Here is a 144,179-nt window from a genome sequence, read left to right as displayed (position 1 = left end):
GGCATCAAAGCTGCAAACGTGGAGATAGTGAGGTTTATTTTCAGATGTTTCCCTCACAAAACCTCACAGACAAAAATAAATTAAAATGATCATTTCTGATCTTATGGAAAAGTAGTATCTCATGCTACATTATTTCCACTCATCACAGGGAAAAAAACTGTCCATCTCCAAGTCTGCCAGCTGCAATGTGTTGTTTTGTTCAATGCTTCTCCAGTCATCCAAGACTAATTAACCTAGTAGTGCTGTAAAACGGCTTTTGACAACCTTTGACCACATTTTGATCCATTTTTGTTCTATTGAAAGCTGGCATGGCATCAACTGTTGGCAAACAGACAATAGGGGACTATGCTGGTTTTATGGCATTTATCAACCAATATTGTAAAGTTACTTTGGTTTTCAAGTATGGCACTTGAGGAGGCGTAGAATGGCTGCACATATACTTTTGACTTCAATAGCTTTTCTGTGCCCTACATTTCCAAAATTGTGAATAAAAATCTCACTGCAAAACCATATTATGTTATATTGAGTGCAAAAGCGACTGCTCACATTTGATGTGGCATGGGTTCTGGAATTATGATCCCATTCATTCTCTCCCATTTAGTTTTAGGTTTTTAACCAATCAAAACAGCTTTGCAATCACAAAATTCCATTATTTAATCAGAGCAAGACGTTTTTGATAAAAGACAAGACTGTGCAATTATAAAGGAATTAACAAATGACCCTTCACATAATTAAACAAAAAATGTTATACTTGAAGTCTACTTTTAATACTTACAGTATAGTATAAGTTTGTGTGGCAGCGGGGGTGTGGTCAAGTGCCTGTCCGGAGAGAGAGATAGTTTATGGACATCTCCGTCGTGTGTGTGTGTGTGTGTGTGTGTTTATGTTTGTGCTTTTGGTTTAAGTTTTCATTCAATTATGATTTATATTGACAAGTCGGTTCTCACCTCCTCCTTGCCCATCTTAACCCCCTTACATTGGTGCCGAAACCCGGGAAGGAGGAGGGATGCCTGTCACAGAGTCCTCGACACTACCATCCACCCAGGGGAGCGCCGCTGCCATCTGCCGGGTGACGGAGTAGCCCGAAAGCGGGGTGAGGGGGGACTGGATTCCCCGACCTCCTGGAGCGATGGAGCCAATGCCAGGGGCAGAGGAGTGCCCTGCCGTCCCCCAGAAACGCGAAGGGGTCGAGGGAAGACCGCCATCCACGAGGGGAGGAGGGAAGTAATTCCCCGATCGCCTGGAGCGGTAGGGCCGCTGCCAGGGGCGGAGGAATGTCCCCAGATGCTGCCAGAAAAGCGGAGGGGCGTTCTGTCCGCTGGGAGTCGGAGGTTTGACTCTGGTTCGCCCGGAGAGGAGCGGCTGTCGTCCACCGGAGAGTGTGGCGGAGTGTTCGAGGACCACGCGACGGTACATCAGAGAACCGGTGAGTGAGCTTTTTCTCTCTCTCCTCTCTCTCTCTCTGTCGCACCGTGTTGGCCTTTACCCTCGCCTATTTTTTTGTTGTTGTTGTTGTTTTCCCCCCTGTCTCCTCCCAGGTCGAGTAAGGCAGGGATGACCTGACGGGGCCCAAAGCACGCCCCTTGCCAGGGAAAGGGGGTGTTGGTCATGCCGGTGGCACCCCGGCCTGAGGTAACACCGGGAGGAGTCTGGAGCAGAGGGGGGCAGGGCCGGGCTAGAAGGTCGCACGCCCGGTCCCCAATCGGCATGATGGGGCGCGCGAGGGATAAAGGCGAATGTTACATTCTAAAAAAAAAATGTATCTGTGGAGATATTGAATAGGATTTTGACCATTCACTTTAAACATCTTATCATTTAATATAAGTTATTACTTATCTATACAAGTGACTTCTGAATGCAAAATTGACCCAATTATGAAACTGGAATCTGACTTTGTACACGGTCTATGGACCATTATATTTCATTCTCAGATTCTTTAATAAAATTAGATGCATGATTTTTTAGAGCTTTGTGGAACACATCACATCATTATAACCAATGTTGGGTGTAATAAGATTACAAATGTATTTGTTTCTTTAATCTAATTACTTTTAGTCAAAAGTAGTCTAACCCTGTTACTGACATTCAATTAAGTTAATTACTATTAAGTATATCACTTGGAATACGCATATTTCTAAAACAACCTTATTACTGTAGAGCACATTTAAAACATGTATTACTGTATTTTTATATGCATGTCTGTTTGCGATCAGTGAGAGATAAAGGGGTGTGCACCTCCTAAAGTGTCATTGAAAGGGTGAAATGTGTGGCACTGAGTGTATGGCTTGCTTAAGACAAGGAGTAAATATATAAATTATTTAGAATTCTGTTTTTGTGAAAAGTGTTTTAAATGTTCTGTAATTAATGTAGTAATGTGATTGTCATGATCCCCTGTTGTCTGCCCCGTGTTTCTCCTCTCACCTGTCCTGAACTACAATTCCCACAATTCCCGGCCCTCATCACTGCCAGCACTCTGTCATTGTTCTCATCTGATTGTCGTTTTGTTATCATCATATCTGTGTATTTAAACCCTGTTTGTTCCCCAGTCATTGTCTATCGTTGAATGTTATGGTGTCTTTTGGGCTCAGGCTCGCTGACCATGGCTGGCGTGGGCTCAGGCTCGCTGACCGTGGCTGGCGTGGACTCTGGCTCGCTGACCGTGGCTGGCGTGGGCTCTGGCTCGCTGACCGTGGCTGGCGTGGGCTCAGGCTCGCTGACCGTAGCTGGCGTGGGCTCTGGCTCGCTGACCGTGGCTGGCGTGGGCTCTGGCTCGCTGACTGTGGCAGGCGCTGGCTCTGGGACGGTCGAGGCTACAGGCGCAGGCTCACTGACGTTCAAGGCTACAGGCATTGGCTGGTCGATCGTTGTTTGTAGTTGTCTGAATGTTATGGTGTCTTTGACTGTGTTCCTGCCGTGCCCTCCGTGGTTGTTTCTAGTGTTTACATTTTTGTTATCCCCTCGTGGATGTTTTGTTTGTTCCCTGTGTTTTGTTTTATTCTGTGTTTTCTTGTTTATTTAATAAAAGAGCTACATTTAATTAAGTTAATTACAATTAAGTATATTACTTGGAATACGCATATTTCTAAAACAATCTTATTACTGTTGAGCACATTTAAAACATGTATTACTGTATTTTTATATGCATGTCTGTTTGCGATCAGTGAGAGATAAAGGGGTGTGCACCTCCTAAAGTGTCATTGAAAGGGTGAAATGTGTGACACTGAGTGAAGCTTAAAATTAGGCCTAATATTCTGAAACAGGTGTCTTGTTTCAATTCAGTGACAGAACATCCAATTGTGAATACATTCACTCACAGACCATTTAGACTCTTAAAACAAAAGCTCCATCTTATCCTAAATTGAATTAGAGAATTTTTGGACTGCTGGTGAAGGGTTAGTGCAGCTTCTGTCTGCAGAATGAAAATGAATCATAGTGCTTATGATGTTCAGTTCAAGATGACACAGGCAGACGTGAATTCCAGAATTTCCATGTCCATGCTAAGCTCGTCTTTGATTAGCTGCTTTTGTTCTCAATTCTGAGTGATCACTGGCCTCAAAAACACATTGATGATTTTGCTCTCAAAGCCTTCTGTCAGTGTGATTTCCATAGTGACTGCTGCTAGGAGACATCCTCACATGATAAATGCTGAGCATCTGCACTTAAATATAAATGTTCTTACAAAATAAAATAGGAAACAATTTCTGTTCAAACAACAAACAGAAAATCTGGACATGAATGCATAAGTAGTTGTAGATGTTTATTTGTTGTAGATTGTAGTGTGTGTAATGCATAGTTGGTAAATAGCATGAACCTTTTTTTTCTTCTTCAAGATTTTAGGTTAAAATTGATGTAGGGGAGACACAAGGAAGTTGTCACAATGGCTATATGTCAGAGTTGTAACTATAAGGTTTTGAGTCAAAGTCCAATAGTACAAATGCTTTTTTTCTCTAGCAATGGTTCTGTATGTTAGTTTTAAATAGTACAAAAGTGGCTAAAAGTTCAGTATTAAGCATAGTATCAGTTCAGGCAGGTCACGTTAGTCAGCCTTCAATAAGCTGATGCTCAGCTGATCATAATTTCTACCCATACAATTCAGAATCCAACCAAAGCGGTCCTTTAGAAGTCCTCCCTTCATTCATTCTCTCAGCTGCCTTTCCACTGCATGGATGCAAGCTGCACTTAAAGTGGTTATGACATGCCTTTTTTATAATATGTTCCTTGAGGTTCACTTATACTTAGTACTTAGTACTTAAGGTTGAGTGAACGCTGGCTGTGTGTCTGCCGTCTGCCGCTGCTCTCTTTTTTTAAACATCTTTTTGATGTTTCTAGTTGCTTTCATTTAATGGTCTTTTGAAGGAGTGACCTCAGCAAATCAAGTTTTATGACTCTCTTTTATGGATAATTGACAGTTAACTTATCTAGTTTTAAAACTCCACATCATCCTCCTGTCTGCCTTACAGTAAACAAACTGGTGTACTCACCGAATGCCTTCACCAGGACTATTGTGTGCAGTCTCAAATGGCTGCCTGATTCCCTGCCCATAGTCCATGTCCAGTATGGCCGGAGCACAAAGAAATGGAATTTGGGTCGTGTTGATTGATAATTTAGGATGCTCTGCCTTCTGTTGCCCATCCTGACCTGCTGGAGTTTTGCTGCTGGCCCTTGCCAGTTTCAGTGGTGAGCTCCCTGCCTGTTTGCATGCTTATGCTGTTACTTTGCTACAGATAAGGTTTTATATTACTCATCACTTGAATTACAGCATCTGAATCCTTTGGCTCGGCTGTCAGGTTTAGTTTAAAACTATTGCGCTGCCCTTGGAATTGCGTGCCGCCCCCAGTATGTCCATCGGAGGTCACGCCAACATCCCGGCAGATTCCCAGCTGACTCCTCTGACAACCACCTATACCGGCCATTTGGCCTTCACTTTGTCGCCCTCCGACTGGTTGAAGGGATTTGAAGCAGGGGGTCATTTTCGATAATCTCAGCAGGCTAAAACACACATCTTTTACTCCATCAAAAGATGCAGATGTCGCCACCATTAAGATGGCACTCATAAATGCACAATCAATAATGAACAAGTCTTTTATTTTAAATGACTTTTTTATATCACGTACATTGGACTGTTTATTCATCACATCATTTAATTGGCTCTGTACTTGTATTTTGTACAATGACAATAAAGTTGAATCTAGACCTGGCTGAATCCTAGCAAACAAATAGCCCTGGGGCATCTAACACCACCAGATTGTAAATTTTTTCCCTTTTCTCCCCAATTTGGCATGCCCAATTCCCAGTGCGCTCTAGGTCCTCGTGGTGGCATAGTGACTAGCCTCAATCCGGGTAGCGGAGGATGAATATCAGTTGCCTCCAAGTCTGAGATATCAATCCGCGCATTTTATCATGTGGCTTGATGAGTGCATTACTGCGGAGACCTAGTGCATGTTGAAGCTTCACGCTATTTTCCGGGATCCATGCACCCCACGAGACCGAGAACCACTAATCGCGACCACGAGGACGTTACCCCATGTGATTCTGCCCTTCCTAGCCACTAGGCCAATTTGGTTGCTTAGGAGACCTGGCTCGAGTCAATCAGCACGCCTTGAATTCAAACTCGCGACTCCAGGGGTGGTAGTCAGTGTCAATACTCGCTGAGCTACCCAGGCCTCCCGAGTAAAAAGAATCATTAAACACAGGTCCTGTGATTTGAAGGCTGTATTTTCCCTAAATTTTTACTCTACTGACAGTTAGGTTCAGGGTTGGGGTTTGGGTTAGGACTTGATTATGCATTATTGTTGGCTACATTACATAATTTACAATTAATAACAACTTGTTTTAGAACTCATATTTTTGCCCCAATCTGTAGACAATTTACTCAGAAACTTATATACGCCCTTATGTTCAACAACACTTTCAGATTCGTACACTAGGGGCAGTGTTTCAGCTGGAAAAACGTTACACCAACTGTCACTAAATTGCTAGATCAATCTGGTGTGTCTATGTTCTTCAAGATGCTCTAACTGGGATCAAAAGCTTTTCAGATGATTGAGAATCACTGTTCTGTGAAAATAACAGCTCAATGAATGCTAAATAAAAGGAGAGCTGTAATTTGCTTAAGTTACTTTTTATATCCTTGTTGTGATGGTGTAAGGGATAGAGAATCCTCACTGCTGTTACTGCATATTGTATCAATAAAAGCTTTTATTGTGTTATTTTATGTGTTTGAAGGTTCTTGTCTTCGGTCCATATCCTACTGCATTAACCTTTGTTATCAGTCACTTGTCTGTATTCATATACTTTCAATCTTCCTCTCTCTTAGGGCGGGGGTGTCAATGTTCCAACAGCTGAAAGTTGAGAGAGTTTCCTTGGTAATGTGCTAGAGCCCACTCTTGCCTTCTGTAGTGAATTGCCTATAGAGAAGCTGAATAATTAATACTCTGGCAAGATTAAACAGAATTTGAAATAGCTGCTCTGAAGCAAACTATCATGTCGGTTATATAATGAGTCATAAAATAATTGGTGGTCACACTTTATTTTCTTTATAATACTTTTCTTTAAAATCAATGTGAGATTCACATTTGCTGATACAAAGTTTATGGTTAGTGTTATGGGTAGTGCTAGGATTGGGTCATTGCAGGACTCCAGATTAATACATTATTTTAATGAAATAGTTCATCTGATTAGCCTTTAATGTAAATGTAAGTGTTTTTTTTCTTCTTGAGAGATTGTTCTTCAAACACACAAGATTGTGATCTGAAGATGTTCTCTCTCTCGTTGTCTCTTTTTCATCTGTCTCTGTCTGGCAGTCTGTTTTTGTGACCCACATTACTGTTACTGTATGCTGGTCTCTTCTGTTCCTACATTTTGATACTCTATGCACTCCATACACTCCTGGGTGTGTGATAGAGGCATCACAGAACTTCCATTTCCTGTCATCTCTTTTCTTCAAGCATAAAGAAAACATTGTCCTTTTCCTACTGTATGAATGAACCAGGGTCAGAAATTTACCAGCGCTCTCGGATCAAAAAAGGCCACTAAAAGTGACAAAAGTGCATATTTAAATATTTTATAGATATTTAATGCAATATTCACAGTCAGCCATTATTCATTTATTAGCACTGTACACTTGAGATTGAATTGGCTGAAGCAGATGCTAATTCCTGGGTCACAGTCATATTGTCAAAAGTGCTATTCATTCCATTGGGGTAAAACATTTGTGGAAAGTTCATTCAATTTCATTTGATTATAATGTGAGAATAAGGTGTACATTTAGGGATGGATGGGGGCAGGTGTCCTCCCCAAAATTTGAAAGGGAATAAATTGTATCCCCAATCATTGTTTCATTGTTTCTAACCAAAACCTATTCTATACCTTCCAAAGACTTGAAATATCTTGCACTAGCCACATGGATTATTTTGATGGTATTTTGGGATCCTTTTTTAAGCTTTAAACAGAGTCACCAGCAACTGCCTTTGTTTTGAAATCAGCAAACAGGAAATGTTTCAAAACCTTTCCTTTTATGTTCTGCAGAAGAAAGTCACACAGTAAAACTGAGTAAATTATTAAAGAATTTGCATGTTTGGTTGTTAATTATTCCTTTAACTAATCTTTCAAGCAGACTCAGGGGCAGTTCAGAAAACTTCTCTCACACCAGCCAAATGCACCGAACTCTGGATGCACCAAAAGCTCTATAGTGTGAAAGCACCCTTAAAGATTCTAACTCTGGATTCTCACACTCTCTTTCTCTCCCGCTGTGCTTCTGCATTCATCATAAGTGTTTGTTTAGACAGTGACAGCTGACAGACAACCTTTAAAAGAGTCCCTAGCTGTACACTCTCTAATTAGCAACATGGAGTGATACATATAGCATATGGCTGTCTTTCTGACTGAAAGAAATTCCATTGCAAATGCATAATCAATCCAAATGCAAATAAAGGTCCAACAGAGTTGATTCTAGAGGTCCTCTTAAGATCTGCGTGAGCCTGTATGGAGAATATAGAAACAGTGGTGTGTTGAATATTAGACACTCTAGGTCAGAGTTGCTGATCCTATATTACCTGCTAAATCCAGGTATGCAGGGCCATATTATGGTACCAGAAGGCACTGGGGCTCACCTTTCCACAGGGCCCCTGCGTGTGTTACACTATGATGATGTGCTACACGGATGGCTTTTGTTGTTGCACACCATCTCCATGTTTAAATCACTGTCTCCCTCTGAGCACAATTACATTCACTGCTTCTCACGAACGTTGCCGGAGGAGAAATGGGTTGACAGATGCCGCAAATGTTCCCTACCTACCGGGAGTTGCAGGTCCCCCTGCAGCCAAGGGCTAGGTAAGCCCATGCGTTAATGCGGGCCTGTAGGTATGGTTAGGGTTATGATTACAATATTGTTCTGTGGGTTATTGTGTATAAGTTAAGTTCCAAAACCATACTGTGGAGCGGGACATGGTCATGTGTCTGTTGTTGGGGAGAGAGGAAGCGGTAAGGGCCATCTCCTGGTAATTAATGATACATACCTCCTGTGTCTCGTTACAGTGACGAAGGAAATGGGCTTGAAAAGGCCACCGTGAATGGCAGTGAGGGAGAGAGACAGGAACCAAGGAACCCGGAGTAGTAAAGCTAAAGTGTATTTAGTTGTGGAGCTGAAGTGTATTGTGCTGTGAAGCTAAAAGTGCATGTACTGCTGTCAAGCTAAAGACCATTAAGTCATATTTCCTGGACTGCCAGCCGCTTCCCGCTTCCTTCCTTTTATTGGAACTTCTACACTGGTGCCGAAACCTGGGAAAAGGAAGACTGGTTGCCATGGACACCTCACCGTTGGGTGAAGTCCTCCGTGCCTTGGCCAGCATCCAGGAGACCTACGATCAAGCCCTCCTTGCCCAGGAGCAATGTTTCCAGGAGCTCTTTCAAGCCCAAGTCATGTCAAGTCATTTTTATTTGTATAGCACCATTCACAACACACATCATTTCAAAGCAGCTTTACAGAAGATCAGGCATTACCAGAAGATAAACTGTAATATCTATAATGTCTTAAGAGTCATCATTGTGTAGTTTGATAAAATATGATTGTGAATTGTGTTTAAATATAAGTAATTAAAAAAATATTTTATTTATAACCCCAGTGAGCAAGCAAAAGGTGACTGTGGCAAGGAACACAAAACTCTGTAAGATGTAGGTTAATGGAGAAATAAAACCTTGGGAGAAACCAGACTCTGTGGGGCCAGTTCCCCTCTGGCTAAAATCATGAATATAATGCAAATATTACTCATGTATAGTGCAAGTCATGGTTTAAACAAAGATTTTGTAAGAACTGTAAGATTAATGACTAATGTCTTTGAAGTGCATCCTGGATTAACAGCAGAAGTTCACATAGATACAATTGTCCTTGTTAGTTGGCTGATGAAGGGTTTTGTTGGCAATTAATTGATAGTCTATGTATTCCATTTCAAGAGTGTAGTCCATCATTAGACAGAGGCGATGCAGGCAGAGATCAGTTAGGTGCATCGCAGTTCAACCTGACCAGCAATTTCGGTGAGGTCTGTTCTAAATCCAAGGTTCAGGCAATGGCATATGAAGTATCCCATATCTTATGGTTGGAGTTGGCATCGTTTCATCCTCTGAAGTCCATCGTAATAGACTGAAGTGATGTTTGGCTGGCACCAGCTGATATTAGTCATCATCACACAGTGACACGCAGCAGTGGAGTCCAACATGAAGCAGGAATGGAGCTGGATCCAGCCGGTTCTGGTGACCTCAGGATAGGAGTCCCGAGGTTGAGACAAGGAAACAATAATATTAGCATAGAAGCCATTCAATTTACTGCAGAGTTATAGATCACGATCACTGTTTTTGGTTATGGCAGACCTAAATAAAGCAGAATAATTGTGAGTTGAAGGATAAATTAGGTGTATGCCTGGCTAAATAGATGAGTCTTTAGTCTAGACTTAAACTGAGTGAGTGTGTCTACATCTCGAAAAGAGTGAGGGAGACTATTTCATAGTTTAGGAGCCAAATATGAAAAGGATCTACCTCCTTTTGTGGTTTTTGATATTCTAGGAACTATTAACAGGCCAGAATTTTGCGATCGTTATGTACGTGATGGAATATAGCACGGTAAAAGGGCACTTAAGTACAGCATAAATAGACCATTCAAAGCTTTGTATGCAGTTTGCATAATTTTTTAATTAATACAAAATTTAACAGGTAGCCAATGTAGCAATGATAAAATGGGGCTAATATGATGATATTTCTTGGTTCTCATCAGCACTCTGGCTGCTGCATTTTGAACCAATTTAAGTTTATTTACGGATCTTTCTGGACATCCTCCCAGTAATGCATTACAATAATCTAGTCTTAATGTCATGACTGCATTAATTTGTTTTTCGGCATCAGCAACAGAGTATCAGAGCATGTGTCGTAATTGTGCAATATTTCTTAGGTGGAAGAATGCTGTTCTACAAACATTAGTAATTTGATTTTCAAAGGACAGATTGGTATCAAATATAGCACCTAAGCACGCTGTTGAAGGTGATGTAACAGTACATCCAGTCAAATTATATTTTAGCAGCTTATTTTTAGAGGCTTCCAATAATTAGTACCTTTGTTTTGTTGGAATTGAGTAGAAGGACATTTCTGGCCATCCAATCTTTTATTTCATTGATACACTCTGCTAATTTGGAGAATTGTGAAATCTCCTTAGGTTTTGAAGAAAGATAAAATTGGGTATCGGCGGCATAACAGTGTAAACTTATTCCACGATTCCTGATAATATCTCCCAGGGGAAGCATATACAAGGAGAAAAGCAGAGGCCCTATATGTGATCCCTGTGGCACTCCATACTTTACTTTTGTTTGGTTTGACAATTCCTCATTTACATAGACGAAGTTGTAGCAGTCGGGTAAATTGGAACTAAACCATGCCAATGCAACTCCACAAATGCCAACATAATTCTCTAACCTATTTAAGAGATTGCCCTGATCTATCATGTCAAATGCAGCATTAAGATCTAAAAGAACTAGAAGTGAAATGCAGCCGTGATCAGATGTTAAGAGCAAGTCATTTGTAACTCTGATAAGTGCAGTCTCTGTACTGTGTTGAGGCCTAAATCCTGACTGAAATTGTTCATATATACTATTTCTCTGTAGAAAGTAACATGTTTGGGAGGATACTACCTTTTCTAGTATTTTTGACATAAATGGGAGATTTCAAATCAGTCTATAATTAGCCAATTCTCCAGGATCAAGCTGTGACTTCTTAATAATCGGTTTGATAACTGCCATTTTAAAGTTTCTTGGGACATGTCCTAAGGACAGCGAGGAGTATACAATCACCTAAAGGATTATTAGGAACACCTGTTCAATTTCACATGAATGCAATTATCTAATCAACCAATCACATGGCAGTTGCTTCAATCCATTTAGGGGTGTGGTCCTCATCAAGACAATCTCCTAAACTCCAAACTGAATGTCAGAATGGGAAAGAAAGGTGATTTAAGCAATTTTGAGCGTGGCATGGTTGTTGGTGCCAGACGGGCCGGTCTGAGTATTTCACAATCTGCTCAGTTACTGGGATTTTCACGCACAACCATTTCTAGGGTTTACAAAGAATGGTGTGAAAAGGGAAAAACATCCAGTATGCGGCAGTCCTGTGGGCGAAAATGCCTTGTTGATGCTAGAGGTCAGAAGAGAATGGGCCGACTGATTCAAGCTGATAGAAGAGCAACTTTGCCTGAAATTACCACTCGTTACAACCGAGGTATGCAGCAAAGCATTTGTGAAGCCACAACATGCACAACCTTGAGGCGGATGGGCTACAACAGCAGAAGACCCCACTGGGTACCACTCATCTCCACTACAAATAGGAAAAAGAGGCTACAATTTGCAAGAACTGACCAAAATTGGACAGTTGAAGACTGGAAAAATGTTGCCTGGTCTGATGAGTCTCGATTTCTGTTGAGACATTCAGATGGTAGAGTCAGAATTTGGCGTAAACAGAATGAGAAGATGGATCCATCATGCCTTGTTACCACTGTGGAGGCTGGTGGTGGTGGTGTAATGGTGTGGGGGATGTTTTCTTGGCACACTTTAGGCCCCTTAGTGCCAATTGGGCATCGTTTAAATGCCACGGCCTACCTGTGCATTGTTTCTGACCATGTCCATCCCTTTATGGCCACCATGTACCCATCCTCTGATGGCTACTTCCAGCAGGATAATGCACCATGTCACAAAGCTCGAATCATTTCAAATTGGTTTCTTGAACATGACAATGAGTTCACTGTACTAAAATGGCCCCCACAGTCACCAGATCTCAACCCAATAGAGCATCTTTGGGATGTGGTGGAACGGGAGCTTCGTGCCCTGGATGTGCATCCCACAAATCTCCATCAACTGCAAGATGCTATCCTATCAATATGGGCCAACATTTCTAAAGAATGCTTTCAGCACCTTGTTGAATCAATGCCACATAGAATTAAGGCAGTTCTGAAGGCGAAAGGGGGTCAAACACAGTATTAGTATGGTGTTCCTAATAATCCTTTAGGTGAGTGTATAATATTAAGAAAAGATTCTGAGATTACAGGGAATACCTCTTTTTAGAACTTGGTTGGTATTGAATCCAACAAACATGTTGTGGCTTTTGATGTTTCAATAAGTTTTGTTAGCGAAGGATTGAAGTTGACCCTCGAGAAACTTCGAGGCACAGTGGAGAAGAAGTTGGAGAGGATGGGGGACATCATCTATGAGTATGGGGCAGAAAGCTTTGGAGTGCAAGTGGCAAAAGGCAGGAGAAAGGTCCCAACCCCACCAGTTTCCAGGCGGCAACAAGAAATCAAGCGCCTCGTTCAAGAAAGGAGACAGCTTAAGAAACAGTGGAAGAAGGCCTCGGAAGTAGAAAAGGAGGGTATAGAGGCACTTCAGGCTGACATCAAAACCCGGTTGGCATCCCTCCGTAGAGCAGAGAACCTACGGAAATGCAGAAGGAAGAAAGAACAAACTAGAACTCGATTCTATAAAGATCCCTTCAAGTTCCTTAAAAGTCTCTTCACGAAGGAAAAAAGTGGAGCTCTAAAAACAACAAAGAAAGATCTAGAGGAGCACCTGAGAACAACAAACTTTGACTCAAAGCGACATGAACACCTGGCCATCCCATCAGATATCCCACCCATTGAACCCCCGGAACATCATATGGAGACCAGCCCTCTGACATGGAAAGAGGTGGAAAACACAGTTCGACGGGTAAGAACAGCGTCAGCCCCGGGGCCAAATGGAGTCCCGTACAAAGTGTATAAGAATGCACCAGACATCCTGAGGTTCCTCTGGAGGCTTATGAGAACCGCTTGGAAAAAGAAGATAATACCCAAAGTGTGGCGTAGGGCAGGTGGGGTCCTGATCCCTAAGGAGAAGGATGCAGTGAACATCAGCCAATTCCGCCCAATCTCCTTACTGAATGTCGAGGGTAAAATCTTCTTTAGTGTTATTGCCCAGAGGATGGCCGAGTACCTGCAAAAGAATGCGTACATTGATACATCTGTACAGAAGGCAGGAATATCAGGGTTTTCTGGCTGCATGGAACATTCCAGCATGATCTGGCACCAGATCCAAATGGCCAAGGTGGAGAAAAGGGACCTCCATGTAGTCTTCCTCGACCTCGCCAATGCATTTGGCTCTGTGCCCCATGAACTCTTGTGGTCTGCCTTCAGATTTTTCTGCATACCGGATACCATCACAACCCTGGTGAAGTCGTACTTCCAGGATCTGCAGTTCTGCTTCACCACCTCAGAGTTCACCACCTCATGGCAGTGCCTGAATGTAGGTATAATGGCGGGATGTACCATTTCTCCATTGGCATTTATAATGGCAATGGAGGTTATCATCAGATCCTCAAAATGGGTTGCTGGTGGACAGCGAGTCGACTCTGGCTTCCGCCTCCCTCCACTCAGAGCCTACATGGATGACATTACAACATTGACCACCACTGTCCCATGGACCAGGAGACTGCTCAGAAAACTCAAGGAGAACATCAGCTGGGCCCGTATGAAGATTAAACCATCCAAGTCACGCAGCATCTCGATTGTGAAGGGAGTACTCTCTGACCTGAAATTCTTCATCAGAGATGACCAAATCCCAACAGTGTCTGAGCAGCCGGTAAAAAGCCTTGGAAGGTGGTATGATGCAAGCATGAAGGATAAAAGCCAGGTGCAACAGCTGCACAAAGACATCAGTAGTAGCCTACAGTCCATCAACAACACCCAGCTACCTGGAAAGTTAAAGGCTTGGTGTCTGCAGTTTGGTCTCCTACCCCGGGTGTTGTGGCCCCTAGCAGTGTATGAGGTTCCAATCTCAACAGTGGAGAAGATGGAAAGAGTAGTCACAGGCTACTTAAAGAAGTGGCTCGGAGTTCCACGATGCCTTACCACCATAGGCCTCTATGGAGATGGTGTCCTCAAGCTGCCCCTCACCAGTCTAACAGAGGAATTCAAGTGTGCAAAAACCAGGCTCCAGATGACACTGAATGAATCTTGAGACCCAGTGGTGAGTAACAACGTGCCGACTTTGGCAACTGGGTGCAAATGGAGGCCAGGAAAAGCAGTCCAGGAGGCAACAGCAGCCCTCAGACATGCTGACATTGTGGGTCATGTTCAGCAAGGGAGAGGAGGCCTTGGGCTAACTAGCCGCGCTGCTTGGAGTAAGGCCACTGCACCAGAGCGGCGGAAGACGGTAGTGCAGGAAGTACGCCATCAGGAGGAGGCTGCAAGGTGGGCCAAGGCAGTCTCTCTTGCCAAACAGGGACAGTGGACTTGATGGGACAGTGTGGAGAAGAGGAAGATCAGCTGGAAGGATCTGTGGGAGCGAGGCGGTTGAGGAAGCGAGGCGGTTGAGCTTTTCCATCAGAGCAACATATGACATCCTTCCAACACCAGTTAATCTTCACCAATGGTATGGTGAAGATCCGGACTGTGCCCTCTGTTCCATGCCAGCCAACCTCAGGCACATTCTCACAGGATGTAAAACAAGCCTCACCCAAGGACGCTACACTTGGCATCACAACCAAGTCCTTAAAATTCTTGCGTCCGCCCTGGAGGACAAGCGAGCTGCCACCAACTCCCTATCACCCCCAGCAGCATCACACCCCTTACGGACGACCTTTGTCCACGAAGGGGCTAAACCACCGAAGAGCGGCTCTATACCATTAGAGCGAGACCGGCTGTGCTTGGCCCACGACTGGAAAATGCTAGCTGACATTGGCCGGCAACTTGTGTTTCCTCCGGAGATCGTAACCACCAACCTAAGACCTGACATGGTGCTCTGGTCCCGTTCACTCAAAAAGGTCTTCATCATTGAGCTCACAGTACACTGGGAGGACTCAGTAGATGAGGCTTATGAGCGAAAACATCTGCGCTATGCCAATCTAGCTGCCAAATGCATGGCATCATGGCTGGAACACAGAAGTCCGACCAGTGGAGGTGGGCTGCAGAGGTTTTGTGGCAACATCTACAACCAGACTGCTTAGAGACCTGGGAATTAAGGGCCAGAGCCAGCGTTTGGCAATCAGAGCTGTGGCAGCAGCAGAAGGCAGCAGTCAGTGGCTCTGGATGAAGAGGAGAGACCCCAGCTGGGCCCCGAAGTGAGAGGGCCAGGAGGTATGCAGTCAACAATGCTTGACTCAGGGAGGAGGACACCCCTGCCATGCATAGTCCCATGGGATGTTGGCTATCAACAACAAGGCAACTCCTGTGACTAATTGGGAATGGGACGCAAGCATAGGATTGATCACCCTGTTGCTGGCCGCCTTTGGGGAGGGTGTATAGTGTGAAAGGCCGAAACACCCTAGGAACCAAAGGTACACTACTGATGATGCGCTCCCCAAATTTCACCAGGCTCACTGTTCATGAACTCTTGGAAGTGCTTGCACAAGGTTAATAACATCTCATCCTGTGTTCTTGGAATCTGAGACACTGAGGTGCTATGACAGGTGATTGCATAATTTCTATTTTATTTCTGATTATTTCAATTTTATCAATACAAAATGAATGAAGTCATTACTCTTGTGACTTAATATCTGGTTCTGTTGAGGATTTATTCCTAACCAATTTAGCCACAGTACTGAATAAACACCTAGGACTGTTGTGGATATTTTCTTTGAGTTTACTAAAATATGCTGACCTGACAGCTTTTAGTGCCTGTCTGTAGCTACAGGCCAAGGATCGGCAGGCCTTACGGAGTTGGTTAGCTCCAGGTGGATCCTCCGCCGCGACCCCGGAGGCAGCGAAAAGTCCATATCTCCTATTCACTAAGTTGGGTCCCCAAAATGATCCTCCGGCTGGCTGTGAGCTTAGTGGGCCCTTCACCTCCTTCTGCTGCTTTACATGCACGCGCAGCAGCTGCCAGCAGAGGACCGTCTGGACTACGTCAGGCTGAATGTTGCTGTCCCACAATGGGTTGGCCATAGGCCTGCCTCAACATTGCCAGAAATTTCACTCCCTCACCCTGAGAAACGCCAGCAGCCCGTTTGCATTCGCGCAGCAGCTCCGTGACGCCTGTCGAAGATGGATCGTGGCTGAGGAAGGGCGTGGCATGGAGGAAGTTATCAACCTGATGGTGCTGGAGCAACTAACCGTTTGTCTGCCCGAGGAACTCTGGAATGGGTCCAGTGCCATCACCCCACGTTGGTGGATGATGCGGTCAGGCTGGCAGAGGCACAAATGGTGGCCTACCAGGAAGCCTGTGAGCAGTCTAGTTCTCTCTCTCTCTCTCTCTATCTCTCTCTCTCCCTCGCTTGCTTCTCATCCTCCTCATCTTGCCCCTCCCTCTTACCCTAATCCCATTCCCCAGAAATGGGGAGTGGTTCCACCCAAACCGGTGCACTATGTGCCTGCCCCCTCCCCTCCCCCTCTCCGTCATCCTTCCCAGTTTGATGTGTCCGCCGCCACAGGCACAGCCGGGAAGCCAGGGCCAGGGTGGTGGGGTGGCAGGTAGCCAGGTCGTATCCAAGACCGCAATCCAGTGAAGGAGGGGGAGACGTGGATTTGATCCCTGATGCGCCACACACTGCCCCCGGTTGAGCAGGGTCATACAGGATTTTGGTAAAAATGAAGGGGTGTACATACCAAGCCCTGGTGGATTCGGGTTGTAATCAAACCTCGATCCACCATGGCTTGGTTCATGATTGGGCTTTGGGTACAAAACACTAGGTGATGGTGAGGTGTGTGCATTGGGATGTTCACAAATACCCGGTAGTGTCTACCAATATTCAATTTCAGGGAGTAAAGGATAGAATGGAGGCCGCGGTTAATTCCCACCTCACCCATCTACTGATTCTGGGAACCAATTGTCCGGGGTTTAAACAATTATTAAATGCGTTGTGTGTGGATGGGTCCTGCCAACCAAAAACATGGTGTGTGATGTGTGACGCGATGGCTGGGGAAGCGGAGCCAGGGCCGTCTGCATCTGCTCAGCATCAGAATGATGCAGGAGGGGAATCCTCCAGCATTCCCACCCCCAGGGAATTCCTGGAGGGGGACTTCCCTCTGGAGCAGTTATGTGACGAAGCCCTTAGGCATGCCTTTGACCAAGTGAGAGTAATCGATGACCAGCAGCTCCAGCCCGACGTTGCCCTCACATACCCGTATTTTTTAATTATTAGAGACCGGTTGTATCGAGTGATGAAGGACACTCAAACCCATGAAAATACAACCCAGTTATTAGTCAAGAGGAGATGTCGGGAAACACTTTTCCAGGCGGCTCACCACAATCCTATGGCGGGTCATTTAGGGCAAGAAAGATCACTAAACTGTTTATTGGCCCACTTTTATTGGCCGGGCATTCACGGGGATGTACGCAGATTGTGTACGGTATGACGTGAATGTCAGCTGGTGGTCACCAGCCACACCAAGAGCACCATTGTGCCCATTAATGTTAACCGATGACCCCTTTGAAAGAATTGGTATGGACCTTAGAATGATTAACACATGGATATCGGTTTGTATTAGTCCTAGTGGATTATGCCATTCGATATCCGGAAGCACTGCCTTTATGCAACATCTCAGCAAGCAGTGTGGAAGAGGCACTCTATGGCACTTTATGAATTGCTCGGAGTTAAATCGATTTGCACCAGCGTTTATCACCTGCAAACTGACAGGCTGGTGGAACTGTTTAATCGCACCCTGAAAAAACATGATTTGTATATTCGTACACGAGGACACTACAAATTTTGACAAATGACTGGACCCCCTATTATTTGCAGTCAGGGAGGTTCCGCAATCCTCCACGGGGTTTTCCCCCTTCGAGATCCTGTATGGACGCTGGCACCGTGGGGTGCTTGATGTCATACGGGAGGCGTGGGAGGAAGGACCTTCCCAGAGCAACAATTAAATACAGTATGACCTTGATCTTCGAGCAAAGCTGGGTCAGTTGACAACAGAAATTTTCTCCAAGCTCAAGCGACACAAAACCGTCTCTATAATAGGTGTGCCCATCTACGGGAATTTCACCGGGAGACAAAGTAATTGTATTACTCCCCACATCAAGCTCGAAATTACTCGGCAAGTGGCAAGGACCTTTTGAGATTACATGGCAAGTCAGGGACCTTGATTATGAAGTTAGTCGATCGGATAGAGGCAGGGCACGTCAAATTTACCACCTCAACCTACTTAAATTATGGAGAGGGGTGGTCCCCATGTCCATGAGAGTTCCAGAGAGGGCAGAGCTCATGCCACATTTCATTGTCTGAGTATTGTCACAAAGAGTGCTATAAGTCTGTCTCCCACTATGGTCAGTTTTATCTTCTTCATGATAGAGCAACAGTTTTAAGATAATTTTGCAAACAAGTTAGCTAAATCAATTTATATTTTATAGCTATCACCTAAATAGTGACACATCCAATTTAATAGCAGAGACATAGTTGTAGCTCTGGAGAACTGAGATTTGCTACTGCAAGAACAATTGTGAGTTTTCAACAGGTCTGTGTACTTGCTATATGATGGCCAAGCATTTGCACCCAGGTTTGTGTAAATAGGTAAAGCATAATTCGGGTCTCAGTCTTATACGTTTTCAGTGTGTGTGGCAGTGTTAACCATTGCAATATAGTATGGAATGCGCCCTCTCCCCTGCTCATGTCCCCAAAGGAAAAACATACATATCCCAGGAATGCTTGATGAGATTTATTTGGGGATTTGGAAAGGGCTTTCAGAGCCACTGAATTTACTGTTTCCAAGGCCTCCTGCTCATTGTGTGTAACAGGCGGCTAATTGCTGTGGTGGAGCAGTGTTGAAGAGAAAGACTCAGCCAAGGCAGGGGTTGTTCAGGTTTTCTGAGGCAATAAAGACATCAGTCGACAAGGAAACCGATTCCTAAGCTTCTCCGCACAATAGAGAAACGTAAACGAGAATACATGACCATGGAGCGGTGATGCATATTCCACACAAAACACAACCGAAAAGAGCATGTATGTGTGTGTACACACCTTTTTCATCACAGCATCTTGTTACTAGAGAGGGAAGTACAAGGCAGTGCCAGTCAATCAGTTTTTGGTCTCTCTGTGTGTGAAAGAAAGAGTGTGAGAGAGAAAGAGAAAAAAGAGAGATAGAAATGTGTGTGTGTGAGGGAAATCAAATCCTCAAGGAAGACATATCAGTGCTGCATTATGGGAGAGTTTACATGGTTTCTTATGGCACACCTGAAAACAGGAACAGCCACAATATCTATGTCCGGTATCAACTTTAATTTCTTTTGTCCCTTCAAGTTGCATGTACAGTACAGAAATACCACAAACATCATCTTCATTACTCCATTCATAAATGACTATCTGCAACACTTTACCATAAGGCTCAATATGTTAACTTAAATTAACAAACAACGATCAATTCTTTTAAAGCATATATTAACATTGGCTTATTTTAATTTCAACAAATACTAATACATTTAGTTGTATTTGTAAACAATAGTTAATGCACTATGAACTAACATAAACTAATAATGAACAATTTTGTTTTTATTAATAACATTAACGAAGATTAATAAATGCTTCAAAAAATATATTGTTCAATTATTATTTATGATACCTAATGCATTAAATAATGTTAACGAATGGAACCTTATTGTAAAGCCCTCAACCTTTAATTGCATGCTTTTATAACTGCATATCAATGATTTATAATACATTTGCAAATTACTTATTAGTCAATAATGAACCCCTTTATAAAACCTTAATAAAGGGAACATTAATGTAAAGTGTAACCAAGCTGTCAAAGCAAGTGGCGTCTCTTTTAAATATTAATAAAACAAACACATTTACAAAAAATACATTTAAGAAAATAAAGTTTATTGTGTTTTAAATTACGGAACAATAGATATTTTGTTCAAAATTAGGACAAAGTATTTGAAGAATTTCCATAGTTAATCTGCTAGGATCCCTGTGTGAACTTGACACTTAACACCAGTTGTTTTAAGGTATTTGCATATGACTCCAGTGGTTATATCCATATATTCAGAACCACAATAATAAGTGTTGGTGATAAAAAGAACAATATTTTTATTGATTCCTGCACTAAATAAAGAAGAGCAAAACATATATACATGGAACCAACATTTATATATATGTCACATATTCCCTGTTTTTTGCCTGACTTTTATGTTGAAGTTCTTGTTTAGTTCTCCATTCCTGTTTCCTGTTAGTTTTGTAGTCCTTTGTAGTTTTGTTTCATGATTCATTTTCCCCTGATTGTTTTCCCCAGGTGTTCTTCGTTCCCGTGTGTATTTAAGCCCTTGTTTCCTCTGGTTTCTTTGTCAGTCTTCACATGTGTTGTCATGTTCTGTGCCTGGTTCCCTGTGTTTTGTTTCTTTTTATTCTGAGTTACCATGTTAATCTCTGTGTTATTAAAGCTGCATTTAGATCCTCATTCCTCGCCTACCTCGTCACAGAAAGGCTGAAAATGAATCTTGCGGCTGTCAGAATTATGCTTCTGAAGCAAAAACATCATCCAGTTGAGGATCATTTTAGTGAGTTTTTAGAGCACTATCCAGACCACTCTCTGGTGGTTTTCTTCTGGACTGGTCTGAATAGTGCACTGAAGGAACTGATGCCTCTGGCTGATCCTCACTGGACAGTCTGCGAATATGTGGAGAAGGCTCTGGAACTTTGCAGATACCTTTACACAGTGGATTATAGCAGGAACCCCAGGCCAAAACCTGCATCTTCTGCTCCCTGTTTCAAGCCTTCCACGACTTCTTTCCCCAATCCTTCCACGGCTTCTTGCTCCAATCCTTCCATGGCTTCTTGCTCCAATCATTCCACGGCTTCTTGCTCCAAACCTTCCAAGGCTCCTTGCTCCAAGCCTTCCACGGCCAATAAGCCAGCACCCACACCTGCCACGGCCAATGAGCCAGTGCCCATGATGGATACGGTCAACAAGCCAGCGCCCACGCCTGCCACAGCCAACGAGCCAGGACCCATGGCCAACGAGCCAGCACCTATGCCTTGGCCTTGTCTGCTCCCGTGACTACACTCCCAGCTATTCGGAAAAGGAGAAGGAAAAGGACACCTTCTCGTGAGACGGAGGTCGTTCCCCAGTCGCTGCCAGTGCTCACGACCATGGAGGTCGTTCCCAAGTCTCAGCCCGTGCTCATGACCACGGAGATCGTTCCCCGGTCTCAGCCCGTGCTCACGACCACGGAGGTCGTTCCCGAGTCTCTGCCAGTGTTCACGACCACGGAGGTCTTTCCCAAGTCTCTGCAAGTGTTCACGACCACGGAGGTCGTTTCCCAGTCATCCTGGCCTCCCAGGCCTCCTGACACTGTCTCGGCCACATCCCAGACCTCCTGACCCTGTCTCAGCCCTGTGGCCACCTACCAGGACTCCTGATCCAGTCCCCACTCTGAGGTCATCTCCTTGGTCTCCCAACCACCCGCCGGATCTGCTTTGGTCTCCTTGGCCTCCTGGCCATCTGCCTGATCTGCTCTGGTCTCCTTGGTCTCCTGGTCGTCCACCTGATCTGCTCTGGTCTTCTGGCTGTCTTCTTTACCTGCTCTGGTGCAGGGAACCATAATACACTGATGCCTCATGATCTTTTCCAAAAGCAGTAATCACCATTCCTAGATTGTCTGCCACTTTAGGGGGTGTATGCTACTCCCCAAAATATTACAGAGCAGGTGGTGCAGCTGTAAATACCTGTAAAACTGAGATCTGGGTATCCCAAAATATTGAACCAAATTTACAAAAGATCTCAACACTCCACTCTCATATAGGTCACAGAGTGTAGTAAACCCCCTCACAATCCACTCTGACCAGCAGAAAGGGGACTTATTAATACATCATTTTGGATTCTGCCATATGGTTGAGGCAGAATTTAAATAAATGTCTGAATTAAACCCTCCGAGTGCAAATGCAAGATAATGGGATTTAACTTAACTTTTGTGATTAGTTTGATAGAAAGGCTTTGCAATGGCAAAATAGGGGCAAGAACTTCCTGTTCAAAACAAAACCAGGGAGGGGCTCACTCAGGTGGAAGCGACCAATGAGTCAAATATCTGAGACCGAATGCATAATAATAAAACAAAATCTTGGGTAGGCCTAGCCCACATTTGTCAGTCGGCCTATGTAACTTATTGAAATTTAATCTGGGACATTTACCATTCCAAATGAAGGACTTCTCTATGCTATCAAATTGCTTGATATAAGAGAGGGGGACATCTACAGGAAGAGATTGTAGCAGGTAGTTACATTTTGGAATACAATTCATTTTAATAACATTAACCTTCCTAATCATAGATAAATGTATTGAAGCCCAACTGCCCACGTCGCTCGAAAACCTTTTTATTAAAGTTTTAAAATCAATTATGGGAATAAAATGCCAAATACTTAATGCCCTGTTTGGGCCACTGGAAGGCACCCAGCTGGAAAGCCATTACTGGACAGTATGCTGTCAGAGCCAAAGCTTTGGACTCTGTATCCTGTGAACATAGAAATGGAATGAATAATTCTGTGGAGGCAAGGCATAGATCTAATGGGTTCGGAGACGAATAACAAAATATAATCTGCATAAAGCAAAAGCTTATGTGCCATACTTCCAGCCACCACCCCTGGAAAATCATCTTCCTTTCTTATTGCAGCTGCTAATGGTAAAGAGCAAGACAGGACAATAATGGGGAAAGAGTAAAATAATCAGAAATTAATCCATATGTTTGTTTGTACCAGTGCTACCAGGTGTCTATAAAGTCCCTTAATCCTTACAATAAAAGTATTCGTGAACCCGTATATTTCCAAAATCTTAAAAAGATAATCCCTTTCTACCATATATAACGCCTTTTCGGAGTCTGATCACGCGCAACTGACCACGTGATTTTGATGAAACGCCTAATGTTATCAGAAGAGCTGCGGCCCTGGATAAAACACCTGAGCTACATGTATAAAAGATGTCATAACTTTAATCGATAATCAAGCATTTTTAACAATATTTTAACGTCTAGCTGGATCAGTGAAATTGGACGTTAACTCTTACACTCGCTTGGAACTTTGTCCTTTTTAAGGATCAGACTGATCCGGGCTTGTGTCATGGTTGGCGGAAGCTTCCATTCTTTAATGATTCCCTATAAACTTCTAGCAAAAGTGAAGCCAGTTCCGTAGCATAAGATATAGAAAATTCTGCAGCAAAGCCATCTGGCCCTGGAGCCTTGCCTGAAGGCAAGGCCTTAATTACCTCGCAAAAATCATCCAAGTTTATCTCAGAATCAAGAGAATTTGTTTGCTCATCCGTCAGTTTAGGAAGTTCTTATGGTTCCACAAAATTACTAATATCCTCATCAGTGGACGAAGAAGTGGAACTATAGAGATCAAAATAGAATTCTTTAAAATCATTATTAATATCATTGGCTGAGGTAAATATTTCACCAGCAGCATATTTCACTGAGGAAATGGTAAAAAAAAGACTCTCTCTGTGTTATACATAACGAATTTCGGGGAACGCGATTGGGAATGCTGGCGCGTTTTGGCTGCCGCTCCTCTCTCCCGTTTTGTTTGTTTGTTTTTAAATATTAGACAACAGTCTTGGAGCAACGGTCTTGGAGCATTTGAAGTTTGAAGAAGTTGGAAGATTGAAAAACCTTTTCGAACTACTGAATTACAATGTGCGTTTTGGTTTCACCTGTTTGCCTATTGTTCCTAATTTTAAACATCTGTTGCTGGAACACATTTTCCTGGTGCCCTCCTCTGGATCTACATTTCTGCGAGGCTGCTATTAGTGTGGATTCTTTCCGTATGGCACTGAGGTACACTGTTTGCCAACTGTTGAAATTAAAACGGAACTCTTTTTTAGCACACGACACCTATGCTAACTGTGATTATGTTGGAATACTCCGGCGTAAGCGCTATTTACATCGCTCCTCAAGGCGCAGTGTTATATGTTCCTCATCTGATGCTGATGCTATTCCCTGCCCTGCATTTCTTCGTAAACCTGTTGGGATTAACAATAACAACTTGAACGTGCTAACATACAAAGAGCATTCACGGGAGGTTTCGGAGTCCCTGTGCCTGTTGAAGTCTGCGTGTTTTAATGCTCGCTCTGTCAACAATAAAGCGGTGGCTTTATCTGACATCATTCTGAAAGAAAAACTTGACTTTTTAAGTATAGTCGAAACATGGCACAAACATTCGGATGGTCTTCTTTTTAATGAACTTACTCCAGCTGGCTACGGGTTGTTAGATCTCCCGCGAGCCACTGGCAGAGGTGGTGGCATTATTGTTCTGTACAATCAGAAATTCAATTTAAGACCTGTTGCTGTTCCTCTGTTCTCTTCATTCGAAAGTTTTGTTTTAGCTGTTCCCGAGTGTCATTCAATTGCCATAACTACAGTCTACCGCCCTCCTAAAGCAAACAAAGACTTTCTAGCTGAGTTTGCAGAACTGTTGTCGTATCTGTGCCTTAAATTTGAGAGAACTCTTTTTTGGGGGATTTTAACATCCAGATGGACAAAAAAGACTCTGCATTAACAAAGGATTTTTCGTCCTTGCTGGAGTGCTTTGGTTTAAATCAATTTGTTGACTGTACTACACATAACAAAGGACATATTTTAGATTTAGTGATATCAAATGGGTCTTTTGTGTCTGGGTTGTCTACTATTGATTTGGGATTGTCTGATCATCTAGCAAATTTTTTTGATATGCATATTCCCATTGCTAACACTGCCTCTTCTCGTATTTTGACATATCGGAAGTGGAGATCAGTTGATCCTTCTGATTTCTCTGTTTTTATTGACTCTTCATTAAGTTGTTTTACTCCATCTGACCCTCTGGAGAAAAGGGTTTCTATGTTAAATGCGGTTCTCCTATCTGGCCTGGATTTATTTGCTCCTCAAAAGTCACGCTCAGTTTCATTCGTACGTCCTGCTCCATGGTATAATGAGGATTTGCGTATGATGAAAACATCTTGCCGTAGAATAGAGCGCATGTGGCGTCTTTCAGGCCTGACTGTTCATTATCAAATGTGGAAAGACTGCTTACAAGAATATAAGGCTGGAATTGTTTCTGCCAGATCTGACCATTTCTCTAAAATGATTGATGATAATCAGGGTAATTCTAGACAACTTTTTAATTCAATTAACAAATTGTTGAATCACAAAACTGTCTCTTATGTTACTGCTTCTGATCATCTCTGTAATAAGTTTCTGGATTCTTTTGTCACCAAAGTCAAAAATGTTTGTAGAGGTTTTTGCACTTCTACTCTCCTGTCTTCTCCTGCTATTCCTTTTTATTCTGGTACTAAGTTGTCTAAATTCTGTACAATTGACTCATATTCTCTTTTAGCAGAGGTTTCAAAAATGAAAGCAGCTACTTCTTTGCTAGATCCCATACCATTTGGTCTGTTTAAATCATGTTTTGCTCCCTTGTGCCCCTTTGTTCTGAGTATTATAAACGACTCTCTGTGTACTGGGGTTGTGCCGGAAACTTTTAAAACTGCTGCAATTACCCCGGTACCTAAAAAGTCAAATATTGACTGTGAGAACTTTACAAATTTTCGTCCCATATCTAATCTCCCTTTTTTTGCTTAACTCTTGGAACGAATGGTTGCTTCTCAGTTGATTTCTCACTTAACTGAGAATAATCTCTTTGAGCCTCTGCAGTCAGGCTTTCGTAAATTGCATAGTACAGAAACAGTTCTGGTTAGGGTCACCAATGACCTGTTAATTGCTTCAGATTCTGGCTGTCTTTCAGTTTTGATCCTACTTGATCTCAGTGCCGCTTTTGACACTGTTGATCACTCAATTTTAATTACTCGTCTTGAAACTGTTTTTGGGGTTTCAAATACTGTTCTTAATTGGTTTAAGTCCTACCTCTTTGATCGGAAGCAGTTCGTTGCCATGGGTGGATTTAGATCTGAGGTCAATGTTGTGCAGTCTGGCGTCCCTCAGGGGTCAATTTTGGGCCCTCTTCTTTTTAATATTTATGTTTATCCTCTTGGTCAGCTTTTGAGATCACTTGGTCTAAATTTTCATTTCTATGCAGATGACACTCAGATCTACATTCATTTTAGACCTAATGAAATTGTGCCTGTTAATTTTCTTTCTGAGTGTATTTCTAGGATGAAGCAATGGATGACTGATAATTTTCTTTCTCTTAACAGTGAAAAGACTGAGATTATGCTTGTTGGTTCACCCCACCAACTACGCAAAGTAGAGCCGGTCACTCTAGCTCTTGATGGCTCTACTGTGGAGTTTCAAACTAAATTGAGGAATTTAGGAGTAATTTTTGATGCCAATTTAACGTTTGAGCCACATGTTTTGAATACTGTTAAAATCTAATTTTTCCATCTTAGAAATATTGCCAGATTGCGTCCAATGCTGTCGTTTACTGTTGCAGAGAGATTGATAAACACTTTTGTGTTTTTCGCGTATTGATTACAGTAATGCCTTGTTAGCTGGCGTGTCAAAAGTAACCTTAAACAGAATGCAGGTTTTACAAAATTCGGCTGCCAGAATCCTTACAAGAACTAACATACGAGACCATATTACTCCCGTTTTGGAGTCTTTGCACTGGCTTCCCATTTGGTTTGATGCTTACTTACAAGGCACTGCATGGTTTGGCACCTCAATATTTGACAGAGCTTTTAACTCCATATACTCCAAAACGTGATCTTCGTTCTTCAGATACTGGTCTTTTAACTGTTCCCTCAACCCGTTTGAGATTAATGGGAGATAGGGCTTTTTCTTCATTAGCTCCAAAACTTTGGAACTCTCTACCGATTGAGATCAGGCAAGCCAAATCTTTTGGAATCTTTAAATCTCAGCTTAAAACTCATTTTTTAGGTTAGCTTTTAATTGATTTATTGTCTTTTACGCTTGTTGTTTTTTATGTTTATTTTACTGTGTATTATGTCTATTTTGTGTGTTGTATCTTTGCTATTTTAATTGTTTTTGTACAGCGCTTTGAGATGTACATTTAAAGGCGCTATAGAAAATAAAGGTTATTATTATTATAATACATCTAGCCAGAATTTGTCCTGCCTTTTCCCCTGACTTAAAGTATGACTGCCTTGCCCTGAATAGCCAGGTCATCAGACAACATTTGGAGCTTCAGCTCGGCCTTGGCACTTTTAATATTCCCTTCGAACTCCTAGAGTTCTCGTGCTTTGGTTTTTTTGATGAATGAGGCATACTGTATGATCCGACCCCTAAGAACCAACTTAAGTGCCTCCCAAGCCATGCCCACAGAGGATACTGAGGACAAGTTAGTCTCCATATTAACATTGATTTCAGCCTTGAACATTTGTTGGAATTCAGGATTTTGAAAAGAGATACATTAAAGCACCAAATATGGCAACACCTATAAACTCACCAGGGCATGAACTGAGACTAAGATGTTTCCAATTGAGCAGTCCACAGTAGATGAAATGAGGGACTTAGATATTAAAAAAATTAAAAAAGAATTCTTATGGACAAACGTTTAGTCCCTACCAGATGGGTTCTAACGTCTCCAAATATCTGTAAGACCAAGATTTTTACACATAATGTGAAGCATCAATGTTGCTCTAGGGGGCTTACACATTTTTGCTTCACTATGATCAAGGACTGAGTCCATCAAAAGATTAAAGTCTCCTTCCAATATTATATCTTGAGGGGTGCCAGCGGCTTCAAGATCTATAAAAAAGGGATTATCATCAGCGTTAGGTGCGTAAATATTAGTCAGTCAACCTTTGCCCCTGAATTTAATCTAAAACAATAATTATTCTTCCTAATTTATCTTTAATCTGTTTGAGACATTTGAATTGTAGAAGTTTACTTATCAATGGAAAGACTCCCCTGCTCTTACTTGAGCCAGACCTAAAGAAAAAACATCAACCCCATATCTTCCCCAATTTCTCAGCTTCCTGCGGGGAAAGATGCATTTCTGGAAGAAACACTATATCAAATGTCTTACGTTTAAGAAATAACCGACTTATTTTTATGGACAGAGACAATCTGCTCATATTAACATTTGACATTTTGACATGAGAAAAAATAGATGGAAAAAAAAACTAATTATAAAGACCACATCCCAACATTGGTGCAGCAATCAACCCCGGAACATCCCCCAGAAAAAATGAAAAATGTGCGCACGGCGGCACCAACTGGCGTCCTTCCCTCTAAACTCAAACAGTCCATATACACCTACGAGACTCCCCTGAACTTTGCCAATGGACATGTCCGGTGTTTCTATAAAAATTTTGTGAGACAGAATTATACAACAGAAAATAATCTATAAAACTAACTCCAGCCAATAGGCGGAATAAGCACAAAGAACATGTAGATTTATCAACATAAGTGTCCCGAAGGTGTGTTCCTCCACAAAACAAGCTCCAGCAGCTAGCGGAACCAGCACAAAAAGAAACACATAAGGTGCTCAGTTTCCTCGGACAGTCAAGTGAATGTTAAGTGAGTCAGGTCCACTTGGCTGCATAGAGAGCATCACACAATGACTAACTCATTACATTGACTTTATAAAAGATATCGTTTGTTGTGGGCATGTAAATATATTGCGGCCATCCTTAGTATCTATTCTCAACTCGGCCGGGAACATCTGTGCAAACGTCACCTTCCGTTGATGTGAGTTTTTTGCATTCCTTGAATCGACCATGTTTCTCGCTTGTCAAATTCACAGTCTGGGAACAAGAAAATGCTGTGGTTCTTCCAAAACATTTACTCCTCACCTCGCCTAACATAAGAACTTATTTGAAAATTATCTTATTGGACAATCTCAGAAATTTGGCCAGAATTGATCGGGGCCCGTCTCCCTCTGTGGATCTCCGAGCCGGGACTCTGTGAGCTCACTCAATTTCCAGTTTATGGCCTGTTATGTTGAGCAGACTCGGGAAGAGCTCGTCTAGGAATTTCACTATATCTCGGCCTTCTTTGTCTTCAGGAATTCTAACAATTCGGAAATTCTTTCACCGGTTATGATACTCATGGTCTTCCAACTTTTTCCAAACGCGCTCCAAGTCCATCATGGTCGCTAGCAGGTAGCAGCTAATTCCCTCTCCGATGACTCCAGATAATCTGTTTCTCAACACTAAACACTCTTGTAACCAACTCAGTGAATTTCATCTCCATGGCAGTGATCGATCGATGTATTACAGCAAGATCCTCTAAGTCAGCAAGGACCTTCGTCAGCATTGCCGTCATGTTCGAAAGTTTACACTGAATCTCTTCCTCCGCACCGCACAAATGAAGTCCCGGGCTCTTGGCCTGTTGCTCAGGGGCCTCAGCTTGAGCGCGTAAGTGTCTTTTAATGTCTCCAGAGCCTGAGGATTTAGATTGTTTTCACATATTGTCTTCATACAGTTATGGAACAGAGCCTATCGAATCTCACTGGTTTATGACACAAAAAGCATTAAAACCAGCAAAGTGCACAGAGCTGGTTGTTCACACGTCGAATCTCGCATACTGAAACCGAAACAGAACAACATTATGTCCTTTTTTTACTCTAAATCTCCACTTTAATTTTCACTTTCTGATGTGAAATTGATGGTAAAAGTGGATATTTAGAGTACAGAAATTACTTAATTATTGACCTGTTTCTCACCCAAACCTATTATATCGCTAAAACACTGGAGTCACATTGATTACTTCTATGTTTACTTTATGTGATTTTTGGAGCTACAAAGATCTGATCACCATTCACTTTCAAGTATGGACCTACAGAGCTGAGATATTTTTAAAAAATCTTTGTTTGTGTTCTGCAGAAGAAAGAAAGTCATATACATCTTAGATGGCATGAGGGTGAGTAAATGATGAAAGAATTTTCCTTTTTGGGTGAACTATCCCTTAAATGCACACTTACTACAGGGCAGTTCCTCTGGACCAAGGGGTGAACACCAAAGATTTGTTATTGAATTTAGTGTGGATTTGGAGTTTGTGCAGAAACCCATTCACTGCAAATGTCAAATTTAGTTACTTTCACCACTCTATAGTATACTGTAGTTTGAACAAGTGAAAAGTGTTTATGGGAAGAATCTGAAATAGGATCAAATAGATAAAGTTAAAACAGGCCCCTCGCAATAAAGCTTGGTCTCATGGAATATGTTCAAGGACATGTTTGGAAAAGCATCCTAACATATTACTCATACTATTTCTACAGTATATATTATGTATACTGTACGAGGTATGTGAACTTTCTTAATACATGGAAAAAGTCAATTTGCCAAAATGTGCATTAAGTTACTACAAAGAACACTGCATGGAACATAGAATCTAATAATGTAATGCACTTGAATTTCCATTTCCGTATAATGTTTACCATCTATATATTGACTCATTATTTAACCAGACTCTCAAGACATAAGTAATTTTTACACAAAACTGAATAAAATAAATTACAATTTTTATTTGCAAGATGATAGGTGCTGCTGAACTGTGAATCCTCTTGGTTGCTGCTTGGAGGTTTGCCTCCAAATAAGGCATGACCATCAGTAAATTACACCAAATCTGGAGATTGAAAATTAGATGCAATTAATATCTGTGATATGGATGTGCACTATTAAAGTTGAAGCATTCAACAGTATTCATTAAAATTGTGATTTACCTGTTTATTTTAAGCACATTCATCTTGCCAAAACGTTGCTGTTACAAGGAAAATTTGGCAGCAATGGCTATATAATAACAGTGAATCCAGTGTGTTTTTCTTGTGTGGATGGAATGGCAGGTTTCCATTATGAAGCTATTTCTGGGAGCTGAATCTGTACTTATGTATATGTTTTCTACTCATCTGCAAATTATCTTTTTTTAATAAAATGTGCAAAGTAAGCAGTTCTCCTTGGTTTGTCTGCTCATGAGTGCATCAATGTATATCCCACACACCACGTCCACACATGACAGATACTTGAGATGCCTTTAATACAATAATATAGAAGAACTTTAAAAGAAGAATTTATTTTTCCATTGTAATGTGAAAATTTGTTTTAAGGAGCAGGAAATACTGATCCTTTTGTTTTCCCCATTAGCTTGTTAATAAGTTACTGGCCATATTTAGAATTTAATTTCGGTGTACTACTGCACATGGCAAAGTATGTACTAAATACTACCTACTATTTTTTTAAATGGTGTGTGAGTCACACCGAGTCCTCCAAGAGTGCTAATTAAGCAATATCATATGAGCAAGATGTGATATTGGATCTACCCCAACCAGAAACCATGGGTTAACGGCGATGTTTGCACGGCACTTAATGCGCGGACCTCCGCTTTTAATTCCAGGAATGCGGACGAGCCCTCCGTAACGGAGCATCAGAGCAGCCAAACACCAGTACAGGCACAAAAATGAAGGACAGTTCAACACCACCGACTCTAGAAGTATGTGGCAGGGAATTAACATCATCACGGACTACTAAGGGAATAAAAACTCCGCCGTGAACACCGCTGCCTCTCTCCCGGATGAGCTTAATACATTTTATGCTTGTTTCGAGGACAATAACACCGCCCTCGCAGAGAGAGCACTCGTGGCCGACGCTAGAGAGGTTGGTTCACTCTCTGTCTATGTTGCGGATGTAACCCGATCCATCCGATGGGTGAACATCCGTAAAGCCGCGGGTCCAGACGGCACACAGGCCGTGTCATCAGAGTGTGCGCAAACCAACTGGCTGGTGTTTTTACGGACATTTTCAACCTGTCCCTCTCCCTGTCTGTAGTCCCCACATGCTTCAAAACATCCACCATTGTGCCTGTACAAAAGCAATCAAAAATCACTTGTTCCACTGATGATGCCATTGCATCTACACTACACACTGCTCGCTCCCACCTGGATAAAAGGAACATATATGTGAGAATGCTGTTTGTAGACTACAGCTCAGCATTCAACACCATAGTGCCCTCCAAGCTTGATGTGAAACTCTGGGCTTTGGACTTAAACAACTCGCTGTGCAGCTGGATCCTGGACTTCTTGTCAGGCAGACATCAGGTGGTTAGAATGGGCAGCAACATCTCCTCATCACTGACCCTCAACACTGGAGCCCCGCAGGGCTGTGTTCTCAGCCCACTCCTGTATTCCCTGTAAACACATGACTGTGTGGCAACACATAGCTCCAATACCATCATTAAGTTTGCTGACGATACAACGGTGGTAGGTCTGATCACTGTCAATGATGAAACAGCCTACAGAGAGGAGGTGCACACTCTGACACGCTGGTATCAGGAGCACAACCTCTCCCTCAACGTCAGTAAAACCAAGGAGCTTGTAGTGGACTTCAGGAAGAAAGACAGAGAACACAGCCCCATCACCATTAATGGAGCACCAGTGGAGAGAGTCAGCAGCTTCAAGTTCCTTGGTGAACTCATTACTTAGGAACTCACATGGTCCGTCCACACTGAGGCCATTGTGAAGAAGGCTCACGATTCTACACCAGTACTGTAGAGAGCATCCTGACTGGCTGCATCACCGCCTGGTACGGCAATAGCACAGCCCACAACCACAAAGCCCTGCAAAGGGTGGTGCAAAATGCCAGAGCTTCCCTCCCTCCAGGACATATATACAGTGCATCCGGAAAGTATTCACAGTGCTTCACTCTTTCCACATTTTTTTATGTTACAGCCTTATTTCAAAATGGATTAAATTAATTATTTTCCTCAAAATTCTTCAAACAAAACCCCATAATGACATTGTGAAAGAAGATTGTTTGAAATCTTTGCAAAAAAATCACATGTACATAAGTATTCACAGCCTTTGCATGACACTCAAAATTGAGCTCAGGTGCATCCTGTTTCCACTGATCATCCTTGAGATGTTTCTACAACTTGATTGGTGTCCAACTGTAGTAAATTAAGTTGATTGGACATGATTTGGAAAGGCACACACCTGTCTATATAAGGTCCCACAGTGAACAGTGCATGTCAGAGCACAAACCAAGTCATGAAGTCCAAGTAATTGTCTGTAGATCTCCGAGACAGGATTGTATCGAGGCACAGATCTGGGGAAGGGTACAGAAAAATGTCTGCAGCATTGAAGGTCCCAATGAGCACAGTGGCCTCCATCATCCGTATATGGAAGAAGTTTGGAACCACCATGACTCTTCCTAGAGCTGGCCGCCCGTCCAAACTGAGCAATCGGATGAGAAGGGCCTTAGTCATGGAGGTGACCAAGAACCCGATGGTCACTCTGACATAGCTCCAGCGTTTCTCTGTGGAGAGAGGAGAACCTTCCAGAAGAACAGCCATCTCTGCAGCACTCCACCAATCAGGCCTGTATGGTAGAGTGGCCAGATGGAAGACACTCCTCAGTAAAAGGCACTTGACATCCCGCATGGTGTTTGCCAAAAGGCGCCTGAAGGACTCTCAGACCATGAGAAACTAAATTCTCTGGTCTGATGAAACAAAGATTGAACTCTTTGGCCTGAATGGCAAGTGTCATGTCTGGAGGAAACCAGCCATCGCTCATCACCTGGCCAATACCATCCCTATAGTGAAGCATGGTGGTGGCAGCATTATGCTCTGGGGATGTTTTTCAGCAGCAGGAACTGGGAGACTAGTCAGGATCGAGGGAAAGATGAATGCAGCAATGTACAGAGACATCCTTGATGAAAACCTGCTCCAGAGTGCTCTGGACCTCAGACTGGGGTGAAGGTTCATCTTCCAACAGGACAATGACCCTTAGCACACAGCCAAGATAACAAAGGAGCGGCTATGGGACAACTCTGTGATTGTCCTAGAGTGGCCCAGCCAGAGCCCAGACTTGAACCCGATTGAACATCTCTGGAGAGATCTGAAAATGGCTGTGCAAAGATGCTCCCCATCCAATCTGATGGAGCTTGAGAGGTCCTGCAAAGAAGAATGGGAAAAACTGCCTAAAAGTAGGTGTGCCAAGCTTGTAGCATCATCATACACAAAAAGACTTGAGGCTGTAAAATGTGCCAAATGTGCTTCAACAAAGTATTGAGCAAAGGCTGTGAATACTCGTTTTTTATTTTTAATAAATTTGTAAAGATTTCAAACAAACTTCTTTCACGTTGTCATTAAGGGGTATTGTTTGTAGAATTTTGAGGAAAATAATGAATTCAATCAATTTTGGAATAAGGCTGTAAGATAACAAATTTTGGAAAAAGTGAAGCGTTATTAATACTTTCCGGATGCACTGTAACAGGCGGTGTGTGAAAAAAGCTCGGAGGATCATCAGAGACTCCAGCCACCCGAGTCATGGGCTGCTCTCACTGCTACCATCAGGCAGGCGGTATTGCAGCATCAGGACCTGCACCAGCCGACTACATGACAGCTTCTTCCCCCAAGCAATCAGACTTTTAAACACTTGATTTCTCACGATCAATAATCAGCAATGCACTTTATTAATCTTATATCTCACACTGGACTGTCATAATTATATTCTCCACAATACAACTACTGTATATATATTTTTTATATACTCTTTATTTTTTATTTTTATTGTATGTGCATTCTATATTGTGTGTATTGTTTACTGTACATTGTATATTATTATTGTGTTGTGTAATTATGTATACATTTGATATGTAAATGTGTTGTGTAAATATGTTGTTTATTGTAATTGGTATATGTCTGTCACTGTCATGACTGCTATGTTGCTCGGAACTGCACACAAGACTTTCACCTACTGTTGCACTTGTGTACATGGTAGTGTGACAATAAAGTGATTTGATTTGATGTAATCTGTGCCATACTGATATTCAGACCAACAGCATGATTGTGTGCTGTGTGATATTGCTTTTGTAGAACAGTTCAATGAACAGCAAATAACATTAAATAACTTACATTTCACCAAAACAATTGTCCAGTTAGTTGGTGTATTTCTTCTTCGCCAGCGAAAGTAGTTCTAAAAGTAGACAAAGCATTGAGCACAACTCTGCACTGCTCTTATACTCTAGTTTCAACTAGTGGTGTTTCATTCGTAAACGAACAAGTATTTTGAAAGAATCTTTTAAGTAAACAAATCATTGTCGTTCACTTCTAATGTTTCTGTTGTTTCAATGACCCGAATCAGTTCAGTTAATGAATAATTGACTCACTCAAAACAGAAATATACTAATTTATCACAACCTGTTGGTTGAAAGAATTAATCTGTTAAAATGGTCACTGAATGAATAAAACAATTGATCAAAATCCCTACTAATATTGACATAAACAGTGAAGCGTCCCAGTGCTGTTACACTAAGGGTGTGTTCACACTTGGCAGGTGTGGTTCGATTAAAACGTACTCTGGTACTGTCACGAACCCCGCTCTCTCGCTCCGCCCTCCTACGAGCTCACATGCTCGTACGCTATCTCCCCCCTCGGGCTCACATGCCCGCTCCCACTCGCCAGAACATTATATACACCTGTACTCGTCTCAATCACCACATCATTGTTTACACCTGCACTCGCCTCTATAAATACCACAGCACATTCGTCTCACTCCTGTTGGTTATTGTATTTAGTTTCCCGTATCTTTGCCCCCCGCTAGTCTCGTCTAGTTCTGAACTCCTCTAGTTTACCCCTTAGCTTGCCAGCTCTTGTGTTCCCCTAGCTCCCCTGTTTAGTGTTACTCGTTGTTCTCTTTCTGATTACCCCGGCTTTGACCCCACGCTTTCCTCGACCTCTCTCATTGGATTTGCCCCTTGTTTATATCTTGATTCCCCGGCTTTTGACCTATCGCTCACCCTGACCATTCTTCATCTGGATTTTCCTTGCTGTACTTTTGCCTGCCTGCAATAAAATGCAGTTTTGACTTACATTGTGACTGTCTCTTCTTGTACGTGTTACAGAATAACCAACCCCACCGTAGACAGTCACAATGCGTCAAGCGGAGGATTCGCGCAGCTCACTAGAGCGGAGATGCACGTCACATTAGGCGCGAGGAGCTACAGTTTGGAGAGATGACCACGCGCTCAAGGCTCAGGGGCAGCAGATATGCACTATTTCTGATTTATTTCACCCTGTTTCACCTGTGTCTGCCCCTGAGCCCGTTTATGCTTCCAATGCATTTCTGAGCGCCGTGAGCCTTCAACCCCCTGAGAGGTTTGACGGCTCTTCGGGCGCTTACCAAGAGTTTTTCGTGCAAGGCAGCGGTTGTGTAACTCATAACCCCGTCCTTGACATTATGGAGCCAGCGGCCCGACTCTTGGTTTTGCACCAGGGGAGCCAACCCATGGAGGCTTATGTTGTGGATTTTTGTGCCCTGGCTAACCAGATGAATTTTGATGAGGTGGCTCTGAAAGACATTTTTCAATATGGACTGAATGAGCCAGCCTCATCATTCATGCCTGGTGGTCGCTGCTCTCTCAACCTGGCTCAGTTTATTGACCTCGCCCTACTGTACGCTGGTTCCTCGTTTACTGTGGGGGAGGCAGAAACTGAACCAGCGTTCCACACCACGGCCCCAGTCTCGAAGCCTGACACGGCCCCAGTCCCGAAGCCTGTCACGGCCCCAGTCTCAAAGCCTGGCACGGCCCCAGTCCCGACGCCTGTCACGGCCCCAGTCCCGAAGCCTGTCACGGCCCCAGTCCCAAAGCCTGTCACGGCCCCAGTCCCAAAGCCTGGCACAGCCAGCGAGTCAACACCCATGCCTGCCACGGCCAGCGAGCCAGCGCCCATGCCCGCCACGGCCAACGAGCCTGCGCCCATGCCCGCCACGGCCAACGAGCCAGCGCCCATGCCCGCCACGGCCAACGAGCCAGCGCCCATGCCCGCCACGGCCAACGAGCCAGCGCCCATGTCTGCCACGGTCAGCGAGCCAGGGCCTGTAGCCTCGACCGCCCCAGAGCCAGCGCCTGTAGCCTCGACCGTCCCCATGGCCACGTCCCCTGTTGGCTGAAGACGTAAGAGAAGGAAGAGGGCCCCTTCTCCCCAGTCTCGTCTTGTGCTCAAGACCTCAGAGGTTCCCTCAGAGTCTTCCACAGCTCTACCGACCTCCGCTCCGCCCTCAGAGTCTTCCACGGCTCTGCCAACCTCTGCTCCGCCCTCAGAGTCTTCCACGGCTCTGCCGGGCTCTGCTCCGCCCTCAGAGTCTTCCACGGCTCTGCTCTGCCCTCAGAGTCTTCCACGGCTCTGCCGGGCTCTGCTCCGCCCTCAGAGTCTTCCACGGCTCTGCCGGGCTCTGCTCCGCCCTCAGAGTCTTCCACGACTCTGCCAGCCTCTGCTCCGCTCTCAGAGTCTTCCACGGCTCTTTTTAGCCTCTGCTCGCCCCTCAGAGCCCTCGCGGCCTCCGCCTCACAAGCCTCCCAGGGCTCCTCTCGAGCCTCCCAGGGCTCCTCCTCTCGAGCCTCCCAGGGCTCCGTTTCTCGAGCCTCCCAGAGCTCTACCCCTTGAGCCCCCCTGGGCTCCGCCTCTCAAGCCTCCCAGGGCTCCTCCTCTCGAGTCTTCAGGGCTCCCCCTCCATCCAAGCCTCTCAGGGCTCCTCCTCTCCCGAGTCTTTCAGGGCTCCTCCTCCCCCAAGCCTCTCAGGGCTTCGTCTCTCGAGTCTCTCAGGGCTCCTCCCCTCTCAAGCCTCCCAGGGCTTCTCCTCTCCGAGTCTTTCAGGGCTCCTCCTCCTCTCGAGCCTCTCAGGGCTCCGTCCCTCGAGCCTTTCATGGCTCCACCCCTCAAGCCTCTCAGGGCTTCGTCTCTCGAGTCTCTCAGGGCTCCACCCCCTCTCAAGCCTCTCAGGGCTTCTCCTCTCGAGTCTTTCAGGGCTCCTCCCCCCCTCGAGCCTCTCAGGGCTCCGTCCCTCGAGTCTTTCATGGCTCCACCCCTCAAGCCTCTCAAGGCTTCGGCTCTCGAGTCTCTCAGAGCTCCTCCTCCTCTCAAGCCTCTCAGGGCTTCGTCTCTCGAGTCTCTCAGGGCTCCTCCTCCTCTCGAGCCTCTCAGGGCTCCGTCCCTCGAGTCTTTCAAGACTCCTCCCCCTCTCGAGCCTCCTACGGCTCCGCCTCCCGAGCCTCTTACGGCTCCCCCTCCAGAGCCTCCCACGGCTCCACCTCCCGAGCCTCTCACGGCTCTGCTCCCAAAGACTCCAGAGCTTTCTATGGCTCCGCCTCTCGAGCCTCCTACGGCTCCACCTCTCGGGCCTCCTATGGCTCTACCCCCCGAGACTACAGAGCCTGCCAGGCTGTCGCCTCGGAAACCTCCCACGACGCCACCTCCCTTGGCTCCACCTCCAGAGCCTTCCAGACCTACCCCCATAAGGCCTCCTTCGGCTCCACCTCCAGAGCCTTCCAGGCCTACCTCGCTAGAGCCTCCCACAGCGCTACCATCATTGGCTCCACCTCCTGAGCCTTCCAGGCCTTCGCCCCTAAAGCCTCCTTTGGCTCCACCTCCAGAGCCTTCCAGACCTCCACCTCCTGAGCCTTCCAGGCCTTCGCCCCTAAAGCCCCCTTCGGCTCCACCTCCAGAGCCTTCCAGACCTCCGCCTCTAGAGCCTCCTGCGGCACCACCTCCCTCTGCCCTGTCTCTTGGGCTCCCTATGGCGCCGCCTCCTCAGCCTCTCAGTGCCCCGCCTGCCGAGTCTCTCACGGCTCCGTCTTCCAAGGCTCCGTCTCCCAAGTCCTCCACGGCTCCGCCTATCACGGCTCTTCCCTGGGCCCCTGACCCCGTCCGGTGGCCTCCTGACACCCTCCCTGTCCTGTGGCCTCTTCCCTGGCCTCCTGACCCTGTCCGGTGGCCTCCTGACCCTCTTCCTGCCCTGTGGCCTTTTCCCTGGCCTCCTAACCCTATTCCTGTCCCGTGGCCACCTCCCAGGTCCCCTAGTTCCGTCCCTGTCCGGTGGTCACCCTCCAGGCCCCCGGATCCAGTCCCTGTCCTCCAGTCGCCTTCCAGACCCCCTGACCCAGTCTCTGCCCTATGGCTGCCCCCTAGATCTCCCGACCACCCGCCTGTCCGCTATGTTCCCCCTGACCTTGCCTTGAAACTGCCCATTGATCCCATGGACTGTCTCATTTCCCTCTGTGCCCCTTGGACTGCCCTCAATTTTGTTTGTGTGTTTTGTGTTTTGTGGGTTGTCTGTTCAGGGGTTTTTTGTTTGTTGGGATCGTCCAGCACCACTTCCCAGAGGTCGGCCTCCAGAGCCGGCCGTCAGGAGCCGTCCGTTATAGAGGGGAGTACTGTCACGAACCCCGCTCCCTCGCTCCACCCCTCGAGCTTCCTCGCTCGTTTTGCTCCCTCGGGCTTCCACGCTCGTTTTGCTCGCTCGAGCTTGCATGCTCGTTTTTGCTCCTACGAGCTCACATGCTCGTACACTATCTCCCCCCTCGGGCTCACATGCCCGCTCCCACTCGCCAGAACATTTTATACACTTGCACTCGTCTCAATCACCACATTATTGTTTACACCTGCACTTGCCTCTATAAATACCACAGCACATTCGTCTCACTCCTGTTGGTTATTGTATTTAGTTTCCCGTATCTTTGCCCCCCGCTAGTCTCGTCTAGTTCTGAACTCCTCTAGTTTACCCCTTAGCTTGCCAGCTCTTGTGTTCCCCTAGCTCCCCTGTTTAGTGTTACTCGTTGTTCTCTTTCTGATTACCCCGGCTTTGACCCCACGCTTTCCTCGACCTCTCTCATTGGATTTGCCCCTTGTTTATATCTTGATTCCCCGGCTTTTGACCTATTGCTCACCCTGACCATTCTTCATCTGGATTTTCCTTGCTGTACTTTTGCCTGCCTGCAATAAAACACAGTTTTGACTTACATTGTGACTGTCTCTTCTTGTACGTGTTACAGGTATGATTACTTTGTTAGTGCGGTTCATTTGAACAAGTGTGAATGCTGTCACCCGAACCTTGGTATGCACTAAACAGGCTAACCGAGACTGCCTGAATAGTGGGTCTAGGTCCGCTTCCAAATGAACTCTGGTTATATGAACGCAACATGGACCAAAGACATCTAAACGGACCAAAAACAGGAAGTAATTTGCCTAATACTGACCTCAAGCATGCCTGGTTCTTCTCAACATAGGAGCTATGTTTCCCATTACAGTTTGGTACTAGAGTCGGAACCACCCGTCAGCCGTCTTTGCAGCATATCTTCGTTTGTGTGTACAACGGAGGAATTCCTGCTGTTGTTTTGACTCCTTTACACATTTTATTAACTCTTCATTTGTTCTCAGCAGGTAAAAATACCACCATATATACATATATACATCCAAAGAGCGCATTTCGCCAGCGCTGTTTTGGATGTTTGGTAAGTTCCGTCAAAAAATATACGTCATAAAAGCTGTCCAATCAGGTCGTGAAATGCCAGTGTGAATGCTAAATGAACCAGGACTAAATGTAGAATTTTCATTTTTGGTCCGGACCAAGAGAACCGAACTACAAGTGTGAACATTCCCTAAATATCAACACTTCAGGAATGCTGCTTTGGCCAGTCAGATTTGAGGACTAACTGTTGTATAATATTTCAAATAGCACTATTTCACTCTGCTTGTTCTTGTTCGCTACACAGAATACAACTTTTTGATCAAACTTCCTCGTTCTTAGCTTTGATTTTTACTTTGTATTTATGTAAAAAGGTTTGCAACTTCACTAAAACAATGTTTGAACTCCATAGCCTCAGGCCTATTGCTTATTTCGCAGATTATCAAAACAGCATATTATGAAACGCATTCTGGGCAGAGTGAGCATTACTGAGCGTCCTAAGCGAGCGGAATGGAAACTTCAAAAAGGTGCTCTCCACTCTGGTGAAATTTTTAAACATGTGAGAACTAGTGCACGTGAGTCAGAGCCGGAAGAACAGCGCTGTTTACAAGTGAAGGGCAATGTTGTATGGCAGCTTGGTTGGCTTTGGTTTAGATCTGTATTTATGTGTTTCTTAACTCATTTGTGTGCATTTGTGTGCTTTGTGAGCATTTGTGTGCTTGTCCTGATGTCTTAACCAAGTGGAGAATGTGAGATTACATCTGTATCATGGCAACGGAATACGTCACATGAGAGACCGTGTGATCTCCACCCTCTCATGAAGCATTTCATTATAGTTAAAAAGTACTTAAATATTGATATTTTTCGCACGAAAAGTGATCGTATCGCTTTAGAAGACATTCATTTAACCACTGGAGTTGTATTGATGATGTTTATGGTGACTGTCTGTGATGTTTGTAGCTTCAAAGAGAAATCTCCATTCACTTGCATTTTAAGGACCAACAGAGCTAAGATATTTGTCTAATTTTCTTAAAATGTGTTCTGGCGAAGAAAGTAATACACACCTGGGACATCATGAGTAAATAATGAAAGAATTTTCATTTTGGGGTGAACTATCACTTTTACCACTGTAGTCTTATGGAATTGCTATGCACTCACTTTTAACAATATACAGTAGTAATTTTACTAACCGGAATCACCGGAAACAGTCCAGGGTGATCAGGACCTCAATGCCATATGTGAAATTTCACATCGTGGTCTTGATCACCCTTTTGGGCTTTATTTTTTAATAACAACCAGCTGACTGTACATTATTAATTATGTATAGTAATCGTTGCATGGGAGATGGCACTCACGTATTGCGATGCCTGAGCCACCAGTCTATGCATTTTATGCTGGTATACGGGAAATAATTTTTACACCAAAACAATTACACACATCATCTTTAAGTTCATTGACTTACATTGATTGAAAGTTTGAAATTCAAAATGTAACCGACAACAGTGATGTCATAATATTTCCATACTGTATTGCATTTGGTCTTATATCTATTTGCAAATTGAATTGTTATTAGTCTTGTCTTTCTTGTATATATTGAACTAATTATTGCCACATTTACACAGCACAGTGACTATATGTGTTGACACTTGTGTGCAGGTGATTGAAAACGAGCGGAGTGTCATGAAAGCAGCGGCTCCGATGCAGCATTTCATTTACACAAAACCTAAAACCTAAGCTTATACCTTCTTTTGATAGCTTTCAGCACTGGTATTTCCTTCAGGAAATGCACATATAGTATTCTCTGTGTCTGTTTGTGTTGGGACGGAGAGGTCTATTATTTTATAAGTATTATAGCCCGGAAAATAAAAGACACTGCACATCTGAATGTTTTCAATGTAAATGCCTCACTCATTATCCACAGTGAGGCCACACATTCAGTCACTTTTGAAACAGTTCAAAGCAGACATGTTTGTATTGGCAGTTTTGATCTCAAATAAAGGGACTATGTCTCACACACACAAATGGAGAATAACTCCATTTGACTCAACAAACACCCTTTGAAACTGTAACTTCCCAATCGGCAATGTACTTGTAATTTGTCAATCTATTTAAACTATATTCAAGCAATTACTTTGATTTTTTTTTTAAATATAGCTAAGCAAGCTGCTAACAAGTTAATAGTGCTACTCCTTTGATACACACATTCACACTGCCCGAAACCAAGATGAGCTTAATAAATTACCAGATGTTTTTCTTTCTCTAAAATTCTGTTTTATTTAATCGGCTAGCATTGGAGTCAGTCTGTTAGCTTTATCTCTATACAGCTTCGGTTTAGCATTACAATAGACTGTGCGGGGCTATGCTAAAGGTCTGTCCTGCGTGTCTTTAAGAGGGGCCCTCACAGGAACAGCCCGCTGGCTCTGGGGCTATTCAGCAGTTGAGGCAGGGGCTCTTTAGAGTTGGACATTGGTAGAGAGTGAAGAATGACACTGATTGTTTCAGATTTTCTGCCGAGTCAAAGATTTACTTGGCCACAAAAAGCTGCTCTGCTGACAGCAGGGGGGGTGGTGGAGGGGGAATGAGTACTGCTTAGTATGTGTTAGTCTGTAGTATACATAGAGGAGAGGGGATGGATTTCAGTATTGAAATCTTTATTTGGCTTTTGGACACCTTTAGAATGAAAGTATGTTCAGGCTACAGCCAGTCCTGTTCACCAGTATCCATGCAATCTAAGTAAGAGATCAAATCATGAAGTTAATCACCAATATATCAACATAGCAGCGCATTTCCACTAGATTTGTATGGTTTTGGAGAAACTCGCATTGAATTAGAAAGTTTCACAAGATATTACAACTGGTTCTCAGAGAATGTATCTTTAATATAAGAGTATTTAGTCTCATTTCCATCTCAAATATATGCCAGTACTGACCAATTTTATTCACTTGTTGTAAGCATGAAGCCATTTTTTGACTTGTGGAAAAATGATCTACTGTTATTTGTTGAGATATGTTTGATATTCTGATTGAAAAATAAAACAATAATCAGTTACTCTTGTTTCATTGATCAATTGAAATGTCACACCCTTCTGAGTAAATAAAAGACAAAATGTTCAGTTGCATAGACAGGAATGTCTTCAATAAAAGCAATGACAGTGAAAAACATTTTCAAAATTAATTCTGGGAGAGCAGGTGTGCTGTTTTGATGTCTTAAGACATCAAAACTATTTTGCTATAGCGCAGGTCTTGTAAGGTGATACATTTTAATGGCATTACAAAACCAACTACACTTCCGTGCTTATTCATGTACTTTAAAGGTGCGTGGTTGCTCAATAAATTGTTGCTCTAGCAATGTAAATGATCAGGGTACAAGTCCAGCAGAGCGCACAAATCAAAATGTTGTGGTTGCTTTAGCAGTTGTTTTTTTTTACCTTACATTTGCTTTTATGACATTATCATTTAGATTCAAGGTTTAGGTTAGGGAGGTTGGTTTTATTGATTTCAAACTTGATAGCGCACTAAGCTTAAAAACATAATTGGTTTGGGAGAACACTGAACTTGCTTTTATGAGGCCTGCACCCCTGAGTCTTCTCTTTACTGTTGTACATGAAACTGGTGTTGAGCATGTAGAATTCAATGAAGCTGTCAGCTGAGGACATGTGAGGCATCTATTTCTCAAACTCAGAGACTCTGATGTACTTATCCTCTTGTTTAGTTGTACATCTGGCCTTCCACATCTCTTTCTGTCCTTGTTACAGCCAGTTGTCCTTTGTCTTTGAAGACTGTAGTGTACACCTTTGTATGAAATCTTCAGTTCTTTGGCAATTTCAAGCATTGCATGGCCTTCATTCCTCAAAATAATGATTGACTGATGAGTTTCTAAAGAAAGCTGTTTCTTCTTTTGCAATTTTTGACCTAATATTAACCTTAAGACATGCCATTCTATTGCATACTGTGGCAACTCAAAAACAAACACAAAGAAAATGTTCATTTAACAAACCAAATAGCTTTCATCTGTGTTTGATATAATCGCAAGTGATTTTCTAGTACCAAATTATCAATTTAGCATGATTACTCAAGGATAAGGTGTTGGAGTAATTGCTGCAGGAAATGGGGTCTGTCTAGATTTGTTAAAAAAGGACTTTTTTCAAATAGCGATGGTGCTGTTTTTTTACATCAGTATTGACCTGACTATACTTTGTGATCAGTTGAATGCCACTTTGGTGAACTGAAGTACCAACTTCCTTTCAAAACAGAAAGATGTGTACATTATTCCAAACTTTTGGCCGCCAGTGTAGGTTTACAACAACCTTCCTGCTTCCCTTTTTTATTTGACGTCCTACCTGACTTGCTTGTGACCCTTTCTGCCTGATCTTATAAAAATTATGTGACTGTGGCCAAATTTTTGCAAACAAAAATTACGTTGTTCATGACAGGTATCGTCTGAGGTGAAATGTCCACCTTGCTAAAAGCAAGTTCAGTGTTCTCCCAAACCAATTATGTTTTTAAGCTTAATGCATTATCAAGTTTTTAAATCAATAAAACCAACCTCCTTAACCTAAACCTTGAATCTAAATGATAATGTCATGAAAGCAAATGTAAGGTGAAAAACGAAACTGCTAAAGCAACCAAAACATTTTGATTTGTGCGCTCTGCTGGACTTGTACCCTGATCCTTGACATTGCTAGAGCAACACCTTATCTGTTGAGCAGCCATGCACCTTTAAAGTACATGAATAAGCACGGAAATGTAGTTGGTTTTGTAATGCCATTAAAATGTATCACCTTACAAGACCTGTACCAAGAACTATAGCAAGGGAAGAATTGCAAAGAAACACAGACATTGGACAACAGATAATTGAAAAAGAGTGTTATGGATCTTAACCCCACTGAGTTTTTGTGGGATCAGCTAGACTATAAGGTGCATGAGAAGTACCTGAAAAGACAGTCACATCTATGGCAAGTGCTACAGGAAGTGTGGGGTGAAATGTCACCTGAGTATCTGGACAAACTTACAGCTAGAATGCCAAAGATCTGCAAAGCTGTAATTTTTTGATGAGAACTCTTTGAAGTAGCTTAAGTTTTTTTTTTAATAGTAATCGTTCATGTTATTAATGTCCTGACTATACATTGTGATCAGTTGAATGCCACTTTGATGAATAAAAGTACCAATTTTTTTCCATAAGAGCAAAATCGATACATTATTCCAAAATGTTGGCCACCATTGTAAACTTTTTTAGAATGTTTTCTGATAATTTTGGAAAAGGTTTTTAAGTAAATGCTTTTTATGTATAAATACCAAACAGTGAGAAGTTTGGACACACTTTAATTTTACTGAATTTATGTAAACTTAAAACAAACGTTTGGTCTATAATCTTATGGGTAAAATTAAGATAAATGAATGAGGACCAGATAGTGAAGGAAAGTCAGCTGGCAAGTTGGAGTGGTGGTGGTGTGGTGTAGTGGGGTGGTGGTGTGGTGTGGTGTAGTGGGGTGGTGTGGTGTGGTGTAGTGGGGTGGTGGTGTGGTGTAGTGTGGAGTAGTGGAGTGGTGGTGTGGTGTAGTGTGGAGTAGTGGAGTGGTGGTGTGGTGTAGTGTGGAGTAGTGGAGTGGTGGTGTGGTGTAGTGGGGTGGTGGTGTGGTGTAGTGTGGAGTAGTGGAGTGGTGGTGGTGTAGTGGGCTAAAGCACATAACTGTTAATCAGAAGGTCGCTGGTTCGAGCCCCATGGCCACCACCATTGTGTCCTTAGGCACTTAACTCCAGATTTCTCCAGGGAGATTGTCCCTGTAATAAGTGCACTGTAAATCGCTTTGGATAAAAGCGTCTGCCAAATGTAAAATGTAAATGGCAAGTGACTAGCATTGAGAGAATTGCCCAGATTTTACAGAGCTGTAGGCAAAGGGCGACTTCTTTGAAGAAGATTTGTTTAATATTGTTTGGTCACTACATTATTGCCTTACATACATTTGAGTTTTGATTACTTTTATTCTAAAACATTCACGTTACAATATTTATAATCAGGGACTAAATGCAAAATACAAAAACTGTATTTTTTTGTTCCACTCCCTCCTTTCCAATCGGTATCCTTTTAGATGGAAATTAAAGAACTGTTAATTATGTTCTTTTTTTTTATATCATATTTTTTTAATGACAGTACTCTGTGCTAAGGTGGTGTGATATACCAGTTGCAATTTTACCAGTTCACACAAGAAAAAAAGGGACCTGGTCGGGAAAAACAAGCTCAAAAATAAGGGATTTGCCAACAGGTAAAAGAGATTTTGTTCCCTTTTTTTGGTTATGTTTTGCAAATAATTGTGTTCGTTGTCAGTATTTGCTTACGTTCCTTGGAACGTTTTCAGTCCCTGGTTATAATAAATAATGGGTATGTGTGTCCGAACTTTTGACTGGTAGTGTAAATAATGTTTCAAGGATTTCTTGTAATATCCTAAAAGTCTAATTTGAGAATTATTCAGTGCACAACAATTTTTTCCTGGCACATTTTCTGAGGATTAAGTCACTAATGTTGCCAACAGCACAGAAACATTTTTGATTGGACCATTCTTTGAGATGCTATGGGGATTCAATCAAATCAAACTAGTAAGTGTAACTGCAGGAGGGTGGGACTTTTGAGTGACTTTAATACAAGATTAATCTAGTTCCAACAGTCACAGTCTCCACCCTGCCCATAGGGGTACTGTCCTCCTTTTTGACTTATCTCAATAAATAATCATGGTGGTGAAGGAATGAATGATTGACTGAAACTGGAACTGACCAATATATTGATTACCCACACATACTGTTCTCTCTGAACAATACATTTACTAACTTTGTCAGTGGTTCTCAAATGGCTTGCTTCAGCACCCAGATTTTTTTTATATTAAATGGTGACAAACCTAGTACATTGAAAATAATTAAAAATGTCCCTAAAACAATAAAAATGTGTTATATTTCTTGGAATATATTGGAAAATAGCAAAGATATTGTCATGTACTTAATTTGGCTAGCTTCTATGAAATGACAAATACATTTGCATCAAAATACTAAGTTTGATTGAACACAATGCCTTTGATGTCATCAATAAAATATATGGGAAGTGTTTTATCATGCCATTTAAAAGTTAAGTAAATGTATTGTCCTAATATACAGTAAGTTTTGTTGCAATGTATAATTCACATTTAGCATTGCTTTCCTTTGGTGACACTTTCTGAAGAGACCTGCTGCCCATTTTTGGGTCACAACTGACCAGTTGAGAACCAGTGCTCTATCCCACAGTCTCTGCAGCCCTTAAGCTTCCTACAGGTTAGAAATGTTAACACTCGCCATTTCATGCCAAACACACACTCACACAGGAGAATCGCAATGACCTAGATTCAATCAGTGGACAGAGACAGTCTCATCCCAGTCTCTCTCTCTCTCTCTCTCTCTCTCTCACTGACGGGGTGCTCCACAGCAGTGTGACCCACATTTCCAAGGCAACCACTCTGCAATGCTCCAGCCTGCCAATAACAGAAAACAGAGAAAGAGAGCAACAGAGGGAGAGAAGGACTGGTGTGAGTGGAGGAGGGGGGCATTACCATGGTGACCTGTGGAGCGGAGACTGCTGCACCCTCTTGTATTGTTGTTTCTCCTCCACCCTTATTCTTAGTTCTTTCTCTCTCACGCTTAGACACCTCCTCCATTTTGTTATGGATAATGAAACCCTTGGGATGGAGAGGGAGAAGCTGCTTTGATCAGTAAAGAGGAGTGCAGAGACCCTCTCTTGCTCTCTCTTTTTCAAGCTGAATAAGACCAGCTTAAATCATCCAAAGTTGGTCTAGCTGGTCTTTCAGCCTGGCAAATATAGTTAGACTGGTCTGTTTTGCTAGTTCTAGAAACATTTTTGGGCACTTGTCAGTTGGCCAGGCTGGGATACCATGGTTGAAGTTGAGAAAACTGTTTAAAAAAAAAATAATGTCTTAGCTGGTTTAAGCGGGTCTAGTGGTCTTTCAGCTTGGCCAATCTGTTTAGACTAGTCTGTTTTGCTAGTTTTAGAAGCTGTTTGGGCACTTCTCAGCTGGTCAGACTGGGAGACCACGGTCTCTGTTGAGAAAAACAACTTGAACCAGCCTAAACAGTTTTTCTTATCTTAGCTGGTTTAAGCTGGTCTAAATGGTCTTTCAGCCTGGCCAAGCCAAGCTGGTTAAACTGGTCTGTTTCGCTTGTTTTAGAGGCGGGTTGGGCACTTGTAAACTGGTTTTCTGATCTTAGCTGACAAGTGACCCAAACCCTCTATAACAAACAAAACAGACCTGTCAGACAAGACTGGGAGACCAGCTAAGACCAACAAACCAGCTTAGATAATGATAAAGATCACTTTTAGCAAGGAAATTATCATGTTGGGAGACAAGCTAAGCCAGAGGTCAATTTTCCAAAATCTCTCTGAAACCAGCAAAACAAACCAGTCTGACTATTAGCTGAGAGACCAGAAAACCAGCTTAAGCTGGTTTAAGATGATTATTTGGCGGGAAACCATCTTTGTCATGCTGGGAGAAACACTAGACCAGCTGACAAGTTCCCAAAACCCTTTATAACCAACAAAACAGACCACTCTGATGAGGCTGGGAGACCACCTAAGACCAGCAAACCTACACAGGCTGTTTTAGGCTGTGTTTTATCAAGTAAACCATGCTAAGAGACAAGCTAGCTGACAAGTATCCAAAACCCCTATAAAACCAGCAAAACAAACAAGCCTGACCAGGCTGGGAGACCAACTAGACCAGCTTAAACCAGTTAAGGCCAACAAACCACCTTAGCCTAGTTTAACTTGTTTTTTAAGCAGAGCTCTCTCTCTCGTCCGCCTCTCCACAAGCCACACGGATAACTCATTCCACAACTCCTCATTCCTGCCATATGCTCTCTTATTTCAGTGCCAAAAATATTCCACCCACCCCCTAGCCTCTCTCTCTCTCTCTCTCTCACTCTCTCTCTCTCTTTCTCTCTCTCTCTGCTGCCTCTTCTTTTCTCTTGAACTGTACAATGAAAGAAAGCCAAACTGAGAGGGAGAGTCAGAGGGTCAGCTCACAATCGCAGCCCTGCGACCTCCTGTGGTGAGGAGATCAGCTGCCCAAATCCACATTTACTTATAAAAGTACAGATTTTAGCCAGAAGAACTGGATATAGATCAGCCTGATCTCATCATGATTGTATTAACAGCTCCATCTGTGAGCACTCTCATCACACTTTGAAAATAATATTTTAGATGTGATCCAGTGATTTTTACTCTTAAGTGTCAACGGTGAAGTATGTAATTTATGTGGCGCTAGAGTCAACATGGAATTAAATAATGAAAATAATTATAGCTTTACAACGAGTTTTCCAAGTTTGCCATGGGACATCCAAACAGATTGCCACATCCCAACCGTACAGCAGTGGTGAACCCAACGTTGCTGTGTCAGGCAGAGCCTTAAAGTGCCACAGAGCCACAGGGGATCAACCTACATAGATTTAAAAAATTACAAACTACACCTTTAAGGAATTTAAATAGTCTGTTATTTACATTTATTATACAGCTCTCTGGAATACTCGATTCTGATTTGTCAATGGCACCATCTAGCACATCCATGTATCAGACCGCTCATTCGGGATATTGTACAGTCAGCTGGTTATTATCACAAAATAAACCCCTTCAGGGGCTTTGCATCGGGGACCTGATCACCCTGTTGGGGTTTTTTGTGCAATAACAACCAACTGACTGTACAATATCCTTTTTGTTTTAACTGGTATCAAGATCTTCTTCGTGTTTAGATGCATATCATGCTTTAAAATCCAACAACGTGTAAATTCATATTAATTCTTTTAACAGTGTTTTTTTATCAGCAAAATGTCATATACGGATTGAGCCAAACATAATCGACACGTAGATTTTTGCCTGTTACCCCAAATGTATATGTCTTGAATGCATATCTGTTTATATTTTGAAATACTGATGCCAAAGTGGTTTTCATGTATTGTCAGTTTATTGACTGGCATGTAAACCATGAAAACAAGTTTTAAAAATGGGCTGATTGTTTTTAGCACATTGTTGTACTTTAAACTCACCCACTGTCTTTTATTCAGTACTTCAAAATAGAATTCTCACATTTAATCACACTGGTATAATAATACTGTTGTATATTTATTGTTATTGAAAAACAACTTTGAGTGTTTAAACTTTTTTACATAAAATTATATTATGACAGAGCCATGGCCCAGAGGTAAGTGTAGGGGTTCTGATTTGCTAAAATTGAGCTCTGATGCTCAAGAGGATGAGGTCAATTCGAATCCAGCTTGTAACATTTCCCCATCCTGTTTAACTATTCTATATAACCCCATCATTTTCAGCCCACTCTTTAATATGACTAAAGTTGTACTATAAATAAAAGACAAACAAACAAACAAAATAATAATAATGATTTCGAATGAATTTCAATGAGTTTTCCAGTTCCATCCATCCATCCATCCATCCATCTTCAACCGCTTATCCGAAGTTGGGTCACGGGGACAGCAGCTCCAGCAGGGGGCCCCAAACTTCCCTATCCCGAGCCACATTAACCAGCTCTGACTGGGGGACCCTGAGGTGTTCCCAGGCCAGTGTGGAGATGTAATCTCTCCACCTAATCCTGGGTCTTCCCCGAGGCCTCCTCCCAGCTGGACGTGCCTGAAACACCTCCCTAGGGAGGCAGCCAGGGGGCATCCTTACCAGATGCCCAAACCACCTCAACTGACTCCATTCGACGCAAAGGAGCAGCGGCTCTACTCCGAGCTCCTCACGTATGACTGAGCTCCTCACCCTATCTCTAAGGAAGAAGCCCGCCACCCTTCTGAGTAAGCCCATTTCGGCCACTTGTACTCGCATCCTAGATCTTTCGGAAGAAATGACCCAGTCTTCATGACCATAGGTGAGGGTAGGAACATAAATTGACCAGTAGATCGAGAGCTTTGCCTTCCGGCTCAGCTCTCTTTTCGTGACAACGGTGCGATAGAGCGAGTGCAATACCGCCCCCGCTGCCCTGATTCTCCGGCCAACCTCCCGCTCCATTGTCCCCTCACTCATGAACAAGACCCCTAGGTACTTGAACTCCTTCACTTGGGGCAATACCTCCTTCCCTTTATTTTCCAGTTATTAAAGATTATTTGATAAAGATTGGGCAACACTTTAAATTATTGTTGCATTTGTTAAGGGGTTCATTAATTACTTATAATTAATTTACAAATCAATCAGTGATTATAAATCCTGGATATGTATTTATAACTAAATGAAGAAAATGGTGACTTTTATGGCATAGTTGCCAAATAGTGAGCCATTTGACCTCAAATGTGAATAAATCCTTAATAACACTTACTCAAAGTTAGTAAACTATGAAAATGTACCTTAATGTAAAGTAGACATGTATAAGTAAGAATAAGTATATTTATTAAACATTTATAACATGTAAATTAAAATGCTCACTATTTGGCAAGAACTGCATGAAACTTACCTTTATTCATGTTGTTATTACTCCATGCAAATTATTCACAATACATTTATAAATGACTTATTAGTCATTAATGCACACCTTTATAAACCCTAAACATATGGTTAACTTTAATGTAAAGTGTTACAGAGTTTAAAATAATTTGATAGAGGTATATATATGCACCCTGAAGAGCAATTTCTACCCAATTAAATATTTTAGAGCTGAGCGAAACTAGACAAATTTATATTCACGATAAAATATGACTTTAATATGACTTTTTTTAATAGTGAAATGCTTAGTCGCAAACCATTGCCGAGATATAATCATTCGAATGCTGTCTATCATCATAACATTGTCATGAGATCAGACAGAAATACCTGCACTACACCAGTCATACTATTGTTAATGGCACTGGATCAGGTAGCATTATATGATTTGATGTGTGACAAACTGATTAGCAAATCATGCAGATTAAATTATTGCGTAATAATGAGCATTTGTGTAGTGAATGTAAAACACTGCTCTGGACAGTTTGACACATGTCATCATAAAGGAATTGTTGACTGGTATTCATTTTATTTGGAACACAAAAGAACATTTGAATAACTGTCAGTTACATTGTGTGATGTCAGCGCACCATTAACACCACTTAAAGGGCAAGAGTTCTGTGATTCATGGAGAGTCACTGTAAATAGCTGCTACTACCCCTGCTTCTGTTACCCTTTTCTGTCTTCTGACAGCTTCATAAATGTTAGATGAGTCACCGGTTCACGGCAGACAGGAAATGATGTAAATGATGGTGCCATTGAACATTCTCATTCTCATTAATAGTGGTCTGAAATGTCAAAACAACGAAATACCCTCATTTAGGTGCTACACTTTTGGTTTTACTAATTCTGCTTCAATGAAAAGATTTAATGATCCATCTTTACCTGTATGGTAATTATGATTATTTAATTGTATTAATTTATTGCTCCCCCTCTGATGAAGACCTAATAATCAAAATGTTGCAAGTTGATTATCAATACGGTAAAGTATTTTGGAGCATTAATAACAGTTTTCAGATACTTACAATTTGGTTGGATGTGCATAAATGTATATATATGTATATTCTTCATAAACTAGTACTTTATTTATGTCAAGTATGTCTTAACAACCTTGTGGATAAAATGAAGCATGGTACATAACATAATTAAAACTTTTATCCATATAAAAGTCCTATCCTTATATCCTTTACTAATCTGTAAAATCTTTAACATAATTTGACATTTGGCTGTTGTCTTTATAGACTTTATAGAATTCAAAATTTGAGTTTTGTGTATATTAATCAATTTGTATTAGTTTTGAGCCCATCAATATGCTGTACTCCTGAAAGCCCTTTATAATTTCCTAACCTAACTTCCTGTTTTATTAGGATTACATTCACTCAGCATGTAAATTTGGTTGTCAGAACTGTTATAGTGTGCTAAATACAGTTCTGTCCACCGTTATGAAGTGACACAATCTACAACCAAACTGATTCTGAAACATTTTCAAAACTCACAAGATGATTTTGAGAGTTCAGTTCCATTTCCCCTTTACCAACAACTAAACCTAACCGATAATGTCCTAAAAGCAAATTCGACATGAAAAGAACATTTTGAAGCAACTACGTCATTTTGTGTCACTTCTATGACATTTTTATCTCACGTGTCAGTTGAACATTCTATCAGGTGAGCTAGTAACATTGGAATAAGTATGCAAATGTAGGTGGGTCTGCAATACAAGCATTAAAATTTATAGTTTTTCAAATTATATGTTAGAGTACAAGTGTTTTGATATTATTACAGCAGTGCACGAGTAATAGACCAGTAATAGTTGTAGTGCCTCTAGTGTTAATTTCACCAGGAAGCTGCGGCGAAATGTAAAAAACTCTGTTTGCAAAAATGTAGTTAAAATAACATTCATTCTATCAGACTAGATTGGATACATCCTATGATGTTAATCCCTTAAATGATGTAAGGTCAATGACATTTGCATTTATATGGCGTTTCAGAATGCCGTTGTTTTTACAAAATCCCTGAAACAAACAGTTTTCTTAACTGCATATTAACGTGGTCAGTGAGGTTGAATGTGAGTGGCGAGCACGGCTCCCAATGAAAGGGACACAGCATTTAATGAAAGGTAAAACTAGCCTCCCTGCATTGGGCACAAAGCTTCTGTAATAAAACAAAAACAAATTATTGAAAATGTGACTAAATAGTTGCCACACAATACAAACAAGCCCTTGTCACAGGACATAAGGCAACTTGGGCATCGATCCTGACACATACAACTATAATTGGACAAAATGCTAATTCAGTACAATTAATTATTTACAAAAATAACACGTTAACAAATGTAGCACAATTAATCACCCCAGACCGCAATAAGGAATATTCTTACCATCTGAGCAATTCAAGCTTGAAGTATCACCTTCATGTTTTTATGAGTCGCAGTCAGCAGGGGGCAGTAAGCACAACTCGGCAATGTAGTGCTGTAAAGGCAGCAAACCATAACAAATCACAGCAGACAGCTATAGAAAAGGATGAGTTATTGCGTTCAAACGTAGTTGGACGGAGAACAACTCCGAATGCAGGGGTTTCACATTTTTCAAACTATGTTTAACTTGACACTGCATCCTAGAAGCGCATTCATCCCAGGTGACACAGTCCAGCCCAGGAAGGGGTGACCACACAACTGTGACATGCTCCCAGGTGACATGTCTGAGCCATAATAGACACTAAAGTGGTTGCCTATGTTAGTCAATTGAGGGACGAGACTCAAAGTCAAATGTACAAGGAGGTGAAAACCTATCCTGCTACTCTTGGGTTACGCATACTGTATTTCTATAATAATTTGATTAATGTAGATTTAAAATATATTTTTTTGCAAATCTGTGGCAGTGAATGGTATAACGAGTCATTCATAGAAGAAAGGTGAAGTGTATAGCTTTTATAACACTAAACAAGGAGAAAATCCAAACATTATTTTGAACTCGTTGATTTGTAAAACTAAAACTTTTCTTGTGAAAGGCTCTATAAAGTATAGTAATGTGATTACTTTTTTCGTGAAATAATTAGTAAAGTAATCTGATAACAAATTTTAGAGAAGTTATTCATAATTTGCAGTGGATTACTTTTTGAGTAACATGCCCAACATTGGTCGTTTCCCACATTGATGCAGAAAAATGCTCAAGGATCCTGCATTTGCTTGGTGAAAAGCTGGTAACCCTATTCTGAACTGAATCACAGTGGACAACTAGGGTGTTGTTCTGTAGTTCTTTAGATAAGCAGAATTAAGTTAAACAATTTAATTGACAACATCTAGCATATGATATCTACTATACAGGTAAAATGAACCATTCCCTGCAACTGTCTAGCTGACTTTAAACATTTAACATTCTGTTTCCATAGCAGCTTTGTGCCACTGCATGAATGGCTTTGTCATAGTTTCCTTTCTCTTTTGTCCTCTTGGGAGCCCAAATGAGGTGACTTTTAAATATTTTCACACATAGAGTTGGTTTGCTCTGATTATACTATTTCTGTTCTACCCATCATGCTCCCAACTGGGTCAGTCGTTTACTGGGACAAAAATGGTTGTGGGTTGTGGGGGCTGGAGTAGGTTGTGGAACTTGACTCATCACAACATGGCAGGTAAATTTATGGGTCACTTTGAACAGCTGAGAGATAGCTTGGGCATTAGAGTACCTCCTCCCTGTGTAGACCCTTGGATATTTACAGTACAAGGACAAGCCTTTCATGACAGATATAATTCCTTCTCTGTCACTTCGCATTTTGTATAGGGACCCCTAGTGTCACTACATTGATACAACGTTGAGTGAGTGACATATAGGGAACGTCTTGGTTACTTTCGTAACCTCTGTTCCCTGATGGAGGGAACAAGACGTTGTGTTCCTCCTGCCACAACACTGAACTACTGCTAAAATGGCCGGGACCTTGTCTCTTCTCGACCTTGCCTTCACAGTCTGTAAAATCTCAAAAATTTTAAAACTGAAAAACTTACTGTTGTTTATTGACATCATAGCCTATGCTGTTATTTGTTTCTCTTAAGAACCTTAAGAATGCAGCTCTTTTAATAGTTCATATGTAGTTAAAGCTCCAAAAATATGTGAAACACAAAATAAAAGTCAACCTAGTCTCATAGAATCAATAGAATTTTTTCAAACTGATTTTTTATCAGTTCTATATTTTTTTCACAGATTTTTGGTGAATTTAACACTAAAGGCACTACTGTTAAGGTTTAATTTCTATCCGTCATGTCTATGTACAACATGTTGTTGTCATCCATCCATTAAAGAAGAATCCAGATATAACTTCTTAGTATTATTTATTTGTTGGTTTACATCTCAATACACCGGCATAACATCAGTGCCCGATGGGAGCAGCAAGTTTTATTAAACTCAAGTCAAAATAAAAGTCCCATTCACTTCTTATTATTATTTTTGTCATACAACAGTCAGTAGCATAATCTAAAAAACTAAATAATAGTAAGCAACATAACATAACATAACTTATATGATTAATGGAGAACATATAACTCAACAACTACAACAACTGTGTGTTTTATTCACTTTTACACAAATCACGAGTATGACGGCTGATTATGACTTTTATAAACACATAACACAAAATTTATATAAACAAATACATTTTCTATTACTCACACACAGCTATGTTATGGAAACACTTTTTACTATGACACATACTTTGAAAAACTATACATTTTAATGTTTATATTACAGACCCACCAACATTTGCTCACTTATTCCAACATAGCTTCCATGGTAGACCTCACAGGGTGTTGGATTTTGAAGTCGGAAGTTTGCAGTTCGAGCCCAGTCAAACACACATCTTGACACGTAAAACGAAAGTGTCATAGAAGCAATATGAAACGACATGGTTGCTTCAGAAAATATGTTTTTATATTGGATTTTATTTTTGGTCACTATTGGTTAGATTTAGGTCTTAGGAGGTACGTTTTACACAGTAAAACCTCCATCTAATAAACATATTAAAAACCATGTCTTATTACAACACCATTTCACTCACTTCTGGCGCCCCCCACTGGACATTTCACTGGAAAATTGCAGCGAAACGTGTAATAACCTACTTTATTTTGTTTGGAAAAAATGTTGCCATGGTCATGTAATATTCATGAGATCAGGCTGATAAAAGTAGAATATTGCCTTACAATAGCTCTGTGTGAGGAACAGACAGAAACTGAAGTTGTTTTTTTACTGATAATCTTCACCTCCACAAATGTTGCCATACAGCATATATGTTCAGGAAAAAAAAGGCACATTCACATCATTAATATCAAAACAAAATTGGTTCTTGCGTAAGCAGTTTCTGGATGGGAATACTAGCTAGACCCAAGCTTTGGAGTTTTGGAGAAGGATTACCAGTCTGTAATGACTTAAATTTCAGTTTGTTCCTCACACAAAACTATGTTATGACTTTAGATGCAGAATATAGCACACGTGGATTACTTAAATGGACTCCTTTTATGATCATTTTAAGGTGGTTTTTTTTTTTACCTTTTTGGGGTATGGCAACAGTTGTTTGAAGATTCTTCAAAAATGACTCAGCAAATAATAGCATACGTGTTTGATGCAACGAGAGGATAGGCAATTGTGACAGACTTTTTATTTTTGAACTATTGAACTTTTCCTTTTATAATGAAAAGATCATTCAAGCACAAATATGACTTTAGCTCTTATAGTTGTACTTGACATGCTTCATAATCATGCTCCTGGACTAGTTGGTTTTGTTTTGGTTGTGTTGTCACTACGAGATTGATCTTAAGAATTCTTTGCTGCTGTTTACTCTGATGTGATCGTGTGGATGAAAGCATTCTGAACTCTTCGGTCATGGAAGACTTGCAGTTACTGAAGCTGAAACGTTTCTCGCTTCCTCTGAATTGCAACTGGCCTCCAGCCGCTCAGCTGAACCTGAAGCAGAGATGTTGCAATCAGTCTGACAGTGCTCTTTATCAGTAAAAATCTACTGAAGGAAAACGTGATGGCTGAGCACAGCTTCACCAACCCTCATAAACCACTCTCTCTAGTTTTATGTCTGTCTGCATTTTATTAGCCATGCAAGGCTGTGAGTTCAACATAGAGCTGAAATATGAAGTGTACTGTCCATTACTGAAGCAGTCTCTTTCTCTGCCCTGCTGTCTGCCCCATCATACAGACATGCTCATAAATTGCTATTTAGTTTCAAAGAGTGGCTTCCCATTCTTTCTGGACTGTCTGTATGTTTAAGAGATGAGCAGAACCTCGAGCTTTAATCAAAACAACATAGGTGATAAGTGTATTTTCTGTCACCATTGTCACCACATTGAATTGCAAAAATAATGACTTTTTTCAAACAGTTTGAAATGGTAAATGGTCTGCACTTATATAGCACCTTTTTAACCTTAGCGGTATTCAAAGCACTTTACACTGCTTTACACTGTCTCATTAACCCATTCGCACACACATTCACACACCATGACGGCAGAGCTGCCATGCAAGGTGCTAGCCTGCCAATGGGAGCAACTTGGGGTTCAGGGTCTTGCCCAAGGGAACTTCGGCATGTGGAGTCATGTGGGCCAGGAATCGAACAACCAACCCTGCGATTAGTGTACAACCCACTCTACCCCCTGAGTCACAGCCAACCCAGTCTTGAACTGGTTAGTAAAACAGATAGCCCACTCCAAACTCTAACTATTGGTTGAGCCAATGATGCTTTGTCAGACTGAATGGACGAGCAAACAGTGGCCTATTGCACAAAGATAGTTGAACAAACTCAGATTTTCAGATTATGTCTAGAGCAAAACCAGTTTAAATTAGATTCAGCGATCTCAAGCCACACACTATAAAATGTATCCGTCAACTCAGAGTTTGATCCTGAGTTTGTGCTTACCCTTATAAAAAATGTAAAGTTCTGAAAATGTTTGCCAGATGTTTGCAGCTCTTCATCAGTAGTGGTGAATCTGTAACAAACCTTTGGCAACAAATGGACAATTTGCAGCAAGCTTGCCTCAAAGCTCATTTGCATGTGAAAATGATCATTGGCGAATTTGTGGCAAGTTTGCGGCATATTTGGCATGAACTCTCAATTTTTGTAAGGGTAACCGAAGCATGTGTACATGAATGAGTGACGTTTACCACAAACAACCAATGCGTGAAGTATGGAGAGAGTCTGTCCATTTTACTTTTCTCAACAAATTCAGTGTGATTTACATCTCTGCTGAAGATCAAGAGATCATCATGAAAGGATGAGCAATTTTGTTTACACAGCATGAAGAAACAAGGCTGCTGATGTGGAACTTTGATATGACTGCTGGGAAACAATTCTGAATGTAAAGTGTAATAATTCAATTTATACTGGTTCACAATAAAAACATACAGAAACATATGTTAATTTAAATTAAAAGCCTAATATAATTTAAAAGAAGTACAAGCCATGTCACTTTGTTTGATAGTCTACAATATAATTATAACAAGTATTATTTTTTAAGTGGAAATACTCACACAATAAATGTGTCTTTAAAGTTTGAGAATAATCTTCTTAACACTTCTGCAAACAGTGTTTTTTTCAGAGGCTCTCAGCATCATGCACTGCATACAGGTATACTTTGTAAAGAAATGCAAAGAAACTCAATCATACTTTTTTAATGTGATGCTCAAAGAATCCTGGGTATTCATGTTTCGATGTTTTACATTGTACATTTGTAAACCCCAGGTTAATGTTCTTATCTGCATATTTGCAGTGTCGATAACAATGATTGGATGAATACAGCTCCTGTCACTGGAGCTGTTCTGTCCTTTTGTGGAACTGTCAGCAAGCAATTGAGCTCTGTTTGTCTTTCGTCTTCCAAAATATGCCACAAAAACATGGAATACTGTCTCTTCACCATGGCAGTTATTGCATTTGCCACCACTGTTCAACACTTCACCAGTTTCCCTCAGGTGGAGAACATAAACAGCATGTGAAACTTTCAGTGACTTTATAAAGCACATGAATATTTAATGAGATTAGCACTGAGGCTTTATAGGATTGGTTGTCTGTTGCTAAACAACTTCTGAAGCATTCTAACACTGCATCGTTTCACAATGTAAACCTTTGGCACCACAACACAAGGAAACCCGGCAAATGTAAGCAGGGTTTTTTAACCCGGGGTAAAAAGCAGTGCTAAACCCTTTCAAAATTATAAGTGTTAAACGTTGCTTTACAAGGGAGTTAAAAGCGGGGTTTAGAATGAAAACAACCCAAGGTTAAGTGCAGTGCAAAAAGCTCTTAAATTCCTTAATTTTTTTAATATTTAATATCTTTTAATATCTTGCAGTAATATATGGGTCTAATATAATGTGTCTTAATATATAAATCAAAATTTCCATGTGAATTAATTACATTCATTTGGAGAGAGAGAAACAGGGGGAGTGACTTTATTGCATCAGAGATATCTCTTTATATCTGATATCTCTGCTTGAACCGCTCTGAACGAGATTCGAACCGGCGTCTCTGGAGTGGGAGGTGGGCACGCTAATGAGGAGGCTAAAGGCTAAAGCCTCTAGGGTCAGTCGCTAATGCACCTTTTTAGGCCAGCGGAGTGAGGTTTATACACACTGCACAGCTATCAGGTACCAGTTGGCTCCCATTACACAACCTAAAGCATCTGAGTTTGGACCAACAAGAATGTTCATTTTGGGGTCAACTAGTCCTTTAATATATATGATTGAATCTGGTAGTTGGCAACTGTAATTGAAAAATATTTAAGGTCTATACTTTGTTTTTGCTAGCTACCCGAGTAGGTGCTTCGATTGCCATTCACATTAGTTTTTACATTAGCTATGCTCAGGGTGAGCATAAGTGTGTTTGTATCTCTGGGCTCAGTTGTGTTGTTCTGTGTTTGGCCTGAAACTGTGCTGCGTCAGCATTCACCAGCTGCATCCTGTTCTGCCAGACTGCTTCTCTCTCTCTCTCTCTCTCTCTCTCTCTCTCTCTCTAATTACCACTAGAAGTTTTCCCTTGCATTAAATTAGGGGTGTCAGGCCAGCAATATATATCTCACCTTGTTCAATGCAACAGCTAACAATAAAAATTAGCTGAAAAAAGGCATGAAATGTGATGAATTTGTCAGGTACTTTATGGATATCTTTATTTCATTAATGGTCCTCAGCCAAGGGTGATTCTAGGATTTCAGCCTTATGGAGGATCAGGCAAAGGGGAAGATGGGGTAAGACCCTTAAGAACAATCTGCATTTACTTTTAAATTGTAATATATATAGATAAACCTTTAACATGCACAGGATGATGATGCATCATACAACATATTATCAAGGGAAGTAAATAGAAACATTTGCAAATTTTGTGGTCGCAGCACAAAATTAAAGAAGCAAGAAGCTCCTTCAGAGTTAACTTGTCCCTGGTGAGTTTATATAATACAACTGATATCATTCTTAGTAATATATTTTTAAAATTTAAAGATAAATATACAATCAACATTCAGATGTAATTGTTTATTTTCACAATTAAGTTGAATAATTGAATAACTGAACAATGACAGAAAAATCAAATAACAGAATTAATTTGAAAGGTAAACTTATTCAATTAATTATATAATGTGTAGGCCTATGAATATATACATATAAAGAAACCCACATTTTAAATTGAAGACATGTCATAACTGCAATACTATGAATATAGATTGAATTCCACTCAATTAGCCAATTAGGTTATAAGGAATAGAGAAGACATCTGAATCATCTTACCGCATGGGTCTTACTTTACCTTGCCACTTCAAAATAAAAACAATATTTTTTACTCCAAAAATCTAAATACATTTCTGTGTCTACAAATCCTCCATTGACAAATAGATATAACAACTTTTAATATCCACCATAATAAAATGTCACACTGTAATACGATTGAAAGTTCGGACACAGGAGGAGTCGGGAAACAACAAAGTAGTTCAGGCAAGACTTTTTTTTTTCCAGCACGCTGCAAACACTTCACCTGTGGGTTTTCACTTAAATAACATAAACTCTCAAAAATAAACTCTTGGAACATGGCAAACACTGCACTCTTATGTCGCGTTCCCACTTCTCTGTCGTTTTGGGCTGCTTTTAAGGTCTCCCTCCACAACAAGAAACAACTGTTAGAAATTACGCCAACCAGTTTGATGAACTATACCATTCCATCTCTTTCGCAAACAGACACAGGACCACGTCCCCATCCCCCCACCGCCCGACTCGTTTCACTGGAATGTAGAATGTATGCCCACTCCAACATCTTTGTGAAACTCTTTTGCACCAACAATGAGCACAGACGATGGCCACATCCACGAGTTGAGAAAATCTGGATGCCGCGTGGGCAGGCCGCTTGGACTGGATTATGACGAAATGTACATTATGCATACTGTGCACGGAGCACACACGGACATTCAAAGTATACTTTAGCCTTTAGTTGTCTCTATACATCAAACTGGGATAGGAAAAAGTATTTTAATTGCAAAACAATGACAAACAACAAATTTAAAGCAGTTCTACAGTTTTTTTTTCTTAAATTCTAGTGAAGTGCTTGTTTCCATAGTAATACTGTAATTTGTAAGCTATAAAAGCTATTTTTTTATTCTTCATTTCCCTTTTCATTTATCTCTTGCTCAGAGACAGTTTCATTCTCTGTCTGAAGGACAAATCAAGCAGACATAATGGTTTTCATTCATTCTCTCTCTCTCTCTCTCTCTCTCTCTCTCTCTCTCTCTCTCTCTCTGTGTATGTGTACACAAATGTACTTACTGGGGACATATTTGTGCTCAGAAGTGAGCTAAATCGAGAAAAAAAACAAAAAACATCCTTTTGGGGACATTTTATGAAGTCCTCATTTGAAAATGATCCATAAAATAAATCTAATAATGATTTTTGAATTCAAATAATGCAAAACATTTTCTGGTGTGGTTTAGGATTAGGTGTGGTTAGGGTAAGTTTATAGTAAGCTGTCTGCATGTGTGTGAGAGAGAGAGCCCTGTAGGCCCAGTTCAGATGCGTGTGCCTTGCCCTATCCATTAGGCTGTGAGTTCAATGTGTGTGTGTGTGTGTGTGCGTTTTGTCTGCAGAGGAAGCCAGAGGATACCCTCTCATCCAACTGTGAGCAGGAAGTACATGTTTTCAGTAGGGAGAGCAGGAATGCAACAGAAAAATAAAACCTTGAGCTAGAAAGCGCATATCACAACGCCTGGGGCGTTACGACAGTTGAACAGCACGTTGAGGGAGGAATAACACACTGAAACGTGTCTCTTACAGAAACAAACACTGATTTATGTCAGATATTGATTAATTGTCTTTCACTGGTGACGATTAAGGGAAAGAATCATATCAAGGAAGATCCTGCTGAAAAGACAATCATTGGTCACCATGATGTGTTTTGAATGCTGGTCTGCTAGTGTAACTTAAAGACAAAATAAAGAAATAAAAAAAATAGTTATATCATATTTCATACATCAGGCTTTAAAGGTTATTATCCATCAGAGACCCAGCAATTCATTTTTGTATTGGATTTTTTGCCCATACATGCCACAGAATTATATCTTGGGAAATCTTAGAACACCCTGGAATTTTTAGAGATACCAAATGTTTGGGAGTTTGGCAATGCATCTCTCTCTCCTTGGTTTATATAAATGTATGGCAGTACAATTAAGCACATCACATAAAACATGAATTATGTATATCAGCCCTCAACATAGTGAATAAATCGCTTGCATATGTGACTCAATTTTGCGCTATGTGGCTAAAATATGTCTGTTATAAGCCAATGGCAAGTAAATATTAAGATTTCGCTCACCAGTTATTGTGTTTTGTAGTGGTGGAACACCAAAATTCATTTACTGAATAAGAAATGTTTCGGTTACTAAAGTCACCTCCGTTCCCTGATGGAGGGAACGAGATGTTGTGTCGATGAAGTGACACTAGGGGTCACTCTTGGGAGCGCCATTCATCTCTGATCTTTTGAGAAAAGGCCAATGACAATTGGTGAGTGGAATTTGCATGCCACTCCCATGGACATACGGGCATAAAAGGAGGGAAAATGCAGCCACTCATTCAGGTTTCACACCTAGGAGCCGAGACAATGTCCCGGCCATTTCAGCGGGTAGTTCAGAGTTGTGGCAGGAGGGACACAACGTCTCGTTCCCTCATTCAGGGAATGGAGGTTACGTTAGTAACACGTTGTGTCGATGAAGTGACACTAAGGGTCCCTATGGAAAATGACACAACTACTGAACTGTGTTACGTGGACTGGTGGTGTGAGACAGGCAGAGCTCTGTGTGCCTTGTAGCCAGCGCACCAGGCCATCACGTAACTACCCCCACCGCACTGGTATGCTTCAAAATGGTCCCCTGCACCTCAGGTACAAGTTGACTGCTCAAAAATTAAGAACCGGCTGACCAAGCCGCAGCCTTCTCTCTTTTGTTCTCCCCAAGAAAGGAACAAAATCATTCTTCTGGGGGCCATATAATGTCCACGTTGGGGACCAAAGAGGAGAACACCGCTGAGACCACACCTCACCCAGAAAAGGGGGGGCTTTAAATGGAAATACAACACATGGTCTTACCGAGTAACTCTCAGGTTGGAAGCACAACATGTGGAAGGGTCCTGAGCTAGATCCTACCCAAGGGAGGAGGAGTTACTAAAAGATATGGTGAGGAGCCTCTGGAAAGGGAGACTCGGTTTACCAAAAGGGAAAATACATCACACGGTCATCTCTGAAGACTCACCAGCCACTGGGCTAAGGGGGAAGAATGTCCAGGGTTCACACTTTTTTGCAAAAACAACTGGGAAAGGAGCGTCTTCACCTTGAGCGAGGGGAAAGTTATGCACAAGTGGTACACTCTGCCAGCTGTCCCGAACTTACCAGTTTGTGTCACCTGATAACACACGGGATGAAACTGGCTCAAACCTGATGTTGTAAATCCTTGCAAAGGTGTTAGGTGTTGCCCTGCCCACTGCTCTACAGATGTCTGCTAAAGAGGTGCCATTGGTCAAAGCCCAAGAGGCAGCTACGCCCCTGGTAGAATGGGCATGCCCAGCAGGGGCGGCACGTGCTGGCCGTGACAACGACCCAGTGAGTGATCCTCTGATTGGAGACAGCATTTCCATTCTGCTGTCCACCAAAGGAGACAAAGAGCTGCTCGAAGCTTCTAAAGCTCTGTGTGCAATCCAAATAGATGTGCAAAGCATGCACCGGACACAGCAATGCTAAGGCTGGGTCTGCCTCCTCCTGGGGCAGCACTTGCAGGTTCACCACCCGACTCCTGAACAGAGTCGTGGGAACCTTAGGCACACAGCCCGGTCGGGGTCTCAAGATGACATGAGAGTAATCCGGACCGAACTGCAGGCATGGTTCACTGACAGAGAACGCCTGCAGGTCCCCTACCCTCTTAATGGAGCTGAGCGACATCAGGAGGGCAGTCTTCAAAGAGAGCGCCTTTAACTCTGATTCTAGGGCCTCAAATGGAGCTCCCCGTTGGCTCAGAAGGACCACGGAGAGGTCCCACGAGGGAACGAGGTGTGGCCTGGGGTGGGTTTAACCTATTTGCACCTCTCAGGAACCTGAGGATGAAGTCGTGCTTCCCCAAATACTTACCGTCCACTGCATCATGATGTGTTGATAAAGCGGCCACATACACCTCCAAAACCAACGACAGCCGCTCCTCCAACCTTTCCTGCAGGAAGGAAAGCACTGATCCGACTGCACATTCCTTGACGTCTTCGTGTGGGGAAGAACACCACTTAGCGAACAGACACCACTTCAGGTCATACAGGCGCCTCGTTAAGGGGCCCTGTCCTGAGTGATCGTGTCTACCACTGCAGGTTCCAAAGGTCTTGTCGCGGGTGCCAGACGGTGCCCCGTCCCTGAGAAAGAAGGTCCTTTCTTCAGGGGAATTTTCCAGGGAGGGGCTGTCACGAGGAGCATGAGGTCCGAGAACCAAGTTCTGGTGGGCCAATAAGGGGCCACTAGGATGACCTGCTCTTTGTCCTCCCTGACCTAGCACAAAATCTGTGCAATTAGGCTCACTGGGGGGAACGCATATTTACATAGCCCCAGGGGCCAGCTGTGTGCCAGCGTATCTGAGACGAGGGGAACCTCGGTCAGGGCATACCAGAGTTGGCAGTGGGAGGATTCCTGGGAAGCGAACAGGTCTACCTCTGCTTTGCCGAATTAACTCCAGATCAGCTGGACCACCTAAGGGTGGAGTCTCCACTGCCGTGATAGCGCATCCACTGTGCTGTTGAGGTGGAGCTGGGATGTGAGTGGCTCGCAACGACTTGAGTCACTGCTGACTCCAGAGGAGGAGACAGCGTGTGATTTGCGACATTCGACGAGAGAGCATAAACTGCCATGGCGATTTATGTACACGATCGTCGCTGTGTTGTCCGTCCAGACCAACACATGCTTGCCCCGGATCAACGGCAAAAGCCACCACAGGGAAAGTAATACCAGCAGCAACTCGAGGCAGTTGATGTGCCAATGCAAGCACGGGCCAGTCCATGGACCAGTGGCTGCGTGCCAGTTGCACACGGTGCCCCAGCCATGCTTTGAGGTGACCGTCAAAACCACAACATGCCTGGAGACCTGGCCTAGGTGAACTCCTGCCTGACACTAGGTCGGACCAAGGGCTGAAAAGACGGCACTGGCCTGCATGACGAGCATGTGGTATGTGCCGTGGCGCCATGCCCATCTTGTGACTCGGACACAAAGCCAGTACTGAAGCAGTCTCATATGCATCAACCGAACGGCACGCCTGCTGCTGAGGATGCCTTATGCCCCAGGAGCCTTCGTGGAGACTGAGTCCAACTCTATCCTGAGAAAAGCAATGCTCTGAACTGGGAAGAGGTTGCTCTTTTCCCAGTTGACCCGAAGCCCTAAACGGTTGAGGTCCGTGAGCACTAGGTCCCTGTGTGAACACAGCAATTCTCGAGAGCATGCTATAATCAGCCACTCGTCGAGGTAATTGAGTATGCAAATGCCCACTTCCCTTAAAGGGGCAAGGACTGCGCCTGCAACCTTCGTGAAGACGCGAGGGGACAGGCATAAGCCCAAGGTTAGGACCTTGTACTGATACACCTGACCGTCAAATGCGAACTGTAGGAAGGGTCTGTGTCGAGGTAAAATCGGGATGTGAAAGTACGCGTACTTCAGGTCTACCGCCGCGAACCAATCTTGATGCCAGATGTCACTAAAATGCGCCTTTGTGTCAGCATCTTGAACGGGAATCTGTGTAAAGCCTGTTTTAGAACTTGCAGGTCCAAGATTTTTTGGGTACGATGAAGTAGGGGCTGTAAAACCCCTTCTTCATCTCAGCTGGAGGGACAGGCTCTATCACATCATTCTGAAGAAGGCAGCGGCATTCTCCCCACCGTTGAGGGTAGTGAGAGCGGAGAAGTTCGCAAAATTGGATCGGGCTGTAAAAGGTGCCCACCATAGGGCTATCGCACCCGAGAGTGGGAGTCCGACCGAGTCCTCCGTGTCAGACACGACAAGCCCTCTTTCTGATGCAGTAATCAATAGCACATCCTCTTCACGAGCTCCGAATGGAGCCGTGAGATGACCCCGAGTATCATCCCAGAACTTGGGCGGGGTGTACTGGAGAATGGGAGGTCCGTGGGGGGTTACCCAACGGAGAAGCTCCCATTGAAGTCCCCAGATCGCCCCTAGTGCTAACCGATTCCACCTCATACCCGTAGGTAGAAGGACCGAGCCGGGGAGCCACGAGCCGGTGATCTCACAAAGGAAAGCCGCGACCGCAATGTAGCCATGGTCATATTCTCGCAGTAGGACATGAACCATCCACGAACATGTGGGAAGCACCCAGACATGTGAGACAGCGATCGTGGCCATCAGCAGCGGAGAGATAACGACCGCAACCAGGAATAACACAAAAAGAAAAGGCATCTTGAAAAAGACAATTTCGATATTTTGAGACCAAAGATGAGATCCACGCACCCCATTTTCATTTCATGTCTCTTTTAATATCATTTCAGTTATTTACAGTCAATTTATGATCAAAAACATAAAATTAAACATTAATTCTAATAACACATTGCACAGATGAGGTAAAAAGAACTGCAACTTCTCTCCCATTAATGTGCACTGTGCTCATTCAACCATAAACACTTGCTTGTGGAGCTGTTGGATCTCTTAAAGAGATTTAAGAGATAAAAACATTTAACAAAAAGTAGCAATGTAGTATGTGTAATAAATGTGTAAATACATAAATATTTTAAGGCACAATTATAAATTCTAAAATATTTTAACTTCAGAAAACACTGTAAATATGAAAGAATTGAACAAATAGGCTTATGCTGCTTCTATGTAAGGGTTCTGTAAAAATACATTTGCATAGTAGTTTTGATGTAGTAGCATTTAAATTATGAATCTTATCATGTAATTATACATTGTAATCATAAAATTATAGCCTAATTGTTATGTGTGTAATTCATTGTTAATTATTAGGTTCCAACCTTGTAAACATTTTGTTAAAAAATGTATATGAAATTTCAAATCGAGGCAACAGCTTATATCATTATTAAAAATGCAATTTCATGACATCATATGAATTGACAGTATGTGAAATTTGTCAATTTTGAAAAAAGCGAAAATGTGATTAAAATGATGAAAAGTGAAATACAAAATAAAATGTCAAATCCTTGTTGTATGTTGTATCATATTTGATGCATGCATTTCAACCATGAACAAGTTGCTTTAATTCAGTAAATACACATTTTGAAATATCAGTAACAATACACACATTGTTGTTACTTTTACCTAATCAAAATCTAAAAAGTTTTCACAGCAAAATATGTACATCACAATACAAATTTTGGAAATGGTATTACAAGGTCGTCTACCTCCAGAACAGCATGGAACAATTTCACCAAGTGGCTGTAGACATCTATTACATTACATACAACAGGTTTTTCAGCATCAGAAGCATAAACCAGCTTCATCAGTAAGACCATGCTTTTCCACTAGCAACAAAACAGAATATGGAAATCCATGCTGGTCTGAGCTGGTCTTTTCAATTAAGGAATACAGCAGGGGCTCATTTGAAGATCAGTGTAACCTCAGTCATTTGGACAAGACCTCCTTTCCCCTTTGGGACTGACTGACCATAATCTGATGTCTGATATTGAAGTAAAGGGAAAAAGCAGCCTTGGCGGTCTGACATATTGGCATTATATTAATACATTTTCTGTTATACCATAATTTCATGTACAGCTGCTTTGAAACAACACCTGTAGTGAAAAGTGCAATTCAAATAAATTTGACATGACTCGACTCAAGAAAGTCCTTTACAGAGGTCTATAAAATCTGGAGAAAGCTATACGTTAGCATTTCAATTTATCTTAAAAATAGTTGTTTGGCTGGCACAGTAACCCCAGAAGTATGCGATCTGCATGTTGCCATCTTTGACCATGGGCTTTTTTTAAAAGCCAATCACGTGAGCCGTAAATACCATATAACCAATTATACTGAAGTCCCTAGAAAAGTTAAGTCCTGAGCAGTGACATCAAATGCCGCAGACAGGGAAAAATTATAAGTCCAATAGAGGGCATCTACCAGCAGGAGCTGACAGACACATGCTAACCAGCCAAATCTTGGCCGCTTGGAAAAACAAGTTGTGGCGTCACAACCATGAGCACATTCACATGTACATATGAATGCCAATTAATACAACTTCTTCCTGTCTAGAGAAACAGCAGTATGCACAAGGCTGGTATGCGGAGGTTAACCATAACAGATGTTTTTTACATATAGAGGTCTTAAAGGTACAGTAGCAAAAACTGTCTGAATAACTGTAAGTTTTAGAAAGTGGTCATGAGAAACTATATTAATTTTGATGTAAAAAAAAAAAAACTTACATTACGAGTGGATCTCAGAGGAAAAAAATAAAACACTACAGAGGTTTACAATTTGTCTCCATTAAGTGCTTTTATTGGCCAAAATAATTCCATCCCACATGTTGATGTGGAGATTCCGCTGACAGGGAGAAGTAAACAGGGAGCTCTTTTAAGGATGATAGAGAAAGAGGGATTCAGGAGAAACAACACTGGAGCTGCTGAGTGTGCAGAAACACATCCACCACAATTGGCCAAGCGCAATATGCATGTACCACACACACACACACACACACACACACACACACACACACACACACACACACACACATGTTGGTCTACCTATCATTATGAGGACTTTCCATAGACATAATGACTTTTATACTGTACAAACTATAGATCCTATCCTCTAAACCTAACACAACCCCTAAACCTAACCCTCACAGAAAACCTTCTGCATTTTTACATTTTCAATAAAACATTGTTTAGTATGATTTTTAAGCGATTTGAATTATGGGGACACTAGAAATGTCCTCATAAATCACATTTATAGCATAATACCCTTGTAATTACTAATTTGTAACTTACAAAATTGTCCTCGTAAATCACAAAAACACGCACACACACACACACACACACACACACACACACACACACACACACACACACACACACACACACACACACACACACACACACACACACAAAGCAGGCCACTTTGAAGGGATAGTTCACCCAAAAATTCAAATTCTCTCATTATTTACTCATCCTTATGACATCCCAGGTGTGCATAACTTTCTTTCTTCTGCAAAACACATTTTCTCCCTCATTTCTTTTCTTTGAAAGACTGTGGTGTCAATAGGTCAATAGGTCAAGGAAAATTTAGGGCATTAAAGGGGTAGTTCACCCAAAAAAAAAAAAAATCTCTCAATATTTATTCACCCTCATGATATCCAAGGTGTGTATGGCTTTCTTTCTTCCGCAGAGCACATTTGAAGAATAATACAAAAATATCTTAGCTCACTAGGTCCTTAAACTGCAAGTGAATGGAGATTTCTCTTTTGAAGCACCATGAGTGATCATATCTCTTTAGAAGACATTATTTTAACTGCTGGAGTCATATTGATGACATATAAAACTTTTGGCCCACCCTCTGCCCTGCCACATTCCTCCCTCGTTCTCTCTGGCCTGGGATCCACCGGCATGACGTGCATGCCACTCTTTCCCTGAGGAGCGGCATGCCTTCCGCCCTGTCAGCTGGCAGGTCATCCTCGTCTACCTGGTTGAGGGAGGGGACAAGGGGAGGGAAACAAAAAAAAAATGCTCCAGGCGGTTGGTTGGGAGCCCCTCCCCCCTCACGGTCAGCAGCCATTCCTCTGCTTCCAGGAGGCCGGGCTCCTCGTCCTCTTTCTTGCACTGCCATCTTGGGTCTGCCTTTATCCCTCTCAAGGGCTAATTAGCCTGATTAGGGGCCAGGTGTGTGGAATTACGACCCGGCTCCGCACTCTGCCCTGCCACAACTTTTTCAGAAATAGTTTTTTTTCCTTTTCTGCCTGTAAGTGTTGGGTTTTTTTCCTTGATTTTTTTCTTCTTGGATTTATTGCTTTTTTAAGTTTTTGGTGAGGGTTTATTTTTCGTATTGGAGATGGAGTCTCACTCGAATGGGTGAGACTCCTCTTTCTTGCTCCGTCATGGAGTCAGGTGTGTGCCTGAAGCCGGCGTCTCAGTAGAGGATGTACTCATGGCAATAGGAGAACAGGTGGGGTATGAAAATATTGTCTCAGCTTCAAGGATGAATAAGGCCGTGGTGATCTTTCTGAAGGAACAGAGTTTAACCAGTCGGTTGGTTGAGAGCGGTGTTTGGGTAAGTGGCGTTTTTACTGTCATTTCTCCATTGGCATCTCAATCGATTCAAATTACAATCTCTAATGTTCCTCTGTTCATTCCTAATCATGCTATTGTAAAGAAATTGTTGAGATTTGAGAAAATTGCCAGTGGAATTAAAATGGAGTTGCTCAAACACGTTATGTCTTTTAGATGTCAAGTGTTTATGTTTTTGGATTCATCGACTTTGATATTTCTTCCCAAGTCCTTTACGATGGTAAATCCTATATGCTTTATGCAAGTACTGGAAGTTTGAAATGTTTTAAATGTGGTAACATAGGACACAAAAAATGCTTGCCCCCGTAAAATGAACAATGCAAATAATGAAAAAGATAATGAAACTGCAGGGTCTAATGTGTCAAAAGAGAATGGCGATAAAAACAGTGTAGGAAACATATTAATTGAAACTGAAAAGAAGCGAGTTGATTTAGAACTGAACGAAACACACAATAATCAGGACATAAGCAGGTGTGAAGAAATGGTTTGAAAAAAGTGTGGTAGTGAGAAAGTTGAGGTGAATAAGAAGAATGAAGCTGAGGTCAATGCTGTTTAGCATGAAGTCGAAACTGGAAACAGTAATGATGAGGTTATTGCTGAAGTTGCGGATAAAGATGATGGAAAGGATGAGTTGGGTGAGGATGACAGTTTTTCAGAAATGTCTGATATTACTTATCAGAGTGGAGATGATCAGTTATATATGGTAAAGAAAATGACTGGAATTGTACTCCAGATTTTACAATTGATCGAAATGGGGAAGAACCTTATCCTCAGTCTGCTAATTCATTAAGAAGTATTATAAGGAATTATGACTTATTTGACGTATGGAGGGTGAAACACCCAACCGCGAGGCAGTGCACTTGGGTTAAAGCCTCCCATGATCATATTAGTGCAGCGAGGTTGGATAGGTTTTATATTAGTCAAAATAGTTCTAACCAGGTTTTTAAGCTAATATTCTTCCAAATGGTTTTACTGATCATCATTTGTGTATGATTGAAGTTAGTTTAAAAAAGTCACAATATTCTAGTTATTATTGGCATTTTAATTTTAAATTATTACACGACTCTTTATTTTGTGAAAGATTTGGGTTATTTTGGTCTATATGGCAAGAACCAAAAAGTGACTATGGCAAGGCAAGGCAAGGCAAGTTTATTTATATAGCACATTTCATACACAATGGTAATTCAAAGTGCTTTACATAGAAGAGATTAAAATAAGAATAATAAAAAAAATAAGAATAATTGAAACAGTTTAGAATAAAATAAAATAAAATACAGTACAAACAGTCGGACACACAGTGGCACAGTGCTCATTCAGTAAATGCACAGCTAAACAGATGTGTTTTGAGTCTGGATTTGAATGTGACTACTGTAGGAGCACATCTGATCTCTTCTGGATGCTGGTTCCAGCTGCGGCTGGCATAATAGCTAAAAGCAGACTCTCCTTGCTTAGAGTGAACCCTCGGTATTTCTAGTTGATGTGATCCTAATGATCTGAGTGATCTGTTGGGTTTATATTCATTGAGCATATCTGCAATATATTGAGGTCCTAGCCCATTGAGTAATTTATATACCAGTAATAATACTTTAAAATCAATCCTAAATGTAACTGGGAGCCAGTGTAAAGACCTGAGGACTGGTGTGATATGTTCATATTTTCTGGTTCTGCTCAGAATCCTGGCAGCAGTGTTCTGTATGAGCTGCAACTGTCTTATGGTATTTTTGGGAAGGCCAGTGAGGAGTCCATTACAATAATCCACCCTGCTGGTGATGAAAGCATGCACAAGTTTCTCCAGGTCTTGACTGGAAACAAAGCATCTAATTCTGGCAATATTTTTCAGATGATAGTATGCTGATTTAGTTATTGCTTTGACATGACTACTGAAACTGAGGTCTGACTCTAGAGACACACCAAGATTCCTGACTTGATTTTTAGTTGTTTGACCCCTAGCGTCAACGTATGCATTCACCTTGAGAACTTCATCTTTGTTTCCAAACACAATGACTTCAGTTTTGTCTTTGTTTAACTGAAGAAAGTTTTGGCACATCCAACTGTTTAATTCATCAATGCATTGGCACAGGGAGTCAATGGGGCTGTAATCGTTAGGTGATAGGGCTAAGTAGATCTGTGTGTCGTCTGCATAGCTGTGGTAAGCAATTTGGTTCTTTTTCATTATTTGGCTCATTGGGAGCATATACAGGTTGAACAGGAGTGGCGCAATAATTGAGCCTTGAGGGACTCCGCATGTCATGGACGTCCACTCAGACTTATGGTCTCCTATACTCACATAATAACCTCTCCCTTCTAAGTATGACCTGAACCATTTTAGGACCATCCCAGAAAGCCCCACCCAGTTTTCCAGCCTGTCAAGAAGTATGTTGTGATCAACAGTGACAAATGCAGCACTGAGGTCGAGTAGTACCAGTACTGATAATTTGCCTGTATCAGTATTTAAGCGAATATCGTTTATTATCTTTATGAGCGCTGTATCTGTGCTGTGATGTGATCGGAAACCAGATTGAAAATTGTCAAAGTATCCATTTGAGTTCAAGAATTTGTTCAGCTGATTGAAGACAACTTTTTCAATGATCTTGCCTATGAAAGGAAGATTTGAGATCGGTCTATAGTTGCTTAATATGGTCTTATCCAGATTGCTCTTTTTCAAGAGGGGCTTGACAACTGCAGTTTTCAGGGAGTTTGGAAAACTCCCAGAGAGAATTGAGGAGTTTATCACTTCTAGGAGATCTGCTTCTAAACAGTTGAACACACTTTTGAAAAAAGATGTGGGAAGTGCATCAAGGGCGCAGGTTGATGTTTTTAGGTGCTGTACGGTTTCTTTCAAAATTTTGCCATCAATTTCTTTGAAATCAGACATAGTAACTACTTTCTCAGGTTGTGGGTTGATTTGTCTGACCCCAGCACAACTCAAGGATGTGCTGATCAACTTTCTGATATTATTGATTTTTTTCAGAGAAGAAAGAAGCAAACTCACTGCACTTGCTGTCTGAGAGCATTTCACTGGGAATCTGGCTTGGGGGGTTTGTCAGTCTCTCTACAGTCGCAAAAAGAGTGCGTGTGTTGTTTAAGTTGCTGTTTATAATATTCGAGAAGAAGTCTGTCTAGCTTTGCCTAGTTCCATATTAAAAGCATGGATGCTGTCTTTGTAGATGTTATAATGGACTACAAGTTTTGTCTTCCGCCACATGCGCTCCGCTTTTCTGCATTGTCTTTTCATATTTTGCACTGCTGTTGAGTTTCTCCAAGGTGCTTTTTGTCTGCCACTCTTCTTCCTGACTTTCACAGGAGCAATATCATCAATTACACTTTTAATCTAGCTTCAATGGCAGGAGAGATCAATATATCAAAGAAAATACAGAAATGATCAGACAGTGCTACATCCTTAATAACAATCGATGAAATGTTTAGACCCTTGCTGATAAGTAAATCTAGAGTGTGTCCATGATTGTGTGTGGGTCCATGTACATGCTGAGTCAGATCAAAAGTTTTTAAAACAGTTATGATTTCTTTTGTCATATTGTTTTCTGCATTATCTATGTGAATGTTAAAATCTCCAGCAATGGCAAAACAGTCAAACTCTGAGGTAATTGTTGATAACAGTTCTGTAAAGTCCTCAGCAAAGCTGGAGAGTATTTTGGAGGCCTGTAAATAATGATAAGTAAAATGCGTGGAGCACCTTTTAACACACTACCCAGATTTTCGGAAGACGGGTAATTCCCAAATGATATTTGCTTACACTGATAGACATCTTTAAAAAGAGCAGCTAAACCCCCACCTCTACTACCTTCTCTGCAGACACTCAAAAAAGTAAAGTTAGGAGGGGATGTTTCATTAAGGACTGTTGCACTACAGCTGTCTTCTAGCCAAGTTTCATTTAGAAACATAAAATCCAGGTTGTATGTGCTTATTAAGTCGTTGACTAGAAGTGATTTATTTTTAAGTGAGTGGATGTTTAAAAGTGCTAACTTAACAGTTTTTGTCCCCACAGCAATCTTAGTTTGGCGTGTAATAGGCACCAGATTAGATGGGTTTGCTGAACGGCTTTTGAAGGCCTTAGACTTTCTATGATGTAATCGAACAGCAATAGAGAAAGATACAGGCACAGTGGGTTCCCGCTTGTTTTGAAAACATTTGAGAAAGTTACTGTTATCATAGCGGGGACCCGACACATATCACTGAAGATTTTCTGCAATGGTGGGAGGTTGGAAAAGCACAGATAAGAATATTTTGCCAGAACTATACAGCTCACTCAGACAGTATTGTAAAGAATACTGTTAAAGTACTTGAGAGAGAAATTACTGAAACTGAAGGACTAACTGAAGATAATTTCGGCGCAAAAGGAGCTTTGATAAGAGCCCAGTTTTCTTCTATAAGGGAAATAGATGCTCCAAGATATATATTTTTTTCAACTTGGAGCAGAAAGAAGGTGAAAGAAAACTTATGTTACATTTTAAACTACCAGATGGGACTTTAACAACTAATCCAAAAGAAATGAGAGATCTTGCAAACGACTTTTATACTGATTTATACAAAGCAAGAGACTGTGACATTAATTGCATGGATAACCTACTAGGAGATCTTCCAAAGTTAAGTGATGCTCTGAGACAATGTCTTGATGCTTATATAAAACAAGAGGAAATGTCAGAGGCTGTAAAACAACTCTATACTGGTCAGTCACCTGGCATAGATTGACTTCCCTCTGAATTCTATAAGCAATTTTGGACTTTATTAAAGAAGATATACTCCAAGTTATAGGATTTCTTATAGGAAAAATGAACTGCAGACCAGTTGTAGAAGAGCAGTTTTATCCTTATTACCAAAAAAAGGTGACCTTGGACTGTTAAAGAACTGGAGACCGGTAGCTTTACTGTGCACTGATTATAAAATTCTTGCTAAGTGCATTTCAAATAGATTAAAACTATTTCTAGAATATGTTATTAATGATTATCAAACACACTGTGTGCCAAACAGAACAATAATGGACAACATTTTTCTTGTGCATGAGGTAATGAATTTAGCAAATATTAGTATATGTATATATATATATATATATATATATATATATATATATATATATATATATATATATATATAATGAATTTAGCAAATATTAGTATATGTATATATATATTAGTATATAGATGTGATTTTTTTTCCAATTGATCAAGAGAAAGCTTTTGATAAAGTTGATCATCTTTATTTATTTGAAACCCTAAAAGCATTTGGTTTTGTTGAGAATTGTATCTCTTGTATTAAACTTTTATACACTGATGCTTCTGCATTATTAAAGGTTGGAGGTGGGCTAAGTTATCCTGTGTCATTTCATAAAGGTATAAGGCAAGGCTGTCCATTATCAGGACAGTTGTACTCTGTGGCAATTGAACCTTTACTTTACCCACTGAGGAAGAAATTGCAGGGGTTTCTAGTGGAGGGTTTTGAAAATAGGCCAATCATTCTCTCGCCCTATGCTGATAATGTTACTGTTTTAATAAGAAGTGATAAAAATTTATTGAATTTAACAAATGTTTTAAATATTTACGAAAAGGCTTCATCAGCTAAAGTAAATTGGGAGAAGAGTGAAGGATATTTCATAGGTGAAAATAGGGAAGAGAGGGTTTGAAGATGTTGGGAGTGTTTTTAGGAGCAGAGCAATATAGGCTGAAAAACTGGGAGGGTGTATTGGAGAAATTGTGACCGGTTGTCTCGATGGCTGTGGGTGCTACCTCAGCTATCTTATAGGGGTAGGGTATTGGTCACAAATCATTTGGCTGCTTCTGCATTATGGCATAAAATGAATATTCTGGAACCCCCAGATAGTGTTGTTCAAGAACTACAAAGAAAGTTAATTGATTTTTTTCTGGGCTGGACAGCATTGGATAAAATCTGCTGTACTCTTCCTGCCTATTCAAGAGGGAGGACAAGGACTTATGGACATTAAAAACAGAATAAAGAGTTTTAGACTTCAAGCAGCACAGAGATTGCTGTATTCAGAACCATGCTGGGCTGACACAGCTCGTTCTTTGTTGAGAAAAATTAATGTTTTCAAATATGATGTGCAATTGTTTTTGATTAAATTGACTAACATGGACTTGAGGGATATTTCTCCATTCTATGAAGCAGTTTTGAGAGCATGGATTTCAGTTCTTAAAGTTAAGAGGAACCTCTCAAACCTAGGACTTTGGACAAAAAAATTAGCCTCTTTTTAATAACCCATTGATACAAGCATGGGTACTAGAGACTAGAAGTATACAAAATGTAATGGCAAGAGTGGGGTATACAAAAATTGCTGACTTAAAGAATGATGCTAATTGGGAAAGTCCAGAGGACATGTGCAACTTGACAGGTATCAAGTCTATAAAGGTTATGAAGAGAATAAAAGAGGGAATAATTTCAGCTTTACCTTATGTCTTCAGACAAGGCTTAGGGGAAAATGAAATTCCTGAACAGAACACAGGGAGTCATAAAAGTTTTCCCCAAGTAGAGATTTCAACAGTGGTGGAGGTAGAGCCTGAGGAAGGTTCTCTCCTGAACTTCAGGATTCCTGAGTTGGATAGTTCTGAAAATGTTTCAAAAAAGGCACAATACACAATTTGTGCGAAAGCATCTCACTGCAACGTACACAAACATTTTAAGGAGTCAAAGTGGTCAGATTTGTTCGGGCCAGACTCATCCACTAGGGGCTGTTGGAGGTCCCTGTCCAAACTTAAAGAGGGCGGGGGTCCATGCTAGGCTAAAAACAAACCCTAGCTGGCCGGCTCTCCCGTCTATCCTGTTCTCAAATGTTTGCTCCCTGGACAATAAACTGGACTATATCCGACTCCAGCAGGCTACGCAGCGTGAGTTTAGAGACTGCTGCGTCTTTGTTTTCACGGAGACGTGGCTCAGCGACAGAGTTCCGGATGCCGCCATTCAGCTAGACGGGCTCGCCTCGTTTCGTGCCGACAGAAATACAGCTCTCTGCGGTAAGACTCGCGGTGGTGGCTTGTGTGTTTACATCAACACGGAATGGTGCAAGAACTCTATGCTAGTCTCTAGTTACTGTTCATCGCTGTTGGAGCTTGTGACTGTTAGATGCAGACCTTTTTATCTACCACGGGAATTCACCACTGTTTGCATAACCGGAGTTTACATTCCCCCAGCGCTAACGCTAAGGAAGCGCTCTATGAACTGTATGGGGCTATGAGCGAACTGCAGAACGCTCACCCCGACGGACTGTTTATTGTCGCCGGAGATTTCAACCATGCAAATCTCAAGACAGTGCTCCCTAAATTCCATCAGTATGTGGACTTTGCAACGAGAGGGGCGAACGCGCTTGATCTTGTTTACACAAACATCCCAGGCGCTGCACGGGCGGAGCCCCGCCCCACCTCGGCTACTCAGACCACATCTCTGTTATGTTAATTCCAGCATACAGACCGCTCGTCAGACGCACAAAACCGCTTCAGAAGCAGGTGAAAACCTGGCCAGCAGGAGCCATCTCTGCTCTTCAGGACTGTTTTGAGTGTACTGACTGGCACATGTTCAGGGAGGCTGCAACATATGGCGATTCTACCAACTTGGAGGAATACACAGCATCAGTGACCAGCTACATCAGCAAGTGCATTGATGATGTCACTTTCTCCAAGACCATCACCACACGCTCCAACCAGAAGCCGTGGATGACTGCGGAGGTGCGCACGCTGCTGAGGTCCCGAGACTCCGCCTTCAGAGCAGGCGATAAGGCAGCCCTAAGAACAGCTAGGGCCAAACTGTCACGGGCAATCAGAGAGGCAAAGCGCGCACACGCCCAGAGAATCCACAGTCACTTCCAGGACAGCGGTGACACGCGGCGCATGTGGCAGGGCATCCAGGCCATCACCAACTACAGGACAACATCAGTTGCCTGTGACAAAGATGCCTCCCTTCCAGATGCGCTGAACGACTTCTACACTCGGTTTGAAGTGCAGAACGACGTGATGGCGAGGAAGTCCACCCCTCCTCCCAACGACCAGGTGCTCTGTCTTACCACGGCAGATGTGAGGAAAACTCTACGTAGAGTCAACCCACGGAAGGCTGCTGGACCAGACAACATTCCTGGCAGAGTGCTCAGAGGATGTGCAGACCAGCTAGCAGATGTTCTTACCGACATCTTCAACATCTCTCTGAGCAGCGCCGTTGTTCCAACGTGCTTCAAGGCCACCACCATCATCCCCATGCCAAAGAAGTCTTCAGTGTCCTGCCTCAACGACTACCGTCCCGTCGCACTTACACCCATCATCATGAAGTGCTTCGAGAGGCTTGTCATGAGGCAGATTAAGACCCAGCTGCCCCCTCACTAGACCCACTGCAGTTTGCGTATCGTTCAAACCGTTCAACGGACGATGCCATCACCACAACCCTCCATCTGGCCCTCACCCACCTAGACAATAAGGACTCATACGTTCGAATGCTGTTCATAGATTTCAGCTCAGCATTCAACACAATCATTCCCCAGCACCTGATTGGAAAGCTGAACCTGCTGGGCCTGGACACCTCCCTCTGCAACTGGATCCTGGACTTCCTGACTGGGAGACCTCAGTCAGTCCGGATCGGGAACAGCATCTCCACCACCACCACACTGAGCACTGGGGCCCCCAGGGCTGTGTGCTCAGTCCACTGCTGTTCACTCTGCTGACTCACGACTGTGCAGCAATGCACAGCTCGAATCACATCGTCAAGTTCGCCGATGACACGACCGTGGTGGGTCTCATCAGCAAGAACGACGAGTCAGCATACAGAGAGGAGGTGCAGCGGCTGATGAACTGGTGTAGAGCCAACAACCTGTCCCTGAATGTCGACAAAACAAAAGAGATGGTTGTTGACTTTAGGAGAGCACAAGGTGAACACACTCCGCTGAACATCGACGGCTCCTCTGTGGAGATCGTCAAGAGCACCAAATTCCTTGGTGTTCACCTGGCAGAGAACCTCACCTGGTCCCTCAACACCAGCTCTATCACCAAGAAAGCCCAGCAGCGTCTCTACTTTCTTCGAAGGCTGAGGAAAGCACATCTCCCAACCCCCATCCTCACTACATTCTATAGAGGGACTATTGAGAGCATCCTGAGCAGCTGCATCACTGCCTGGTTTGGGACTTGCACCGTTTCGGACCGCAAAGCCCTGCAGAGGATAGTGAGGACAGCTGAGAAGATCATTGGGGTCTCTCTTCCCTCCATCAAAGACATTTACAAAAAACACTGTATCCACAAAGCAACCAGCATTGTGGACGACCCCACACACCCCTCACACAAACTCTTTACCCTCCTCCCGTCTGGCAAGAGGTACCGAAGCATTCGGGCCCTCACGGCCAGACTGTGTAACAGCTTCTTCCCCAAGCCATCAGACTTCTCAATACTCAGAGACTGGTTTGACACACACGTGTCCTGAGTTGCACTTTAATAACTGTCACTTTATAACTGTCTGCTACCTCAATAACTGCTATGTGCATAGAACATTATCTCATAGTATGTTATGTTTACATTTTAGAAACTGTCATCTTTTTGCACTACTGAGTACTGGTCGGCGCTGCACTGTCTATTGTCCTGTTCATTGTCAGTAATTTGTTGTACTGTCCTGTACTTTTTGCACATGTTTGCACGTGCACTTTATATAGGTATATATAGGTAGTTTATATAGGTATTATTTCGTTGTGTAGTCTCATGTGGTCCTATGTTGGTCCTTTGTTGTTTTTATGTAGCACCATGGTCCTGGAGGAACGTTGTCTCGTTTTGCTGTGCTGTACTAACTGTATATGGTTGAAACGACAATAAAAACCACTTGACTTGACTTGACTTGAAAACTTCCAAAAGAGAAACGCACTGCGTATCTCCAGTGGAGGGTTGATCACTCGGCAGTAGCTATAAACAGACATATGGCACACATTGACCCCATTGTAGAGAAAGAATGTCCTTTTTGCGGTACTGAAGAGTCACTAGATCATTTGTTTTTAAATTGTCTTAGGTTAATAGAATTGTTTCAGAGCTTAGAAGGATGTATTAGAGAATTGGGGTTAGGCTTTAACAAAGAGCTGTTCATTTTTGTACCCAAATATGTTGCATCAGATAGGAAAAAAATCTTGTTAATCAATTTTGTAATGGGAGAAGCAAAGCTGGCAATATGGTTAACACTGAAAAGGAAATTGAAAGGAGAGGGTATAGTAAACCCTGAGGTTTTAAGGCTCTTATAGCAGCTAGGATTAGGGTAGAGTCTGTATATTTTAAACTGACAAATAATTTGGACAGATTTATTGAAGCTTGGTCTTTGAACAATGTTTTGTGCACAGTGGATTATGAAAAGGAGTTGGTTTTAAATTTATGATGGGAACTTTTAAAGGGTTCTTTTTACAGTTAGGAAAAAATTAGGTAAATCTGTAAAGTGTAATTATAAATAAAAGTGTGTTAAAGGTCTCCCACCTCCCCACCCCCTCTCTCTTTCAATCACTCACTCACTCTCTCTCTCACACACACACACACACACACACACACACACACACCCATCCTTGTTTATCCAATAACTTGTTAGAAACAGCACAAGCCGTGATACTATTTCTGAAGTGACATTTTTTGAATTACTAACATAGGCGTGGACGCATCATTTGGTTTGAACCAGCAACGGCAGATTCTGATCCGCCTCGTAATAAAGTAGTTCCACGCACAAATGCATTTTTATGCTCAGTTTTTCCTAATTTTTTTAAATGTACTTGTTCATTGAACTGTTGTATATAAGCAATAACACACTTGCAATCGTGCGATATGGCCCTACATCTTCACTGCTGATGTAGTTCCATTTCACACTCTTGCTTGTGTGATATTGCATATACACACACTGGCAGCCAAAACATTGGAATAATGTACAAATTTAGCTGTTTTGGAAGGAAATTGGTACTTCATTTCACCAAAGTGGTATTCAGCTGGTCACAAAGTATAGTCAGGACATTACTGATGGAAATAACAGCACCATCACTATATGAAAAAGTCATTTTTCAATCTAGACAGGCCCATTTTCCAGCAGCAACCATTCCAACACCTTGTAATCATGCTAAATTGCTAATTTGGTACTAGAAAATCACTTGCATTATATCAAACACAGTTAAAAGCTATTTGGTTCAGTAAAATAAAGCTTAACATTGTCTCTGTTTTTTTTTTTTTTTTTTTTTGAGTTGCCACAATATGCAATAGACAATATTAGGTCAAAAATTGCAAAAAAGAAACAGCTTTCTCTAGGAACTCATCAGTCAATTATTATTTTGAGGAATAAAGGCTTTCACACAAAGGTGTACACTTTGTCTTCAAAGACAAAGGACAACTGGCTCTAACAAGGACAGAAAGAGATGTGGAAGGCCAGATGTACAACTAAACAAGAAGTTAAGTACGTCAGAGTCTCTAGTTTGAGATACAGATGCCTCAAATGTCCTCAGCTGGCAGCTTTATTGAATTCAACCCACTCAACACCAGTTTCATGTACAACAGTAAAGAGAAGACTTAGGGGTGCAGGCCTTATGGGAAGAATTGCAAAGAAAAAGCCATGTTTGAAACAGAAAAACAAAAAGAAAAGGTTAGAGTGGGCAAATAAACACAGACATAGGACAACAGATAATTGGAAAATGGTTATGGATCTTAACCCCATTGAGCTTCTGTGGGATCAGCTAGACTGTAAGGTGCGTGAGAAGTGCCCGACAAGACAGCCACATCTATGGTAAGTGCTACAGGAAGTGTGGGGTGAAATGTCACCTGAGTATCTGGACAAACTGACAGCTAGAATGCCAAAGATCTGCAAAGCTGTCATTTCTGTACATGGAGGATTTTTTGATGAAATCTGTTTGTAGTTTAATTCAAATTGTAATAAAATAATTTCACGCTATTAATTTCCTGACTATATATTGTGATCATTTGAATGCCACTTTGGTGAATAAATGTTCCAATTTCTTTCCATAAGAGCAAATTTTTACATTATTCCAAACTTTTGGCTGCCAGTGTGTGTATATATATATATATATATATATATATATATATATATATATAATCGATTACAGTTTTTAATCAAATTAATTACACGGTGTCTCGATCAATTAATCGCGATTAATCGCATTTACAAATATTTGCTGAGAAAGCCCCTTATATAACAATAATTCAATATACTGTATAATGATTATACATATTTATATCAATATATAATTATACATAGTTATCTTTAAATATTTAAAAATGATACATATATATATATAAATAAAAAATATTCAGATAATTAAAATGCATTACATTCTTGTAGTTAATCATTGATAAGGCCATACAAAAAGCGGCTTTAGAATATTACTACCATATTATTGATCATAAGTGATGTAAGGTATGGCGGAGGATCAGTGGCTTTAACAGATTCACGAACAAACAAGAACTTACTGTTGAAAACTCCCCTAATTACTGAAATAGCGCCAACCAGTCTCCACAAGCACAATAAATGTATTGACAAAGAGACAATGAACTATTGACAGAGAATCGCATGTGACATCCGCATGCTCACCACGTGCTTATCGTGTGGACAGGAAGGGGGAAACTTTGAACGTAAAAATGTGTGTGTGTTTTTCAGTTAAACACAGAACTGCATATTGCTAATGAAATACGTGTAATCCCTGTATGTTGTGTATTTCTGAGGTATATCAAACTCGTTAGAACTGTTTCGTTGTGTGTTTTAAACTCTGAGGCCTCATATTTAATAGCCTCAGTGTATATTCCCTTTCTAAGTGTACTAAACACATGTTTCTTGGTATCAAATTAAACCTTACGATTTGTCCGAGCTGAATTCGAATATAAGATCTCTGTAGAATGATATTACGCGATGTTTTACTATCTTTTGAGTCATTCAGCCCAAAATCTCTTACTGTCATAAACATGCAAATGAGCTTTGACAAAGGAACTCTCTCATGCCCAGAGTAAGGGAGACTTTTACGACCTCCAAAGGAATGTTCAGAGAAGTGCTGACCCTCACTTCATTCTCTTACTGAGAAAGAGAAATGAACCCTGTTAATCCTATATATATATTCTATATATCCATGTGATAAATATTGACATGTATCTAATGTGCCATCTCACATTTTCCCTTAAATGTGCTTGATCTATGTTTTCTTGCAAACTAATGGGTTAATGTTTCAGACTTTGCATACTATGGTTAACCAAAATCATATGTGTGGCATATTTGGTCTCTATAACTTGGTATTCTGAAGATTGAAATGACTGTGTACATGATATGTCGATAACAACAACATATTAGTATTACAAGTATGTTTCCTATTTTCTTTCTTGCACATGCAATGGGCAATTTTACAACAAAGAGCAATAAACCAAATTCCCGCCTAGAACTCAAACCCTTCTTATTGGTCGAGCCAATGAGAGGTGGGACCTGTTTCCTGAGGGTATAAAATTGCTGCACCCACTTCCTCTCTCTCTCTCTCTCTCCTCTCTCTTGTCGCTGATCTCTTGCTTTCTGGTTCTCTGAGCCTTGTGCTCTCTCACTCCCTCGCTGAATGATGCCAAACTAGGAGGCCCCAAGGACTCCCAAGCGTGTGCCAGGCTACGGCCTTGACTGCCCATTCACCAAGATCCTCTGACTCTCACTGGTTCTCTCTCATCAAGACAACATCATCAAAGATCAACTGGAGCCTCAACAAATTGCATCAGGACAGTTTAATTCAAATGGGACATGCAAGTATCAAACTTAGTCTCATTATTTGATACATTAAGTATCCTTAACCCCTTTCTAAAAAGGCCGTGTCAGAACTAATATGATGGTTTGCTCAGGCTGTTGATCTGCTGAACTTCAAACAATGCTATAACTTCTTGCCTTCCTGTATTCTGCTTCAGCCCTCTTTCCCTTGGTAAACTGTATGAATGTATGTATATGTATGTTAGAGTAGTTTAAATGTTTAGTCTAGTTAATAAAGTCTTGTTCATGTCACATGTAAAGTTGTCTGTGTCTCAAGCTCATATCTAAAGTCACTAATCATAGATTTTGACTACTTGCTCTTAATACTTAATAAGAAAGACATTTCCCTTGCCCCGGAAATGTACATTTCTATGAATTAATTAATTAATAACCAAAATTGAGTGTTCACGGGATGAACCGAGTATTTGGTTGTAATGTTAATGTAGCTACATCAAGTTAACCCGATTAACTGATCCAAATATTCATAATCGATTATAACAAGTTATGATTGAGTATTAATATTTCATAGAGCTGATTCGCTACCTAATGGTGGAAGAATATAGAGCTGATTCGCTACATAATGGTGGAGAATGTGCGGGCATGATTAAACAAAGGTTATGAGCTTGAACCACTGTCAACCTAAAAGTGTGCATTGAATAATTCCGGTCAGAATAGGACATGACATGCGAAACGGCATTTGCTTCACTAGTTGCTGGCTTGTTTGGATGCGGATAAGGTGATGGCTTGAATTGACATCTCTACTGTAATTGAAAGAGTCTTAACACATTTAAGCATATTTTCAAAAGGTATCAGTGTACGAGTAATATGATTTTAGCGAAGAAACCCTAATTTCAGTATTAAAGTGTAAGTCTGTTTTGATGAAGGAATCTCAGCTCAGCGGCATGTAAACTGTACCAGAATTGATTGCTTAACCTGTTTCTGATGAAGAAATCTCAGTACAGTGTTATATAAATGTAGATTTGGGCGATGCTCCCCTTTTCACAGTATAAAGGCCTTACAAATTATAGTTAGATTGATGTCCTTCATCTAAACTTTATCTGTGCATCTAAAAGGCTTAGCTTCCTGGTGATCAAAACTGTGTTTCACTCACTGAAACTCTGAAGTGCATTGGTTCCCATGACAACGACTTGTCACAGGAAGTGCTCACTCCAGATAGCACATGTGTTTCCTTCCGATGCCATTTTGTAAACAAACCAGCCTAGGTGGCTAAGCTAACCCAACTTAGCAGCCCCTTAGCTTAGGCTAAGCTAACTAATAGCTTCAACAGTTAGCTGCTAGCATAATTTACATGAAGCCTTTATCTACAGCTTGTGTGCATGCAGAGTGAAGTGATCTAAACCATTTTCCTTTAACCCCATTTCTGGTTTCTGAATTCTCACTTTCTCTTTCCTTAACTTTAATTCTTCTCATCTAACTTCACCTGCACCTTTCAGGTGCATCCCTTACTGAACACTGTTCAGCTAAATTTGCAGTTACTTTGTTAATTAAATCTAAAAACTTAATTACATGTAAACTGTTTAGATAGAGAATAATTTTATAGTTATTGGGAACTTTCAATGGCACGTTGACTAAACTTTATAGAGGGACAAACACATTGTGTGGTCTTGAACACGCAACAGCTGTGACCAACTATAGAATGATGCCCAAAGCAAATCTAATTGTTAATCATAAGTGCTATTGATTATTCCCAATACAAGGTTATTCTGCTATTTTAATCACTTCTTCAAGTCTTTTTATTATTTTTACTAATAATAGAAGTCAGCTATTTATTTTCCCATTTAACCCTCTTGGTCTAGTGTGGTTTTATTTCCCCATAAAACTGCAAAAGTAACTAGACATACTTTTCTTCTCGATTTTGTGTTTATTTGCAACAAGTTGCTTAAATTTTATGAGCCAGCTACACTAGTAATCTAGACGATTTCTATGGCATAATTTTGAGCACCACTAATAGACACAATCTAATAGGAAAGCTCTTTTCTTCCTCTTTCTTTCTCCTCTTCATGTGTTCAAAGATCAAGCCTGTTGTATGCTATCAGTAAGTGCTGATAAATAATTTGACCCAAAGAAACATCCTAAGTCAGATTAAATCTAGGCTTACGCTCTTTTAGCAAAGCCACTCAGATTCACACAAATCTGAGCATCCTGCTATTTGCAGCTAAGATAGTAATAATCAGGAACACATTTCAATTGTTAACCACACCTAGCAAAACCTAGCTGTACATTATACACCTTGCTGTCTCACTTTGCCTTTAGCTCCAAATTCTGTTTGATCTTGCATTAGTCTCTTGCCCTTACTCTCACCAGAAGTGTGCCAAAATGTTGCAGATGCTCAGCCTAACTGCCCAGATGGCAGGCCAAAAGGACTGGCTAGGTGTTTTGAGGAACACCCTTTTATCCATGGCTGCTGACGACCTTCAGCAACAGAACAAAAAGCAACTGGAAAACGAGGGAAAAGAACTAATGACAGACGACTCAAACCAGAGGTATGAGCACAAATATCTGACTGAGGTTATCGTCCTGGCCCACAACCTCACAGGTTTGAAACAGGAGGTAAACAACCTCCAACGTCAGATCACTGAGTCCCAAACGGAGCTGACACATGCTAAAAACCGCATAGACCAGCTAGAGATGGAGGCTCAGGACAGACACAAGGACCCTGGCAGAAGGGAGTCACAGGAGGTAATCCACAGACTTCAAACGGCTCTGACAGCTGCTAAACAACAAGAGCAGTTGGAAAAGACAGCCAGAGAGCACCTGGAAAAGGTACTCTTTCACAAAGATTCAATGTTAAAAACAGCAAATTCTGAACTCTTGGACAAAGATGCCAGAATCATGGCCTGTGAAGGTCAACTGAATGTGTCCAGAGCTGAAGTTAAAGTGCTGACTCAGCAGCTGGACAACACCAAAGATGAACTTGACATGGTCCAACGAGAACTGAGACACTCTTACCTGCTGCAAAAGGAACCACAGCAGGAGAGACATCTCACTCCCCCACTTGCAATCAGCAGAGAAACCTCCCCCAGCCAAGCACAGATTTACAAAGGGGGGAAACAAACCCCTCTGTTTAACACGTCATCGGACAGTTTCCTTAAAGCTTCTGCAGCCACGGAAGGAAAAGGATTGATTCAGACGAATCTTGAAACGACACGTGTAGCGACACTCAAAGACCTCAACCGAATGGCCAGACATATCCCTGCATTTACACCAGAGCTTGCAGGAGACCACGACGTCCACGCTTACCTGCGAGACATTGACTTTCACCTGCAGTCTTTGATGAGTGTGAACCATCAAGATAGACTCCATCTGATCTGGATCACGTCCAGCCCAGAGTTGCGACGCTTTCTGGCTCGACAGCCAGAAAACATCCAGTCTAACTACCAGCAGCTGAAACAAGCCATCATAAGGGAATTCTCAGAGTCTAACAATGGACTGATCGCTGCCCTAGACACCAAACAGGGTCGGCATGAAACTCCCTATGTTTACTACCACAGACTCAGACGAGCTTACTTGGAGCTCGCAACAAACCTGGGATGGAGGAGGACACCAGCTTCAAGAGCCTTTTCCTCCGAAACCTCCATCCTATGGTAAGTCACCATTTAGGCATTATGGCCTGCCCCCACACAATGCCTATCCAACAACTGCGTGACCTGACACAGAAGGCCTTTAACAAACACAAGGCCTCACCCAGCAAACACCACAGGACGTCCCACAGCAGTCTACAACAACATCCTCCTGTACACCTTTCAAACAGGTGCCAAACAGAGGCTGCACAAAGACAGCTAGAAACGCCTGTTTCTGAGTTACAAGAGCTGCTAGCACTAGCAAAAGAGCTCCTGGAACAGAACTCCCCTGAGGAGTACTGGGAAGAACAAACCTCTGACTCTTGCCCAACACCACTCAGGCAAGCTCAAGTCAGCACTGCTGCCAGAGCAGAGTAACACTGCAGACTTCAGACACCTGGTGACTGGGTGCCGAACCAACGGCTGAACGGCCACCTGCTGCCCTTTGCTACCAGTACTAGGTCAGTCTGAAACTCTCTCCACACTACACAATGCCCATAACCACTCCCTGCAGCCACAAACAAGCACCTGCCTCAAACGAACTGACTTCATAATGACAGGTGACACACTGTCAAGGCACCTGCTGCCTCTGCACCTGCTGCAGAGACCTGGATGTGGCTACTGTCTACATCACCCACCGTGGAACAACCACCTTCTACAAAACCCTCATGATTCACCTGCCATCCGCCATTGTGATGATTGTCATCCGATGATGTCTCCAACAGGGACACCACCTGGCGAAAAAGGCGGACTGTAAGGTATGGCGGAGGATCAGTGGCTTTAACAGATTCACGAACAAACAAGAACTTACTGTTGAAAACTCCCCTAATTACTGAAATAGCGCCAACCAGTCTCCACAAGCACAATAAATGTATTGACAAAGAGACAATGAACTATTGACAGAGAATCGCATGTGACATCCGCATGCTCACCACGTGCTTATCGTGTGGACAGGAAGGGGGAAACTTTGAACGTAAAAATGTGTGTGTGTTTTTCATTTAAACACAGAACTGCATATTGCTAATGAAATACGTGTAATCCCTGTATGTTGTGTATTTCTGAGGTATATCAAACTCGTTAGAACTGTTTCGTTGTGTGTTTTAAACTCTGAGGCCTCATATTTAATAGCCTCAGTGTATATTCCCTTTCTAAGTGTACTAAACACATGTTTCTTGGTATCAAATTAAACCTTACGATTTGTCCGAGCTGAATTCGAATATAAGATCTCTGTAGAATGATATTACGCGATGTTTTACTATCTTTTGAGTCATTCAGCCCAAAATCTCTTACTGTCATAAACATGCAAATGAGCTTTGACAAAGGAACTCTCTCATGCCCAGAGTAAGGGAGACTTTTACGACCTCCAAAGGAATGTTCAGAGAAGTGTTGACCCTCACTTCATTCTCTTACTGAGAAAGAGAAATGAACCCTGTTAATCCTATATATATATTCTATATATCCATGTGATAAATATTGACATGTATCTAATGTGCCATCTCACATTTTCCCTTAAATGTGCTTGATCTATGTTTTCTTGCAAACTAATGGGTTAATGTTTCAGACTTTGCATACTATGGTTAACCAAAATCATATGTGTGGCATATTTGGTCTCTATAACTTGGTATTCTGAAGATTGAAATGACTGTGTACATGATATGTCGATAACAACAACATATTAGTATTACAAGTATGTTTCCTATTTTCTTTCTTGCACATGCAATGGGCAATTTTACAACAAAGAGCAATAAACCAAATTCCCGCCTAGAACTCAAACCCTTCTTATTGGTCGAGCCAATGAGAGGTGGGACCTGTTTCCTGAGGGTATAAAATTGCTGCGCCCACTTCCTCTCTCTCTCTCTCTCTCTCTCTCCTCTCTCTTGTCGCTTATCTCTTGCTTTCTGGTTCTCTGAGCCTTGTGCTCTCTCACTCCCTCGCTGAATGATGCCAAACTAGGAGGCCCCAAGGACTCCCAAGCGTGTGCCAGGCTACGGCCTTGACTGCCCATTCACCAAGATCCTCTGACTCTCACTGGTTCTCTCTCATCAAGACAACATCATCAAAGATCAACTGGAGCCTCAACAAATTGCATCAGGACAGTTTAATTCAAATGGGACATGCAAGTATCAAACTTAGTCTCATTATTTGATACATTAAGTATCCTTAACCCCTTTCTAAAAAGGGCGTGTCAGAACTAATATGATGGTTTGCTCAGGCTGTTGATCTGCTGAACTTCAAACAATGCTATAACTTCTTGCCTTCCTGTATTCTGCTTCAGCCCTCTTTCCCTTGGTAAACTGTATGAATGTATGTATATGTATGTTAGAGTAGTTTAAATGTTTAGTCTAGTTAATAAAGTCTTGTTCATGTCACATGTAAAGTTGTCTGTGTCTCAAGCTCATATCTAAAGTCACTAATCATAGATTTTGACTACTTGCTCTTAATACTTAGTAAGAAAGACATTTCCCTTGCCCCGAAATGTACATTTCTATGAATTAATTAATTAATAACCAAAATTGAGTGTTCACGGGATGAACCGAGTATTTGGTTGTAATGTTAATGTAGCTACATCAAGTTAACCCGATTAACTGATCCAAATATTCATAATCGATTATAACAAGTTATGATTGATTATTAATATTTCATAGAGCTGATTCGCTACCTAATGGTGGAAGAATATAGAGCTGATTCGCTACAGTGAATCATTGGCATACTGTTCACAGCAATCCATTTCACAAGTGAATTTGTAAATCAGTTGGAGATTTATTATGAGGGCTTGTTTAGGGACCCATCAATTTACACCTACGTCAGACATTTTTAAAATGTATTTTTATTAATGCTTACAAAACTTTTACATCTAGAGCCAAGAGGTATATTAAAAAAACAACAAAAACATAATAAAAATAAATAAATAAACAGTTTAATAAAAATATCAAATTGTTTACATATTTCAATACACTTTACAGCTTTTTTGTTACTCAAATTGGAAATTGTTCTTACATATTGCTGAACCTAAAACGAATGGTTTATAACCACCATACTTACATTTATGAAAACTAAACTTTGCCAACAAAAGCAGAACATTAATCAAATAATATTCCTTATGAAGAGACATGTCATAGCTAAACAAACTAATAAAACATTTTCAAAACAAAGTTGAAAGCTGGGAATAATATGATCTCTAAAAATCTTGCAGAAATCAGATTTACAAGTCGAGTGGGGACAACTCCAAAATAAATTAAAAAATGTTTCCTCCTGCAGACCACAAAATGTACAGAATATATCGACATCACAATTAAATCTCTCTACAAGAAAATAATTAGTGAGGTAGTACTTATAAATAAGTCTCAAGGAAATTTCTTTGATTTTATTCGTGATTAAATATTTATGGGTAATTTCCAAATTTTGCTACATCTCAATCCAGCATCAGACATGCTTGTGTAGTGTCTCGGGTGCGTTGCATCATAAACATAAAATGTTTAGGTCACTGTGTCAACTTAAATATAGTTTAATACTCAATCTTTAAACACAGCTTGAGATCTCTTAGTTTGAATTTGCGCTCCTTCAAGTGTTTTGAACACAAGAACGTGTTGTTCTGCCTACTGAAGTGTTTTCTTCACTGTATAAACTGTGCGTTGCTCATACAGCTGAAATTTCACTTACTGCCCTCTGGAGTAAATAGGTGGTACTACAAGCTTGCATTTCTCAGGACTCTTCCTTATTATGGTCCAGGGGGCATTGCGATTAAATTCGTTAATTATTTTAATGCATTATTTTTGGTAAAATTAATCACACTGAATTAACGTGTTAAATCGACAGCCCTAATATATATAGATAGATATGTCCCCCCCACCCTCCCTCCAATTAAATTAAATTTTCTCAAAGGGAGTTTATATATATTTCTTTGCTCAATTTTGTTTATTTTGTCAATTATTGTAATAGATCTCTGGGGCCTAAAATTTTACTGATCTCAAACACACAAACTCACCCATACACCAACAAAAACACACAAACCACAAAAATGCACACAGAGATATTATAATGCAAAATCTCAGATTCTAATATGAATCCATCAAACATATAGGCCTACACAGACGCACACACAAACACACACTTCTCTTGCACCCTGGAGGAGCCAGCATACTGATTTACAACCACTTAGGCATGTAAAAACATGGGTTTTCCACAAAGCTGGATTGATTTAGCATTACAGTCTACATGCTGAATTCTCTTAAAACATCATCATTCATTCTTTTCACAGACACGCCAGAGAATTTTATGACACTGCAGACCTCTCTTATCCAAAGGGAGAAAAGAAATGCATACCCACATGTTAGATATTACAGCTAAAACACAAACAAATGCTTAAAAGCGTGTGTGTGCATGCGTCTGTATGTGAGAGAGAACAGAGAAGAAGCAGCACTTTTAATTAAGATAAACTGGTTTAAGAATGATTACAGTGTGTTTGCATGCATAAATATGTTTGTGTATAATGGACAGAGGTAAAAGTATTAAGATTCAGGTCTTTATTATAGTACAGAAGTATATCTCGGCTCTTTAACCAATGAAAGAGTGTTAACAGAAATAAAATAAAAAAATTGTCCTCTGATTCTGCAGCTATCTGTGACAAATTTGTCAGTCAATTTTATTTGCATCTGTTTTATATAAAGTATCATAAAGAGTAAGGAGCGCCCACAACTGGAGATTTCTAAATTACAGTTCGGGAGGACCACGTTTATCTAATCTTGCAATTATCACTTGAGTATATAAAGGCTCACAAAGCTCTCACCTGCAACAATTCTTCCTGCATCCCTCCCCTACCCCATCTCCACATTTATTTAACATTATATAATTACATTGTCCAAGTGTACATTAACTCCCATTCATCCATTAAAGTACATTATCTCTTAATGTAGTCCAGTGGGGAACATGGAACTCAAGTCTAGTCTCCCTCCTTTGTGGACAGCAAGACAAACTAGTTGTACAATTTTTAGCATAGCAGTGTCTGAAGAGGGTATACTGTGAGCCTATGATAAGGTACTGGCATTACTCCCAACATCGAGCTCTAAATTACTCGCCAAGTGGCAAGGACCCTTTGAGGCCCTTGCTGACCGATCTCCGGCTCGGTCGGTCTCGATTATGAGGTAAAGCGAACCGATAGAGCACGTCAAATATATCACCTCAACCTCCTGAAATTGTGGAGGGAGGCGGTCCCTGTGACGTTGGCTACGGTAGTTCCGGAGAGGGCGTAGCTAGGGCTGGAGGTGAATACAAACCACAATCATAACACCCCGGTCACTTGTGGAGACCACCTCTCGCCATATCAACTCACAGAGGTTGCCGAGTTGCAACAGGAGTTTGCAGATGTGTTTTCCCCTCTACCGGGTCGTACGAACATCATCCAGCACCACATCGAGACCGAACCGGGAGTGGTGGTACGTAGCCGTCCCTATCGCTTGCCCGAACACAAAAAGAAAATGGTTTGGGAAGAATTAGATGCGATGCTTGATATGGGGGTAATAGAGGAATCCCAGAGTGATTGGTCCAGCCTGGTTGTTCTTGTTCCCAAGAGTGACGGGTCTCTACGGTTCTGTGTGGATTATAGAAAAGTCAACGCGGTGTCAAAATTTTATGCATACCCGATGCCCGTGTTGATGAGTTGCTCTATCGGTTAGGTACTGCTCGGTTTAATTCGACGTTGGATTTGACAAAGGGTTATGGGCAGATCCCCTTGACACCAATTTCCCACAAAAAAACAGCCTTCTCCACACCGTTCGGATTGCACCAATTTGTGACGCTTCCGTTCCGTTCGGACTACCTCCAGCATTTCTCTCCATCACCGCACCAGAGAAACAACGCAGAAACGCGTCTTTTCGCTGACGAGCGTAAGACATAGGACCCACTCCAGATCGTTTTCTCCTGACTGCTCAGCGCAACAGGAATTCAAACGGACAACCCTGCTGAAATCACATAGGATTTTTCCCAAGTAAGGCTTGATATCTGGGCAGTTTTAGGTTAGAAACTGTGACTTTTCTTATAAAACAAAATCATATATTTGATGCTGAATGTTTGATGTTTTGATTACAATTGTATGTTTAACTATGATCGCTGATTGCTGTTTTGATTTGTGAGATCGTCATTTTTGGATGAAATTGTATTTTATTGAGTGATCTGAACTAACGATTCAATCGCGCTGTTACCAGCGTTTATCCTCCGTTAAATTGCATGCACCCTGTGTGTTCGCTCTCTCTCTGTCTCTCTCTCTCACACACACACACTGAAATTCACAGAGTAAGCAGCACCACGGTTTTATGTTCAACTCAGGCTGGTGTTTCAAATTCTCCCACCTGTTTCGTTCAGTTCCTTTGTGTGTCTGCTCATTATCACCCGCACATGGTATTTGCTCCGTTTCTCTGGATCTGATCCAGCCATCTTTATTTCCCTCCATATTCCAATAATCGTTGGCTTCGCCCTTTAAGATCTAGTCCTCCATTTTGAAACTAGTTTTTGAATTCGGTTTGCCATTTTGAACCTAGTTCTCAATGTTGAACACGGTCCTCCATTTTGAAACTAGTTCCCCACGTGCAGTTTAATCCGCCATTTTGTTTCCTTTGTTACCGAATCTAGACACACACCCACACACATACATCCATACATTAGCATATAGCTCCACTATTTAGTTAGGACTTCCATTTTATGTTTTTGTGTTATATTCATATAGTATTGGCGGTGTTCATTGCTGTTTGATTATAATAAATCTTGTTATATTATAATAAGTACTCCTGGTTGTTTGTTTGAATATTTGTGTAGAAGCCAGCCTCTGCCACGTCAAGCACCCCCGTATTACTTCAGTATTGTTAAATTGTTGTTGTTAAAAGCCAACTGTAACCAGATTACTGTTGGATTCGTATAGCAATAAATTGACTAGCTTCTTCCCTTTTTGATTATTTTGATTATTAATCAAAATACTCAACCTTCAGGGTCGAATTTTATGAGACATGATCAGTCACTTACTATAATGTTTCTCTTGTCAAAGAGTGGTGTCCCGAGGATAGAATTTAACTAATTAAATTATATTATTTAATTTGATTATTAATTAATAATTAATAAACATTAATAATTAGTTATATCTTATAGTAAAACTGATTTAAACAACCAGTGCACCCTACAGAGTGTTACCTTTGTTTGGAGCAACTTGCCTCCCGTGTGCTCACTACGTAATCCTCCACATACTCAAATGTATTAAAGTACTGTAGAATGTGATCTTTACAGTAAAACAATCAGAAGCTAAAACTCCTGAAAATTGCTTGCATAGAAATGACAAGAGAAGGTATTACAAAGTTAGGTTTTTATTAAAATCAATACAGTACCAAACACATTCAGTAACTGAAAACTTTAAATGTATTACATTTTGTAACATTCTATCCATAAAAACACCATTCCTTGTGCTGAACAGGTTCTCAATCTGCATGTCCATGTGCCCTGAATTCAGTTTCCTTTTTTCTTGAACTATGACAAGAGATGGCAATAACATTACATTTATACATAGAACAATGAATCGTGCGAAACAGGTTCTCAGTCATCTTGTCTGTTCCGGGACTTAAAATCAGGTCTCTGGCATGAGAATCAGACTCTCAACCCTTGAGCCACTGGAGGATGGTGAATACATTAGTAAGATGCACTTAGGAGCTGAGATGGAGAAAATGTTTTAAGAAAAAGTTCAGGCAAAAAATCCACAGCTGGACAAAATATAAAAAAATACCAAAGATCTTTAAACAAAAGGCTCCATAGGGGAAAGTCCACAAAAATAAAACAGAGAAAGGTATAATCCAAGGGCAGGGATAATCAAAAATTCACAGTTTAGAAAACACTAAACACCAAGCAAAGAGACTAGGGGACACTTAAATACACAAAGCTAAATGAAACACATGTGAACCTAATAACACTAATTACAAGTGAAAAGCTGGGCAAGAGAGCACGATGAGGACCTCTATGAGGCCCCCCCCCAGGAATGGCTCCTGACGTTAAACCTGATCAGGTTTAAGCGCGTGGAAGTCCTGAATTAATTTGGGGTCCAAGATGTCTCTGGCAGGAACCCAGGAGCGCTCCTCCGGGCCATAGACTTCCCAGTCCATAAGATACTGAAGTGACCCTTGCACCCGACGGGAATCCAATATTCGGTGAACAGTGTAAGCTGATTGGCTTCCAATGATGCGAGGAGGAGGGGGAGGTTTACCTGCCGGGCAAAAGTTGAAGAAAGAACAGGCTTTAAAAGAGAGACATGAAATGTGGGATTAATTTTTAAGGATCTAGGTAAGTATAAACGGTAAGTAACAGGATTAACTTTCCTTGCCACTTTGAAAGGCTCTTTGAAAGGCTCTGCCCACATAATGAAGGATGACCAAGAGGATGGGTTATTGGCAGCCATGCACCTCAGAGTAGACTACAGACCCTGGTTTAACCTCTCCGTTTGGCCATTGGACAGAAACCAGATGAAAGACTCACTGTTGCCCCCAAAAGTTAACAGAATGCCAGCCAGAATCGAGAGGAGAACTGAGGGCCCCGATCAGAAACAATGTACTGAGGGATACCAAAAACATGGTTAATGATCAACACCACAGTCTTTTTAGCAGTGGGTAATTTGGCAAGGGAATGAATCTGCCAGCCTTAGAAAATCTGTCAACATTGACCATAATGGTGGTGTTACCTTGGGATGGCGGAAGTCCTGTAATAAAAATCCATGGAGAGGTGTGAACATGGTCTTCAAGGTATAGAGAGGGGATGAAGCAAACACTGAGGAGAGCGATGAGAAACCTTCCCTTGGTTTCATATGGGATAGGCGCTTACAAAAGTTTTGGTATCCTCCTTGATGGTCAGCCACCGAAACTGTCTCTGGAGGAATTCAAGTGTGTGAGAATGCCTGGATGGCAGGTCAGACAAGAGGAGTGACCCCACTGAAGAACCTGGCAGCTTTTGGGACAAACATGTGGTTGGCTGGCCTCCCTCCTGGATCTGGTTCCCGGGCCTGGGCTTGCCTTACAGAATTTTCAAATTCCCATCTTAAAGGGGCCACTGTCTTGGAACTCGGGATAATGGGTGCGACCAGATCATCTTGGTTACTGCTTACGTATACTTGAGACACAGCATCAGGTTTGGAATTTTTGGCGGCAGGGGGTGGTAGGATAAGATAAACTGAAATCGGTTGAAGAATAGTGACCAGCGTGCCTGACGAGGGTTGAGTCACTTGGCCTGCTGAATGTACTCTAGCACCAATTTAACACATCTGAAGCATCAACTTCCACAAAGAAGAGTTTGTCTGGGTCTGGGAGAGTGAGAATTGGTGCAGAAGTAAAGTGGTGTTTGAGTTCCTTGAAGGCCGACTCTGCTTCTGGGCTCCAGCAAAACCCAAATATTTTCCCTTTAATGAGAGCAGATAGGGGAGCAGAGGTGGGTAGTAACTCATTACATTTACTTGAGTAACATTTTGGGGAAAATTGTACTTTAAGAGTAGGTTTAAAAGTGGGTACTTTTTACTCTCACTCAAGTAAATTTCGAATAATTATTTTTTACTTTTACTTCTTTACAATGTGTGGCGTTACCGTCATTACATTACTGGGTTTAATTTGAATTAAAGAGTAATTTATTGAGAGATTATTGAATGGGACTTTTACTAGAGCGGAAGTGTACAGCTGCGCGCGATGAGACGCTCCCACTTGAGTAATTAGACTGTCACTCAAGTCATCAGTGCAGCAGCATCAAACTCTTCAAAATGAAACACTTTCTTCACACAGTGAAAAAAAGAATAGTTCTGTCATGCAATACCGTCTTTTAACACCAAGACAAGCTGATATTTCAAGATTAAAGTCACAGCTCCAACTTCAGGCAGCATGTTGAGGTAAGTTTTGACTCTAATTCTAATGCAGGCTTTTCTGTGAAATGAGATGGTCATTTTCAGAGTTATTCTGTAACTGGGCTCTTATGTCATCAGTTTTGAAGTGTACATTTTTAAATAAGTGCAGCAACATATCAATGTGCTTTGTCCCGCATGTCACAGTATTTATGCATATACTCCGCGCCCTCACGGGTGTACTGGAAACTATCACAGCTACTTCAAGCGGATTAACTGAATAAATCCACGTAATCAAAGTTGAGGGTAAATCACTGCCATTTTCGTGATCGACAACTGGAGCATGAGCAGACAGCATTTTTGCACGTGCACAGCGAGGTGCGCGCCTGTGATGTGCACAAGGCAATTGTCGCAATGAGAGTGGCTGTGTCAATCATTCACTCATTCACTATTTCCTATATAGTAAATGGCAATAAGTGCACTATATCTCAGCAGTAAGTAAACGAAATGAGTGAATTCGAATGAGAGTGTCGGAGCTCTGGGGCTGGTGCAGAAATGTCACATATAAAATGTTTAAATACTTGGGCCTTATTTGTTATTCTTAAAATGTGTCTGTATGTTTTGTCTCTCTATATTTTATTTTGTTATTTTAATCCAGTAATGATTTGTCAAAAAGTAATTTACTACATTCAGCGTGAAATAAAACATTGCAGGAGTGAAGGAAACAGTAAACTCCCAGCTCATACATCTTCCCCATGGTGGATTGAGGGAAATCATCATCGAGTGTACTTGAAATGTACACTTGAAATTAGAGTGCATTGTGGGTTAGTATGAGTGAACAAAATTACGGAACGAGTGGCTCACTCAGAATTCAGACACTCCTTCAAAATAGCGAAAACTCGAAATAGTGCACTATTTAGTGGATATGGGGCGGTTTCAGACACAGCAAGGGTTCCACAATCAGGGTTGGTACCCTACGTAGGTTGTGTCCTCAGCATTTAGAGAGCGGTGGTACTGCTGTACAGAACTATCAATCTAAATACTTACAACACTGAAAACTGTAACTACACTGAAATAAGAATCCACACAGGAATTTAAAAGCTATGATATAGCAAAAGTTTCAGTATTATATATAATGTCCTTGTGGGACATTTTCACATTTTTACTGTAAATATTTCTAGGAATGTTCCAAACCTTTCAACTTATTGACAAATTCATCCAGATCTGACAAGAGCCCTTAAAGAAATAGTTCACCCCAGTACACCAATGCAACCCCAGATGTGTATGACTTTCTGTCTTCTACTGAACTTAAATTAAGATTTTTTGAAGAATTTCTCAGCTGTAGGGCCATACAATTCAAGTGAATGGGTGGCAACCAGAGTATGTGAGTGGAGCGGCATGATTTTGCCTGGAGTGAGGAGCGGGTTTTTAAAAAATGTTCTCGCCCTCCACTAATGCTCCATCATGGGCAAAACACCTGTTAACGGGTCTTAATGGAATAATGCAACATGTGTTAAGCAATGTTTGACAGTCAACTATCTAGTTTTGATTAAAAGTGTAGAACATTCTGAGAAAGTATTTATTTTTTTTTGTTCACAGAAATATAGGGCAAGGTTAATTAAAAGAAGTGCGATAATAGAAAATAATAGGCAATAATTAGGCAATAATACATAGACCTAATTTTTTTGTAATTTATTATTTTATTTAATTTAATGTTTCGTTTTTGTTCTGGTAATTTATAATTGTTTGGTAATTGATACTTTTTGTTTAATGTTTTTTGTTTTTTCATTTAGCAATATATTAAATTGATCAAACCTAGAGAATGCTGCCGATATGTTTCAAAAGTAAGCTATAAAATAATTGTATTTAGTCTTAGGCTAATGTTAGTGTTCTAATAAAGCACATTGTAGCTTTTCTTCTAGTATTGTGTAATTATTTTTCATTTAATACATCTTCTGCATGGAAGGTTGTGATATTAAAAAGCATACTGAAATAACTTTACAGTGGAGTGGTAGTTAGGTGCTAATTTTGCCATGGAGCGGGGTTTCTCTAATCCAGGAGCGTGGAGTATGGTCAACCCGGAGTGATTAAAGAATGCTTTGAGTGTGGAGGAGAAATTGTTGCCGCTCCACTCCACACACATACTCTGGTGGTGACATTTTAAAACTAAACAAACAAACACAAGTCAGCATAAAAATAATCCATAAGACTCTAGTGGTTAAATCAGTATCTTCAGAAGTGATGTGATATGATGTGTGGATAAGAAACAGAGAAACAGATCACTTTCACATTCTTCTTGTGTTTTTGGTGATTCACATTCTTCTCTGCATATCGCCCCTCGCTGTCTAGCAAAAATTTACAAATATTGATCTGTTTCTCACACACACCTATCATATCACTTCTGAAGGCATGGATTTAACCACTGGGGTCTTATGGATTACTTTACTGCCTTTGTGCTTTTTGGAGCATCAAAATTTTGGCCTACAGAGCTAAACTATTCTTTTAAAAATCTGAATTTGTGTTCTGCAGAAGAAAGGAAGTCATACACATCTGGGATGGGATGAGGGTGAGTAAATGATGAGAGAATTTAAATTTTTGGGTAAACTATCTCTTTAAAGTGATATCCATAATGTAATATTCTGTCAGCATTTCTCTACCCTCATGTTGTTCCAAACCAGCGTGAGGCTTTGTATTATGTGGAACACAAAATATGTTAGATAGAATGTTAGGGACTGACAGTCTCGGTCACCATTCACTTTCAATATATATATATATATATATATATATATATATATATATATATATATATATATATATATATATAAATTCAATGAAAGTAAATAGTGACTCAGGCAAACATTCTGTCTAATATCTCCTTATTGTGTTGCATGGAAGAAAGAAAATCATACGGGTTTGGAACAACATGATGGTGAATGATGACAGAATTTCCAATAATATTAATAATTCTGTAGTGCATGTTCAATGTGTATTATGTAATGGAATATAGGGGAGTAAATGTCTGTTATGTCATTTGTGAAAGTAACGAGTTACTCACTACTTGAGTACTCTATTATTGGATATTTTCTTACTCTTACTCAGGTAATTATTTATGTTAGTACTTTTACTTCTAATTGAGTAATTATGTTTTTGAAGTAATTGTACTTTTACTTGAGCACAGTTTTTGGCTACTCTACCGACCTCTGTAGGGGAGCCATCACAAAGCTGAAGTTCAAAATGAATTTGTGGTAGAAGTTGCCGAAACCAAGAAATCGCTGCACCACCTTCACAGAGGAAGGAATGGGCCAGTCCGTGACTGCTTGAACCTTCTGGGGAACCATTTGAATATTGCCAGGCTTAATGATGGATCCCAGGAACTGTACTTGGGTCACATGGAATTCATACTTCTCGGGTTTGACATAAAGGTGATTATCGAGGAGGTGCCCAAGAACCTTCCTGACATGCTCCAACTGTTCATTTATAGGAATCATCCAGGTAGACAAATACAAACTGATTGAACATGTCTCTAAGGACATCATTTATCAGAGCCTGGAAGACTGCAGGAGCGTTGGTGAGGCCGAAGGGCATAACTAAGCATTCATTGTGCCCGGTGGGAGTATTAAAGGCGGTCTTCCACTCATGCCCTTGTCTAATGTGCACAAGATGGTAAGCGTTGCGCAAGTCAAGTTAGGTGAGAATGGAAGCTCCCTGCAGTAACTCAAAAGTTGTGGCCATGAGGGGCAAAGTGTAATGATTCCGGATAGTGATCTTGTGAGGCCTCGGTAATCTATGCAGGGTCGAAGGCCTCCATTCTTTTTACCCACAAAGAAAAACATTGTTTAGCTTATCACGGCCCATTCGGCCCGTTTCACGGCCGACACACAGGCCCGCTCGCTTCTCCCGATGACAAGTCCACCCCTGATCTGCCCCAAAGTGCGTCGGGCAGCTGGGAAAATGCCCAGTATGCAAGATTACAAGTCCAGCCTTGACTCACCCACATGTTATGCCAGATGTGTATGACTTTCTTTCTTTTGATGAACTCAAAGGAAGATTTTTAGAAGATTATCTCAGCTGTGTAGGTACATACAATGCAAATGAATGCATGCCAACAATAAAAAAGCTCCAAAAACACACAAGAACAGATGAAAAGTCATCCAAATTACTCCAAATCTTGACTTAATCATGATATCAGCCTCTATTACACATCGTAGCGCCATCTAGGTTCTGCGCATGTGTCAAGCACTAGGATATGTAATCGAACCTAAAAACATGATCACCAGGAAAACTGTTTATGTGAAACGAGTTAGATTTTGGTCTAATAGAATACATTTATTAAAGACATTTTGTATGTTTTGGAGCTTCTGGATGGTTGGCACCCTTTCACTTGCATTATATGGACCTGCAGAGCTGAGATATTCTTCTAAAAATCTTCGTATGTGTTCAGCAGAAGAAAGAAAGTCATACACATCTGGGATGGCATGAGGGTGAGTAAATGATGAGAGAATTTTTATTTTTGAGTGAATTATTCCTTTAATGTACCCTTTCTTACCTATCCTTCTTTCATGAACAATAGTAAGCAAATTCAAGAAAACCTGGAAATTCACAACTGAGACAACTGGACTGAACTACACTGAACAGAACAGAACACAATTCTGAGACTTTTTACCCTAAAATGGCAACACGAACATGTGGATGCAGTGTGGGCAATTCCTTTGTGAAAGTGAGGTCCTGTGTGGAGATGTGTTGCGGAATACATAAAGCCCCACTCAGAGTCCATGAGTTTTTTTATAAGTATAAAATATAATAACAGAGAAAGCATGTAAGATATTAAGTAAAGATTATTTGCGCTTAAGACAGAACCTCATCACATTCACCAAATCAAATTACTATGATTGTCACGATTCCCTTTTTGTCTGCCCTGGGTTTCACTTGTCATTGTTAAATGTACTACACTTCCCAGAATCCACCTGCCATCACCACTGCCATTTTGTTCTTTGTTCTCACCTGTGTCTAATTCAGTCATCACTCCCTGGTTATTTAAGCCCTGCTTTTTGTTCACTCCTGGTCGTTCGTTGAATGCTGTCAAGCCTGATCTGTGTTTCCCTGCCCGAGTTCTTAGTTTATGTTTGTTTCCCCATCGAGGGTTTTTCCTTTGTGTTTGTTTTGATTTTGCTAAATAAAGAAACCTGCATTTAGATCCTCTCTCCTCGCTGCCTCATTCGTAACAGAACGAACGACCTACAATGGATCTAGCAGGGTTCCTCATGGAGCTGACACAGGCGGATTTGTCTGTCCGGGAGTTCTCCTACTTTTTCACCAACGTGGCCAGTTGCACCGGCTGGGATGACCACACTCTGAAGGTGGCGTACTGGTTCGGTGTTCCCAAACACCGGTGGTGGGAACTCCCGGAGACCGGAGACTGCACCCGCCTCTGGGCTTTCCTCGCCAGTCATGGTGAGTGAGCCAACCCCCACGCCTGCCGTGGTCAACGAACCAGCGCTGCTAACTCCATCCGCCCGGAGGAGGAGGAGAAGAAAGGCCTCTGCTCTCCAGCCTCCGCTAACCACGGCCAACCAGCCAGCGCCTGTAGCCCCCGATATCAGTGAGTCAGCGCCTGTAGCCCCCGATGTCAGTGAGCCAGCGCCTGTAGCCCCCGATGTCAGTGAGCCAGCGCCTGTAGCCTCCGATGTCAGTGAGCCAGCGCCTGTAGCCTCGACCGTCCAAGAGCCAGCGCCAGTGGCCATGACTGTCCAAGAGCCAGTACCCCCCGAGCTTTCCAGAGCTCCGCCTCCCGAGCTTTCCAGAGCTCCGCCTCCCGAGCTTTCTACGGCTCCTCTCCCAGAGACTCCTGAGCCTCCTGTGGCTCCGCCCCCTGAGCCTCCTGCGGCCACGCCCCCTGAGCCTCCTGCGGCTCCGTCTCCTGAGCCTCCCTTGGCTCCGCCTCTCAAGCCTCTCGAGCCTCCCAGGGCTCCGCCTCTCAAGCCTCTTGAGCCTCCCAGGGCTCCGCCTCTCAAGCCTCTCGAGCCTTCCAGGGCTTCGCTTCTGGAGCGTCCTACGGCGCCACCTCCCTCGGCTCCACCTCCAGAACCTTCCAGACCTCCGCCTCTAGAGCCTCCTACGGCGCCACCTCCATCGGCTCCGCCTCTAGAGCCTCCTACGGTGCCACCTCCATCGGCTCCGCCTCCAGAGCCTTCCAGACCTCCGCCTCTAGAGCCTCCTACGGTGCCACCTCCATCGGCTCCGCTTCCAGAGCCTTCCAGGTCTCCGCCTCTAGAGCCTCCTACGGCGCCTACTTCCACGCCTCCGCCTGCAACGGCTCCACCTTCCACGGTTCGGCCTCCTGAACCTGTCCTTGCCCTGTGGCCAGCTCCCAGGCCTCCTGACCCTGTTCCCATCCTGTGGCCTCCTCCCAGGCCTCCTGACCCAGTCCCTGTCCTGTGGCCTCTTCCCAGGCCCCCTGACCCAGTCCCTGTCCAGTGGCCTCCTCCCAGGTCCCCCAAACCTGTCCTTGCCCTGTGGCCAGCTCCCAGACCACCTGAACCTGTCCTTGCCCTTTGTGCCCCCTTGGACTTCCTGTCTGCTCCCTGTGCCTCCTTGGACTGCCTGTCTGCTCCCTGTGCCTCCTTGGACTGCCTGTCTGCCCTTTGTGCCCCTTGGACTGCCTGTCTGCCCCTTGTGCTCCCTTGGTCTGTCTGTTTGCCCCTTGTGCTCCTCTGGTCTGGACTACCTTGATAAGAACACATTCGCAGTGATGGACGAATATAGAGCACAGTCCGTAATGCTCATAGGCGACTTCAATGTACACCACCACGAGTGGCTGGGCAGTAACATAACTGACACTGCTGGACGGCGAATCTTACAACTCGCCAATTGTCTGGGACTAGATCAGATTGTCATGGAACCAACTAGAGGAGATAATATTCTAGATCTAGTTCTCTCAGACACACCAGCAACTACTACCACCTTAGCACAAATGGGATCCTCTGACCACAACCCTGTTCTAATACAGCTACAAATCCCAGTCTTCAGAGACAAGCCATACAAGAGAACAGTATGGAGATACGATAAGGCTCACTTCTGGTAAATGAGAGGTTACCTCTCCAACATCAACTTGCCCTGTATTCTCAAGGATGAAGATCCTGAAATCATCTGCACAAACTTTACCACCATACTGCGAGACACCATGGCATTATATATTCCCAACAAGACCATCACCAAAAAGCCCGGGGATAAAGCCTGGTTCAATGCAGTGTGTAGAAGATTAGCCATGGTAAAAAGAAAGCTTTATTACAACATACGGAACTCTGATGACCCGGCTATGAAACGGAAGTTCCTCAAGGCAAGAGCAGTTTTCAATCAAGCTGAAAAGAGGGCAAAACGGGAGTATTACACCAAATTGAGGAATGAACTTGCAGACAACTCAATAAGCTCAAAAAAATGGTGGGGCATAGTAAATTCACTTTCAGGCAGAAGTGGTTTCACAGACATCCCGGTCATTGAACACCAGGGTACCACCCACATCAGTGCCAGTGCAAAGGCTAACATTTTCTGTCAAACCTTTGCAGAGAAGTGTACTTTGCCCGATGCATCTGCGCACTCGTTGCCTCAGTGCCAGCAACCAACATCCTCTTTTGCCAATGTGCACTTCAAACCCAAAGACATTAGAAATATTCTTCATAACCTTGATCCAGCAAAGGCAACGGGACCTGATGAAATACCAACAAAAGTCCTTAGAGAATGTGCAGCGGAATTGGCCAGCCCCCCTCAGTCGTCTCTTTCAAATTCTCTTTTCACATGGCGTGTTCCCCAAACAATGGAAAAACGGCAGAGTGATTCCAATACATAAAAGAGACTCTAAATCAGATCCAACAAATTATCGTCCCATATCCCTCCTTCCAGTCCTTAGCAAAGTGATGGAATCCTCAGTTCATTAACAGCTCCAGGGCTACCTCTTCCATCATAATTTAATTTCTAATAAACAGTATGGATTTAAACCGAACCACTGCACAGCAGACCTCCTTACAGTTCTATCGCAGACGTGGAATAACATCTTAGACAAAGGAGGTGAGGTGTATATTGTTGCACTAGACATTAAAGGAGCGTTCGACCAGGTTTGGCACAACGGCCTTCTGGATAAGCTTTCTGCTAAAGGCATAACTGGGCCATTACATTCTTGGCTACAGAATTACCTGGAAGGAAGGTCCATCCAGGTCGTGCTCTCTGGTCAGTCCTCATCACCTAAACCAATCAACGCCTCGGTGCCCCAGGGATCCATTCTCGGCCCGCTATTATTCTCCATCTTCATTGACGATGTTGTAGAACAGTGCAATAATAGCATTTTTCTATATGCGGATGATTCCACCATTTATGGCCCAGTAACGACACTTAATGGTCCCAATGTGGCAGCATCCCTAAATAAAGATCTGGAGAATATTCGCAGGTGGGCAGTTACTTGGAAGGTCACGTTCGAACCCAGCAAATGCAAGGCTATGGTTCTGTCAAGAAAGAGGCCTCCATCCCGCCCGGACCTGTTCTTTGGGGCAATCAGAATTGACCTCTTTGAGCAGTTGAATATTCTGGGACTATGTATCGATAAGAAGTTGCTATGGACTAATCACCTGTCAAACATCGGCAAGCGTGCTGGACAGTGTCTTGGAGCTCTGCGCAGGTTGGCCAACAAGCTTGATGTCAAAGGTAGGGCCAATGTCTACAAGGCACAAGTCAGGAGTACCTTGGAGTACTCATGCCTTGCCTGGATGAACGCATCACAGACCACCCTTGGGCAGCTTGACAACATCCAGAAAAAGGCACTGAAAATCATTGGGGAGGATGAGGACACTGCCCTAAGGAAATATGCAATCAGTCAGCTCAGCCATCGTAGAACTGTTGCAGCAACAACTGTGCTTTTCAAAATGCACACTGAGAACTGTCCAGAGGATCTCAAAGCTTTGCTACCCCCACCAGATCTTGTTTGCCGAACCACTCGAAAAGCACGACCAAGTCACGCCCTAAAACTCCTCAAGTCTAACACCAAATGCTTGGGAAGGAGCTTTCTTCATTCGGCTGTAACAACTTGGAACTGCCTCCCCTCTACTGTAGTAGGTGAAATCACCTCAAAGAATGTTCAGGCCTTCAAGAAGAGACTAAACAAACATCTCCTTAGCAAAAATAAAACTGTAATTTCTTGATGCTTAATGTCACTTATCCCATATTCTTAGTCCTGAGTAGCTGCAGATCACGATAGGCTTTCGGGCCACGAACTGCTAAAGCCTGTATCTGCTAAAGCACAAATAAAAAAAAATAAAATAAATAAAAAAAAATCGTAAAATAGTGCCTAGTCCGTTACATAGACTTTAAAACATATCAATGGAGGATCACATTTTATCTCTGACTTTGCCATTTATTTAGCAAATTAACATAAGTTAGATGCGAATGACCAAGCAAGCTAAATAAATATTGTTTGTTGATTTTATTGCTTAGAAATGTAATCCCTTGGCTATGAAAAAATCAATCGAAACGTTAATGGTAATGTGGTTTAACAGAAAGATAAAACATTTTGTCCACTCAGCAGCTGAAGGGGAGTATGCAATTAACACCAAGTAATGTAAAAAGCGGTAATTTGGACTTTGTTAGGCTAGTCATTTCGACAAAAACAATGCAAATTCAACAAAAGATGACATAACAGGGTAACACTGACTTTGATAAGATTGCAATTACCTTACCTTTTTGTGGCCGAGGAGGAAAGCAGCATGTCAGCAGGTGAATGCTCCGTCTAATTTGGTGCTGGCAGAGTCGGGGTGAAAATAGTCTTCTTCAGTTCTTCCTCTTCTTCTTATTCTTCCTTCTATCTTCAATAAAATCGCTGATCTATAATATTTTGCACCTATTTTGACATTTCTTTACATTAACTGAGTGTTAAATAAGTTGATGGGATTTTGCTCACACGAGTTATGGGCGGAGTCTAACTGAAAAAGAAAAAAATACTGTATTATACCATAAGGCTGAACAGTAGCTTGATGTTAATATTTTATTCCTCAAATCCATCGTCATTAACAGTATTCAGCGGTATTTATGAAGAACAGTACATTACTGAACAAAATCTCCTGTATCCAATCACGTCTGAAATGAACGTCCTGATTGGCGTATCAGCTTAGTCGAACTGTCTGTCTTGCCAGTGCCATCACTTGCAATCCGTGTTTACCATCACTTATTTCAGGTAGGCATATGAAAAATCCTAAGAAAGATAGGTGGGCATACAGCATATGCCTGTGTATGCCCTAAACTACATTACTGCATTTACTATTATCTCAAGATTATATGAACATGCTAACTTGTGAATGCATTATGTAGGCAAATTCATCTCCTCACACAGCACACACAGGTTAAGAGAAAGCCCCGAAATTCTGTCAAAACAAGATGGAGAACAGTTCTTCAAGAAAGTCAGGAAAATGTTCCTGAAATTGATATAACTGTGAAGATAAGCAGAAATTCACTAGACTACTGTCTATCAAAGTGGGATAACTTGCTCACAAACAATCGCTCTGTACTGTTGTGTTGTGCAGTTAATTTTTCATAGTCCAATCCTAAATAAATAGTACAATTAGTGTTGCTCATATCACCTATCATAACTGAAAATGCAACAAGAATAAGTGTACTAGGAGTACCGATGGTGCACTTCTTAAACCATCAAAACGGAGTGTGGAAAGTCTTGCTGTATACAGTGAAAGGGTCGGAGTTACCTGGCTGCGTTGCTGGTCTGACAAAACAACTGTTAATAATGGAGAATGTAGAAACTAGTGTAACTTAAGTGGAAACTTCAGTGGAAACAGAACCTCACAAATGTAAGTTGAATGCCTTGCCATCACCCTGTGTGAATATGGACATTATTTGATATGTAAATGTTGAACTGAGGTTGGCTAATTCATTAAAGCTAGTGGACACAAATGGCATGCATCTGACACATCAGATCCATCAGCTGTTAAATGATGTATGTTTCCTTGTAATAAAACAACATTAAGGGTTTCATTTGGGATGACTCTTCACTTTTAAAATTCATACACAGGCTGAGTGTATAGTAAATAGTATAGGTATGTATACAGTGTCGATATATATATATATATATATATATATATATATATATATATATATAGTGAATTCATAAAGTATTCAGACATTTTGTTATGTGAAATACATCTGGTATGGCATAAGGGTGAGAAAATTGATTTGAGCAGGTACTTGAATGCATATAATTCAGTAAATTATATGGTATTGGGGTGAGCTAATGCCCTGTTTGTATTTTCTTTTGACATTAGCCTCCGTTTTGTTGATCTGTATTTCAGTTTCTGAGTTTTCTTGATTTTTTCTTTTTAAATATAATACGACCCCATGGACAGCTGTTTTTTTCTTCTTTTTATAAACAGCCATCAGAATAATAATAATAAAAAATATATATATATATATATATATATATATATATATATATATATATATATATATATATATATATATATATATATATCCTCAAATCTGATTGGACGAGAGATGTTCCATGAGCGCTGATGGTCTGACACCATCAGCATTCCGTCGATCCACTGTGTGTGTGTGTATCACTCCGCTTGTGTTCGTGCCATTCTACACAAAAGTGTAAGAGCAGTGTGTGAAGGGAATAAGGGAAAGGAGAAGGCGAGAACCGGCTTGACAATATAAATAATAGTTTAATGAAAAACTTAAACAAACGACACAAACACACACATGGCGGTTAGCTACCGTAAACGATCTCTCACCTGAACCGCCTTCCGCAGTCTGGCCTTATCCCTCTTGGAGGCTTGATTAGCCTGATAAGGTACTGGGAGTGTAGAATCACCACCCGGCCCCGGCCTCCCACATTTCTCCCTCGTTCTCTCAGGCTGGGGAGCACCCGGCATGACGTAAACCCCCTCCCCTCTTTCCATGGGGAGGGGCGTGCCTTCCGCCCCATCTGCCGGCAGGTCATCCCCGTCTACCTGGATGAGGGAGGGGACAAGGGGAGGGAAACAGAAATAATTAAAATGGGGGGTACTTCCTGTAACAGTGAGGTACCCCCCCAAAAAAACACTGTAAAATTTAAAAGAGAGGGAAAAGGCCAACGCGGAGCGGCAGTGAGAGAGAGAGGAGAGAGAGATAAAAAAAAAACTCTTACTCGGCAGTTCTCCGATACGTCGTAGCTTGGTCCTTGGCCACTCCTCCACCCTCTAACGGAAGACAGCCATGTCTCCCCGGGTGGATCGGAGGCAGTCCTCCAGCCCCTGGCGGACAGAACGCCCTGCCTTAATCTATGCATTTTTATTACTTTATCTCTAAATTTTGGAATGCTCTTTGGTCTTCATTTTCATTCAGATTCACAGCCTGACCAATGATCCTTCAACAATGCATTTTTTACCCAGAAAATTTGATTGCAACTTTAATGATTCACAGGTGGATGCCAATGGTAAAGTGTGTCAATTGTGTCATCATTAGGGCATTTATTTCATTGTTGTAACCTGGCAGCTTTTACGTCACAGGGGTTGAATACTTATGCAAGCAAGATATTTCAGTTTTATATATACAGTATATATATATATATATATATATATATATATATATATATATATATATATATATATATATTTCCTAACATAAAACCAATATCACCTTACAATAATTACAATAATTACAAAAAAAGCTGACAGCTTCATTGAATTCTACCTGCTCAACACCAGTTTCATGTACAACAGTAAAGAGAAGACTCAGGGGTTCAGGCATTATGGGGAGAATTGCAAAGAAAAAGACACTTTTGAAACAGGAAATTTAGAGTGGGCAAAGAAACAAAGACATTGGACAACAGATAATTGGAAAAGAGTGTTATGGATCTTAACTCCATTGAGATTTTGTAGGATCAGCTAGACTGTAAGGTACATGAGAAGTGCCTGACAAGACAACCACATCTATGGCAAGTGCTACAGGAAGTTTGGGGTGAAATATCACCTGAGTATCTGGACAAACTGACAGCTAGAAAGCTGTCATTGCTGCACATGGGGGATTTTTTGATGAGAACTTTTTTAAAATTGTAATAGTAATTTTTCATATTATTAATGTCCTGACTATACATTGTGATCTGTTGAATGACACTTTGGTGAAGAAAACTACAAATTTCTTTCCATGAGCAAAATCTGTACATTATTCCAATAATGTGAAAATATATGAATAAATAAATGTAATTATTTTTGATTATTTAGTCATATATTCAATTATATTCAATGAGTTTCGCAACAATTATTTATTATTTATATTATTATTTAATTTGTTATTAATTAGACTAAAATGTTTTATTGATTGACAGCCCTAGAGATTATACTAAAAGCAGAACCTCAGACCACAACATCTTGAGAGACCATCCTGGACAACCTCCAGGGCCCAGCACCGTATCAACATTTTTTTAATAAAAAAAATGCTTAAGAGCTGTTTGTCACAAATAAAAATGTTGAGAGGTGCTAACCTTACCATACTAAGCTATGTGCATAAAAAGAGCAAGCCACTGGATGACAGCAGCTTTCAATGTTATATTACCGCAATATGGGGCCAGAATTGTACTCCAGTATTTTTCATGTCAAAAATAATTTTGTTATATTCATCATGTAGCATGTCTCAGAAAACTAGTCCCTGAATGCTCAGAATCCAAAGGCACTTTGTCTTTTCTTTTCTATCTGTTAGGATGGGCTTCCTGGGTAAGTTTTAACATGACATACTAATAGATTTAACATACTCTTAGGGTCAACAGAGATTCAAACACAACTGCAATTGTCATAAACTGCAGCTTTATGGTATTATTTTATATTTTTAAAGTTCACACAGGAATTAAAGAATTTCCACAGAATGCTACACTAATTTAACAGTGAAATGTCTCGGGTTACACATGTAACCTGGTTCCCTGAGATGAAGGGAACGAGACATTGCTGTAAGCACTATGGGGAGTACTTCTTAGACAACCTTCTTGAAACTCTTATACAATCATGCCAATCCTCTGATTGGCCATTGTGTCTGAGCACTGCCCTTCAGGCAAGCAGTTGACCTATATAAGCGGGCGCTCAGTCACCAGGATTTCCGCTCCCCTGCTTGTTCCGGTGAAGAGTTCTCCACATCACCATCGAAGATGCTCTCGGTGAATGGGTTCTTCGCTTCATACGCAAGAGTGAGTCAATCGTAGTATGAAACTCTGAAGTAGTAGTGTGGCCAGCTTTTGCAATGTCTCAGAGAACCGCGTTTACATGTGTGTAACAAGATTTAGTTCTCTTGGGCAATGGGGAGTCAGGAGGCAACGAAGTAGTGCAGGCAAGACTTTTTATTTCTCTGCCTTAAGTTCTGAACACAGTCTGTTCACGTAGATCAAACACTCAATCAGATAAATGTTTTTATACAAAAATAAATGTTTTAAACACTGTCAGACCATGGATACACTCAGCAAGTATCATGTTCATGCTCTCTCTCTCCTCTGGTGAGCCAGTGTGGCTTTCCCTCCACCATCAATATAACAAGAGACAGGTGTTAGAGATAATTACAACCCAGGTGATGAGCCTTACCACTCTCTCTCTCCCTTAGACAGATACACGACCATGGCCCCATGTTTGATGTTCCTGATCTTGGAGCAAATTCTCCTGTGTTAATCGACCCAAGGTGTGGAGTTTTGCTCTATGATCAAGAATGTACTGAATTTCATTTTTACTGTTTGAAGGTCCCTCCTCCACAGCTTCCTGTATGACGTCATGCACGTCTCACAGCCAAAATAAATAATTATCTCTACTATTATGCTGACATTTCAAATTCAAACCCATACAGTAGCTCGAATGGTGAAAAACCTGTGGAGGCTTGTGGGCCCTCTCGCACTGCAAATAACAGGGGTTCAAGCCACTTATTCCAATTTCTAGCATCCTTGTGTACAATCTTACGAATTATATTTTTAAAGGTTTTATTAAATCGTTCCACCAACCCATCTGTTTGTGGGTGGTAAACACTGGTGCGAATCGATTTAATATCTAACCATTTGTATAGTTCGTGTAGTGTTCGTGACATAAAACAGTGCCTTGATCAGTGAGGATTTCTTTTGGAATCCCCACTCGAGAGATAATTCTGAAGAGTGCCTTCACAACACTACGGGCTGAGATGTTGTGCAGGGGCTCCACTTCCGGATATCGCGTTGCATAGTCCACCAGAACAATACAAAGCGATGCTTGTGATCCATTCTAATGGCCCGACGATGTCCATGCTTTCGAAGGGGACCTCGATTAGCAGAAGAGACGCATGGCGCTTTTGGGGTGGCCAGTGGATTCACCAACTGACATTCACAGCATGCCGCACACCACTTGCGAACATCCCCGTGAATGCCAAAAAAAACAGGCCATTATTCAGTTGAGTGTTCTCTCATGCCCTAGATGGCCAGTTATTGGATTATGTTAACCGTCTGGAAGAGGGTTTCTCGACGGCTCTTTGGTACTAACAGTTGGATTGTATTTTATTTTGGTGAGTGTCCTGCGTCACTTGATACAACTTATCTTTAATAATAGAAAAAATATGGGTATGTGAGTGCGACATCAGGGCGGAGTTGTTGACCATTGTTTACTCTAACTTGGTCAAACGCGTGCTTGAGAGGCTCGTCACGTGACTGCTATAGAGGGGAATCCTCAAGCAGACGTAGATGGTCCTTGCACCGCCTCTCCAGCCATAGCATCGCACGTCACACACGAGACAACATTCTACAGTACCCATCCACACATATTTCCCTTAATAGATTCTTAAAACCAGAGCACTTCATTCCTAAAATAAGTGGATGGGTGAGGTGGGAAAAAGCTATGGCCTCTACTCTATAAGTTTTTCCCCCGAATATTATCTCAATGTAACCACTGGATACCTGTGAATATCCCTGTGCACACACCGCACCCTTACCTTTTTATCTGTCCCCAATGCCCCATCTTGCACCAAGCGTTGGTGAATGGAGGTTTGAGAAGATCCTGAATCCACCAATGCATGGTATATATCCCCTTTTAGACTTACTGGTACACAATACGCCCCTGCCCGATCAGGGGTGGCCAGTGGATCTTCAGAGATCACCAGTGTTGCCACCTCCATTGCTGAGCACTGATCCTGGAATTACCCAGCTTCCACTGCAGCCCCAGCAGATTGGGCCAGGCCTCCCTACCTCACTCATGGGGTCAATCCTGCTAACAGGGGTAGGAGAGCGGAGAGAGACAGGATAAGTGGGATTACTCCTTAGTTCAGAGAAGGGGTTTGGGTGGGGTTCCTCCAGTACCTGGTAGGTTGGGAGGGTTATGGACCTGAGGAGATATGCTGGGTTCTGGACTGTGCCCTCATTGATCAGTTCCACCTTCATCATGTTAACTCTTTTGGGGATGACAGGAGGTCCGCCGGTTCGTTCAATTTGTGTTGACGTTCTCTCCCTCATTTGTTTCAGGTGCCGCCGACAGCTATTTATGAGCCCTTTGTTTTGAAATGACCCTTCAACAGTTGCCCTGTGAATGTTCACAGTTATTGACAGGCAGAAAGTCTTCTGATTGGCTAAAAAATCAATCTAACAATGGCCCTCAGACATCTTTCCCCTGCTGTTTAATGATCCTTGGGCTATTATAGAGACAGTTGTGATATTTTGGCACCTATTTCAGTGATATTTGACAGGTAATAGAGGTGTGTAGGCGGGGCCGGGCTGGAACAAAGCATGCCTGGTCCCCAATCAGCCTGATGGAGGCGCGTGAGGGATAAAGGCGGCCGGAGACGATGGTTCGAGAGAGATAGAGAGAATGACATGCAGCTGCTCTGTGTTTAACAAATAGAACATGGAAATATGTTTATTACTTGATTGTAATACTATTTTATCAACGTATGATGATTATCTGGTCGCAACAGTTCTCAAGTCAACAGTACACTCACTGATCTGGGGACAGCACAGCAGCTCTCGAGTCAACAGTACACTGACCTGAGAATCACCTCTTTCGGAGGTGTTCGGCACACTGAGAACTGATAAGCTGCTGACATTGAGCATGTGTGTGATTAAGGGGTGAAATGTAATTTTCTGGTGTATTTTGCTGAACAACAGAAAGTACAACAAATAAAACATACTGGAAATATGTAGGCTATTATGAAGATGATCCAATGTTCAGTTCTTGAGTCCACTGATCCCAGCACAGCAGCTCTCGAGTCAACATTACATTGAGTGGTTAGCAGCAGTTTTCGAGTCACCAGTACACTGAACTGAGAATCGCCTCTTTCTGACAAAATTCTGAGAACTGCTGATCAGTGAACAACTGATAAGCATGTGTGAACCAAGGACTTGCATGAGGGGGCAAAACATTGCAAATGAGAGATTGAATTAAATGAAATTTTAAATGAATTAAATTAATTTTACTACTGAGCACTGTGAGATCTATAATCAATATATTGATCAATGTTTATTATTATTTTTCTGTCAGTCTATGCATTAACCTTTTCATGACATTCTCTGTGTGTATTGTTAGATAAGTGAGGTGTGGAAACTTGTGTTTCTGCGAGAAGGGACGAAGTGTGACAAGTCACTGACCTTTGAGTGTGTGTGTATGTGCAAAAAGACATATCTCATGGCTTCTAACTTCCTGCGGTGTTGAACTTTGTGTCTGGCGTGAAGGGTGTTAAGCTGACACTTCCTACAGCCCTTGATAGTTCCTTACATCAGTCCACATTTTTGACCAGAATGCAACCTTGCTTGAGTTTTGTAGACTCCTACATGGTCACTCATAGTGTTGACATGATAATGCTGAAGGACTTGTGGAATAAGGTTTGCAGTGATGTGAATATCTGTCCGTGGTGGTTGAAGAGTACACCCCTGAGAGTTGGTCTCTTGGTGGTGGCATGATGGATGACTGGAAGGTTATAAAGTCATGACTGCTTGTTGATGAAGGGGAGGAATACAGCTTAGAAGTGAGAAGCTTTGGCTGGAATTTGTGATGCTGGTTGGTTGCTGGGCTGATGATGGGATGGTTGTGAAATGTGAAGTCAAGTGTGGGCAATTTCCCAGCGAGTGAGGTTCTAGGTTCTTTTGAGAGTTTGCCAGGAGAGCTGTGATGTCCTGAAATGTTTATTTTGACCTCTGTCATGAGTTTGTCAATTTCTGATTTCAAGGTTGGAAGTGTTCCACTTGCAGGTCTTCCTGCAAGATGGCAGATGAAACCTTGGCCGTAGATTGGGTAGGAGTATGGAGGTAGGTATGTATGTGAAGTTTTGAAGACAGCTGATGGCAAACAGGTGGTCAGACTGATGTTGCATCTTCAGGAGATTCAATCTTCATAAAAGTGGTTGTGGGGGGCATGTTAAATGTTGGGTTTGTGTTTGTGGATGTAGTGTGTAAAAATGTTAATGTGGTGTACAACGTCAATACAAATGGAACTGCTTCACCTTGTAACACACTTCCAACACCACTTTAACAATAGTCCCAGACAGTTGTTTTTTCCACAGAGCAAAATATGGTATTTCCTCATGAATCAAGTCACATAAAGTGAAAAATGACAAATGTTTGAATGTCTGTAAGCTTCTCAATTCTTATCTGTCCATGTAATTCAAATGAATGTGGTTTTCAGTCAACAATGAATTGGTGTGTTCAAGTTGAATCAATACGTTTTTATTTATTTTAATTCAGTCCAACAGTTTGGTTTTAAATCAAGAACACCACAGTTTACACAGTCTTCAGATACCAACAATCCCAAAGTTTAAATGTTAGAGTTTCATAATGATCAAGGTTGTGTTTGAGTCCTGTTTCAAATATCACAAAATATTTATTGATCACTTTTTGGGGACCAAATGGACTCAACTTCACTTAAAACCAGTCTCAAATCTCTCTTGTTTCTCTTTTTTTGAACTACGGTCTGCTCTCCTTTTCTTCAAGGTTTCCTTTATTGAGGTCACCTGGCAATCTAACGAGCAGCCATTTTAGGTAGTGGTGGTGGATCCTTAAATGGGCAGTGCGCAGATCTGCTCCGCCACACACTGATGACAATAAACACCCTTATTATTAAAACGTAATTAAATACAATATAATAATCAGCAATATGCGCTAACATATGGCTTTATTAAATGTGTTTGAGTGTGTATTCTATGGCCAACATATTAGCCTCATGTATAGTGATGTCATTACACGATGACTGAATTGAACTGGTGAATCGTTTTTTTGAACCAGTTCATTGAAATTAACCTTCTGAAAGAACCGGTTCACAGAAAAGAATTGGACTTCCCATCGCTAGTGGAAAAGTCATAACTTGTGTTTTGGTGCAACAACAACAAAATACTGTTTTAGGTGGTCCTAAAGAAAATATAAAAAAATAAATATGTACCTATTAAATCAGTAATTTATTTTAATTTTTCCATGGCAAATGTTTATAATAGTTTACTAATTATTATTTAGTACCTTTATGGGCATTGAAATTTGAGCAACTGTAACTAAGGAGTGGTTTGTTAAATTTTGTTGTATTAATGCATAATTTGTAAAATGAATAGTGTGGAAAAAGGTAAAACATATGAATAACTTAAAAAAAATTTTTTTTACGTAAAATGTACATAATGTCTTGCTAGTAAAAAAAGCACATTATCTCATATTTCTAACTATATGAATATACATTAATGAACTTTTAAGCATCATATGTTTGTTAATGATTAATAAATGAAAGTTATTATAAAGTGTTACTTAAGTTACTCAGTTAAGTTTTATTTATTTATGTATTTATTTATTTTACTACAGCATTTATACAAATACATACAATGCAATATGATAAAAATGCAAGAGATTTGACCTTGGGCCTTGTCTTTGACAGTGCCTAGGGTTAGTGGGATATTTTTAGTTTTATCTCCTGCAGTATGTATGTATGTGATGTAACATTTCAACATTTATTTTAAGGTCTATCACATTCCAATTTTTCATCAAAGGATGACCCATATGTGTACACAGAGGTCTGGGTAAAGCTCCTGCTATTCACTGGCCCTCACACAGTGTTCCTCGGATATGTCAGTGCAACTCGTTTAACTGATCAGTCCGTTTTCCATTTCTAGGCAATGAGAACTGTGCAGGGTGGCGAGATTTCAGCAACAACACCTGACAGTTATGACATTGTGGCAGGGCGGAGGGCGGGGCCGGGTGTGTATAATCACAACCCAGCCCCGCCCTCCGCCCTGCCACAGACATCCAAAGTGTTTTGATTGGGCAGCTGTTTAACACTCAGTTACTCCCACAAATCTGAAAAAGTTTTATAAGCTGATATACAGTATATTTATGCAGGCCACTAAGGCAATAAACTAACATTAGCTACATCGCAGATTAATAACAAATTTGATCATCATCCATCTGTCAGTATCTTTCTGGACTTTCGCGTTCCTTCACTAGTAAAGATTACAGCGTTTTTCATGTTCTATAAAACGGCTGCTAAAATAATCCCAGGTTAAGGTTAAAAGCCTGTGAAGTAAGTGCAAGTTTGGTGCACGAGGCATTAAGGACATGCTTATTAATATTATGCCCTTAGCTAAACCCCTTATCTAAACTTAACCGATCAGTAGAGTGTGCAAACATGATAGGAAGCTGTTGTGTGTGATAGAAGCAAGTAATTGTCACGTATTAGATGGAAACAATGTCAGGTGACGTCAGTGGCTATAATGAAACTCGTACAAATTCATATGAGTGCAGTCGTACAATATCATACAAATTAGCCAAAGGAGAGTGTGTAGGAATCTGCAATGTCCAGCCGGTAAACCCTTGGCTTAAATAATCATTGTTTCTCAAGTTCTCAATGTCAGAAGATGTGAGAAGATTCCAGAAATTAGAAGCATTTCACAACTTCAGATAAGAGAATGGACGGATGCATATTTTTCTCAAAATGACAATGTCAATATTTTTAATTCAAGAGTGTGATATAGGATCTACTGGGGGCTTGCTAGTGTCACCAGTTGAGTTGTATTTTGGTAGGTATTTCAGGTATTCCAATCAATTTCTTATAATAATGCCAGATAGCCTACCCATATGCTTCAGCTTACACCACTTTAATACATCCTTATAAAATTCACTGCATTTTATGCATTTAAGTACTTGCTTAAATCTCTCAAATAATTTTATGCATTTAACACATGCTTAAATCACTCAAATTATTTTGCTTATTTTTTAACCAGACATTAAGGACATGTATAACATTTTCAACAATACCACTCATATGTTCAATTAAGTGTTTATTTACACTTGTAAAAATATATAAACCAGCATGTTTTCTTTTGATAAGTGAAATTAGTACACAAACATGTCATTTTGTGATTTGAAGAGAGTGAAGCGGAGAAGTCGTGTTAAGGCTTTAAAGTGTTGTTCAGACACTGCAGCCTCTCATTTCGGAACATATTTTCCTGAGGGTCAAATAAAAATGACTATGTCAATATTTTTAATTCAAGAGTGTGATATAGGATTATAGGCTTGCTAGTGTCACCAGTTGTGTGGTATTTTGGTCGGTATTTCAATCAATTTCTTATAATAATTCCAGACAGCCTGCCTATATGCTTCAGCTTACATCACTTTAATGCATGCTTATAACATTCACTGCATTTTATGCATTTAACACATGCTTAAATCACTCAAATTATTTTGCTGATTTTTTAACCAGACATTAAGGACATGTATAACAGTTTCAACAATACCACTCATATTTTCACATATAACACATATTACACTTATTCACTAAAATGAAAAACACTTGGCTATGAATCATTTAAGTGATGTATGATTAATATTAAATACATACCAAGTATTTGCATGTGTGCAAAACGTGGTAAAACTCTGCACATGCAATTCATATGCATTTTTCAACAATGATCCATAACAACAACACTCAATTTTAATATACGACTCATCTGAACACATATTTAATGCAATTTATAACCATTTTGTGTAAAATTTATATTTACCATAGAATTCTCAAACGATGAGCAAAACAGGGAGCTCATCTGCACAACCTATGTTCTCATGTCTCTAACAAGAGAGAGTACTGATAAGCAGGTGTTGCAAAACTCTGGTTCTTAAAGGGGCTATGTCCAATTTATGACTAGAGTTAAATGACCTGAAATTTCTCCACTTGGCTACATACTCCCCTGCTAAAAGTCATTGTCCCAGATGACTTAAAGAAATTGTTCACCCAAAAATGAAAATTTGCTTATAATTTACTCACCCTCAGGCCATCAAAGATGTATCTGAGTTCCCTATCTGTCACTCACTAGATGTTGTGTCAATGAAGTGACACTAGGGGCTACTCTTGGGAGCCCGAGACACCACTGATCTTTGATAAAAGGCTAATGGGAATTGGTGAGTGGAATTTGCATGCCACTCTCCCAAACATACGGGTATAAAGGAGCTGGTGTGCGAACCACTCATTCAGATTTTCTATTCGGAGCCGAGCAGTCGATGTTCACTGAGCTGAATTCCCACGGCTTCCCATTCACCTCTGCCGGATCTGACAACGCATTTCAGTGGATTCTCCCCCCTCTGCACTGGTGCACTGCAGAGATCGCCGCTGGGTGCTTCGGCAAAACCCTACAAAAAGAGTATATTCTAAAAGAGTATAATCCTAAAAGAGTAAATTCTAAAAGAGCGGCACACACGCTCTTTTTAAAGACACGACTTCTTAAAGATGCCTTTCCATTTGTATGTTATTCCTGGTTGCGGTTGTTATCTCTCTCCTTCTGATGGCCACGATCTCTGTCTTTCGTGTCTGGGCGCTGCTAATGCGGAGACATCGTTCGTGGATGGGTCATGTTCTCACTGCGAGAACAGAAAGCAAGCCACCCCAGCGGCTCCCAGCCTCGGTCCTTCTACCTACGGGTTTGTGGCCAGCGCGGCTAGCACTGGGGGCGATTTGGGGACCTCAATGGGTCAGGCTTCCAAATGAATTGAGGCCCGCAAAGGTGATGAGCTCTCGATCGCAGCATCGGAGAGCGGGCTCATCCAGTCGGATGCGGAAGCCTCGGCCGGGCTTCCCCAATCGGGTACGGTTGCCCAGTCACAGGCTGACGCGAAAATAATGGACCTGCTTTCCCGGGCAGCCCCGAGCGTCGAGCTAGAGTGGAACCCTCCACTCTCCCCTGAACCCTCAAGGCTCGATGATTGGTTCCTGGGCCCACGGCGCCGCTCACAGCCACGCCACGTCCCAGTTCCTTTCTTCCCGGAAGTGGACGAGGAGCTGAAAAGTTTGTGGGAGGCACCTTTTACTGCCCGGTCCCAATCTTTCAACTTCCCCGCCCTCACTACCCTCGATGGTAGGGCGGCCAAGGAGTATAAGGTGATTCCCTTAGTGGATAAGGCACTCATGGTGCAACTATGCTTGCACAGTGCCACCACCTGGCGTGGGCGCCCGAAGCTCCCATCTAGCGCCTGTAGGTGTATGTCCTCCCTGACATCCAAAGCCTACAATGCCACTAGAAAAGCTGCATCCCCCCTGCACGCCACGGCTCTCCTGCAAGTCCACCAAGCCAAGGCACTAAAAGAACTGCACAAGGGTAGTTCTTCCCCGGGATTGATGCAGGAAATGCGCTCTGCGACTGACCTCGAAGGTCACGGCGCGGTCTCTCGGGTGGGCGATCATGGACCTTAGTGGTCCATGATCGCCACCTTTGGCTCAACTTGGTCGAGATGAGAGAGGCCGACATGCACGGCTCCTTGATGTCCCCATTTCCCAGGTTGGCCTGTCTGGCGACACCGTCGAGGACTTTTGCCCAGCAGTTCTCGACAGTGAAGCAGCAGACAGAGGCTATCCAACACATCCTGCCCCGACACGGCTCAAGATTCCCACGACCCCATTTAGGGATCAGGTGGTGAGCCTGCAAGCACTGCCCCAGGAGGAGGCAGACCCAGCCTTGACATTGCTGTCTCTGGTGCGCGCTTTACACATCTATTTGGATCGCACGCAGAGCTTTAGAGTCTCTGAGCAGCTCTTTGTCTGCTTTGGTGGACAGCGGAAAGGAAGAGCTGTTTCCAAGCAGAGGATTGCTCACTGGGTCATTGATGCCATAGCAATGACATATCATGCCCAGCACGTGTCACCTCCTGCAGGGCTGCAAGCCCATTCTACAAGGAGTGTGGCGGCCTCCTGGGCCTTGACCAGTGGCGCCTCTCTAACAGACATTTGCAGAGCAGCAGTCTGGGCAACATCCAACACATTTAAGAGGTTCTACAATCTCCAGGTTGAGCCGGTCTCTTGGTAGGAACAAACAGGTAAGTCCGGGACAGTTGGCCGGGTGTATTGCTTGCGCATAGCGCCTTTCACCTACTCTGAGCTGAAGACATGCGCTGTTGACTCCCAGTAGTGTTCACAAAATGTGTTCCCTGGATAACTTCCTCCTAGCCCTATGGCAGATGAGTTTGCAGAGAAACTCGCTGCCAGCCCAGTAAATGTACTAACTAAGCCCTGTACTGGGGTAGGTGCTCCGCATGTGCTGGTTCCACATAGGTGACCCCATGCAACATATATCTTCTGCTAAATCATTTCCCTGTTGGTAAACTGCATCTTCTTTTGGCAGAAGCCCCTCTGCCCTAGTCACCATGTTTGTAGAGATTCCTCCCCCATTGGGTAGGACCTACCATGGGACTTCTCCACATGACATACTTCCGACAAGTCTCGGCAAGACCATGTGTCATATTTCACTCTCTGGGAGGGGTGTGGTCTCCGCGGTGTCTTCCCCATTGGAGTGACACCCACCCGACGTAGACACTGGTGGTCCCAGTCGGTTGACAAATTTCACTCGTTTTTGGGAAGAAAAAAAAGAGGAAAAGAGGCAGGACTTGGCTAGCCTGTCAATATTTTTTGGCCTGTAGACTTGTACCCGAAGGGCCGTTCGATGCTCATAACAACGTTGGGGGAGGTAATGTGTCAGCCTGGTGTGCTGGCTACGAAATACACACAGTAGTCTGACCATCTCGCAGCGCCAGTTCACGTAACATAGTTCAGCTAGTTTTGCCATTTTGTATAGGGACCCTTGACCCGTGACAGATAGGGAACGTCCTGATTACTTCCGTAACCTCAGTTCCCTGATGGAGGGAACGAGGCGTTGTGTCCCTCCTGCCACAATGCTGGACTACCCGCTAAAAATGGCCGGGACCTCAGCACAAAACCTGAGCGGTTTGCACGCCAGCTCCTTTATACCCGTATGTTCGGGGGAGTGGCATGCAAATACCCATTGGCCTTTTATCAAAGATCAGAGGTGTCTCTGGCTCCCAAGAGTGATGCCTAGTGTCACTTAATTGATACACCGTCTCGTTACCTCCATCAGGGAAAGGAGGTTATGGAAGTAACCTGGATATTTCTATCTTCATCAAAACAGAATTAAAGACATTTTGGATTTCATTTCAGGCCTCCTCCTTTAAACAATGCAAGTGAAGGTTACTCCATTTTTTGATGGTCTAACATTCATATTTAGGGTGCATCAAAATAATCCACACGACTCCAGTCGAGTCAAGTTTTTCTGAACCCAAACGATTGATAATTTTTAGAAACAAAACAATACTTATATACTTTTTAACTACAAATGTTTGCTTCCGTAGATCTCTGTGACACACACTCATGAGAGGGATGATGTAAGCTCATTGGTAAGGTCATCCATCAAGTGGAGGAGGAAGCGTGTCTCTGGTTCAGACATTCTAGGAGCCATATCAGTGTCAGGCTCAACTCTCTTTGGACCAGACACTCCAGGAGCCGTGTAATTGCTAGACTCAACTCTCTCTGATACAGAACTTTGTTGTTAATTTTTCTCTCTGGGCTTCAGCGGCTGACACAGGGGTTTCAGGGTTCACATTCTCTGTCTCTTGCAGACAGTGATATGTGACCTCTTCTAACACAACAATATAAGGATCAGATTGCACAAGCTCAACCTTCTCAGAAACAGATTTCCCCTCGAATGTGGTGTTGTGAGAGAAGGGAGTTTCAGTCACCTCTGGCTCAGGAACAGAGTTAATACAAGGGCACAAGTCAACTCTATGGACTCTCTTTATAAGACCACCCTCAAGGGGCTCAAGGGGTATGTTCCCAAAGGTCTGTGATGCAAGTATACCTGCTGGCCCATATCAATCACAGGGCAATATACCCTGTTATACAAAGGGGAAAGCCTTTCAGCAGCCTTGTGTTTGCCATATTCCCTGGCTTTCTCACAAGTTTCTTTCAATCTGTTTTGGTGAATCACAAACAAATCACGTTTTCTGTCCACAGTTCGCTCTTGACCTAGCAGTGCATCTACTGGAAAATGTGGGTTGACTCCAAACATCAAGTAATTTGGTGAGTATACAGTGGTTGCATGTGGTGTTGCATTATAAGTATAAACCAACTCAGGAAGGTGTTCTGGCCAACACTTTTCTTTTCAGGGGGAAGTGTATGTAATTGGTTATGGAGCATTCTGTTAAAGCGCTTGCACTGAACATTAGGGTGTGGTGCGAGTTTTCTTTACACCATATATTTTACACAGCTCAGCAATGACATTGCTTTCACAATTTCTGCCCTGATCAAAATGCAATAGTTCGGGCACATCATAATTCATGAATCACTCTTTCAGAAGGATCTTGCCAGTGATATCAGCCCTCTGATCCTTGGTTGGAAACATCTGTGTGAACTTTGTGAAAACAGTCACATTCTCAAGGCCATTAGAGTCTGGTTCAAGAACAGTAAAATCTACTGCCACTACTTCAAGGGGCCTTGAAGGCAGAAATGGCTTCATAGGAGGATGTATGCTTGGCTGTGGCATCTTGGTTAAGATGCACCTTTGATATTTTGTTATCCACTTTTGATTCATATCTTTATACATGCCAACCCAGAAGTATCATTGCCTCAACAGGTTTAGCGTGCTAAACACGCTAGCGTGGGACAGCAGGTTTACCTGTTATGAACAGTTGTTTACATTCACGATGAAGTGTGTTAGAGAGTTGGATGACTGCCTAGAGAGGGCAGCTGCATTATGCCTTCCTGGGTGGTATTTCACCTCAAAATCAAAGACGGCTAATTGAGAAATCAATTTATGTTAAAATTCACGAACTTGGCCATTTTTTGATGGCACAGAGGGTTGTTTTCTGTTATATCCACAAACTTGAAACCCAGTAGATAACCACAGAGTTTTTCAGAGATTGCACACTTAAGGGCCAGTATCTCAAGGTTCATGCTACTGTCATTTCTGTCATTCCTTTCTGCTTTACAAAGACACCTACTGGCATAAGCAATGACTCTCCTACACTCACCCTGCTGCTGGTATAAGAGAACCCAGGCCTTCACTGTTCCATATCCAATGTGAAAGGAAAATTGTAATCTACATTCTCTAACAGGAGCAGAAGTAAGCTTTTCCATTAGCAGCTCAAATACTGATTGGCACTCTAGATGTCTACAAACTCTCTTTGTGATCCCAAACTGCTTGCTATACAGGTTCACTAAATCATGAAGTGGGCCGGCAATTCTAGAAAAACCCTCAATAAACTTTCTGTAGTAACTACAGAACCCTTAGAAAAAGTCTTATTCTTTAACTGTACTGGGAATTTTCCATTGCTTGACTGCTTCAACTTTACCTGGATCAGTACCAATACCTCGAGCTGATGACATAAAAAAATTACTTCTTGCTGCAAGAAATTACACTTTTCAGGCTTAGTTTTGAGACCTGTTTGTTTTAGTCTGCTAAAGACTACTTCCAGTCTCTGCAAGTGCGAGTATACTAGTATGCCATCAAGGTACACTTGCATGATCTGAAAAATGTGATTACCCATTGAAGCCTGCATAAGACATTGAAATGTCGAAGGTGCATTGCAAACCCCAAAGTGCATTCAAGAGTTCTCAAAGATCTCAAATGGAGTCATAAATGCACTTGTGGACAGCAAGCTAATGATATCCACTAGCTAAATCAATGGAAGAAAACAATTTTGCTCCTTGTAGTGCATCAAAACTTTCATCTATGCTAGGCAGATTAAACATGTCTCGCCTGTTTAATTTTAGTTCAGATGCCTGTAATTGACACAAAGCCTGAGACAGTCATCAATTTTCCTAACTAGCACGATGGGTGAAGCATAAGCACTAGAGCTTTCTTTGATCACTCCTTTCTTAAGCTTTTCATCCTTGAGAGCAAAAATATCAGAGTACTTCATCAACAAATCACTCAGCTCTACCTGCTGTTCAGGAGTAACACCAATGTGTAGCTTGTTGAGAAACTCTTTGCTGACTTCCAATAACTGACTGGGGTGATGAGGGCATAGACGAGCGATGTCTGTGGAGAGCAAGGCTGAGAGAGGAAGAACAGTAAGGATGGACATCTGTAGGAAATTACCTCTAACAGCTGCTTGTGTTTGCAGTGAGAGCTGGGAGGGATAAAAAGGCAATCCAAACCGCAAGAGTAGAGAGAGACGCTCACAGCAGTGTCTATGTATGCATTCCTGTATATTGTGCTGAAAAGTAAAACCATTGCATATAGTATAATAAAGTTAATTTGGAGCTAACTTCGCCATCCCTTGCTTCCTCCTTCATAAGAGTGTTAGTGATCTGTCACACTGACTGTCTATTATGTTTACACCGATCTCTTTGATATCAGCTGAAATTCTCTGAAACATCACACGTCTCCTTGGACTTAACACTCTCTACACAAGACAGAGAAGCAAGTCTATTTCTGCCCTTTAACCAGGAATCTTCACAACCTGTACAGGAAACATAAGTTCCTCTGTAGAGACTAGAGAGGGAAAAACAATTAGACTGCCAGGTAAGGGTGTGTTTGCTGGTTCTAACAGGAAGTACAGGAACCATCTTTTAACATATGCTTTGCTCCCTTGTCCATTACCATTGTAATTGATAAAGCAGTTATGTGAACCAAGTCTTTACCAGCTACTCAGACTATGCTTCACTTCTCTAGACTGCTGGCACTCTGCATCAGCTTAAATGCCTTCCTCCAATCAGACTGCAACTCTCCACCTAGGGTATCATCTACATCTGCCAATGATGTTCATGCCAATGAGTCTCTGATTACTAGCAAACTACACTATGGTAGGGTAATACCCATGGTTTCAACCTCCAGCTCAAGGTAATCTGGGTAAGGTATGTCTAAACTATTGGCAGCTGTAATCTTCAGCCAACCTGCTGTGGACAGCATATCTTCATCTTCCCCAGACAGGTGTTCTCTGAAGAAACTCTAGTAAAATAGTACTGACATGGCTTTCTGTATCAAGTAAACAAGAGGCCATTGCTCCACTAATCTTTAGATTAGCGACAGGACATTTTCCCACAGCACACTCGAGTAGTCGGTCATGACAAGTATTGATATTAGCTGAGCCTATGGACTGCCCTCGCACTACCTGGCTCACAGCATGCAAGGGTGCAAGTTTCCCTGCTGCACTGATGATTTAGCATTCTCTGTGACAGTCTGTTTGTTTATCTTCACACACCTCTTAGCTATGTGTCCTACACCATTACACTAGAAACATATTGGCTGGCCATCATTTGTAACCTTGGCTTCATCTTGGCTTTACTATGAGCCATAGGTTCTGACATAGTGCACTGCAAAGTGAGTTTCTCAAAACACTTCTGTTGCTGACTAATTTTGTATCACAAGATTTATGATCTTCTAGAGACAACATAATGGCTTCATCTCGCACTTCAATAAGTGATGACTGTGGCTTGTGTCTCTCAAGCTTAAAAATCTCCATTCTAAGGCCTACGTCCATAATCCCTTAAAAGAAATGATCTCGGATTTCCAAATTCACATTTTATAAATTATTTGATGATTGTTTCAGGATAGAACTCTAGAATTTGAGACAAAGCATGAAACATTTGTTAGCGGCTATAGAATGTTTGCAATAACTGAGACACACTGCACTTTTCTCGAAAAGCTTCTCTCAGGTATACAAAGAGGTCACATGGTCACTTTCCTTCATTTCCCATCCGTAATCTGACCTCCTCCAAGGCTGCACCCTTCATGAGGGACATTATGAGGTCCAACTGGTCCTCAGTGGTCTGATTTCTAGCATGTAATACCCTGTCTACTTCATCAATGATCTCATCAACATGTCTCCCAACTTTGCTGAAATCACTACTAAATGGTTGGATGTGACACTCTCATGGCAAATATACACAACAATCTTTACTCAAAGTAGTAATCGCTGCCATGGTCTCAAAATGCTTTCTTTTAGAGTTCTTGAATTTGTCCCTGAACATCATACATACTACTACTTGCATCATGTTCATTATCAGTGTTTTTTAATACTGGACTATTATCATCAGATTGTGACATTTAGAAAGGTCAAATAATCTCAGTTCATCTCAGTAAAAAAACATTGTCTGTTCACTTGTGGGCAAAATAAAATGTCTCTTAATCAGTTCGTAATGTTGAAAAAAAAAAGGATGTGTTGCTGAATATCTGTATAATACTTCTGTGGCAGGGCGGAGGGCGGGGCTGGGTCGTGATCCTACACACCTGGTCCCGTATTAGGCTAATCAAGCCTTTGAGAGGGATAAAGGTCGACTGCCGAGGATCGTGCGGGAGAGAGAGATTGTTTACGGACATGTCCGTCGTGTGTGTGTGTGTGTGTGTGTGTGTGTGTGTGTTTTTGTGTCTTCTGTTTTAAGTTTTATATTAAACTATTATTTATATTATCAAGCCGGTTCTCACCTCCTCCTTTCCATTGATCCCTTTACAACTTCTTTGTTCTTTTCCTTATTTTTTAACCAGACTTTATGGACATCTATAAGAGTTTCAACAATACCACTTATATTTTCACATATAACACATATTACACTTATCCACTAAACTGGAAAACATTTAGCTCTGAATTATTTAAGTGAAGTATGATTAATACTAAATTTACATACCCAGTCCTTGCCTGTGTGCAAAACGTGGTAAAACTCCAGAAATCCATATGCATCCTTCAAAACTGATCCATAACCATGGCTGGACTGGTAATCTGGAATACCATTTTCCCGGTGGGCCGACACACTTTTGGGCTGATCAGGGATGTCCATCGGGAGAACCTAGCGGGCTGGTGGAACGGACCACAAAACGGCACCGCGATATGCAGAAAAGGACAGCGAACACCCCCGATGTTGGTGTATCTAAACACACAATAAATGGTCGTCTTTAACTGTTTTGATGCATTTCTGACAATGTGCACCTCAGTACAGTGTGATACTGGAAACAGGATGTGTGTGTCTTCTTTGTGCTTTGGACTATGTATGTGCATCATGTGGATGTGTCGTCACCGTATTTCAACATGGATTTCTTGTGAACCAGTCATAAAATTATTCAAGCTTTGCACAGGAATTGTAAGGATAAGGCAGTTAAAAACTCTATTGGGCCTGATAAAAAATTTAGATAAACAGTTCCACTCATGAATATTTAAAATGTCATGACTGTTTGATAGATTATGGTGGTGAAACCATGTCTACACCAGGCACATCGACACAAACTTTCTATACCATTTATTTGTGTTGTTGTTGGCAGTGGTAGCGTGTGCAGTGCTAGCGTGTGCAGTGCAAAATGGAAAGGGAGATCTGTTTACTGCAACAGACACTTTCATGGTAGACAGCATCATTGATTTTAATGGGTTCTATTACTTTTGATGCAACGTGCCTCTCGTGTCCAGTTGTGCTTGAGATGAACAGTTTAATATATTCAGATCCAATGTGTTGGATCTGTGTTATGTGTAAACCCTGAAATGTAGTTTTATAATATTGTGGGGTTGTTCATTCTCTTCTGACTGAATTTCAAATATGGCTGTATTTGAGGGGCTGCACGATGTTAGACAATCAGAGCAGTAAGCATTTATGTTGATGTTTAAAGGAGGAGCTGAGGCTAAAACTGAGCGCAGTGTTGCCAATTTAGCTACTTTGTCGCTAGATTTAGCAACTTTTTGACCACCTTAGCGAGTAAAAGTGCATGCTCTCAGTTTAGAGAAGAAAAGTCAGCCTACAGAGATAGAAGAGCATTGTGAAGAGCAATAGAACCCCTGGTTGCTATTGATAGGATAGTTTTGGACTTTGTCATTGTTCAATAATGTAGTTTAATTAAAAAACTAAATAAATAAAAACTACTACTAATACAAAAATAATAAATAGAAATCCCTCGCTGTCTGAATGTTTGACAAGTTCAAATAGTGATAGCTATATGATTAGTAGTTAAATACTAATTGTCAAATCATTAGTTTCATTAAAAAACAAACAAACATATGGTTCTACACCTTTAAAGGATTGCTGTAGCTCTTTACGCCAATTCATATACATATGTAAATTTGACGTCATTAAATTACGTAATAAATGACATCAAGTGATTTAGCGACCTCACATGAGAAATAGTTGGCAACACTGACTGAGCGTTTCAGACAGAGGGCCAGAGACAGGGTGAAAATCATATATTACTAAATTATGACTGGTTTTAGTGAGAAAAAAAAAACTTCACTAACATTATCAATGGACCTCAGGGAAGATAACAAAACTATATATAAAAAAAGAGCATTTCATGACCCCTTTAACACTTATGAGATAGGATTTACAAATCACTAACTATCACTTGTTACAGTATATCGTCATATTGTCAGTATATTGTGTATATTATTCACACTACAAAAGCAAACCACAGCTTCAAAAAATGGAACAGAATTCCATTAGTGTTAAAAAAGGTTCCTGTTAAATTTCAAGTTAAAGGTTATTTTAACTTGACACTTTTAAATGCGGCATTCAAGGCAAGAGATGCACAAAAAACAGAATGAAGCATAGCAATAGTCTATAAGGCATCCAAAACAGCACAGACAGACACAAAAACACATTGTGCGTGAACTCCCCTATAATATTATTACTAATTATTATTATTATACTCTAATTTTATGAAGTTCCAGTGCACTCATAATAGACAGCAGATCTGTATGGCTGCAGTGTGTTTCCTGTTGTTGTAGTTCTTTGTGAAAAAATGTTAAATGGTAAATTGTTTTGTAATATTATATTTTGAATAATTTTATTGCAATTTTATAAAAATATATTAGTAAGAACCTCATCTTGCTGCTATCAGACATAACAAGACTGTTACAACAGACATATCTCACAGTGAAATAGGAAACAGTAGATTTACTGTTCTTTAGCTAAAAAAAGTCGAAATGTGAAACACTGCCTCCAGAGCCCAAAGTGGTAACTATTGTTGGCTAATGGGCATGTGTGAGCTCCATTTTCCAGGTAAGATGTCCACGGAGGGGCACCAAAAATGAGTTTACTGCTGTACAGGCTGTAACACAATGAAGTGTATGAAAGGAATGAGACATTGCATTTGCTAACACATATGGGAGTGTCCTTCCACACAACCTAGATGGAACCTCTCTTCAATAACGCCAATATTCTAATATTGTCTATGGTGTTTTTGAGCCCCGCTCTTTTAGGAGCGAAGCTGTTCGCTATAAAAGCAGGTGCGCAAACATTCCTGAGAATTTTATGACTGAGGGACCAGGAGCGCATCACTCGCACCTCAAAAGACCTCAGAGTCTTGTAGCATGGGCACTTCGTTCTCAGGGAACCGAGGTTATGTACGTAAATTAGATGTTCCTTTATGACTCAGTACACTTGACACTGCGTTTGCTAATGCATATGGGGAGCAGAACCCATCACGCCACACTACACGATATAACCTTCCAGGGAGGAAACATGATGGCGGGACAGCAACTGACATGAGTATGCCACAAGTGAGTGACCCTCATGTTGGGCCAGGAGGGGAGCACACAGAATGAATATATGAACTGTAGTCATATAGTATGAACCCAGTCGGGAAGGGAGTTTATTTATTATGAAAGTGCTTGTGACTTTATGGTAAATTACAATGGCCTGAATGCAGGCAGTTGTGTAAAATGATGGGGAGCCTGTACATAGGGAGTGGCATAAGTATATGTTAGGCAAACGAAATAGGAATCACTCCAAACACTCCATGTGAAAGACACCAATCAGTGAACCATTTTAGCACGTAGAGGCGTCTCGTGGCCTGTACAATGGTGTTCAGAATGCCATGTTTAGCGTGCTCCGTTCAAAGGCCACATGTGTAGGCTTCGCAACTCTGGCTGGAGATGCCAAACTGTACTCTGTGTTTGAGAGAGAAAACCTATGGAGGCCCGTCCAGTATTTCTACCATCTCTAAAATCCAGGACTGATTGGGCCATTTAGGTGCAATAACTGTTTCCATGTCCACTCTGACTTTGCTGATGACAGAATGAAAGAGGCGCAATGGGGAAGGGCATAGTTGTGTTTCACTGGCCATGACAGGTTGACATATACACCACTACTGTTGTGTTGTTCGAATGCATCAGAATGTGGTGATTTACAATTTCATAATGAAAAGCTCTCAAAGCTAGAAAGACAGCCAGTAACTATAGGCAGTTGACATGTCATGGCCATTTTGCAACTGTTTCCAGGTGTTGAAAGTCGGGTGTCCATTACACACTGCACCCCAACCTGTGTTGGATGCATTTGTGGTCAGCACTTTCTATCTGAAAACTTGACCCAGCATAACACTCTGTTGGTAGAAGACTGGCACTGTCCATGGTGCTTGAGCAGCCAGACAGTGGCAAGTTACTGCGATGCACATGAAATTGAAATGGCTTCAGTGGTAATGTTTTTTAGTTTGAACCGAAGAATTGTCTGTACATGCTCGTTCATGAGGTGCGAACACATGAACTCCTAAAAAGGAGATTTACTGGCTGGGGGAAAAGTGTGCTTTTTTCCTAGATGACATTAGACCAGATTTTCCAAATGGAAAAGCAGCAAGTCTCTGTGTTCGCACAGTAGTTCTTCTGATTGGCTTGTAATAACCAATAGCTGAGGTAATTGAAAACACACAAACCATTAATTTTCAATGGGGCGCATCACATCGATACATTTCATGAATGTGCGGGGAGCCAGAGACAGTCTGAAATTAAGGACTTTAAATTGATAGCAGTTCCCTCAAATGCGAATATAAAAAGCCTCTGTATCGCGGTGAATTTGGTACATGAAGTATGCGTCCTTCAAATCTATTGATGCAAATCCTTACCAAGGCTGGATGTGTGACAAGATCTATTTCTGAGTTAACATTTTGAATGGGCACGTTGCAAGCGCACTTATGCTGGAGCCAATGCAAAAATGTCTGATTGGAGATGGCCCATGTCGGTAAGTTGGCATAATGTGGCTGATCCTAGGGTACCAGAATTCTCTGAAGCAATATGCTGACTGCTCATGTTATCATGTTGGTTAGGTTACAAGTCTGTATGTATGCTCGAACAGTCATCAGTGTTTTGTCTCTTGTTATAATCACAAATCATTCATATTGTCTTATCAATCTTGTTCAATTGTCATTTCAAAGAGAAAAACTATACACCAATAATCCATTAAGGAACAGAAAATGAGAGACAGAAAGTGACAGATAGAGAGACAGTGATGGATAGAAAGAGAGGTAATAGATAAAAAAGAATATCTGAAAGAGAGTGATTATTGGATGTGTCTGATTAAATAAATTGCTCTTGTTTTCAATAACTTACTGTCAGTAAAACAGCCAATACCCCCTCCCCCTCCCTGAACTTTAGGAGGTAAATCTGTCACAGGCTGATGTGATTAGGAGCATGATTGATGACTGATCTTTCCAGAAGGGTCTGGGGTCGTTGTGCCGAGGGTCTCACTGCTAAGTGGAGACCTGATTCTTTTGTCTGTCCTGGCCAATCAAACTGTCAAATTTTTTCACTCATGCTGATAAATTAATTGATTATATTGTATGTTTACAAAAAGCCATTGATCCATCCTCACAAACAGGTGCAGTCTGTGCTGGTAAGAGTTGGCAATCAGCCTAATGGACACTGAATGTATAATCAAAAATACAATCCATTTTAAATGCAGCTTGTGGTACTTTGTAGTTCTTTACGAAACTACACGGAGAGTGTGCCCATAAGATAATATACAGTAGGGGTGTGCAGCGCAGACTATCTGTATTTGTATCTATTACTATCGCAAAATCATCTGTATATGGAACTGGGTGTGGGCGGGGCATAAACCGGAAGAGACAAAACTAAATGAAACACCCATTTTTTAAATGTAACTCTATTACATGTATAGTTTCTATAAATAAAATATGCATTGTATATGCCTATTCATAACAATAGCCTAATAAAAATAATACTAATTATTATTACTACGAGTATTATGCTATTATTTTTTAATTATATTATTATTTTATCATATTTGTTCTTAATATGAATATGTAGGCTCATGAACTGTAGAGTATGTGTCACGAACCCCGCTCCCTCGCTCCGCCCCTTCGAGCTTCCTCACACACGCACACTATCTCCCTTCTCACACACGCGCACTCCCTCGTGCTTACTCACTCGTTCCGCCCCCTTCGAGTTCTGACGCTCGCATTGCTCGCTCGAGCCCTCACGCCCACTATGCTTCCCCTAGCTCTCTTGCTCGTAAACTATCTCCTCCCTCTGGCGCACTCGCCTCAATCAGCCTGAACATTATGACCACTTGCACTCACGCGCTTCCTAACTCCACACATTAGTTTCACCTGCACTCGTCTCATCACCTGTCATTGTTCACACCTGCACTCGCCCCTATATATCTCACTATCCTTTCATTTGTTTGGGGTTGGTTATTGTATTTAGATTCCTGTGTTTTGCCCCTCGCTAGTCTCGCCTAGTTTTGTACTCCTCTTTGATTCCCTCTTAGCTTGCCAGCCCCCTATTCCTCTTGTTCCCCCGTCTTTTGCTCCCTCTAGTCCCATCTTGTATACATCCTGTTTACCCTGGCTTTGACCCTCGCTCCCCTCGACTACTCTCCCGGATTTGCCCCCTTTACTCTCTTTGATTCCCCGGCTTTTGACCCTACAATTCCCCCTTGACCATTCTTCACTTGACTTGCCCCTTTTTGTACTGTTGCCTGCTTTTTGCAAATAAAGCAGTTTTCATCCGACATTGTGACTGTCTCATCTTGTGTGTGTGTGTGTCCGGGTTACAAAATAACCAACCTCACCGCAGACAGTCACAATGCCCCGCGCTAAGGATTCGCACAGCTCACTAGAGCGGAGTCACACATCACATTCAGCGCGAGGAGCTACTATTTGGAAACTCGACCAAGCGCTCGCGGCCCAGGGGCAGCAGGTATGTACTATGTCTGGTTTATTTCACCCTGTCTCACCTGTGTCTGCCCCTGAGCCCGTCGATGCTCTCCACGCATCCGCGAGCGCCGTATGCTCTTCATCCCCGGAGAGGTTTTATGGCTCTTCGGACGCTGACCAAGGGTTTTCTGTGCAGGGCAGCAGTTGTGTGGCGCATAAACCCGCCCTTGACATTGTGGAGCCAGCGGCCCGGCTATTGGTGTTGCGTCAGGGGAGTCAACCCTTGGAGGTTTTTGTGACTGACTTTTGTGCCCTGGCTAACCAGGTGAATTTTGATGAGGTGGCTCTGAAAGACATTTTTCGATGTGGACTGAATGAGCCGACCTCATCATTCATGCCAGGTGGTTGTTGCTCCCTCAACCTGGCTCAGTTTATTGACCTCGCCCTACTGTACGCTGGTTCCTCGTTTACCGTGGGGGAGGCAGAAACTGAACCAGCGTTCCATACCAAGGCCCCCGTCTTGAAGCCTACCACGGCCACCGTCTTGAAGCCTACCACGGCCCCCGTCTTGAAGCCTTACACGGCCCCCGTCTTGAAGCCTTACACGGCCCCCGTCTTGAAGCCTTACACGGCCCCCGTCTTTAAGCCTTACACGGCCCTAGCCCCGAAGCCTGTAACGGCCCCAGTCTCGAAGCCTGGCACGGCCAGAGAGCCAGCGCCCATGCCTGCCACGGCCAGAGAGCCAGCGCCCATGCCCGCCACGGCCAACGAGCCAGCGCCCATGCCCGCCACGGCCAACGAGCCAGCGCCCATGTCTGCCACGGTCAGCAAGCCAGCGCCTGTAGCCTCGACCGTCCCCATGGCCACATCCCCTGTTGGCCGAAGACGTCAGAGAAGGAAGAGGGCCCCTTCTCCCCAGTCTCGTCTTGTGCTCAAGACCGCAGAGGTTCCCCCAGAGTCTTCCACGGCTCTGCCGGTTCTGCTCAGCCCCCAGAGTCTTCCACGGCTCTGCCGGGTTCTGCTCCGCCCCCAGAGTCTTCCACGGCTCTGCCGGGTTCTGCTCCGCCCCCAGAGTCTTCCATGGCTCTGCCGGGTTCTGCTCCGCCCCAGAGTCTTCCACGGCTCTGCCTGGTTCTGCTCCACCCTCAGAGTCTTCCACGGCTCTGCCGGGTTCTGCTCCGCCCTCAGAGTCTTCCACGGCTCTGCAGACCTCTGCTCCGCCCTCAGAGTCTTCCACGACTCTGCCGGCCTCTGCTCCACTCTCAGAGTCCACCACGGCTCTGTCAGCCTCTGCTCGCCCCTCAGAGCCCTCCCGGGCTCCGCCTCACGAGCCTCCCAGAGCTCTACCCTTCAAGTCCCTCAGGGCTCCCCCTCCTTCCAAGCCTCTCACGGCTTCGCCCCTCGAGTCTCTCAGGGCTCCATCCCTCGAGTCTTTCATGGCTCCACCCCTCAAGCCTCTCACGGCTTCGCCTCTCGAGTCTCTCAGGGCTCCTCTGCCTCTCAGGGCTCCGCCCCTCGAGTCTTTCATGGCTCCACCCCTCAAGCCTCTCACGGCTTCGCCTCTCGAGTCTCTCAGTGCTCCTCCCCCTCTCAAGCCTCTCAGGGCTCCCCCTCTCGAGTCTTTCAGGGCTCCTCCTCCTCTCAAGCCTCTCAGGGCTTCGTCTCTCGAGTCTTTCATGGCTCCCCCCTCAAGCCTCTCGAGCCTTCCAGGGCTCGGCCACTAGAGGCTCCTATGGCTCTGCCTCCCGAGCCTCCTACGGCTCCCCCTCCAGAGCCTCCTACGGCTCCACCTCCCGAGCCTCTCATGGCTCTGCTCCCAAAGACTCCAGAGCTTCCTAGGGCTTCGCCTCTTGAGCCTTCCACGGCTCCACCTCCCGAGCCTCTCATGGCTCTGCTCCCAAAGACTCCAGAGCTTCCTAGGGCTCCGCCTCTCGAGCCTTCCACGGCTCCACCACCTGAGCCTCCTACGGCTCTGCTCCCTAAGACTCCAGAGCCTTCTAGAGATTCACCTCCCGAGCCTCCTGCGGCTCCGCTTCCCGAGCCTCCTGCGGCTCCGCCTCCCAAGCCTCCTACGGCGCCACCTCCCCCGGCTCTGCCTCCAGAGCCTACCAGGGCTTCACTCCTGGAGCCTTCTACGGCGCCACCTCCCACGGCGTCACCTCCCTCGGCTCTGCCTCCAGAGCCTTCCAGGGCTTCACCTCTGGAGCCTCCTACGGCGCCACCTCCATGGGCTCCACTTCCTGAGCCTTCCAGGCCTTCGCCCCTAAAGCCTTCTTCGGCTCCGCCTCCCAAGCCTCCTACGGCGCCACCTCCCCCGGCTCTGCCTCCAGAGCCTTCCAGGCCTTCGCCCCTAAAGCCTCCCTCGGCTCCACCTCCAGAGCCTTCCAGGCCTTCGCCCCTAAAGCCTCCCTCGGCTCCACCTCCAGAGCCTTCCAGGCCTTCGCCCCTAAAGCCTCCGTCGGCTCCACCTCCGGAGCCTTCCAGGACTCCAGCTCCAGAGCCACCTACGGTGCCGCCTCTGACGGCTCCGCCTTTCACGGCTCAGCCCGGACTTCCTGACCCTCTACCTGTCCTGTGGCCTCTTCCCTGGCCTCCGGACCCTATTCCTGTCCGGTGGTCACCTTCCAGACCCCCGGACCCAGTCCCTGTCCTCCAGTCGCCTTCCAGACCTCCTGACCCAGTCTCTGCCCTATGGCTGCCCCCTAGACCTCCCGACCACCCGCCTGTCCACTATGTTCCCCCTGACCTTGCCTTGAACTGCCCATTGACCCCCATGGACTGTTTCATTTCCCTTTTGTGCCTTCTGCCCCCGCGAGCTTACACGCTCGTTCTGTCCCCCGCGAGCTCACACGCTCGTTCTGTCCCCTCGAGCTCACACGCTCGTTCTGTCCCCCGCGAGCTCACACGCTCGTTCTGTCCCCTCGAGCTCACATGCTCGTTCTGTCCCCTCGAGCTCACACGGTCCTTCTGTCCCCCCGAGCTCACACGCTCGTTCTGTTCCCTCGCGCTCCTCGCAGCCGAGCGTGGCCGTCAGGAGCCGTCCTATTCAGAGGGGGGAGTACTGTCACGAACCCCGCTCCCTCGCTCCGCCCCTTTGAGCTTCCTCACACACGCACACTATCTCCCTTCTCACACACGCGAACTCCCTTGTGCTTACTCACTCGTTCCGCCCCCTTCGAGTTCTGACGCTCGCATTGCTCGCTCGAGTCCTCACGCCCACTATGCTTCCCCTAGTTTACGAGCAAGAGAGCTATCTCCTCCCTCTGGCGCACTTGCCTCAATCAGCCTGAACATTATGACCACTTGCACTCACCCGCTTCCTATCTCCACACATTAGTTTCACCTGCACTCGTCTCATCACCTGTCATTGTTCACACCTGCACTCACCCCTTTATAACTCACTATCCTTTCGTTTGTTTGGGGTTGGTTATTGTATTTAGATTCCCGTGTTTTGCCCCTCGCTAGTCGCGCCTAGTTTTGTACTCCTCTTTGATTCCCTCTTAGCTTGCCAGCCCCCTATTCCTCTTGTTCCCCTGTCTTTTGCTCCCTCTAGTCCCATCTTGTATACATCCTGTTTACCCCGGCTTTGACCCTCGCTCCCTCGACTACTCTCCCGGATTTGCCCCTTTACTCTCTTTGATTCCCGGCTTTTGACCCTACAATTCCCCCTTGACCATTCTTCACTTGACTTGCCCCTTTTTGTACTGTTGCCTGCTTTTTGCAAATAAAGCAGTTTTCATCCGACATTGTGACTGTCTCATCTTGTGTGTGTGTGTGTCCGGGTTACAGTATGTCGTTAACTGAGGCACGAGGTGTCAACCAAATATGAAATGTCAAGCACACACTTTGCAATGAACATTAAATTCAAACATTAAAAGAAATAATGAATATATCAATATAGCCTACAAATAGATGATAGTCATATAGTCATAATGTGGAGGACATCATTATTTAGTTAAATTAAATGTACAGAATTAGAGAAATAGTGGGAAAGAATAATAAGAGTCTAATAATAATAATAATAATGTTACATTAACATTTTCAAATTTAGTCCAGTTTAAAGGGAGGGGAAAAATTGTGTGCATATTTCAGTTTCTTTGCATCACATGAGCAGGAATATTCTGAATAGATGTACACTTTATGGATCATTTTAACCTTTATGGAGCATTTAAACTTTTTTGGAATAAAGTCTTATCCAGATACTTACCTTAATCCGTGATGTGAAAATAAATGTGGTAAATTGTTAGAGGTGAATAGACGAGCTCCGCTGTGAAATCATTACTTCAGGTCAGGAATTTAACATTACGCTAAGGTTGGATTATAAATGAATATATGTAAATTACTATGTGTGAATCATTTGATACATTAATATCAAGTGTGCCGCACAAGCCCTCAAAAGTGAAGCCAAAACGTCTCGATCGCCCCCCTGTGACTGGTCCTAGTATAGGTCATAAACCCCGCCTCCCCATGTTATTCAACGGGACGTGAGACCAACTAAACAATTACATTTCACTTCACATATCTTTTTCCAAAGATAGTTTCTGTCATTTACTGTAGTTTCTATCACGTTGATGTAATTTCAAGTGTTTGTTTTCAAAATAAGTTTGTTTTTAGTTAGTTATTTGATGCTATAAAAACGGTGCTGTGACATCATGATTGACAGCTGTGATTGACAGGTTCTCTGAGCGAAGTAGTCACTGAAGCACCAATGGACTTTTTTTCGGGATCTTCGGAGGACTGAGGAGATTGGAGCTTTAAATTTAATATCTAAATTTCTATAATTAATTATTTCACACTGTCAAAAGTCAAACGTGCAGGGGCGTGTGCTTGCGATTGATTCAGCGAGAGTGAGGGTGCGGCTTTACTTCCTGCTCACTACTGCTCAGGTCTGGTCCCGAAATCGCAACTGCGCAGACTGATGAATGCCGAGCAGTGTTAATGCTAAGTGTCAGTGTTAATGTATAAATAATAAACAACCTGCAGAATGCATCCGCAGTCAAAGCAAAACTAGACTGAAGCTCACATCGTTTATGCTAGATAACAAAATAACATGGGACTGGCAACTAGTCCTTCCTTTTCTGTTATCTCTGTATTGCTAGATCCCATTAGATACGTTTTTGCAAGACATGTTGTTTTTTGCCACTTCATGTTATGGAGTGCTAAATGAAAGTTTGGGAAGAGCTTATTCATCTTGTATTGTCATTAACAACACAAGGATGTAATGCATAAGCAGCTTCATGGCTTATGTATGCCTTCACAACTGCAACTTCACATTTATTCCAAGTATCTCTACTGTATCCCTAATATTCTGACTTTGGAGTTCCACGGTATAGAACGGTGTGGAACAACATGACAAAAGTTTCATTTTGGGGTGACTTATCATTTTAAGGAGGCCAGGAGAAGGGCTGCCACTAAAAATCAGGGGGGCCTCTGAGAATTATTTTTGTTTGTCTTCTCTTGGCCTGGGCCCAAATAGTTAGCTACCTGTATATCACAGAGTACTTTAGTGACCTGTTCTCATAACAGTGTCCAGGACAACATTCCTGGCTTTTCCCCCTTGACGACAAAGAGCTTCAAGTATCATGCTCAAGGCCCTCCATGACAGACTGCAGGCCAAATCTTTTTACCTTTCGCACTTTCAAGGATTAGATTAACATGTGAACTCATAAATAAAATATTTGTTGGACATCAATTATGGAGCTCTCTGCTACATCTGGAAAGATACAGATTAGTGGCATTATTTAAAAAACAGATTGCATTTAAGTGAAAGGTTTACTTATTGTCATATGACCAAATCAACTGACATTTGTTTCCTTGAATGCCATAAAATATTGTGATGTCAAGTTACAAGTTCATTTCCCCTGGAGCAACCTCAGGTTAAGTGCTTTGCTCAAAGGCTCAATGCTGATAGCTCAAGAACCAACCCATGCTTGAATCAAACCTGCAACCTTTTGGTTGCCTGTCCTCAGAGTGCTCAGAATGTTCCCAGTTCCCTTTCTCTGATGATCACTGACCCCACGGAGATGATAATCAACCTGGTTACCAGCCCTCCTGACACAACCTCCAAGAGGAGACACTTAAAGATCCACCTGCTGTCTCGGCTGAAGATTAAAAACTCATCAGGGATGTGTCAGTGTATTGTGAAACAGACTGATGTGCACCCTGACTCCTGCAAATACCACAAAGCCAGCAAAACAGATCGGAACTTTGTCATTTTGAGAAAACCATTGTCATTTGTATATGTGCAATATGCATCAGAGAGTCCCTGAATGTTTCACGGCTGATACTGGCCCTAGAATGCATAAAGGGAAGGGGTCGACAAATTTTTTGGCATTGAGTACTTGCCTTGTCCACACTAATATGTTTTCGTTTGAAAACAAATCTTTTTCTCTCCGTTTTGGCATGACGTCTCTCGGTTTTGGCCTTTTATCCACACTGAGACAGCATTTTTGTCTGCGAAAACTGAGCTTTTTGAAAACTCACCCAAAGTGGATACATTTTAAAAGGATGTTTTCACATTGTAGTATGGACTGTGAAAACGGATATATCTGAAAATAATGTTGTTGTTATGTGATGCAGTCATGTGATCTATCCAACCAAAACAATCAATATGGCGGCCTGCGTTATAGCTGTGCTGTTGTACTTGACACTCACTTTGATAGCGTTGTTAAAAAATTAATGTTTCTTTGTACACCATCACATTGCATTCCTTCAAAGGCGAAGGGATGTTTACTCGGAATTGGTGTCCAGCGATGGAACACAAGGCCAATTGCTTTACAGACCGTACATGCAACGCATATGCAGTAACATGATTTAAGCATTTTCAAACGTTTCAGTGTGGACGATTAACTTTTGGAAAACACTTAATAATGGCAGTGTGGACAGAGAGCGTTTCAAAAACGTAAACAGTTTTCAAATGTATCAGGATTAATGTAGACGTAGCCTAAGAAAACCTGTTAAACACAGTTAATGTCACAAATTTGATTAGTGACCAATAAATTGTTTGGAATCTTAAATATTTCTTATTCATTTTATATCATACATTTTTATAGTCTTGAAACTTTTATTTCCAGGTTTATTTATGTATTGAATTTCACCCCACAATCTATGTTTATTTCTACTCTTTAAATTGTTATATGTACTGTAGTTTTGAGAATCAGCATTAGTGTGGTTTAAAGGTTTGCTGGGTTGAAAATCTCAAGGATTGATAGTGGTGTCTTCATATTTACATCACATGTTATTCTGAAAGCAAAACATCCATCCATCCATCCATCCATCGTCAACTGCTTATCCTGTGTACAGGGTCGCGGGAAAGCAAAACATATATAAATAAAAAAAAGCATTTAGCCCGTCATCCCCTAAATAGTGTAGAGCAACCAAAGCAAAGTGGAGAAGTTTACTTGCATGATTCACCGAAATTGAAGCACTGCCTGAATTGATCTGTGGCGTAAGCTTGTGTTGTGCTAATGGCTCGTCTGTTGACTATATTGCATTCTTGTCATACTAGTGTTTAGCTTACAATTTATCTCAATTTATCTAATTGGTGATGAGGTGGAGAGGGGAGAAAACAATGAAAGTATGCAAACAATGAGAGGCAGCTGAGCAAGCTATAAAACAGAGGCTGTATCATAATTTGATGGATGCTAGAATGAATCCTGACACTTCCTCATAGAACTACATTTACAGCCTGTCTAAATCAACTGTTTAGACAACAGAACCCAATTATAATCAGTGATGCTGTCTACACTGGAAGCCATTACGGCGCGTCTATTATGCCGACAATAAACTGGTGTCACATTCTATTTTGCACTGCATGTGCTGGTGCTCCTACACAAAATAAACGGTTTGGAATGTTCGTGTTGGTGCATCCAGTGTAGACAGCCTCAAGCCGTTGCTTCACGTCGAGTCAACAAACACGCCCGGTGCAGACAGGGTGTTTCGCTTGCATTAATATTTTCTCGCTAAAATGGAATCAAAAGTTGGAAAAAGTGTGAAAAATACATATAATTTTACACAAACTAGCTATCAGCTGCCTCTTCGGCCGCCATTTCAATTTAAATTTTTCAATTTAAAAGTACT

Source organism: Xyrauchen texanus, chromosome 30 (genome assembly GCF_025860055.1).
Source record: "Xyrauchen texanus isolate HMW12.3.18 chromosome 30, RBS_HiC_50CHRs, whole genome shotgun sequence".
In the NCBI taxonomy this organism is placed as follows: Eukaryota; Metazoa; Chordata; class Actinopteri; order Cypriniformes; family Catostomidae; genus Xyrauchen; species Xyrauchen texanus.
The sequence above is the reverse complement of the archived record's forward strand: the minus strand, read 5'-3'. Positions refer to the sequence as shown.